Here is a 144179-nt window from a genome sequence, read left to right on the forward strand (position 1 = left end):
AATCTCCTTTCTCACTAATTAGTTTATTATTAATTTAATAGTAGAATTATGTTAGCACTTACGGTGTTCTTCATTATACTACAATACACTAAAATGGTTAGAAAGAAGGTTCTGAATTTTGACATACAATTTGACTTCAATTAGCTTTCAGATGTTACCATAAGCTGTTTATTTTTTCGAAGTTTATGGAACGTAAAGAAACATGCTTTTGTAACAAGAAACATCTAAAATCATTTTGGCACATTTTCTGCACTAATTAGAAATCATTATCGTAGATTCAGCGATAGTCATTTTTTTAAATTTTATTTTCTTTTCTCTAGCGCAAAAAATAAAATTTCTTTTCTCTAGCGCAAATTTATCTAGCGCAAAAAAATAAAGTACATATTCCTAACTTCTTTATTACAAATACTTTTCGATTCTGTTTCATTTCAGTTGTTGCTGTTGCCTTGGAAAAGAGAATGCATATTTTCTGGTAAAGACAAGAATAATTTTTCTCCAGAAATTTTAGAAATTTAATGACTTTTCATTTTTTTTCAAAGGCTGATAAACGTTGAATTTAAGAGGTTTCAGGACAGACCTTTGCGCCTAGAAGTTAGGTGAAAGACTTGGCACTATTTCTCGGACAAAAGATGTTAGTTTATTATCTCATATTCTCCTCATGCCAACACTGTAGCACAATTCGTCTTTTACCTGAACATAATTGAAGATAAAAATAAAGATAATTTATTTTACGGTACGCGCGCTGTATTATGTAACATGAGAACGCGCGCCCAAACAATTAAATGACGTACAAGTGAAACATATTATTACAATTCAGTAACATAATGCATTCTATATTAGTTGCAACATTTATTATATGGAATATCTTTAAAATATTGTTAATTTTAAAATTAATAACAAATAAATCAAAAGTACTTACTTTTTTTCAGATGATTAGGAATCACTGATTTCCATGAGAATTTTTTTTATATTTGAATGCAATTATAAGCCAAATTACTCAGAATTATTACATGGATAATGAGCTATATAATTACTTTTCAAATCAATTAGGCTCAAGAAGAATTAGATATTTTGCAGTTTATACATGAAACTTCTATTTTACAGTACTCTTGACATATATTTTTTTACATTTCACACATATACACATATAGTTTTTGATTTTCTGCCTTTTTTGCTTAAGCACATGTAGCATCTCTGTAACTTAATTTCGTTTCCTTTGTTTGCAGTTCCTCAAGAGAATCTTTGTTGTATTCCTTCTGTTTCTGTTGTGATTTCAAATGAGGATCTAAAGTGCAAAGGCCAAATCCTTAGAGAAGTGCCTCCTATACCTGAACGCCTCTGGTGGAGTTTTAGTAGATAAAAGCAAGATCCTTGATTTTATGCCGGCAATACTTAGTAGCAAAATATAGTACCATAAGCCATAGGTTTGATATTCTGGCCACAGAATAAGTGCTACCCATTTCGTCGACTATATCAACTGCTCCTTTCTTCCTGTTATAAAACGTAACTACTTTGGATTTTTTCGTTCTCATTGGTCATCATTGTGCATAATTGATAAAAGGTTAACATATATGTTCATTTTAACCATATAAGAAACAGCATTATATCCTTTTGAAAACCTAAGAGGGTTGAATGCTGTTCTCTATTCGCATTCGACGCAAATTCGGGTGGGATAATCTTCCTATCTTTACGTATTGTTCCAACGATAAAAAAAATATTTTTCTTTAAGAAATTGGCCAATTCATAAATGGTATACCAACTGTCTGTGGTAACGCTTCTTCAGAATTGTATAATGGAGGTAGGATGCGCTTTGCTTGTTTCACAAGAACTGTTGACTTTCCTGTATGGCCCATCTGGCTGCTGACCTGAGTAAATTTCCATGTTGAAAGTATAGAAGGTTCTAGAATGAACCACAACAAATGTCTTTATACCATATCTTGCAGGTTTCTTAGGCATGTACTGTCAAAAAGAAAAAAGGAGCATCGTCTTCGAAAGGTTCTAGCTTTTCGTCCAAAGTCACATATTACCCTACATGATATAATTTCTAACAATTCTTGACAAAATTTTCAAACAAATCTCTTATTGGAGTTAATTTATCAGTCTTTCTTCTGCCATCCTGTGTTCCGACATCATCGAATCGTAAGGGACGAAGAATGAAAGGAAAAAGCTTATAGTTCATTGTTTCACTAAAAATATTCAATCCTGTGCCATCAGTCGCCCATAAGGAGGGGACATATACATGGGAGGATTTGTGCAATCCAGCTATGTATAACAGTCCTATAAAAGCAGGAAACTCTTTTTTCTCTATAGGCTTTGCGTCTCTTTCTCTTTCAAAGGTTCCCGAAATATTTTTTACATAAATATTAGAGCATTTCACAATCATTCAATCGTGTCATCAAATATAACATTCCATGCATCGATGGGTGAAGTCACATCTTTAGATATATGTGTATTGGCAGGCAATTTTTTAAGATATTATGGGACGCCATGTGGTTTTGAACTCGAAAGGGTTCTTTCTGCCATTTTGTTGTTTTATCTTTTCCTATAAAATAATCAATTTGATCACAAGGAATGTCTTCTTAAAAGTCGCACTGTTCTTCTGTTTCAGACTTATGATCACTAAATATATCTTCCTTATCTGAATCTTCTAATTCTTCTTCTATATAATCTTCATCCAACGAAACCTCCTCTAATAATTTGTGAAGTCGTTACACTTCTTGATCATACGTCAAATGAGGAAAAGACCGAACAGAGCGACTTGCACACGCCATGTCTCACACTGAAAATGGCAACACGAAAGCGTGCGTGGGGTGTCGGCACACCCTAAACTATTATTTAAACAACAATAAATGCTCAGAATTTACCTTTCCTCTCGAGACGTATAGAATATGATATTGGGGGCAATTTTGAAATTATTGTACTTTTTTCTTTTTCTTATTTTTAACATTTAACATCCAATAAATGATTTTTTGTTTACCTTTCTTGATGATTTTACAAAACGCTTGGAATTCTTTGCCATTTTGTTTTTTCATACAGAACTTCATTTTGCAACTATTTACAATAAAAACGTTTACATTAGAACGTTCATTATTTTTCTTTTGTTGCCACTGCATTTTTATCAAAATAAAAGTAAATACGTAAATAATGTTTACATTAAATTCAGTTAAAATTTTGTTACTTAATTAAATTTTAATAAATTCAGATAAATTTTGATTTAAAAATTGTTAATATTATTTAATAACTAATCAAATATATGTTTAACTCTTAGAAATCCAAAACCTTCGCTAACCTGTATCCTTAAAATACAGAACCGCCCGAAATACTTTTCCAGTTTTACAGCAGTTTCCTCTCCTCCTGGTCCAGAAAATAGGTGCAAAAATTTCGAACTACATCTTTTCTACTTTCTAACAAGCATTTCATTAGACCTTAGATTCCTTTGACATCATTCTTTATAAACTCATTCTGCAAGTCAGACCAACAAGCCTAAATCACTACTGAGATTTTGTTTACTTCCGTTATGTTTATACGAAGGAATAAATTAATTAAAAATAAATATACTCCTTAAAACCACAGTGTACCCAAAAAGAATGAACAATGAAATGTCACGCGCAACCTAAAGAAAAGAAACGACCCATAAACGTCTTAGGACAAGCTGTCTGCAGTAAACTGATATTTGGGGAAACTGCACCTGCTACTGCATACCTTAGGGGGAGGCAAGAAAACAAGATTGCAATCTCGACCGTTTTGAGGTGTTTCTGGTCGTCTGTATGAGCGGCCGTGTGGGGCGGTTTGGTCGTGAAAGAGTTAATCACGTATATGAAATTAATACTTACACGTTTCCTCTTTTTAGAATACTTTATTGAAACTCATTTGACCTTCAAAATGTTTGGCTTCGTCTTTCTAAATAGTGACGGCCATTTTCTTATAAGGATATTGTTTATTTTCCAGATAATACTGGCATAAGGTTTTCAGCTATTATCTGAGACTCTTGTAATCTTATGAAATAAAGTGTCTCCGTATTGAAACCAAACTGTACCCAACAAACCTTTAAATGCAGACAAATTAGAAAACAAAGCGAGTATTCTAAGCTCCGTCCATTTTTAAAGAATTTTCACGAAAAAAGGGCGACTTAGAATATTAAATATGATAACTAAATATGCATGTTTTTGGATGTAAATCGGAAGTCAGTCAAAAGGAAGAGAAATGAATACTTAACTTCTGAACCAACTCAAAAATTTACGTACTTTTCCACCAGTGCTAAATTAAAATCAAAAAATAAAACTTCTAAGTAAAAATAACTAATTTTCAACGCAACATACGCTTTGCAAAGTTATAAATTAAACTATTAAGGATTTTATAATAATAGACAATACAGCTAAATCATTTACAAGCACTTTATTACTCTGTAAAATAATCAGAAGTTATTGTATATGCATCTACAATATAAGTTAGAGGAAGCTTTACATATCTAGACACGCAGACATTTTCGCAATTTCAGGGAAGAACCTCTGATAAATTAATTACGTCTTCGAAGAATTGGACATCTTCACTTAACCTAACGATGAATAAAACACATTTTAACTTATCGACGCCCGGTAATCCTTAAATAATTGTTGAAATTTCAGAAACATTTTTAACTATATAGATTACATTATAGACCATATAACAGACTTTAAATAACCCTAAAAGCTATAGAACTTACATTAGCAATACGTTTCAGAAATCTGAGGCAGCCATATTCAAATCAAGTGGCAGTTTATTCTTTCTGATTTTAATTTTTTGTACTTTTTAAGCCAACGGATAATCAGGAAAGCGGATAACATAAATTCAACCGTTAGTAACATAAATACAATCATGAAAATGTAGATGTCATAATGAAACTTTCAATTTAACTTTCATGTATTCAAATGAGATAAGAAAATAATTCTCAAATTTTACAAAATTAAGGTATTGCTTTGTTTCGTATAACTTTCGTCACTGTTGCAGCCCACCAGCGGCGGAGCGGTAAAGTCGCTGAACACTGGTAGTTCGGTCCGAGGTTCGAATCCCGCGAACGGGCTGGCTGCATGGGCGTTTTCGTGGTTTTCCCCACGTGTAACGTGTATACGAGTCAGTTTTCTTTAGAAAGTCCTCCACGAAGGCATCCCTCCCCTTAGGCAGATAGCCCTCGTGTGCTTTGCCATAATTAAATACACCACACCACGTCACTGTTGCAAAGGTTTACTCACAATCATGGTATTATTGGAAATCTGCTTTTTACAGTTTCAAAATATTTAAGAATTTCATTGGGCACACAGTCGCCAACATTAAATTTTCATATCAGAATATTACTTCCTAAAACAAGCAACTTTTAAAACTACTACTACGGCCATATTTCTCCTGCGAGTTCGAAGTTTTAACATATTTCACAAAATTTTCTGTACCAAAAGAGCTTAGCGAGGAAATTGCCAACAGTTTTAACAAGTCTCTCTCCCTCGTGCTGTGATCGAACTAACGTTTTACCCATAATTACTTTTCTGAGATTATATTTGAACGCTTAGAGGAACCTGTGCTGACTAGTTCCAATATTTCTGCCCTGCATACTTTTATCGGAATGCACATTTTAATCAGTTCTCCTCAGGACTCCAACTATTATGCAATAGTTATTTCAGTGAATTTATCTTTACATGTCTGGAAGTCTAAATCATTTAATGTCTGTATTTTATATAAACATTTTGAGTTTTGGCATTTCGTTTCGTGAGATATATTTGAAGTAATAAGTTATTTCGTGTGTTTTGTACTTTCTGCGCTTCTGCCACTTCTGTACTAGAATTTTTGAATGAATGCAGTTTTATATAAAAAGCAAAAATCTAATTTTAGACTGTAAGAGTGTACTGTCCGCGTTTAGCTCTATTGCTATGAGCTGTTGGGTGTCTTTGACTGAAATTATGTTAATATTGGAGGAATAGCGAAGCAATGTTGTTAGACTTCAAATTTAATCTTCGAATTTGAAATACTTTGAATCATTGTCGGCTGTCCAACCCGCAAAAAAAGCTGAATTTAACTTCCTAAACTGCTTCAGTTCTGCAACTTCGAGCTGAATTTCATATAAATCATGAATTTAGTCCCAGTTTTGAATTATTATAATTTATTCCAATTATTTGTACGAATTTAATAAATTCTTGATAGCTAAACTCAAGGATTTAAAAGTGAGTGATTGCTACTGCTCGAAATAAAGCACTTTTATCTTCAACGTATTGTGTTGTCATTCGGCAAAATGTAATATGTTTATCTTTAAAATTTATTCAATAAATTTGTTATTTAAAAGTAATATATTACCACTGCCCGAAAGGAAATGGTTTTATCTACTACTGTCACTAGGACGCAGAGTCACTAGGATTTTTTGAAGCAGGAGACCTCAAAAAATTATCAATGCCCTCGCCCGGTCTCGAAATTGTACCTGTCGAATACGCGTCGAGTGTGCTAACGTTACACCACGAAGCCAAGCAGAAAGGAGGGAGAATATACCTTATACTACATACCAGTGTGTTCCCATTCAGGAAATTGTAAGATATTTAAATTTTTCATTAAATAAATTAATTATTGATTAATAAGCGGTTAACAACAATTCTAGTTTTTAATAATATTTTATATACTATTTAGTCTTATTGATTTAAATCCAATTTTTTAAACCACGCTATGTCCCATTAAAAATATTAAATATTTTTTGAAATAATACTAGTTAGACACATTAAAATCATTATCTACTGTTTATTAGACCAAAGGGCGTTAGCCCAGAAGAGCTATTAATTTCGTTTTGGCATTTGCATTGAAAACTTTAAATGTCGGTTCAATTTTCAAATTGTTGCCACTAAATATTATCGCCCTGTGTTATATTTAAAAAAATTAAATAATAAAGAATCTTCATAAATGTATGTATGTTTCTCGCATTGTGACAAAACAACGGTATATAGAGCCATCAAATTTTGATTTACGTAATCTTCCACCGAATATGGGCATTTGGACGCCCTAATTTGGAATTCGAAATTTGTTTTATTATCTATTTCATATTTTGTAAAACATTAAATAACTTTTGATTAACAAACTCAACGATTTCAAAGTGAACAATGCAAAAACTGTATGGAAAAAAACTTTTTAATCTCCAGTGCTGGAGACTGTGTATCGGAAATTTTAAAGATATGCTCATTTTAAAATTATTTTCCGATATTTTTTACGTTTGGACGTAATGTAAAATCTGAAAACTTTCAGACTGTTTTTTATGAGAACGATATTAAGCGGCTAGTCATATAAATAAAGACTTTGCTATTAAAACGTAATTTATCAATCTTCGTACAAATGCTTGCTATAATAACTGAACTAATAATGTAAATAGTAAATATCTTCCACAGTGTTAAGTTCGTGTATCGTATCAGTCAAATATAGTTCAAATAAAACAATATTGAAGACAAGTAAGCTATATGAATCCAAACCAATAAAATCGAAAATGTAAGGTATAGTTCAACCAACATTTATGTTGCAAATTTTTTTTAGACAATATATTTGATATTATCAATGAATATATGAATTAAGAATTTTATCAGTATATGTAATAGGAAACCATGTAGCACTCTTTTAGAGAACGTTGCTGCATAATTAAATCTTTTAGCAGGTAAATAGTCTTATATCATGGGTAAGTTTAATTAAGTTACAATAATGCAGGAATATGACTCTGATATATTTAATCTTAAATCTGAAAGTATAAAAATATTTGAGAAAAGTTATGAGCAGATTAAATTTCAAATTACTTTTGCTATGAAGTTGTCTTTATTAAATTGGGAGATTGTATAGCATTTTAACATAAAATTTATATAATTAAATCTTTGATAAGATGGGCAATATTCATTAAATTTTAGAAATTTATAAACATGATTCTCATTCCTAAACTTCGAATACATAATTGAACTTAAAATATTTTCAAAAAGGTTTACTTTTCTTCGCTTCTTAAATTGGATTTAAAGCAAATCAAATCGTATTAAAAAGGATGGAAGTGATTTGTGCTTCATTTCAGCGTCAACATAAGTACAGGTAGAATAACTATGTATTTGCATTGCGCCATTTTTAGGAATCCTCTTTCCACCAAAAGTTCTCAGGACAACGATGGTTTATATTATGTTAGTTTTCACCACGTTTCTCATTCTTTTACTAGTTTGATGACAAATGAAGCAGATGTAGTCCATTATTTCCAGGCATATGGTATTTTAGCAAAACTTCACTTAGTGTATGAGGGACGTTGGGAATGTAATATCAACAGCAATCAATGGAGTATTGTAGTATTATCCTTATTTTTCATAACAAATTTTTTTAAGTTCATACCATTATCAAAACTTCCCCTCATATTTTCTCGCCAGGATGTAAATTTAAAGTTAAGTGAAGTGCATATTTAAACGGGTGAATCTCTAAGTTTATTTCCATTTATTTATTTATTTATTTATTTATTTAATTCTCTGAGTTGGTTTTGCTAGCCAGCGCACGTTATGTTGTTGTTTCACTGTTACGCTAGTAAGCAAGCCTCTTGGCCATATCGGAATTATTATGAAGCCTGTTAGGTTTTTGTGAGTCCACCTGTTAGGCATAATTCAAGTGCTATCTAGCATTACTCATTATAGGTTTGACTTGAATTATTTTCTATGTTTTAGTTTCACCGCAAGTTTGACGGTGCGTAAACGGACGAACATAACTGTTAAAACTATTTTCAATTAATAAAGAGTTATTTTCACCCTTCTTCTACGTTGGTAGTTTCTTGACGCCTGTTCGAAAATTCCCCAGGTCATTGTAGGATTTAATCTAGTTCATGTGGAATAAGAAAAACGACCATAAAGTGTTAGAATAAGAACTTGAGGGAGGCAGTTTATTCGAGAATGTGCATTTCTCTTCTTTAGTAATATTTGTTAATAAGAGGGAGTGACTCTACTCAGAATAAAAGCCTGATATAATTTTGAATGTGATTGTCAAATGTAACCTGCCAGAAATCATACGTTTTGCAGATCTGCAGACGCCGAAAATATATTTCGTCGCCAAACGAAACCAATAGATTACTGTAAATATATCGGCGGATGCCAGATAATACATAGGTATAAATTTTATTCTTATTCACTAAAAACTGCTTAGTCGCTTCAGATTATTGAACTTAAGATAGATGAAGAAAAAGAACTCTATCAGAGCCTGTGTATAAATTTCTCCAAATTCGTTTTTCAAATTAGAGCAGTTAAACATATTCAAGAAAGAGATGATAAATTCTAAATATTAAAGCAATCCCGTATTTTGTAACTTCTGTAACTGCTATACATCTAAAAACACGAAAGACGTATATAAAGGCAGCCAATATGAGAAAGCTGCTTTTTAATCATATCGATTATGTAGCTTCTGATTCATGTTTACATGGCGATCAGGACAGCAATTTGCATTATAATTTAGAATTACCAATGAGCAAATAGCATATTAGGATCGCTTGGCGCAAGGTCAGTCATATGCCGTATAATAATTTAAATATCCGTCACCTCCTATCACGTCTCCATGGATAAAATTTAATAAGACAATCTTACCGATCATGCCCATAGCATTAACAAAGTCGTGCGTGTAATTTCGGTTGTAAATGGGGTGTCCTATTAATTTCCATCATTCCATGTTCGTTTCGTGTTAGAAAGGGGGATTTAGCAAAAAAGTACAGAAGTTCAACTAGAGTTTTATTATTCGAATACGAATATCTAACCGTGATTTCATGGGTGATAGTAAAACAAATTTTAAATTAATTAAAAGTAAGTTTAGATTGGCATTAATTCTGGGAAAAAAAACTATCGATTTCTATAACGGTCAGACATGTCTTTCTTCTTTAAAAGCAAGACATTTTGCAAAGAGACACGACAACCATTTTATATTGAAATCAATGGCTGCAGTAAATAGAAAGGAGAATGTAGCTCCATGCGTTGAGAAATGCACTAATGAGACGTAAAAAGGCTGAGATACTAGTGTTTTGACTGGGAAAGAAACTTACATTTTTCACATTCATTATTGATTTTTTTTAATTAAATGGAGATACGTTTGTGTTTGTTTCCTCTTTTGCTGCACTAAATCATCTTCCTAAATATGAAGTGACAAGCATGATTATTACACCTCCCAAATTTGTCAATTTTTATTGAATTAGAGAAAAATCTTGAAACCAATTTATCCAAAATTCGTATACAAAATCTATCTGACCTGTTTATACAAAAAGGTATCTTTACACTTATTGAGGTTGTTTATTTCGCCTAAATTTACATCTCATTTCTAAATATTTGACTTTCAGTTACTGTAAGAAAGGTATAGCAATGTTGATATTTGGCAAAACCTCAAAATTATAGTAATATTAGTTATGAAATCGAAATTTTATTCTTCAAAATAATTTCAATGCTGAGAGTAAAACTAATTTAAAAAAATTATATATAATATAAAAGCACGACTTTTCTTTAATGCATTCTCGAAGAAATTATGAGCCTGTTGTCAAGAACCAGCATTTTGTTTTGGACACTATGAGCGTTTTAGTATATTTTATTTTCAGAAAAATGTTTTCAAATGTTACAAAAAGTTTCTCCAGTTCTTCTTTGACAAAGCTTTTATAACTGACTAACTCCCTAATCTAAATGATTGAACTCCGTTACCAATTGCAGTTTAAGATCCACACAGATTAACTCCCAAAAAGATAAACAGGTGAATTCAATAAGTATTTATTTATTGTATTTAAAAGTATTTATTTATTGGTTTTTATGTTGTGTAAATATTTACAAAATTAAATTCACCAAACCAAAACTCCACTACAGCATGCACAGATTAAATACAAAAGGCAAATGTAGCATAGATTCATACAGATTAGTGTTGTTGCTGTGGGTAGGATCACTTGTCTGACCTAATCAAAAAATTACATGAATTTAATCTTGGCAATTAGTACACTGCGTCTGTCGTTGGAAAGAACCTAGGACACCATATAGATCACAATACGATTTTGCCCAGTTCCACCTCAAACAACACTTTTGAGGAACAAAACCCCAAGACTCTCCACCACTTTTCCCATACCACCAAACCATACGAGAAGACTTTCTGCTCATCATATATTTAGAGTGCTCCCATGCCGAAAAGACACTATACATTTACAACACCCGTGCCTTCTTCGGTATTCCAAGCCGAGGCTTTCGGTGGGAGAGTCAGAATCACTAACCACTATCTCGTTGGGTGACTTGCCGAATAATTTTAACCCTAACAGAAATTTCTCCGAAGACTTACTCTGTTTTAGATTTAATACTAATGTTATGTGAAACATTCTTAGTCCTTCGCTGTAAATTCTACTGTCATGCTCTGGGCGCTCTGGCCACAAGTAAGTATTACATTTCCGGTGTTTGATCTCGACGTGTAGGTGGCTAATAAACCTAGCTAAAATGTCGAAGATCTGAGAAGGGGAAGACTTCAACTTCAGAGAAAGTTGATTTTTTAAGTTACATGCTTCGGAATACCTAATGGGTTTTCAGTGCCAACCGAATGTGGTGGACAATACCTCATTATCATCTAGATTTGGTCGACTGTGACCTCAGAGGATATAAATAAGGATATAAAGCACTCACCCAGGCGAGTGTAATTGTTTAGTATGCTATATCGGTAAGTGGTAGATCTGTGATCCTGCGAGGACTCTGTGTAATTTCTGCATCTTCTGTTTCGAAAAATGTATTAGACTCAATTTTAGCAATATATTGGAGGTGTTGTATATTTTTCGTATTTGCTGCTTCGCAAAAGTTAACAGACCTTGCACAATCATCAATACATTGAATACACTGTTAAAGGTTTTCGTACTTCCTGCTCCAAAACACTTAATAGGCTCTACACATTCACTAAATTGTAGTCATTAGGATTTTTTGAAGCAGGAATCATGCGAAATAAGCAATGCTGTCGCTGGGAATCGAACCTCGGACCTCTCGAATACGCGCCGAGCGTGCTGACCATTGCACCACGAAGGCATGGTATGGAGCCGGGAGAAAATACCTATATACTCCGCCTTTTAGAAGGCGACCTGGGATTAAAGGACCCAATCGCTAAATCCTGGTGATGAAGTATCATCGTTCACCATCTTTTTAAATTTGGGCACCACTCTAGGGTCACTAGGGTATTTTGAAGCCGGAGGCATGAAAAATGAGAAATGTCCTCGCCGGGACTAGAACCTCGGACCTCTTGAATATGTGCCGAGTGTGCTGACCATTACACTACGAAGGCATACTAAGAAGGCGGGAGAAATACCTTATAAAATAACTAAGGGCCATATTGCCTTTTGCCATATCTTGCTTTCAGGAATTTAACAGATTTTACACATTCACCGACAAAACTGGGAAAGCAGAATCCTCAGGAAACTCGCGCCAGAAAATGCAATGCTAAGTGATATTAGGTAACTTTATTTATCTCTGCCTCGGTATTATCCCTTTAAATATTAGTTAAAATTACATACTTCTGGATACCATTGAGATTGAAAAAAAAGAGCAGAAAAATCGAACACAAACTGATTTATAAAACGCTATTTAAATAAAATTAAGAAAACAAGGGCCTTAAAATAAAATTGCAGATATGCTGCTGTTATGATAACCACATTTATAATGTATTCTTTGAGGGAATTAATATGCGTTAAATACCGAAACACTCAGCAATTTATAATATAACGTGTCTGATAATTTGAGAAGTGAATTTTTCAAAATAAGTTGCTCAATATATAAGCTCACTTGTTTCCGGTTTTGCAAGTCATGTATTCCAGAATATTTATTAATGTTTCAAATGCACTGTGCAGGATCATTAGCAACTAGGGAATTATTTGTATGAATAGGCTTCAAAGTAAATGATAGGAAGTCGTATGACTTTTAAATTATTTACTACACTATGTGATCAAGTAATATCAGTTCTCCCTGTCTTGAAACAGGGACTCATACCAGTTAACTGCAAATATTCTGACCCGTAAGACTGAGCGGTTCAGATGTAAATAAGGTTTTTCCAAGATCTCAACTTGTCAGCAGATTTCATTTATAGTAACTGCAATCTCCAGGAATGGTTCTCCTTCAGCTCAATATCGCTAGGTAAATTTGTTTTCTTTCAATATTTCTTAAATTTATAGCGCAGTAACACTTAACAAACTGCTACTTCTTTCACAAAAGGAGAGAAGTGACTCAGTATTCTGAATTCATATTCTGTGTTTTATATTTAATACAAACAAAAATTTTCTTGAGTGTCAACTTCAAAACTTATTTTTTGTTTATAACGTGTCCTATAATTGACAGTATTTCCCAGGTATGGTACTGGAAGATGGGAGAATGTATGAAATGGTAGTGAAGGCTGTTTAAAAGGTTTTGGAATTTTTAGTCACCTTTTATTGAGCTAAGTATTTAGTTCAATTAAAGATTTTTTTATTTATTATTCCTTACTAGGTATCACTTTTTGTTTACTTGGTTTTCTGTAGCTGCAGCATAATTCAGTTCAGCTTAGCTGACTATGAAAGGGGATATCGGGTTTTTACCAGGGTTTTAAAAATATTGTCCCACATTCATCGCTAATTAGATTTATTTTAACTTAATAATCAAATTTTTACATTTTAATGTTATAATATATAATTTAAATGTATAAATTTTGAAACATATTTACAGGAAGGAAGAATAATAACTAAAATTAAAATAAAAAGCTGTTGCATTAAAAATAAAGAATTCCGCAGTTCATGAAATCCATAACGTTTCGTCAAACATTTTTAAAAATCGATCATACAAAACATCTGCATTCACTGGGAATAGATAATATCCACTGATCATTTAGCCTTCTCATCACCGAGAATGTCGCACGGGATGGAACACGCGATCGGCTGTATTACACGTGTGAACAATAGTTACTTATCTTTTCCAAGAGAAACTGTCTCGTAATTTCGTAACATAGGGGTAAAACACGAAACATAACCACGCATCTATCCCGTTTACCTGGGCTCTAATCTGAAATAAAGTACGAGTATTCCGTTGGTTTTAAACTGGAAAAAGAAGTTATGTTCCAGATTTTGAATGGAGGTATTCCCAAAAGACGAATTCATAGGTATCCCATTTCTGGATTTCTGCCATCAAACGTCTTTAGAAAACGCTTTTAACTTCGCTAAGCACAAACTGTTCATTATGTACTAGGAAAAAGGAACATATTTAATATGTCATTTATGTATCTTCGTTCTTATCTGGCTATATCAAAATTATTTTTGTTACAATACACTCCTGACAGGAGGGTAGAAACTACTAACGTCTGGTAGATACCAGGGATCTCCGCTCACCGTCACCTGTCACCGTCAAGCTTCGAGAGATTATTTTTGGTCCGACAGTATTTCAAGTGCCCTCATGCCACAGAGCCATTATAAACTTACAAAAAGCTTTGCCTTCTCCAAAATTTGGACCAGGCCGAATGATACAGCAGTCAACGTCAGTAACTATACATCGGTCCAGACGGCCCACTTAAATTGTTTAAAATCATTACCAAGCAATCCACTGATCAAAATACCCAGTCATAAACATAAATCGAGATAGCATTGAAATAAATATTTTTTCAAGTTTTACAAACGTTAAATTAAATGTAAAAACTATCTTATATTTCCTTTCATTCAGTCCCATATATTTGCTGAGAACAACACTTCGTTTGTTACATTTGGAATTTTTGAGCTTTGCTAGACCACAGAACTTCATTTTCTACAGTTTGCAGATTATTATCATTTTTACTTTGCCATCGTCTTTCTCATCATTCATTCTGTCTTATGACGTATAATGATATTCAGATTTACTTCATTAGGAGTATTCAATACCTCCATTTTCTTGCAGCTTTTCACTAATATTACGTCGTCAGTTACACCCCATGCACCCAAAATCCAAGAACAAATTAATTATCAAGACGAAACCAATCACTACTTGAAACAGTACTATTTTAAATTAAGGAAAACTTGCTTTGTGAATGTTTGAGGAAATTATGCGAATACTTAAAATTATTCAGAATAAATACACGGCAAATACGGTAATTTTGTGTTAAACATTTTTGATCGAGAGACAGTAAAATGTACCTTCGCTATTTCTAAACAAAATTTAATATATAAACAAGAGAGGAAAGTTATTAGCACACTAATTGCATTATACAGGTGTTTAGGATATATGAAAGAGTTGTCACAAATTTCCAAGAATTAAAAATGAAAATCATATTAAGCTTTTTTTTTCCTGATTTGCGAAAGAAATTAATTAAGCGTCATGTTGTTAAACTGCTGTCCCATAATAAAACAGAACTAATATTTTATCTTTTGTGCCTTTTTATTCAGACTACTGCCAAACAGGGTTTCAGAAAAATAATTTTTTAAAGCTTTCAAATTCTCTTCACGCTTCAACGCGTTATGTCCACTCTTTTTTTCGAAACAAAATTCTCCATTAGACAGAAAAAACTTAAATTCACTTGTTTAATTAGTACAACTACACATTAAATACTTAACAAGCATTACAGCTCTTCCTTCAGAAAAAATAAAATAAAGCCGTTTTTGAGCCGAGATGTGATTTAAAAACGCTTCTTGAACATTTAGTACAGTACTTTGTTTAAAAAATGTTATGAACTTCAATCAACAAAGGCATATATGAAAATTGCATCTAAGTTTCTTAAACATTATTAAATTAAAATTCTCAGTTAGCTGATTTATGGAAGAGACATTTTTTTGCAATGGCAGGCACTAGCCATTTATAGACGTTGCTCACAACTAAGGCTGGAAGGGATAGCCTCTTTATAATGGAGGCACCTAATAGGTAGACCACTTTTTCCTCCTCGGAAGGAACAATTTACATCCATGCCATTTCCGGGATTCGAGGCCAGGGGTCAGTATGGCAGTCAGAGTTACTAACCACTTTCCCATCTGGGCGCCATGAAAAATATGGATGCTCTATTTTGTGTTACAAGAAACTTAAGATTAATTTTAAGAATAGGCTTATATGAATATGATAATTTGTTATTGCTTACTGTGGGAATGACTTCTAGATTTGTACATGGAATTCTGTTTGTAGCATTTATTACGTTTCTTTGGTACTTTAAATATGCTAATACGCTAAACAATGAGTTAGAGGAATTGAGGAACATTAGTAAATTTGCAGGTATGTACTTTTTAGTGTTAAATCGGTCTTTCTTCTTCACCTCGAGAGATCAAAAAAGAGTAAAAGAAACATGCATCTGCTAGCGCTAAACGAAACCCTATTGGCTTAAATATTAATTGGGAAATATTTTCTGATTTATGTTTTCAATTTTAATCCTTATTTATCTTTATTTAATAAATAAGGATTAGAAATGTAAGCATAAATCAGAACGAAAAGATTTTTGCTATTGTAAAAACAAATATTTCCCTTCAGGTTAATTACCTCCAGAATAATGATCATTTCTTAGAAAATCTTTCCGATATTATCAGAGATCCCAATTCTATTTTTACTTTTTCAAGAACAGCTTTTCAAGAAATTTAATTAGAATATTAATTTACATTCACTTCTTTGTCAACAGATGGCACTGGAGACATTGACTTCTGTTACCTAACCAGAGCATTTTCGAATTTCTTTTTACGTTTCCAACGTAGAAACGTCGTCATTTTACTCACAAATCAGAAAGAAAATAAAGAAAATTACATTTAATCGACGGAATCCTTATCTAGCAAATGTAACCGTAAACAACTTCCTGTGGCTTATTAGTTATTTTAACATTTTTATCTTCACCGTGTTATGTTTGCTATAAATACGTTAACATTTCGTTGTACTTTAGACAGTTCAAAATAACTGAATATAGTTCCGTGTAACATTTACTACAAAATCAAATTTTTTTGCAAAATGTTTTGTGAATAAAATGTTTGAATCGCCTATTTTTTCAACTGGGACTAGCCCAGATATTTTAAAGTAGGAGTAATTAAGATATAAACATTATTCAGTTTTAATTTCTAAACTTCAGCAATGTTATTCAATTATTGCTAAGCCTACCAGACGGTATAGTTGTTAGGTTAGGCTACTGCGGTACCATAGGGCCCGGTTTTGAATCCCGGAGAAGGCATGAATGTTCGTAAATATATAGTGTTTTGCGGTATGCTGGCACTCTAAATATATGGCGAACCGTAAATGCACTCGAGAAGTTGGTGGTTAAAGAAGAAGGGAGGGAGACCCTAGGATCCGTCCCCCCTGAAGTTTGCTCCATCAAAATTGGAGGAAATAAATCCAACAACAGGCTCAAGGCTAACAACAGGCGCAATCTTGTTCTCTTTGCCACGATGAATTTCGTGGGCTTGTTCTGATGTTACTGTCGGATAATTGAGATAAGTCACAACACAAGAACGGCAATTATTGCTGAAATAATGTTGCTTGCATTATGACTTTACTTTGTCCATTATAACGTATTTTCGCATTTATAAAATTATAAACAACCGGCATACTTCCAAGAACGCATAGGTAAAATGTGAAAGAATAATTCAGTATATGAGTATTTTAAATATTACACATTAATCTTATTCCAGAAATAATACATTACTTTGATTTCCCGTCAAATCAACCTTTGTACCTTTTAAGCCAGCTAGATATAGAAGCTAAAATGTGATATTTCTGAAAGTGGAAAAACTGATTTCTTCCTGAAAAATCCTCAAAACAAGGGAAATACTTTTAACTGTGTAATGAAGATCGACAGTAATTTTATCCAACGTCTAACTTTAATCGATAAAAGTGAAAAGCTAAATTACTGCAAAAAAGCCATTTTGTGTAGTTTTAAGTACTCCAAATATAAATTAAAGATTACCCATTCTTTCTAAAATGTAAGAATTTAATTAAGTAATTTTGTTGAAATTATGACAAAATGTCAAAAACTTTGCTTTAGATCTGCTTAATAATTTTTTATCACATGAAGGTTATTATGTGAAGGCTTGCGTTTCTAATACTAGTTACTTTAATCCTATAAAACGAGAAAGGAATTATTACATTCCTTCGCTTAATGGTGTTATAGTGTAAGCAGTTATAAAATCCATACAGCAGTCTGAAGACACATAGTTTGAATTTCGAAAGGGGTACAGTTGATTTTTAAAATTTATTATTCAAAATAATATTATGGTCTCTCTAGTGACGCTTCACCTGAGGTCGAGTGGTTAAGATCGCTGAATAGTTGTAAGTTTGATCTAGGTTAGAACCCAGGTGAACTGCCTGGAGCATGGTTGGTTTTCCTGATTCCCATGTGAAACATAAATACTAGATAGTTTCCTTTGGAAAGCACTTTGAAGACACGCCCTGCTTTAGTCAGATAACCAATCTGAACTTTGCCATATTCCACTAACCTAACCCTATAATATGTTCTCCGCCCCCCCAAAAAAAACATGAATTTTACGATAATTCCTTACCACCATGCCTTGGATGACTGGATCGTTCCTCTCTCCAGTCGCCTGGTAAAAAGGGCGAAGGTAGGAAATTATTGCATTCTCCCAGGCGTAATAATTTTCATGCGTCTTGATCCTAAATGTCGGATGGTCTCAGTTCTGGCCCTCAAGCTTAATATTCAGTGGATGGTCACTTGTCAGCAAATGAATTTGTTCGACTGAGTCTCATATCTTTTAACACTTGCCCTTCAAGTAAAAATGCGGTGTATGATAAAGCGTCATTATTTGGGATTTGGTCAACTGTTTCCTGTGCTTTCACCAATTTGTGCTTTAAATGATGAAGAAAATTATCTTTTATTTCCTATGCTTGATTTTGTGGGGTAATTGATAATCCCTTAGCTTGTCATAGGAAGATTTATAGTTCAAATCGTTGTGAATATATGATTGATATTTTATGTTTCCTGTTTGAGGAAATGTAATGGTTTCCAGGAATACCAAGTGACGGACTACAAGCTGAATGACAATAGACTTTCATACTATTTTAAACTAATTTTTATTCAAACACTTAAACTAAAACCAATATCACTCATTTTGGTAATTTATTAAACTATCATTTAATTATTCTTTTTATAAGAATATCATAAATGAATCTTATTAAAGTATTATATGATTTCAATTTTGTGAGTTGAATGGAACGAATCGTATAAGGTTATTTACTTTATCTGGGTAACTGGATTATGCTTGTCTATTAACAAAATGCGCATATTGTTTTTTCTTTATTAACTTACATATTGGCGAAAACAATTAAACGAATAACTACAGAAAAGTGTTTTATGCTAAATTTTATTAAATGAAATATATTTGGATGGTAGCTCAAAGCCCAAGTTATCACACAATCCAACGGGATTCCCGTTTTGCCACACAGCAATTTGCGAACATTTTCACTCTTTCTTTCGACACGAGCGGACAGGAGTTCGAGGGGGTCTTTAAAATTCTAATTTCAAGGATCTGGATGCACTTTACGTTCTGGCATACCGTTTAAATACCGTTGTATGTATGATATTTGACGAATACGGAAAAACGGCATGCGACTGGGAGATAACGCATAGGTCTATAAAGAGCCGAAATTTACCAGAAGCACGACCTTTATTTAGCAATAATTGCTAAAAGAAATAAGAAACTGACCTCAGCTCAAAATACAAAGAAATTCCCTACAGGTACAGGAATTCGGGTATTCGGATATACCGTAACTAGATACGTCACAGTAGTTACGTTACGGATGTACCTTAGCATAAGTACCGCAACGTAGGAAGCATTAAAGATAGTTAAATGCAAACAAACCCATGGCTATGTCCCACTCAGTAGGTGTGTGCAATGTCCCGGTTGGAGTGTTTTAAAAGTTTTTGTGAACTGGGCAACCTATAGCTAACTCGAGTTCCCTTTACTGCTGAGTTTCGTTTACTTTTTCCAGAGTGATTCGAGATATGTTACAATCTTCAGAGAGTAAAACACACTCAATAAGCTTGAAAGTATCCATGAACGGCACTGGTAATATCTTTAGGAGTGCAAATAATCGTACCTCCCTCTGATGGATGCTCGTCCCCATCCCTCTGCGTTTGTCACCGTTTATCTCGAGGAAATCTAGCGGATAGAATGGCTCACGTATTCTCCGGATATAAATTAGATCGAACATTTGTAGGAAACGTTACATCTCGACTAGCGTTACTGAATCTCTTACGTAGGTGTCTACAGGATCTTCAAGATACTATTTATGGTTAATTCATATTGTTACTGTACCAAATCCAGAGCGATTAATGAACTACACAGATAATTGCTGTTAATCTTGCATTTGGGTCAGAAGTGATCATACACGTTAATAAAATTTCTGTACCTTTTTCCGTACCTTTCGTTGTACTATATTTTCTGTGTTTTTATTTCAATTTATTTTGCAGAAATAGAATTCTGAACTTTGCAAGCATATCAAGCATTACAAAATAAACATCATGTGCAAGTTCGATGCTCGCTGCTGCAGCATCACTGAGGTACATGAGTTTTTAGTCATTTCTTTAATTTTTCTTCCACTACATTTGTCAAGAAAACAACATAGCTTGCATTCAAGTAAAATTTAATATTTTATCTTCAATCACACCAAAACATCGACGGCAGATAACAGACTAACATCTCAAAAACTACCTTATAAGGTATTTCTCTCGCCTTCCTAGCATGCCTTCGTGGTGTGGTGGCCTGCACGCTGGGCGCATATTCCAGAGGTCCGTGGTTCGATTCTCGGCGAAAGCGTTTGCTCATTTTTCATCTTGCTGGCTTCCAAAAATAAATCCTAATGTCTCTACAAGATTACCATTGAAAATTTACTTTTTAAAAGTTTCAGATACTAAACCTTTAAAGCTATAAAACTAAATGTGGTGTTGCTGGCCGTGATCGTATAAAGTGACGATACTAAGAATATCACGTACAAATTAATTTTGCGTAAATACTTAAACTAAAATTTGGTGTTTAGTACATTGCATAATCATTACTAAATAGATTAACAAGACTTACCCACTGATGCATGCATGAGCCGATTATTTTCTTTTTCCAATCACATATTTATTTCAATATACATACCTTCTGGATTAAATAAGACACATTTATCACACACATATACATACTAAAATATCATAACTTAGATACTAGCAATGCGATAACTCAAATGGAATGTCCGTGGAGTGCCGACGCCTGACTATTCGCGCAATCCTCTTCCATCGAATAATTTTGCGGTTGAAGCTTGATGAATTCTATCTTCATATTATCGCGCTGTCTGGTTACACACTTATAAGCTCTTCTTTTTTCGTTTTACATTCATATGATCTTTACACACATCGCACGTGGTGACACATTGCTGATCAAGCACATCTTGAAGTCGAACAGTTACTTATATTCTGCTTGCGCGTTTATTTTATTCACAAATTCCACACACTTGCGCGTATATTATATTATTCACAAATCAAACATCTACTTTAAGTATTGGATTTCTTCATTCTGCTTCTTTCTCGGCAAAATTAGACAGGAACAAATGGCGACTGCTGAGTGTGTGTGTGGACCCACACACCCGCTAAGCTCGACGTCAGGCAGCAAGAGGGGAAAGACGAAAAAGAGAGAGAGACAAACCAGTCCTTCCAGTATTTATACCTTTCGACGCACGTGCTCGCGCGTGATAACGATACAAGAATCGATGTAGCCACAATGTTCTCACATTCCCTCCGGCCGAAGAAAAAAAAATTGTCCCATCACTGGACAAATGAAATCCCTCTCTGCTGGACACACTTGAACTTTCGTCTGCATTTCACACTAATCTTTACATCATTTGCAAAGGCACTGCAGTTTATCATTTCGTTGGCACTCCATACATTCCTCATTCTATGAACACAGTTGAGCTTTGTATGCACTATCATACATATTTCACGTTAATATTTCACATTGTTTGAAAAAAAAACACAGCATTTTAAACATTTTGTGATATTTTTTACATTAGTATTATTCTTTTACATACTCATGCATGTCTACTCTTTCCTAAAATATCACCACAGATGCGATTCCAGGCAATGAAAATTTGGCACTTAAGACACATAATTTACAATTCACATATGATTAAATATCCAATCAATCACTTAAACTAAGAACATTTGCATTATCAATTTTGATGGAACTCCTCTTAACCATTGTTTACCTTATTTCATTCTTTACATTTTAGAATCACATTCACTATTTCATTACATAGCTACTTTTATCATTTAATCATATTCATTTTACATATACATTTCATATACCAATATGTCATGACATTGTTACAAGCTACATTTGTATTAGATCCACTACTAAATTACATACCTTCAATTTGATTCAGCAGTAAGACAAAGAGATTAGCACCACATTTTTTTTTTTTTTTTTTTTTTTTTTTTGCTACCTAGTAATCAATGAGACCCTGCATAGTACAATTCAATTCTTCTGGTATATGGACCAGCCAACTCTGCCAAAATCGTGCAATTAGCGCTTTATTACACTAAATTGACCCATACCACACATGATCATCATTCATTATCTAGCTTGTACACATACTACATTCTTATCATAATCACAACTTCTTTACACTTTTTTTTTTTTTTTTGATTTGCTGATCGACAATTTACAATTGTGTTACACTCCTAATCCTCATTTTGTGTTGAATCTACTCTTGAAGGCTTTTGTAAAAACAATTTACTTACGTGAACTTTAGTGGTTTTATTCTCTAATTGTATTATATAATTATCATTTCGTAGCTTTTTAATGATCTCATATGGCCCCTTGTATTTTGGATGTAGCACCCTTCGATCAGTAAATTCCTGCATAAAAACTTTATCCCCTGATTTCAATTCTGGAATTTTTCTCCCTTTCAAATATTTTTTTGCACAATTAAAGTATTCATCCTCATTTAATTTTACTTGTTGCTTATCTCTACTCAATTGTTCCTTTATCCTTTTGGAATATTCCTGAAAATCTTCTGCTAATTTAAGAGGATCATTGCTATCTATGGGAGTATTTAATGTTCTACCAAAAAATAGTTCTGCTGGTGAAAATTGAGTTACAGAATGTTTAGCATTATTATAATACAGTTTAAACATCAGTACTTTTTGTGGCCATTCAAATATTTTGTTTGATATTGCTGCAATTGATTCTTTCATTACCCTGTGAACTCTTTCAATCAACCCATTGGACTGTGGATAATAAATTGAACTTTTTCTGTGTTCTATTTTAAGCGATTTTAAAAATTGAGTAAATTCTGTGGAACAAAAATAGGAACCGTTGTCTGATAACAAAATTTTTGGAATGCCAAATCTGGCAAAATAAACATTTAAAGATTTTATGATGGATTGAGAAGTGCAGTTGTTTAACGGAACTGTTTCCAAATATCTGGAATAATGATCAATGATAGTGTGTACATAAAATTTATTATCTATGGATCTTGGCAGTTTACCAACTATGTCTATAGCTATCATCTCTCCAGGAGCAAGATCTTTCTTAGGAATTAGACGTGGCAGAGTGTTGTGAGGTCTAGACTTATTTTGTAAGCAATCTGAACAATTTTCTACAAAACTTTTCGTATCGCTGTACATACCTTTCCAATAATACTTTGCCTTTACAAACTCATATGTCTTTTGAATACCAAAGTGAGGCGCATGAACTGTCTGTAATACATCTTTAATTAATGCCTTAGGAATTAGAATTTTATTCTGGATACTTCTGTCTTTCTTTCTCATATTTACAGGTTTTAATTTTATCATTACTACATCTGTATGACTATCAATAAAATATTGTTCTACACTTTCTTTGTGGTTATCCTGTAATTTTTTTATGATTGATTTTATGTCTGGATCACTTTGCTGTTTACTAATTATGTTTTGAATAGACAAATTATCATTGGTCTTAAATATATTTACATTGTTTACCACTACATCCTCTGAAACTCTTGACAAGTAGTCTGCTGGGTTTTTTAAACCAGGAATATGCTCCATCGTGTATTGAAATTCCTGTAAATATAACAACCAACGTGCTACAATATCTGGCTGTTTGTCAAGACTAATATGGAAAGTCAGAGGTTTAGCATCCGTTAATATTATAAATTTTTTCCCATATAGATGTTCGTGAAATTGCTTTACTGATCTGAAGATTGCATAAAGTTCTCTCCTAATTGAAGAATATCTAGCCTCAGCAGGTGTTAAAATTTTTGAGTAAAATTGTACTGGGAAAAACTTTTCATCAGTTTTTTGCATTAATATGCCACAAATGGCTGATCTAGAAGCATCGGTTACTAAATATAAAGGTTTATCATTTTCTATGTTTTTTATTGTGGGTTTTTCTAAAATTAATTCTTGTATTTTATCTAATGCATTTTGGCATCTCTCGTTCCACACGAATGGTATATTCTTTCTTGTTAAATTTACTATTGGCTTGACAATTTCTGCATAATTAAAAATTAAGTGTCGAAAATAATTTACCATGCCTATGAATGTTTGAACCTCTTTCACATTTCTTGGCCTAGGAAATTTGGCTGCTTTCTGAATATTCTCCTCTGAAGGAGCAAAACCATTCTTATTAACCGAAAAACCTTAATACGTAATCTCTTGTTTACATAACTGCAATTTGGCTGGGTCTAATGTTAAATTAAATTTTTTTAACTTGTCAAACACCTTTTGTAAAATAATTACTAGTTCATTTATACTGTTAGCTGCAACAATTATGTCATCTAGAAAATATTGTAAATTTGGACCCTGCAATTCACCTAAACATTTTGATATTAGAGTATGGAAATAAGCAGATGAATTTTTTGCACCAAAAGGTAACCGAGTTGGTTGAAAATTGCCAAGTTCCGTGCAAAAGGCTAATTTTTCTTTATCTTTCTGATCTAACTTTATTTGAAAAAATGCTGACTTAAGATCTAGCACACAATAATAACTTTTACCTGCTATATTATGCGAAATATCTGAAATCTTAGGTAGACATATTTGATATGATTCAGTTATGCAATTTAACAATCTATAATCTACTGCCATTCTAAATTTTAATTTGCTAGGATCAGTATTAGGTGATGCTTTCTTTTTGACAAAAATTACTGGAAAACTGTAACTCGATGTCGATGGCTCTATAATACCTGCTTCTAACAATTTGGCTATCTCCTCTTGGGCATATTTTTTAGCAATGCGAGGAATAGTGTATGGTCTAGTTTGAATTGGAAAGTTATGTAATAAATTAAATTGTGGCACGACAGCATCAGTCTCACCCAGAGTGGTGTAAGATTTTGAAAACACAGCTGAATTTTTCATGAGCATTTCAATCATCTTATTTTTTTGTTCTGCTTCTAAATGACTTAAATCAAAATCATCTGGGCTTAATTCCTCCTTTCTTAATTGTTTAATTTCTTTTAAAGTTATATGGTTAATCTGCAAATTTTGTTGCTCTCTAGGTTTTTCAAATTGTTTTTCTTCGACTTTATATACCTTACCAATCTTTTCACCCTTTCTTAGAATAATTGCGGCATTGGAATTGTTTTCAATTATGGTGAATATATATTGCCTGTCACTTATCTCATGAATTGAATCAGTCACACCTATCTTGCCCACTTTTCGCCTGTCTGGTGAGAACATTATTTGCTTTTCTTTCTGCATATTAATTGGAATGCTTAACTTTACTATCTCTGCTGTATTTGGCGCAATTCTGGTATTCAATACTACTCTTACAATACCCGACTCCTCTGGTCTACTATTCTTGTCTACCTTTTTTGCATTAATATTAGTACAGATTTTTCTTTTGTCCAAAAGATCAAAATATGTGTTATCAATGATTAACTGACTTTTATCTGCATCTATAAGTATCTTATTTTTTTGAATGAAATCATACCCTAAAATCATTTGATAATTTGTGTTCCAATTATGTTGTGTAACAAAAAATTGGTTCGCAAGCCATTTATTTCCTAAACGAAATTTTAAGTTTACAGCAGATACATATGGGATAGTAGCATTATTTAGCGTATGTATTCTTACAGATCTGCTTAAGTAATGAATCTTTGTGTAATTTTTTATTACTTGCAAGGTGTCTGGCTGTATTAAGCTTAAATTTGCACCTGTATCAAGTAATGCTTCTACCACAAAGTCGCCAAATTTGATTTCTATTACTGGTAATTCTGTGATACTATTAGTCTGGCAAGAAGCTACCAATTTTTGTTCATTACTTTCTTTAATTTTGTGTCTGAATCTTTCATGTGTATTTGGCCTATTTGATTTCCTTACTTTTTTTATTTTGTCTTGTTTCCCCCAAATTTTTTTATGGGCACTTGAGTAATACTTTGTGTATCTGGGAGATCTGCAAGTACCCTTCATTAGTTTAAATTATTTGTACGAATATTGTATCTCCTGTATTGTGGCCTATTTCTATTACTGTTCTGTAGTCTGTTACCTTGCGTGAAAGCATACCGACTATTATATCTATTCCTTCTATTGATAAAGTTACCCCTATAAAAATTTCTTCTCTGGTTGTTTCTAGCCTGTCTATAATATTGAAAATTATTGTTTGAAGGAAAATAAGGACACTCTGTAGTCCAATGATTCTGTTGGCAAATATGACAAGACTCTCTATTACTACTACTTTGTGTAGCATTATTTTCTAGGCTAGTTACATTGTTTACATTACCATTAGGTAAAATTTCACTGAATTTTTTTGACAAATCCTCAATGGCTCTATTATTTTGCATTTGTTGCATAATTAATGTATTTAATTCAGGTGAAAAATCATGTGTCTGTGAGCTATTACCAGAATCCTCCAATGCTTTTTCTATGTTCTTTGCCTGTTTAACAGCAGTAGCAAAATCAATAGGTCCTAGTTTTTTAACCTCCAGTCTTAAATCTGGTCTGAGAGCTTCTAAGAATTTTGAAAGCGTTGCTTTTTGAGTGAGGTTATGTACCTCTTCACTCGAACTAGGATAGCACCCAAAATATTTTGTGGCATAAGTATTCACTTTTTCCGCTAAGTCCTCGACTGACTGATCTGGGGTCTGTCTAATTGAGTTAAAGTTATTTTGAATTGTGTCAAATGACTGAGATTTTGCAAATTTTTTACTTAGTAATGCTTTTAAATCATCAAATGACATATCTTTACACGATTCATTATCAATTACAAATTTTAATGCTTTACCCCACAATTGAATTTTTAACGCCAAACTTTTTCTGTTCTCATTCCAGTTCTCTAAATTTGCCATTTGGCATAAGTTATCTATAAAAAAAACGTTATATTTTCGTCATGCTCCCCTGAAAAAGTAGGCAGAGCAGTAGCCAGACTCATATTCATTACATTATTTTTCTTAGCCATTCTGAATCAATTTACTATACTTTAGTACCACTCTAAATTACTATTATTATTACTTCTAATGTATAGTACATTCATAAATACACTATTGTAACTTATCGAAATTTTTCACATGGATACAAGTTATTACATACTCCTTACCACACAATATGATATACATTCAGGAATAATTTCTTAAATACTGACCAATTTTGAATTGATATTACCATTTTCACATATCTATTTTTTATCATTAAATTATTTCACATTAGCAGGAAACAGTCATATGGAATTCTATATATATATATATTTTTTTTTACATATGCAATTTTCAACTTTTTCTTAATGATTCATATCAGATAAACACAAAATTCAAAATTTTATCCAATCATTACTAATATTCACCTATTTGATATCAGACATCATCACAAAATTCAAAATATTTAAGCAATTATCAAACTGGAATCACATGTGTAGTTATATTTTTAGGCATAAGCATAAAATGGTTCTCTACGTGAAATGAAACAGTTAAAACTTAATTTCCCCCCCCCCTTTTTTTTTTTTTTTTTGTCACGGCACCATAATGTGCCTTTATTATTACTCGTATAATCCTGGTCACGGCACCATTAATGTGGTGTTGCTGGCCGTGATCGTATAAAGTGTCGATACTAAGAATATCACGTACAAATTAATTTTGTGTAAATACTTAAACTAAAATTTGGTGTTTAGTACATTGCATAATCATTACTAAATAGATTAACAAGACTTACCCACTGATGCATGCATGACCGATTATTTTCTTTTTCCAATCACATATTTATTTCAATACACATACTTTCTGGATTAAATAAGACACATTTATCACACACATATACATACTAAAATATCATAACTTAGATACTAGCAATGCGATAACTCAAATGGAATGTCCGTGGAGTGCCGACGCGTGACTATTCGCGCAATCCTGTTCCATCGAATAATTTTGCGGTTGAAACTTGATGAATTATATCTTCATATTATCGCGCTGTCTGGTTACACACTTATAAGCTCTTCTTTTTACCTTTTACATTCATATGATCTTTACACACATCGCACGTGGTGACACATTGCTGATCAAGCACATCTTGAAGTCGAACAGTTACTTATATTCTGCTTGCGCGTTTATTTTATTCACAAATTCCACACACTTGCGCGTATATTATATTATTCACAAATCAAACATCTACTTTAAGTACTGGATTTCTTCATTCTGCTTCTTTCTCGGCAAAATTAGACAGGAACAAATGGCGACTGCTGAGTGTGTGTGTGGGCCCACACACCCGCTAAGCTCGACGTCAGGCAGCAAGAGGGGAAAGACGAAAAAGAGAGAGAGACAAACCAGTCCTTCCAGTATTTATACCTTTCGACGCACGTGCTCGCGCGTGATAACGATACAAGAATCGATGTAGCCACAATGTTCTCACACTAAGACTTATTTATCTTCTTTTCTTAAAAAAAGTGTTATATACTGCAGGCAGTTCATAAACATTAATATTTGATACTGAAAAAAAAAGTAAAGCTTGGCTCGGAAAGAATTTTAGTCTTGAATTTTTCTGCGTTTGAAATTCCCTGCGTATGTTTCTGCATTTATTTTGAAATTTCTGTTTCGAGTTAAAAAAAAAAGCCAAATGCTACTGTTTCAATAAAATTACAAAACCCAGATACACAACTGCCCAGTGAAAAGTTTTAAGCTTGTTTTTTTCCATTTTTCTCAGTATTAGATATGGCAAATGTGCTCTGAGTTTTGTGAATACCGTTCATTGACGTGTCTGACCCTGCAGGACAGGACAGGACTAAGTGTGGGAAGCACCAACACATCGCCATTGGCAGAACTAGTGTCGCTCCTTCACACTAACCATCCCATCTTAAGAAGAACACCTCCACAGGGCATACTTACGCCACGCATCGGTGTTAATTGAAACGTTATCCTTAGGGCATAGAGAACTTGTGGGCCGGGAGATACAGTTGCTGATGACAATGACATTACAATACAATACAATGCATTACAGCTGATGGTGAAATATAACTATAAATATCAGTATATGTACACAAATAAACACAAATAAACAAATAGAATTGAATGGAAAAACATTAAACATAATTAACTTGGTTAAGTTATTGTGATATTAATGTGATGTTTTTGGGACAGTGTAGCAGTTCATAGATGGTTCACAATTCATTGACAATTCATGAAAAGTTCATGGATTGAGTCCGAGTTCATACATACAGTAGGTTTCACTAGTTTCAATTATACCGTTTTTGATGTGCATAACTGCGGTCGTATCGTCTAGGTGCTAAATCAGTATTGACCTTGATACACTAAGATAATCTACTGCTATGACTATGAAGGCACCCCCACTGGAATACTGGCGTTTGTGCCAGAGAAAAGGCATTTATAACAATTATGGTGCACACAGTTCCAAACCGTGACGATGGAGTGCGTCAATTATGTTTTTGATACTATTGAGAATTTTCCGGTGCTTTATCAAGAAGCGTTTGAAGTCTGTTCCTGGTGCTGTGGGATGGCGGATATGATGGTCTGCTGTTATTAGGCACTGGAATAAATAATGGTCTGGATCACCCGGATTGTCACAAACGCATATTTCATTCTCTGAAAGGTTTCGTTCAGAGAAGTACTTTCGGTACGGTCCATGACCAGAGATATATTGAGAGAGATAATAATTATAAATGATGCGCTCAGTATCGACACATGGGAGAAGGAAATGCGTCCTTCTGCCTTGCGGTCCTTGGTCCCATTGTCTCTGCCACTCTTCTTTGGCCATCACGTTTAGCGTAAACTTCAGTGTGGATGGCAGTGCCTGACTGTTCGAGGGCTGCCTGCTTTTCCCGGAAGTTCGCTCATTCATTCCCGGCGCAATTGCTATGACCTTTCGTCCATGTAAGAAGTTCTTTTGGCTGGAATTGATAATTGTTTGTATTTGTCGGGCTATTGGTGAATTTTTGAAGGGATTTTTTAATAGCATAGATAGACGATTGGCTGTCACTGAGGATATGGAATATGTCCGTTGGTAGTTGGTGGAGCTCTTGCATTCTGTATTGAGGATTGCTTTCAGTTCAGCTTGGTACACGCTGTTTAGATCTCTAAGGAGCCCTTGCCAATCTGTGTGTGAGCTAAGGTTGTATTGAATGGTTGCAGCGCTGCCAACCTTTTGTTCGATCTTTGAGCCATCAGTGAAAGCCGTGTATTTCGTTGTGGGCGGTAGTTTGTTGAAAATGCAGTGAAAGTTTTGAAGATCAAAGCTGGGTGATGAAAGTACCTTTTAGACTGATCTTCGTAGTCTATTGGGTGGAATGTGGTATCATTAAAGTTAGTTTTTTTTTTTTTTTTTTTTTCTTGAGTTGGAGGACTATTGAGGAGATTGCGTTCATTTGTGCTTGGATTGGGAGCGGGAGCACACCTGCCAGTGTCTGTAGGGCGTTTTTAGGTAGTTGAGAATGCTCTGTTGATATTTATTAGGAAAGGTCTTTGTATGGCATTTAGAGCCCCCACTTTTCTGGTGATCATGGGTATGGTCCAAATAGCGGCTCCATATGTGATGATCTTGTAATTCACCACTGTTGTAAGTAGTATTTTCATAATTCGGCGGCTCAAGCCCCATGAGTAACCACGCATTGTCTTCAGAGTTTGTGCTATTTTCAAATTGGTAAGTTTTTTACTGTGTAAAAGTTGAATCCAGTTGAACTTGTTATCAATGGTGAGGCCGAGGTAGTTAATCGTTTTCACGCATCGGATCCTGTGGTTGTCTATTTTAAATGTGGAATTTCAAGTATAATTCGTCCCGATTTGTGGACAATCAGTGCCTGCGATTTTTGGTGTGAGATCTGTAGTTTTATTCTTTTGCATAGAGCGTTAAAAATGTGAAGGGTGCTATTGCAGTTTTCCTGGAGTTGTTCTCTGGTGCGGCCGTTGATGATGAAAGCTACAACGTCTGAAAATGCTACGATTTTTGTGTGGGCAGGCCAGTAATGGTCAATAATGGTTAAAGGTGAAATTCCAGAGGTCCGCGCTCATACACGATCCCTGTGGACATCCTCTTGCTTGTTGCTTTGTGATGACCGAGTTGTTGAGTACTATGCTTTTTCTATTATGCAGGTAGTCAGTTGTTAGATAGAGGTTTCTTGTCTGAACCTGCAGCTTGAAATATGGCTGTCAAGATTTGGTCGCAGGAACTGAAAGCACATTGTACTGTTAATGGGACTTTTAGGCTCGACTGGGGCGGCACGAGATTTATTCGACAAAACACAGGGTAAAATAATACAGGCGTCATGATATTTTTAGCTCTGCCACTACTGCAAATATATTTTTTGTAAGCCAGAAATCATGAAGAACCAAATGTGTGCTCCCCGAGAATTTAACATGGATCTTTCAATAGATAGCTGGATATCATAACCAATTATATTCAAAGGACAACGGGATAGTAACTTAGAGAAGATGATTCATAAAGGTTAATTAGCGAATCTTAAATTCCTGTTTGTTGTCGTTGAAAGATCCGCAAACGATTTTTCTCAAAAAAAGAGAGGAAAATTAAGGACAGAAACTGCGGCAAAGATGACGGAAAAAAGGAAAGGCATACATTGTCATCTATTAACTGTAAAGTTTAAGGTAAACATTTTTTATAAAATAAAGATAAGAGTTAAAATCTTTGATAGAAATAGGAAAAACTAAAGTCAAATCTATGCATCCTTACTTTCGTAAATGAAAGGTGCCATATTCATTTTAATTAATACTTTTCTGCTTATGTTTAAAAATATGTCCTATAATCTTGTTATTCGATTCATTGAACCAAATTATGTAAATGAGAGGAACTTTAAATTGAAGCAAGAATTTTAGTTTAAGAAAGATAACTTTGTCATGTAAAGAAAACCTCTTATTTGTCCAACTTAAGCGATATTTCTTCTAGTTGGTATATTTCCCTTTTTCCTTGAATATTAAACCGTAGTTCGTGAAAATAACCGAACCAACAAAGCCTAGGATACAAATTAAAACTTGTGAATAGTAAATAACGAATTACGTATTTTCTGTTATTCCCGTTAGAAGCGGAAGTCTGTTAGTGTTTGTTTAATTCTGCATTTTAAGCTAAAGTGAACAATAAATTTATAGTTATTTTTATTTTTGTTGTGTTAATTCTTTATATTTAAAGATAAAGTCAACAATAAGTTTACAGTTTTTTTATTTCTAATTAGTTAATTTAGTTCTGTACTTAAAGTTAAATTCAAAAACAAATTGTAGTTAGTTTTATTTATGTTACTCCCGTAAGAAATGGGAATGTGTTCGTTAAAGTCTATATTTCAATATTTAGTTAGGTCTGCACTTCAAATTAAAGATAATAATTGTTTGTTTGTTTTCAAATTAAAGAAAATATTTTTTTATTAGTTCAAACTAAAATAAACTATAAATTTAAGGTTATGTTTCTATTTCTGTCGTGTTACTTAGTTTAGGTCTGCATTTCAAACTATAGTCAACAATTAATTTGTAGCTATTTGTATTCCGTTACGTTCATTTTAGTTTTCTTGTATTTTTAGTTAAAGCCTGAAGGAAAATTCGTGAGTCAAGCTAGAAAGTTAGTCTATCATTTAGATTAACCTTCTAAAGCTAACTAAAAATTTTCAAGAATAGTCAAAATAAACATTGATTAAGTTATCAATTTGCGGTTTCGCTTACATATTAGCAGGTAGAAAATAGTTTCCTTTTCATTGATGCTTATATTAAATTAATTCTACAAACTACTTTCAATTTCTATTTATTCATCAGGCTTAATATTTTAATATTTAACAATTAGGGCAAACATTTAATTTTCGTTTTCTAGATTACTTTTATCTGAAAAGATACACGTTTAATTTCTATTTTAATTAACTATAACTAACATGATTCTTTTCGACATAACAAAAGTATTTAAATTCACTGCTGAACCGTTTTAATGCTATTTCCTATCGCACGTTGTTTAATCTGTCACCAAACATTGATATTTCGTGCAAATAATGTCAAATCTATGCATTCTTACTTTCGAAAATGAAAGGTGCCTTATTTAATAGACCTTTAAATTTTATTTATGTAGTAACTAGATTATTTGTGAGATTTTTCAAACGGCATTATATGAAATTATTTGCAAGTAATGAAATGATTTTCTGTGTTTATTAACAGTTATACAACAAAACATTAGTTACCGTCAGAGGAAAGCGATTTTCGCAGAGAAAATATTCTTTCTAATGTATATATGTGGCGCGCTATAATCATCTTTAGTTTTTGCGCCATAATCTCTCACTCACTCCCTTTCTAATGTATATTTGGCTTTCTCGTATTTTATTTTCAGTTCTCCGATGATTTACGATTTTTAGTTATATACTTCTCAACGACATCAATTAAATAATTACTTAGAAACATTTATATTATGCAGAGTATTTGTTGATTTTGCACTAATATTATTTCATACAAATGAAATCCTGAATGACTTAAATATTTTTGAAATAAATAAGGCTTGTAAAATATTTTAGTAATTTTTACGGCATTATTTTAATTTATACTAAAAGGATACTGAAAATGAAATATTATAGTACAAAACTTAAAATCAGGATTAAAATACTTTTAAATTTTTCTAAATGTTTGAATAAAATTATTCATGGTTCTATATTACTAGTTATATTCTTAGGGTTTTTGTACTTTCATCAACTCCCATTAGGATGTAAAATAGTTAAAATATAAATAAAAGCAAAATTCCGGAATACGGAGAGAGAGCTTTTAGCACTACAGGCTGACCGTCACTCTACTACACTCACTGCTGGGTGTATTTCACTTTATAGACTTCGACTAGCCCCTTTGCTTAGCTAACACGTAGAACCAAGCAAAGTTTTATCAAGTTAATGTGTATTTCACTTTTAATTTGACTTTCAATATGAGTATTATTTGTGAGAAAGTACATTATTTTTTCATGTGTGCCGTTCGTGTTCGAATGTTTATGTATACATTCGTTTGTGTTCAAACATCTATTATCCATTCGTATTCGAACTTCTTTTATTCGTTCAATCTGTCATGAATATATGTTACACGCATATGGATTAACCTAAGCTAGTGACTTGGTTTCTACTATATATTTCTTATAATTTTGTGTATCTTTCAGGTTAACGGATTAATAAATATATTTATTTTAAGCCGTAAATTTGAGTTTTGATTCTCTTAGTCAGATAGCAGACAGAACGGTTATTCATTTGACTGTATTTGCGATTTTAATAGATTTGACACTTTAAAATAGAATAAAACCATATGTTGCTATTGATTTCGATAGAGATCATGCACAGATTTCTCTTATCCAAGAGCAAAATCCCTTAGAAAGACAGAAAAGGCAGCAACTATATTTATGAGAAATCAGTATGCGGAGTAAAGAGAAAACGGAAACATTGACAATTACTCCATTCAGTGATGGAAATAAAACATAATTAATGTGAAAATGATAAAAATATTGATTAGAAGAGAAACATTAGCTCTTCATGTTTCGTTACTTTTAATTCGGCAGATGAGCACTGTTTATTTTCTCTTTGCTCCGCATATTCATTTCCCTTCAAATATGATAGTTTCTTCGACCATTTCTGTAAAAATATCTGCTCCTCAACAAGAGTGAATTACGTTTAATAGCACTCGAAACTTATAGAGTTATTAAACTTCTTGAAAAACTTTCGTCACTCAAAGTTGTTTTTGATCTAAATTTAAGAGCTCGTATTTTAATTGACCTGCATAACAAAGTGTTTTTAATTTTGAGAGAGAGGATAGTGACTATGTTTTATGCCAATTTTTTTAAATTATTATAGGATATAAAATAAAGAAGAATCATTAAAAATCATTGACTACAACTTCCACTTCAGACAGATTAAACCATTACAAATGCTGTATTCCCTGGCATATTTCCCCCTTTTTTTACTACTTTTTGTGTCCGAAAACTAAGAGGAGAAAACTATACGAATAATTGAATATCTGAAGAACGCGGTTAGAGTAAGAATATAATAAATGATAAGTAGTGGTGGATAAAACTATAGGTGTCTATCACAATAATAGTTCTTCGAATGAAACCTACATTCAATTAAGAATACGTACTAATATTACGTTACAGTACCCATTAAGATATATTTGTTGCTACTTTCCTGTAACTTGAATCTAGCGTGTTCTTATAGTTATCTCTGCTACTCCTCACGCAGCAAGTCATAGATAAATAATTAGAGAAGGCGAATGTGCAGCTGACGCAACGAAATTTTACGTTAAATGTCCACCCCTCTTTTCTAAACTATGATTGGTTGGTTCTCGTATTATTCCTTGATAACTTTGATGATTTAGAAGGGAAAGGTTTGGCGTGATCTTCGCAGGTAATTTCCAAGGTTTTCGTATTGTTATTAAGATAAAACAATCCTTACGTGGACGAATCAATTTTAAAATTTTAATTTTTAATGCTGAGAAACAGAGAAGCTGGTAAGAGCGACTTGGCTGCTCTTACCAGCATTTTTCATTTGAAGTTGAAATCCCTGAATTGAGTGTGAGAATGAGAAAAACTAATCATTTCCTTAAGCATTAATTTAGCTTCGTCACAGCTCGCCAGAACACAGGCATTAATATGTATCACACATCATAGGAGAAATTTCTTTCTAAGAAGTTTAAATAAATCTTAAAGTTTTTTTTTTTTTTTTTTGGTAAAGAAAGAATGCGTGCGGGATGCAAAGCCAATGGAGAATTTGATAACCTATATCTAAAATTGTAAAACGTGTGACATCGATCAACATAATACTTGTCGGAAATGCATCTTGTACATACAGTGGCGTCATTAAAATTCTTCCCCGATGTGTGAACCCCTAGCTACCTGTTCTCTCAACCAATCGAAATGAAATTTCAGAGATTGTTGTCTGCAGGTATGCGTTCGAGATCGTGATTCTTTAAAAAATGGGTCTCTTACGGTTACCGTTAAAAAATGGCTGTTGCTATTCAGAAATTTCGAAATTTTTTCACTGTAACCTTAACCGTGAGAATTCTATTGTTTAAAATCATCATAATCTGGAGCGCATACCTTCAAAAATAAATACCTGAAGTTTCATTTCGATTGGTTGAGCGGATAGGCCACTATGTGTTCATATATTGACAAAGTGTTTTTTGATCACACTGTACATCAGTTAATACTTGAATCGTCTTTGTCCCAATTTACCCTATATATCAGTTAATGCATAAAAGTAAAATAGTAAAGTTTAAACTGAGGCTTACCTGTATCGAATTCCTATGAACAGAAAGGACAGAAAACAATTTGCTTACCTGAAAACAGAGACAATAATTGTTGAAATGTTGAATGAACTATAAATTTTCATAAAATCTATGCTAAAATTGTCAAGCTAAATTATACTTTTCGAAGCATGATAATATAATTAACGTACTTTCAATTCAAACATAATATGACATAAATAGCGACAGCAAGTTTTTTGATTCGGGAGAAAAAAGAGAGATTGAATGAATACAACTAATTTAATAAATGTTAATTTATTAAAATTGTAGCAAAATTAATAATTTTATTTTTATATTATATCATTATTTAGCTTCACTTTTAGTTTCCTAAATTAATATAAGAATTTTATTAGATAATCATAATATCAAAATACTGAAAGCAGATTAAAGTTATCGGTCATAACAAAAATACACAGCACTGTACAGACTTCATACCAACAAATTTCAACATAAAAAAACGCTGTAAATTTAACATATTTTAATATTTCAGCATAAAAAAATTTAACGTACAGAACGTAAGGTTATTTGACTACGACAAAGCACACTAGGGCTATTTGCTAGGAAAAGGGATGCTTTCGAGAAGGACTTTCTAAGGGAAACTTGCACGTGTCAACATATTTAAGACACTCCGTATAATGGTATATTATTGAATTAATTGAGATAAACATTTATGGCTTACGTTTTACTTACACGAAATTAATTTTTATTCTTAACTAGTAAACATGTCGTACATATTCGTTTAAACTAATCTAAACTTCTTTATATTCTGTGGCCCACCAGCGTCTGAGCGGTAAAATCGCTGAACACTGGTAGTTCAGTCCGATGTTCAAATCCCGCGAACGGGTTGGCTGCAAGGGAGTTTTCGTGGATTTCCCCGTGTGTAACGTGCATACTAAACAGTTTCTCTTAAAATGTCCTCCGCGAAAGCATCCCTGCTCTTAGGCAGATAGCCTTCCAGGCTTTGCTATAATTAAAAACAAACAAACAAAACTTTACATTCTACAGTTTCAGTCTTTTAGTATTCTTTAACATACTAAACTTATAAAAACGCACAAATAAATTAAACACAAGTTTATTTTAAATTTTTATTGAGAGGAAAAGAAAGAATACAGATAATTCAATGGTCGGATGTCTAGATTCCATATAAATGGAAATTGTAACTTAGTTATTGTGCAAATCGCAATAATTATTGTGCAATCCTACGTTAATGTAAGGATTAAAAAAGCTTTTCATGTGTATCCTTTAAGGTTTGCAAAATTATAGGCTTAGTTAAAAATATACATTTCAAGTTTCAGTCTCTATATTTTAAGTTAGCAATTTATATTCAACTTAACACGAATACTCTCCAGCATGAAGTAAATGTTCAGTCAAATGATGACCAAACGCGTGGGATATTTTATGCAACCTTTTTAACAGACAGTGAAATTATTCAGTTAACTTATTTAATGTGACCGGGTACAATAACTTTGCGAGACAATGAAATGCAATTTAAGTAATTCAAGCAACATTCAACAGTCAGGTCTAGGTATTTAACTGAGATTTGCCTACCAAAAGATTCATTTCAGAATATTTAAATTTTAGATTCAAAGAAAATGAAAAATCTACTTTTCACTCTCCGGCGTTCAAAGCCCTTCACTTACTGTTTGGATTTGTTAACCATTTGTACTGTAAGAGTTTTGTATGAACACATAGTGATAATTACCTACTTCTTCTTTATTTAGTCATTTGAAGACCAAGGCTTTCTCTCACCTGTTTGCTTAAAATACTAAAGCGCCTCAAATTCCATTCCAGATTCACAACGATTTCTTCCTCCTCTTTCATTAAAAAATAAAGAGGTGCGAAGCTTTCAAATGAAATCCTTTCTGTGTCTTAACAAAGAAGCTTGCGTCAGGCACTGAATTTATACTTATTTACCTTTAACCTAAAGCTAAAGAACCACAAAGAATCCGTTTACGGCAAGATTGTCTGCCATAAAGATGAACTGATACATTGCATTTGAGAAAACTGCACTTTAACTACTGTGTACTTTAGAGGGAGAGTAAAATCACAGCATACGATCTAGGCCGTTCGTGAAGCCGTTGGTCACTTGAATGATCTAGGTTATTTTATCTTAGGCGTTTTGGTTGTGAAAAATTTAAAGCCTGAGAGCAAAGAGCCATGAACCCCAGTCGACCAAATGAAAGTAACGATGTATTATCATTTGCTACATTGTAGTTCCGGTACCATGATAAAGTTCAGTGTGATTTTAGGTGCAGAAAATGCGATTAATCAACTTCCCATATTGTTTATATACCAACTTACAGACCGATAAAATTCATGGAAATCTTTGTATTCTTTGTTTATATAACAATAATATTCACGGAAAATCTGATTAGTAGTCAGAGAGAGATTCTGTTCCGTAGTCTGTGAATGAAATCGAATTTTCTTAACATTTTAATGAAATTTTCTACGTATTGGATAATGTACATTTTTATTTTATTTATTGATTTTCAGACATATTTTATGAAATGTATAGTTATTTGACCTGAAAATCCCCATTACAACAAAAGAAATGCATACCGTGTTTACTTGTGTATTCCCCTTCTCGTTTGCTATAACCCCTTAAATGGTAGTTTAAAGAAATGAGTTTCGTTCTGCAGTGGTAAGCAATCACAGTAAAAAAACCGGCCTGGAAAAATTTGGTGGACCACTTCAAATATAGTTAGTTTCTCCACCTGATACTACGTTCTCTCCCCTCTGCGAAGTAGGTAGCCTGATTGTGTGAAACCACAATACTGCGGCGTCGACACAAAAAGAACTTCTAAACCATTGCAAGCATTGGAAGAAGAGAGGGGCAGTTTTGTTCTTCGATGGAACTTCCTGAAGTTGGAAATTCCAGTGCTTACTTCTTTTGTAGCACTGATTGCTAACGGTTACTTTGATGGGTTTGTTTGACTTCTTTAATTAAGGCAAACAACATAAAGGATATCTGCCTGAGAAGAGAGAGGCCTTCCTGGAAGACATTCTAAGAGTATACATGTTATACATAGGGAAAACCACGAAAATGCCAATGCAACCAGCCCTCTCGTCTGGAATCGAGCACAGGTAGGAACTACCAATATTCAACAACTTTATCGCTCGGCAGCAGGTGAACTTGCTTTGATGGGGGAATAAAAATATGCTTTGAGATTGAAAACTGAAAGAATTTACTTCTAGCGTTCAGGTTTCTCATATGTATATTAAGTGTATTCCGGCGAATCACTGCGTGATGGTTTTTCCCATCCCGAAGTAACTCGAACGAATCAGATAGAGGGTCAATTTCACAGCTTGAAAGTCGAGAGGAAACCTTTATGCCGTTATTCTATCTCTGAAGAGATGATTTAAATGATATACATGGTACTTAAAAAGCACATATAAAGACGCGTTATTATCTTTATATATTTCAAAGGACTTACCTATTTTGCTTAGACGACATACTTTCCTATTTGTGCATAAATTGCACATTTTTACTATAGATCATAAGTTTCTAAATTATATATTGAAAATCCTGAAGGGAAAATACCACGAATAAGTACGATATTTTTTCTTCTACTGTGAAATTATTCGACATTTTTATTTACTGGAAAAGTCTTCCGTGTTCAGTGGAAAGCAAAGCAACCTTATATTCAAATTGCTGACACCAGGCGCCATACTGAGAGAAAATTACATATAATTGGTATCCTTGATGGCTAACTATGCCGTTCAATATGTTCCCCAGAATTCTTCTTTACTTCTGTGTATTTAATAACATACCATCTCTCATGAACACTAATAATATAAACTCTGCTATAATATGATATTTCCCTTCCTATAATCACTATTTCTCAGATTTCTTACGACATTCTTAGAATTTTCCGGAACTGCTTGGAAGACTTTTCTAAGAATGTTTACGCAATTTCGTCTCCTTTCGTTTACTATATTGTGATAACTATTTGTTCTGACAGGTTACTATTGGATCTAGAAGAAGAGATAGTTTTGTTGCTTTCCGTCAAATAAATTACACAGAATTATATGACGGTAGAGGAGGAACAAATGTTACAGCTACGATCTCACCTTTTTCTTCCGTTATTTTTCTCCTATTTGAGCTTTTGTGGCTCACCGTCTTTCTTTCTCTACCATTCTGGGTAGTAAATAAAGCACGGTGCAGCAATTTTCTCTGACGTAAACAGTCGTTGGAATTTTTATTTACTTCGAAAATATTGACGAAAGAACCCGATAAAATTTTCGTTTATTACACTCATTTAGAATCGCGGAAGGGTTTCTTCGAAAAGATATTTAGAGGTCGTTTTCGAGAAAGTAATGGGTTCCTGAAAGAAATCGATTCAAGTTTCATATCGATGTGCAATGCTAGCAAATAAAGCTTCAAATTTCCTTTCAAATGTGCGTGATGAATGGGAAAGAAATTGAAGCGATATGCTTAGTGGTGATTCTTAACGTTTAAGTTACCTTTAAACTCTTATAAATATCGATCTCTAAAAACAGAAAAATTACATTACATTCTACAATTTTAATATTTCTTTCTTAATTTTCTTAATTTCTTAATTTCTTTCGGATATTTTTGTAAAAATATTGGTAAAACATATTTCAACTGTTAATTGATTAAAAATACCAAACTTTTACTGCACATTCATTCCAAAATTATTCAAATTAACACATTATTTAAAATATATAGCAAAACGTCATGTAACGTCATTTTATACAAGTATTTATATAACAATTTTAATTTCTTGAGGAACTGGTTTTGTTTTCAGTTAGCAGTGAATTCATCTCCCTTACAATCTAATGTGACCAACAAGGGAACTCTCGCCAATTCTATGTCAAAACAAGGTTTGGCGGAATATCAAAACGCTTTAATAGACTGTAAGTAAAATCTAATTTATTTCTAAACATAAGGCTTAATGTTTGTTATAGATGATCATTTTTTATTATTATATCATCTCATACAATAGACAATGATAAATATACATGCTGATGTACACATCATTTCTCATGATTTGATCTGAAAATATCTCATCGATCGTAGTAAATCCTTTGGTCATACAGTGATTCGGATTCAAAAACCGGTGATTTAACAGTCAGAAAAGTTATACGTTAAGCGTTTGAGGAAGCAGCATAGCTTTATAATTTCTGACAGAGTGTAAATTGCTGCCACACATTTTCTTTTACATTTGCTATATTATTACATTTACGATTTTATTTATTTAAAAATAATTCACAAAAATAACATTTAGTGACAGCATCCTTTTATTTGAAAAGTGATTCGGCACAAAAGTGAAATGAACATATTTCACGTTTCCTTTGTCACACAAAGTATTTAGATTAATGCGTTTAATTACTTCGTAACGAACGCTTTTCTTCAGGACGAGCTTATTCATGTTGCATTTAGCATAATTCCAAGAATACATTTAGTGCTCATAAATGTATATACGACATATATTTTATACGAAAGTCTGTTCAGAACTTCAAGTAAAGTGTCACTTTGTTTTATCAATTTTAGCCGAAATCTAATGCTTTGGTCTCTCTGATGTAAAAGTCTTAAGTACAAGAATTCAAAAGTTTTGGATTATGCTTTTATATAGTTTTCGACTGAAAACTGTTATGAGCTTTAAGTAAAGTACCACTTTCGATTGTCCATTAGAGATTATTAACGGCTTCCTGTACAGAACACTTTCCAGTTGTCCAGTTTTACTCAAAGTCTAATTAACTCTTAGTGTGATTATAGAAAGCTTACGTACAAAAATTTTATAAAGAGTTATCGAGCATAAAAAAATCGTCTCATACAGATATAGGCACAAGGACACACATACAAATATCATTCTTCAAATGGTAAGAGACGTGTTGTGGGGGTGGGCTTACATACAAAAATTTTATAAAGAGTTATCGAGCATAAAAAAATCGTCTCATACAGATATACAGGCACAAGGACACACATACAAATATCATTCTTCAAATGGTAAGAGACGTGTTGTGGGGGTGGGCTTACATACAGAAAATGCATTACCTAATTTTTTGGTCGAAATAGTACTTCCCTTATCTATGGATAGAGACTGATGTGAGGTAAAAAGGTATCAAAATCACGGAAGAATATTGTCGCCAATTGACAATACATAAGATCGCTGTGATAAAAGTGTGTTGCTGATCAGCATAAGGAAATAACTCGTTTAAAATATTATGTTCACCTGCATCCATTAACATTTTGCAACAGATGCTATTTTATGCCACTTAAGAGTAATCAATATATATTATAAAAGTGTATAATGCACGTGCTGCTAAAACTCAGAAACGAGTCCCGTTACGATCAAGGGAGTTATATGGTGTGGTAGCACTTTATGGGAAGATTCATCGTGGATTCGAACGTCAATTTCTTATTAGTGAGTGAATAAAACCATACAGTGAAGTTAAGTAGTGAAAGTGATACAGTGACTGAATATAAATCGAAATTAAAGTGTGTAAAGTGTACTTAGTGTGTTTCTTAATAAAAATTGATTTCATTTATATTTTATAGAATGCCCAAATGTAAAACAGGAGGATATTTTGCGAGTTCTGAAGCAAAACTTCGAAAACAAAAAGAACAGCAAAAAGAAACGAAACAGTCGAAGAGCGTGAAACACGTTTACGTTTCCAACTAAGGAGAATGAGAAACAGTGAAACCGAAGAACAACGCAATGAATGAATTGAAGAGTCAAGAATTGCGACACAATCTTATAAATAAAAGACTGCAAATGAAAGCCACCCACGAAAATATCCCCCTACGAAAAGAGCAGCCGAAGACAACAGTATAACAGTATAACCTAACAAGTAATGCATTCCACTTCGAACCCGAGGAAAGAATATGCCAAACACAAGTACACCGTAATCAGAAAAATGGTATAATTCCAATTTTGCAACTCAAAACAAATTCTGTAGAGAAACGCCAGAAATCTGTCGTATGAATGGAAAAAGCGATTGCCACCACTGGAAGCACCTCCGCAGGAATTTCTACATTGCATTATCTGGGAAACTTCAGAATCAAAACACTTTCTTCAAAATATAAAAGCGTACAACGCCTGCTTCCAAATGACTTCTTTCGGTGTCACTTCGATCAACACTATCAGAGATAAAATTGATTATGCTTTTTCCATCCAATCATAAATCTATCACGAAATAGGATCATTACTACCACTACCTAACGAAGACTATAAAGATTTTCGGTTTTCCCATACACGAACACGAATCAACTCTGCAACGCCTAGCAGTACATTTGGAGACTTTACAGAGAGTTTACTTCACAAAACACATCGCCAGAAAAATTTCAAGTCAACACAACATTAACAGCCTTTTTTCAACTGTGCCAAACGGATCCATTGGCGAAAACATTACTATATGTCGACGTCGTAGCTAATACGTTCAACACAACAAGAAAAATGTTTCAGCGATAAAAAGAAGGAATTCCAGTAGAGAATCATCGAGTAATCATGATAACTAACGCACTAGGCCAAGGTATACAACGTAGATCCTAACAACGCCAAATGTTTCTATCTCCGGATGTTGCCACACAAAATACAAGGACCAACAAGTTTCACAGATCTCAATACTGTTGACGGTTACACACGCTAGACGTACAGAGAAGCATGCCAACGCTTAGGACAACTGGAAACGACAACCACTGGGAATTAACACTACCAGAAGTCTCACTTACAGACTGAGTTGAACAAATCTGAGACATATTCGCCATAATTCTAAGAACATGTAACCCATCAAATCCAAAACAGCTATGAGACTCCTTCAAAGAGAGTAAGAGTGATGACATACTGTACTAAATCCGACAAGGTCATCCAGAACTGGCCATCGAAAGCAGCGACTACATCTTCGATGAAACCCTCATTCGCATAGAAGATAAACGTTTAGTAATAAAAAACATACCTTAGTACAACATGGGATGCCAGCACCACGACAAGATGCTTTCAGTGTGCTAAACGTCTAAATTACAAACGAAAACAGCTGCAACATCGACGAACTATTTCAATGTATTGCTGACAACAAACCACTCCTCAGTGACAATCCAAACACAATTGACAGCGTTATCACGGACCGAATCAACATCAACATTGGCGGAATTATTTACTTGGACGCACCAGGCGGACCGAGAAAATGTTTCTAATTCTTCTAAAGTTTGCTGGCAGAAATACGTGCTAAATAACATATCGTAGGTGCACTGGCATCAACCGGCATTGCCGCCACACTCTTATGGAAGGAAGACAAACTGCCCATTCTGCCCTACACCTACCGTTGAATATAGCCGAAGACCATTTCCCGTATGTAAACTTTCAAGAACATCTGGACGAGTTGAACTTCTAAACGACGAGCTAAATCTATTTTCTGAGACGAATGCGCAACGACACATAAAAAGTCACTCGAAGCCATGGATATAACATTACAAGACACGCAAGGAAACTCTGAAGTGATAGGAAGAGCTCTATTCGTATTCTCAAGAGATTATTGCCAAACACTTCCAGTTATACCCAAGTCAACACCAGCAGATGAAATCAATGCATGCTAAAAAATATCACATCTCTAGCCACACATACAAATACTGCTACTAACAAAAAACATTAGAATTGAACTATCGAAAGACGAAACAAGAGCACATTTTCCTCAAAACCTTTTAGAAATAGACGAAGGCACATATCCTACTGACCAGAGATTAGCGTCATTGAATTCAACAGTGATTTCTGCAACATAGCCACTACTGAAAAAGAACTCATCGACCAAATTTATCCATTGTTCACAAAAATACCAATTCGGAGTGGCTGTTTCAAAGGGCAATTTCGGCAACATTTCTACACGATGGTAAACGTTCAAGAAAGTGTAAACTTCCCTGCAGAATGTTTAAACTCTTTCCAAATACCAGGAATGCCATTACATTGCTTTCGACTGAAATTATATCTCCGATGATACTATTCAGAAACCTCAACTCGCGAAAACTATGTAACGTAATATGGACGGTCATCAGAAAGCTATCGAATAACATCATCGCAACCGAACTTATAACTGTAAAGGACAAAGGTTACACAGTATTTATCCCCAGAATACATCTCATATCTACTGAACTGCCATTCCAATTATTGCAATTTCCAGTCAAATTAGCCTATAGTTTTACAAGTAACAAAACGCTGTAGAGACATTAGATTATTTCGATGAGAGCATAAAAGACATGTTAAGCATGAAAGATGAGCAATGCCCTCGCCAGGACTCGAACCTACTGTTCGCCTGACTCGTTCCTCCTCCTCGTCAGGCCTCTCGAATATTCGCCGAGTGTGCTTAAATTACACTACGGAGGCATGCTTAAGAAGGCGGTAGAAATACCTTATATACTTCCCTTTTAAAAAGTGACTGGTGATTAGGGGAGCCAATCGAAAATCCTAGTGGTGGAGAATCATCATCCACCGCCTTCTTTAGTTCGGGCATCACTGTATAGACATTAGGTTATTTTGATGCAGAAGACATGAAAAATGAGCAATGTCCTGGCCTAGACTCTAACGTCGGACCTCTAGAATAAGTACCGAGTGTGCTTCCAATTACACTATGAAGGCTTGCTAAGAAGGAAGAAGAAATAATGTATAGCGCAAGGACAAATTTTAAAACATTGCGACGTCAACCTCAAAGACTTCTGTTTTTCTCACTGTCAGGTATATGTAGCTTCCTGTCCAGTAGGAAATTCGAAAAATTTGTGCATATATATCCGGATAACAAAATGAAGAATGTTGTTCATTAGCAAGTATTGTAAATAGTTACAATAGATTTTCAGCAAAAAAGGTTTACCTCTTATACTTTAAAATTTATCCTTTTATTCCAACTACCACACAATCTCATATCAACTCCCTGAGCGAAGCCGAGTAGCCCAGCTAGTAAATAAATAAAGGCAACATTTCTAACTTTGTTTCTTTCTTTCATTCTGTATCAGCATATGAATTCAAAATTAAATATTTTGAAGTAATTTAATGCTTGTATATCTATATACATTTCTTTTTCAACACAAAAGATAACATATTTTTGAAGTTTTGATATTTTCGCTTTTATATCATTTTATCTTCAAATGCGGAGCAATAGACTGAGCTTCTAAAATCAAAATTACTTATGAATTCAATTTATGTATTATTCAACAGTAAAATATATTTCTAAAATCGGCAACAGTACATACATGTTATATAAGATAAAACAAAGTCATTAAAAAAGAAGGCCGAGATTTTTCAGATTAAAAAAAAACTTACGGAAATGGCTCATGTATTGAAACTGAGTTGCAAAGTGTACATTTTACTTCCTCTTACTAGATGTCTATTTGTGAGAGCAGCCTTAAAGGAGAAGTTTCTCCAATTCATAATGGACAGAGTCATTGTCGGGGCCTTCATAGAGCGTAGATCTTAGAACTTCTTCTGGGTAAATATTAAGAACATTATTTACTACGAAAATTTACCGATATCAATTACCTAAAATGTTGAATAATAGCTGCAAGTGCAACCGTTACTTCGGAGGTGCTTCAAAAGATAGTAAATGAAATTGAATATTGTCTTGATGTCTGCCGAATACATAAAAACGTATTGAAACGGATAACAGGCGAAAACATTGTGAAGAAACAATGCAAAGATAAAACATTGTTTTACAAAACACTGTGGAAGAAAGCAAACAGAAAATATTTCAGTTTTAAAATGTTGTTACGAAATGTCCAGGCGCGGTGGTATAGCTCCCCACAAAGCAGGTTTAGGGTTGCCAGAAAATTGCAAGGGAAGACAGGGTTGCCATATTTGGCGATAGACCATGGACGAATGGAGAACCTTCTGGAACGAATTCTTACTGGTTTAGATCAGAATTTTCTCGAATGCACGCCAAAAGCTATATAAACCCTGCTGGTACGCGGAGATCGAGTTGATAGTCAGTCTGTATACATAACTGACTAGTCCGGTCAGTGAGTGAGGGACCAGTCGGGTCAGTAAGCGAGTGTCTCGGTCTAGTGCCGAGTGGTCGTCGAGTGCATCGAGAGAGTCTTAGTGTATAGCGAGCAGTGCATCGTCGAACTTTATCTTAGATTGTGCTGAGCTCCGAAAACGACCGAACCGAGTCAGGAGCTGTACTCTATTGTATCGTCAAATGCATTGTGAGTTGTAGCGTGGAGAGTCTCGAGAGTAGAGTTCCAAGAGCGACCGTGCAAAATCGGGAGCTGTACTGTGGTGCTTTGCCGTGAAGTTGTCTTCACCGTTGTAGCCTGATAGTCTGAAGAATGTGTCGCTGATTGTTTCAGCGTGTTTATAGTAGTAGTTCGGCGCCTGTAAACTTGATTTTGGAGCTGTCCGCTGTCTTGAATAATACTGGCCCGCTCCAATCCATGAACCCGTATGTACGTAAAGAGAAAAATGTAACAATATCGTGATAAAAGTATCGTCACAGAACATTTCACAGTAGAAAACATTATCGTAGAAAATATTATGATAAAAATATCATTGTGGAAAATATCGTCGTAAAAATAAAACATCTAAAAATCATCGCACACTTGTGTTTACATACTTTAAGAACCTGTTCGCATAAAGATTTGTCATCAAAAAAGATGTGAGCAGTATTTTTTCCTTTGTATTTTATATTTTAGTATTGAATAATAAATTTTTAACTAAAAAGCAAGAAGGAAAAACTTAAACCAGTAAAATTCTAAAAATTAGTAGGATACGAACAAGTATATAAAACTTATTATACACTCCTAGACAAAAAAACGATGCACCCAAAAGAAATAAAGCAAATTGTACACAAAATGATATACATATATAGGTTTCGACGGAAAATGCAAAATTTTACATTTTGGCTACCAATGAATGAACGGTTGTCGCTACAGCGCATCTGATCTGCGCAACTTACAGGATATTTAAGAGGAGAAATTACGATTCCAGGTCATAAATTCTTCACGAATTTCATTCCGTATACTCTGGTAGACAGTAACTATGCCTCGCATATAGGTGCGCGAACGATATGCGCAGATGTCAGAATTTGAGAGAGGTCGTGTAAATGGACTCAAAGAAGCCGGTTGGTCTTATCGGCAAATAGCTCTACATTTGAGCAGGAGCGATGTCACTATTAGACGATGTTGGCAGGAATGGGTGAACCATGGCCGAACACAGCGTCAAGAAGGAGACCTAGAGAAACTACCTAGGCCTAGAGAAACGACAGAACGTGAAGACCGAGTAATCGTCAATGCGGCACTCACAGCCCCAGATGCATCATTATCATCGATTGTACGTGCATCTAGTGCTTCAGTGACCGCAAGGACCACTCATAGACGACTCAAAGAAAGGAGGCTGAGGTCAGGGCGCTCCTTGCGCCGACTACTTAAAGTATATAAAACTTCATCAGTATACGAACAAGTATATAAAATTTCTAAAGTCTGAAAACGCATGTTTGCGATGATTTGTTAGGTGCTTTAATGTTTATTCCGATAATTTCTATGACGATATTTTATAAACTGCAGAGTTTTTGAGCCGCTTTGTATTCTATGATTGTGTTTTAAGACTACAATGTTTTATCCGCGCATTCATTTCTCCCATTATGTTTTGTACGACAATATATTTTCCTAGCGTTATTTTTCTCCGCTATGTTTTCAACGGATACCCTGAAATGCATATAAAACTTTATACGTTTCTGAATAAAGTAATAAAATATTTACGTGTATATGTGTTTGTGTTTATTTATTGCATAATACAATCGTATGTTACAGTAATTCTTTTCCGATGTCACTGTATTTATGTTTCCTTTAATGTTTAAAAGTCAGATCTCTTTACAGATATTAGACTGTAACCTGATTGCTCCGGATTTCCAAGTTATTGCTATTATTATTGATGTTGTCATTGTCACACTGTAAAGAAATTAGGTACTTTTTCGAAGCAGTAAAGATGAAAACTCTGCAAAGCCTTCGCCGGAAATCGAACCACGGACATCTGGAGTACGCGCCCAGAGTGCAGACCACCACACCACGAAGGCATGCCAGGAAGGAGGGAGAAATAACTTATTTTTCCCCCTTTTAAAGGGCGCCTGGTCATTTGCAATATTTAACAAAGACTGCGAAGTACGCTTTGCTTTATTACTCATTATAATCTTAAACTGACTAAGATTAAGCAACCGTGTATTCTGGTGCTATAATTTATTTGCGCATTTAACGCATGAACTACTATACCCACTCTTTTGCGAACAGATTTTAGCATATTTCAATCAGTTTAATTAGGTTCACATAAACTTATCTGTTTTGCATTTTAACCCTTATCAATTACTGTTCATATGATGACTCTAATTTAATCACATCTAGGTGGTAGTCCTTTAAACTCATTAAACGAGGTATTAATTATTTCATAGTTGCATTTTCTGAACTAGTGATCTTGCATTTATAATGGTATTATAGTGGCCACTAATTATGATATGAAATATTTAATTTTATCAGATGACTTTTATTAAATTCTGCCACTATTTGGCTTTAGAAAGTACAGATTGATTAATTCTTTGCTCAAGATATGGCTATTCAACATCAGAGATAATGCTCGTGCCTTGAATATTTGATCAAGGATCGTCTTGCAGCCTCTAACAGGAAGAAACACACAGAATGTTTTACCTGACTATGAAAAGTAAAATTTAAAATTGGGAAAAGTAAAATTAGGCCCTACACTTGTGCATATTACGAAAAAATTTCAAATTTAAACATGTTTGCAAAGAGGGAAAAATCAACAGTCATTTCGTGTGAAAATCAATAGACGGAGTAAAATAAAAACGAAAGTAGTTCCATTTGTCGAGGAAGATAGTAATGGAATGTAAAAAACTAGATGTTATAATTTAGAAAGCGTTGGGAATAACTGGATTGGAGTTAATATCAAATAAAGGAGATAAATGCTTGTGAATATGAAAAGCTTTAATGAAATTCAGTTCACCAACTGAAGCATTATAGATAACTTTCACAGAACCAAAGTTATGTCTTAGTTTTGTCAACAGTGATATGCCATAGTATTTGTTTATTTCCTCTATCCAAGCAAAGGATGATTGCTCAATGATGCGAAATTTTAATGCCCGTTTAATTTGGCAATTGCAGGTCAGACCACACAAAGAAGATACGCTAGAATTGTCTTTTAGAATCAGAGATGGGGTATTTAAAATCGAACAACGGAAATTTTTTTCTGCTAGAAGAAACACGTGACTTGAAATTTGTGGACTTTCGGAGAATCTGAGCAATTTTGTAAATAACTGAATGATGGAAAAGAATTTCAATATGTTTATTATGGTTACTTTTAATAGAGGAATATCTTTCATCATGAGAAGTGGTACCTATATGATTGCATTTGAAATCTATAGAATCATTTTTAGGATCTGCACTTTGTACGAGGTTATTTTCTGATTAATTTTTAATCTCTTGCAATTTATTTCTTTTATGCAGGATAGTTCGGAAAAGATGGCAATTAAGTAGATTTCTTTAAGGTATCCGTCTATATTCGGCACCCAAATGTTGGAAAATAGTGAAAATAAGTCTATAATTGGGGTTATTTAGCGGAATAATACTTAAAATGATAAATACATGTGATAGATATATTATCAAAGTATAACGTTTTGGTGTTTTTCCTTTCATTTTGGGTTAAAAATGTGTTAAATTTCAGTATTTTTAGATATGTTCCCTCAAAAGTATTTATCAACATTTTACTTTTATATTTGTCAGGTATTCAATGACGTATAAAGAATTAAATGCATTAAAATCTAAGTGATAAAGTAAAATGTCTGTTAAATATACCTGTTGACTGCACTAGCTATTTTTCGAGAAATTTCTCTCTTTTCATTTACAAAACTGTCTTAAAAATTTTAGGTATGTACACTGCACAAAAAAAAAAAAAAAAAAAAAAAAAAAAAAAAAAAAAAAAATGGGACAGTCCTATATCTCCCGATCTACTGGGCCGATTGACAAAATTCAAATTGCGTTCTTCATGTCTCGAAAGCGCGACTTAGGATATATATTAGATTTATATATAGCACTATTCTAACATAGGTATTTTGACACAAAATCGGACTTTTTCTGAAATAACATACCAATTTTTTTACATATTTCGATTCTACAACTCAAATTACGCCTAAATATGAAATTTTGTAAAATTTGGAGCGAAATTTACGGCAACCTAGTTTCCTTTCCCGTGAGAGGAAAAAAAGTCACCATCGTTCCTTTTTTCCAAATAAATATTTTTTATATTATATTTTTAATTATAACTTATTATTTTAAGTAATTTTTTCTTTTTTCGAATTTCATTTTAATTGTTTAAGTTGCACTTTTTTTTTGGAATAACTGTTTTAAAAATTTATATTTGTAAGGATCTTAAGTTTTACTAACGTTTATTTTATTTTAAATCTTTACTATCACTTCTTATTTTCTACTTCCGGCCAGAATTATAAGCTTGAAGGATTTTATGCAAAGTTGTCTGGCGAACGCCAAGTATTTAAGTGTGGCCTTTTTGGCAAGCAGGAGAGAGGAAGCAGTGAGTTCGAAGCAGAGCCGCTTACCTTAGAAGTTACGCAGTTGCTATTTGCCTTCCAGGCCAGAGGTTTTAATCCTCTTGGTAAATTAAACGTATTGTAGTGTTCACAGTCTCTGTGCTACATACGCTTCCTGTTATTATAAGGCCAATCTTATTCTAAAGTTAAATTAGAGTTTAGTTTTATTTTTATACCTTTTACGTTAGACCCCGAGTGGAGGGTCATTGTATTCCGAAGTACGGAAGTCATTGTATATAAAGAAAAATAAAGGGTCTTGTATACCCTTCGTCTGTATCCTGTCTACTTACTACAATTAGTGAACATAGCTTTAGTAAGCTCTCTGTTCCTAGTCAGGTCATTGTATGTTTCCGAAGAAGGTTAGAAGAAACATTGAACCTGATAGTGGCGCCCGACGAAGAATAACCATGGCCGAATTAAGAAGAACCTGTGCTGCCTGCAGAAACGGCTCAGAATCCAGAAATGCCAGCACCAGCGCTTTGAGGGGCCAAGCGCTTAACTGGTTCAAATGTATCGGCAGAAGTCTCTTGGGTCAAGCAGGAAGTCCCACCTATACTTACGAAAATTTCAAGACTGCCCTACTAAAAGCCTTCCCTGTTGTAAGGGATCGTGCGAAATTAGAAACAGAACTTTTCAGTATATATCAACAAAGAATGGAAAACCTCTCGAGCTTTATTTTAAGAAAAATTCACGTTTTCAAGCTCTTGTATGGAAACCGTCCGGATCCTGAAATAATTCAAGTGATTTTGCCGAGGTTACTACCCCAAGTGCAAGACTTTATTGAATTACGAAATCCGACTACACTGGAAAAGTTATTTGAGCTAGCAATGCAGTTTGAAAGTAGAAGAACGGCGGACGTCGAAAGAAGACGCCAATATCAACAGCGAAACCAATTTGGTACGCCAAGACTACAGCAAACTCAAGCACATGGCTACGGAGAAAAAGCGAATCAGTGGGCAAGGAAACCCGAGCATTCAAAAACAGCCGGCGAACGTCGACAGTTCAATAGCAACTCAGGAAAAAAGTCTCAAGGCCAGTGGAGAAAGAAGGAAAGCACCGAAAGGAAAAATAATTTAAACTAAAACGGATTTCTGCTGACGGGAGGGTGCGGAAATCTGAAGGCCACGAAAACCCCTCTTCCTACAAGTTAAATACAGTAATGGTGAAAAATTTAACTCTTCCGAAGATTGAAGTCTTGGTAAATAATATCCCGGCCACCGCACTCCTGGATACCGGCGCGCAGTGTTCCTGTGTGGCAGAAGTCTTTTTTAGAAAGTATTTTCGCAAATACCGCATATATAATGCGGATAATACAACAGTATTAGCGGCGCAAGGAGAACAATGTAAGTGCGTAGGTAAAGTACCTTTGTACATCCGTATCAAGGACGAACAAGTAAAGGTGATGTTTTTTATAGTAAAGAATTTGCAAGCAAATTTAATCCTAGGAATAGTATTTCTTTCAGACGCACAAGCTACACTGGATTTTAATGCAGCGTCCCTTAAGCTGACGATGAAACCAGTGCGTGTAGAAAAGGTTGAACCGCCAAGGTTAAATCTTGACCACCTGCCTAATGACGAGCAAGATAGAATCCGACAAGTGGTAAGTGAATTTGCTTCCTTATTTAGTGATATTCCAGGATTTACTCAGGTTACTAACCATAGTATTGACACGGGAGATGCATTGCCGGTTCGTCAAAAACCATACCGGTATGATAAGAATAAGGAAAAAATTATAGAATGGCATATTACCGATATGCTACGTAAAAAGATCGTAACGCCTATCTCAAGTAGTTATGCTAGTCCGGTGGTTTTATGTAAGAAAAATAATGATTATCCTTTGGAGCATCCAAAAAGGTGGAGATTCGCTATTGATTACCGTAAATTAAATTCCATAACGAAATATCCGGTATATCCGTTACCGATCATAGAAGAAATTTTAAGGAACATAAAATCAACCAAATTTATGACGACTTTAGACTTAACGAATGGTTATTTTCAAATAGGGGTCAGGCCTGAGGACGTGCCTAAGACTGCTTTTATAACCAAGTCTGGCACTTATGCATTTTTGCGTATGCCGTTTGGCCTTTCAGGCGCCCCAGCAACATTTCAGCGATGCATGGACATTGTGTTAAGACCTGTTCTTGGAAAGTCCACATTTATCTATTTAGACGATATCATTATTACTAGTGATAATCTCGACCAACATATACAGGATTTAAGACAGGTGTTTTCTTTATTAAATGAGGCCGGTCTAAAAGTTAATGTCGAAAAGTGCAAATTTGCAGCCCCTGAATTAAAATATTTAGGTTACAAAATATCGCAAGAAGGGATCGAGACAGATGAATCAAAAATAATCGCTGTACAAAAGTATCCGACTCCAAACACGGCAAAGAAGCTCTCTTCTTTTCTAGGACTTTGTTCATATTATAGGTCCTTTATAAAAGATTTTGCGGCTATCGCTGAGCCATTGTTAAAATTAAAAAGGAAAAAGGCAAGATTCTCGTGGACGGCTGAAGCCAATAGTGCTTTCGAAAAATTAAAACAAGCATTAACGCAAGCCCCTGTGTTGAAATTTCCTGAAAAGGATGAAAATTTAGAAATTTCAGCGGATGCTTCGGATTATGCGGTAGGAGCGGTACTTTCGCAAAATCAGCAGCCCGTGGAATTTTTTAGCCGAACTTTAAATCAAACACAAAGAAACTATTCCGCGACCGAGAGAGAGGCACTTGCAGTTCTGTTAGCAGTGCAAAAGTTCCGAGTCTATTTTGGAAAGGCGCCGATAACAGTGTACTCTGATCATGCGGCGGTAACTAGATTGTACTCAGGGAAAAATTTATCCCCCAGGTTAATAAGATGGGCACTCAAGCTGCAAGAATATAATCTGGTAATCAAGCATACCCCTGGAAAGGAAAATATCGTAGCAGATGCCCTATCAAGGATTAAAATAGACGAACAAGGCAATACCGTAAAGATGGCAATGCTTACAGCATGTACAATAAATTCCCGAGAAACTGTAATAACTGAACTGGGTAAGGATCCTGAGTTTGGAAGCATTTATGAGTATTTGAAGGATCCTGAAAATTTTAGCCACCACGATATTGTGGCGATAAGAAATAGGGCGGCCCATTACGAACTAATAGATGGTCTATTATTCTATACAAAAACTACGAATTCAAACAACGAATTTCGACCTGTTATCCCAGCTAGTCTTAGATTAAATATCCTGCAGGAGCTCCATGACAGCCCTTTAGCTTCTCATGCTGGTATTCGAAAAACTATCCAACGCGTACGCGAGGCAGTCTACTTTCCTGAACTGCAAAAGTTAACAAGGGCGTATGTCCTGTCCTGCCCAACATGTCAAGCCGTTAATTATATTAATTTCCGCCCGGCCGGGTTTCTAAATACTATTAAATCCGAATTTCCAAATGAAATAATCGGCATCGATTTATTGTGCCCTTTCACAAAAAGTCAGTTAAACAAAAGTCGCTATCTCCTTGTTATGGTTGATCATTTTAGTAAATGGACCGAAATTGTTCCCTTAAAACGAGCCTCCGCGAAATTAGTTACTGATTCTATTTTAAATAAATATATTTTAAAATACGGGGCGCCCCTAAAAGTTATATCGGATAATGGTCCTCAATTTGTAAGTAATATATTTGAAGACATGTGCCAAAAACTGGGCATAGGTCATTTAAAAATGGTCCCGTATCGGCCGCAATCAAATATAGCGGAACGGGTCAACAGAAATATAGTGAAAATTATCCGTAGTTATGTTAAAAATTTTCATAAAAGCTGGGATAACTATGTCAATGAATTTGCTTTCGCCCTTAGGACCGCAAAACATGATACAACGGGCAAAACTCCTGCTGAGTTATTTCTAGGCAGAAAGGTTATAACACCGTTAGATAAACTATTTTATGTGCAACAAAGAGCCCCAGAATTTAAAATGGGTGATATAGAAAAACTAATAAAAGAAGCAAAAAAGAATACGGAAGTAGCACAAAGAAAACAGAAGTTATACTATGATCTGAAACGACGGGGAGTAACTTATAAAGTAGGGGATGAAGTTTTAAAAATCAAGCATTCACTTTCTTCAGCACCAGAAGATAAAACTGCCAAATTTTTTCCACGCTTTGAAGGACCATATGTTATAGAAAAAATAACTCACGCTGTTGTAGTGTTAAAGGCAAGAAATGGTGAAACCTGTTCCTCAAATATTGATCGAATTAAACCCTACTTCGATCGTAATAAAATGAAAATCTTTTCAGATCTTTTGCAGGATCCGGTACGGCAGACACCGCAGGTACAAGTTCCAGAGGTGGGAAAACGACAAGTACAAGGGCAAGCCAATGAGAGACAGAAGCAAGTGAAAAGAAAATTGCCCGGCGGAAAAACTGAAGGTAAAAAGAAAAAGAAGCCGTTCCACCGTCCAGAAAACAGAGTGCACGAACACCCCCAGAATGAAGAAGGGAGAAGGACGACGTATGTGGAAACGACCGGGAGAAAGGACGGAAACTATAACCCGGCTGTGAAACGGAAGATTGACTCATCCGACAGAACTCTCCGCAGCAAAAGTCGCCGAACTGCGGAAGGGCCATCAGCGGCGGAGGAAAAAGTACAAGAAAAATTTGAACGGCCAACAACGAGGTCCAAGCAGGATCACGACAGAAGTTTCCCGGTTCCACCAAGACCAGCTGCCTTCAAACGGCCAAGACCACAAGCAGAGCACAAAAGGAAGGTGTTCAAGGGTGGCCGTACTGGTGAAAAACGGAAGCTTCCAGAGGAAAGCACTGAAGGGCGAGCCCGTACAAGAAGGAGGATCAACCAAGCTACTATCAGCTATACCTTTAAAGACTGGACCCAGAAAAGGATGTCTGAATATTACAAAGATAAGTAAAATTTTATGTTACTTTACAAACTTAAGTTAATCTTTCATTCTTACTGCAAGTGGCAGATTTCAAGAAGTTTTACCTCATGCGAGGTCTACCTTTATCGCCAAAAGGGCGAGAAATGAGTTGTGACCGATTTTCTTATTATGTTTTTCAATTACTCGCGCGTAAAACTAAAGTTGATGTATAATAGCGTTGTGTAAAGACTTAAATATTGTAAAAAGTTATTGTATAAATTTTATTTAAAACATTCTAGCAAGAAAGAAGTTTTAGTCTGAAAGACTTTTTGAAATGTAGTATTATTTCAATGTAGAAAGAATTGGCACTTGCTTTGAAAAGAATAGAAGTTAACAATGTACTACTAATGTATGTTTTCAAATGTGTAAAATTAACGGCATGTTGATATGTTCTTATATACATGTGAACTGTTATTTTAAATGTTAAGAAATACCGTGATATGGTAAAAGTGAAAGTAATGTTAAAAATTTGTTATTCGTGTGACTGTAAAGATTAAATCATGGCAAATATGTGGTAAAGGTTGAATGATGTAGTTAGGCTCTCTGACGCTACACTTTAGAGTTAGCCACTTTCAGAATAGTACCTCAGGGTTTAGAGTTGAAAGTAGGGTGTGTTAAGAGGTCTCGTATGTTGAATTTTAACACGTTAGTGTTTTGATTGTAGGAGGAAGTGTGGCACACGTAGACAGAAACACATACGTGTTTGGTGTTCTTTTACAACACATGTCAGAGAGCACGGGGAGAGATAATTAAAATAGTCATGAATGAAATAAGAATGTTAAGAGAAGTATATTCTATATGTTAATTGCAATGTCATTCTGTAACATTTCATTAAACTAGTTTTCCTTCCAGATCTCTGGAAGGAACCAGAATTGAATAAAGCTCCTGTTTAGATGCAGTACAGATGAAAAAAAAAAAAAAAGATTGTTGTATATCCCGGGAGCTGCTATTGTAACAAATATCTTTCTTTTAAATTTTCTAGTTTCTAGCTAAGTTATGATTGTAAAAGGTTGGCCTCGCGTTAGTTTTTAGAGCTAAAAGTTTTCAACAAGGTCGTTTTAGACCTCAGTTTCAAACAAATTAACTCTGGCGGGAAGTATGTAAGGATCTTAAGTTTTACTAACGTTTATTTTATTTTAAATCTTTACTATCACTTCTTATTTTCTACTTCCGGCCAGAATTATAAGCGTGAAGGAGTTTATGCAAAGTTGTCTGGCGAACGCCAAGTATTTAAGTGTGGCCTTTTTGCCAAGCAGGAGAGAGGAAGCAGTGAGTTCGAAGCAGGCCGCTTACCTTAGAAGTTACGCAGTTGCTATTTGCCTTCCAGGCCAGAGGTTTTAATCCTCTTGATAAATTAAACGTATTGTAGTGTTCACAGTCTCTGTGCTACATACGCTTCCTGTTATTATAAGGCCAATCTTATTCTAAAGTTAAATTAGAGTTTAGTTTTATTTTTATACCTTTTACGTTAGACCCCGAGTGGAGGGTCATTGTATTCCGAAGTACGGAAGTCATTGTATATAAAGAATAATAAAGGGTCTTGTATACCCTTCGTCTGTATCCTGTCTACTTACTACAATTAGTGAACATAGCTTTAGTAAGCTCTCTGTTCCTAGTCAGGTCATTGTATGTTTCCGAAGAAGGTTAGAAGAAACATTGAACCTGATATATTTACTTATTCGAACTGCGTAAATAAAGGTGCAGCGTTTATTTTTTTTCAAATAGTTTTCTTTATATATATTTTTGTCATAGTTATTATTTTAGGTAATTTTTAAATTTTTATACTTTTATTTTAATTGTTTGTGTTGCATAGTCTCTTCAGATAATTGTTTTAAAATTTTCTATTTATTCCTTCGAACTGAGTATTTTAAATATATTTATTAATATCAATTTTAAAGAATTTGATTTTATTTATTTGAACTGCGTTTCTTTCGGAAGAATACTTTGTAACCCAGACTACGATGAGTTTGAAAACTGCATACTATATTAAAAGAGAAAATACAGCAAAGCACAGTTTTACACGCCTTTCAATGTTCCGTTCAGAAAAGATATATATAAATAAGAGAGATGTATAACCGACATTTTAACTTAGGATGACTTGCATACACTGCTTTAAACAGTTTTATCATTGTGCCCATTGCTTTACACAATTTTATCCTACATTTGGTTTCTTAAAATGTTATTCATATTTTAGTCAAATATTTTATTTTTGAAATCGCAAGAATCAAATATCATAACATTGAAAAGTTTTAAATTAAAAAAAAAAAATACAAATACTAAATTTTACGAAAAAATTTATTTTTCTCTTTTTCTTTAAGCATTCTGAATGCATATTAAAAAGTATCCAACTTTTCGAAACATTTTGGTATTTCTGACAATCATTTTAAATAAAGTTATCGCCTTCCATTTCATAAAGACCCACAAAAGGCCGAGCGGTAAAGACGCTGATCACTGGTAGTTCGGTCCGAGGTTTGAATCCCGCGAACAGGCTGGTTGCATGGGTGTTTTCGTGGTTTTCCCGATGTGTAACGTGTATACGAGCCAGTTTCCCTTAGAAAGTCCTCCACGAAGGCATCCCTCCCTTTAGGCAGATAGCCCTCGTGTGCTTTGCCATAATTAAATAATCCAATCCAATCCAATCCAATCCTTAATTAAATATAATTGATTTGTAACTTCTACTAGAACTGACGTTAAGAATTGAAGTTCAAATAAATAATATCGTGTGAAATCTTGTTTAATATAAAATTAAAAATATTTGCACAGAAAAATATTTGCATTCAGACAAAAAGTTTTTTTGAAATATTTGCAATTACTTTATAAGAAGGATTTATTAATAACCGTAATAATTACTTATTATATTACTGATGATTAGGAATCAGTTCTTGACAATTACATTCTAAATTAGAATTTTGAGAATTATTAGAATTTTAAATTAGAATAATGAAAATACGCTACGCACAAAAATACATTTTAGGATAAAAAATGAGTTGATTTTTTATGTTTTAAAACTTCTTGAATTCATTTAATAAACATCGTATCCTCGTTGTTAATTGAATTCAGAATGTTGGGTGTCGTTTATATAATTATTCTTACTTGTCCACGGAATCTGCTGACTTACCCAGCGATTAAGTAGCTGCAGATCATTTCTACATAACCATTGAATTTCCATTAATTCAGTCTCTAGAGGGTTGTATATTTATATCATAATTTGACTTTTATAAAAATGATTATTCTAAATCTTATGTTTCTATAAAAATATACTGTGCTTTAAAAATATGGATGATAGTACCAGCCGCTCTTTCAGCCACTTCAAGAGCATCAGTTTATTTAGAAACAAATTGTGCAGTTAATGTCATAAAATTCAAATAAACATCAAACGAAAATTCTCAGTTTTAGACAATTCGATTTAAACGAAGTAAAGTAGCAGACGATAAAACGCAGAAGGTAAAAATTTACTCTTACAAAAATTTACTGTTATTAAAAAAAAAAAAAAAAAAAAAAAAATCTGAAATGTTTCAGATTTTAAATTACGTCCAAAGGGGCGTTTTTTAACATTTTGTGTGTTACCTTTCTTTATTAAATATCATGCTCTTCGCACTTAAACCATAAGATCCAGTGCAACAGCAATATCGCAAAATAGTTTTAAAACGAGCATATCTTTAGAATTTCCGATACAGAGACTCACGCGCTGGAGATAAAAATGTTTTTTTCTGCACAACGTTGCCATTGCTCGCTTTGAAATCCTTGAGTTTGTTAATCAAAAATTCGTCAAAGTTTTAAAAAATAGGAAATCGATCATAAAACAAATTTCAAATTTCAAATTTGGTCTTCCACATGCTCATATTCGTTGGAGGATTACGTTATTCAAAATTCGATGACTCTATGTACCGTTGTTTTATCACAATACGAGAAATATACATACATTTATGCAGATTTTTCATTATTTAATTTCTTCAAATATAATGCAGGACTCTAACATTTTGTGGCAACATTTTGAAAAGTGAACCTACATTTATGAGTCCGACGCAAAATGCCAAAACGAAACTAATAGTCCTTCGGGATTCCAATCCCTTTGGACTAAAAAAAAAAAAAAAAAAAAAAAAAAAAAAAGATAGAGAGAAATTTAAAAAATATTAAAAAAATTATTTAAAAAAATAGCTTTTCATATAGTATTAATAAATATTTATTACGCATCATTAAGGGGAAAATGTCATATAATTAATTCTCCGTAAAATTTTACTTGAAATTTAAGGTTAAAAATAGCTGTGGCAATGCAGTGTAACAAAAATCCATAGACCACATTTGGCGTTATTATCGCTAAAAAAAAAAAGATGCCAAATTTCAAAACGCGAAAATATGTTAATTTGTGTATATCTTAGAACATTTTGAATAAAAAAGTCTAATTTTTTGCAGATATGCTTAAAAATATACCTACTTTAAGATGATGGTAAAATTTTTTAGGTTATAATTCAAAATTTTTTTCGAAAAATTTATAAAAATTATTTAAAAATAGAAATTTAAAAAATAAAACACAAAAAATTGGTAAATTTTATTTGGAATGAACCTAAATTTAGAAATGTGAGAGAAAAAATCAAAAACGTTTAATAAAAAAAGAGATATAAATAAATATTTGCCAAATTCAATTAACATTGAGGAGCTAAAATTTTGAGAGCTAATATTTCAAAAACTACTCGTACGAGTTTTACAAAACTTGGTATTCTGGCATAATTTGAGTCGTAGAATCGAAATATGTGAAAATATTGGTATGTTATTTCAGAAAAAGTCCGATTTTGTGTCAAAATACCTATGTTAGAATAGTGCTATATATAAATCTAATATATATCCTAAGTCGCGCTTTCGAGACATGAAGAACGCAATTTGAATTTCGTGAATCGCCCCAGTAGAACGGGAGATATAGGACTGTCCCATTTTTTTTTTTTTTTTTTTACCAGGGTACATAAATCTAAATTTTATTCCGTTTAGTTCACAATATTTCGTTGAATATTTGTGGAAAGATTCTTAAAATTACTCTAGTAATATTTTAAATTAAAAGTTTTTTTCGAAATAAATTGAAAAAAAATAATTTTTTTTTCAAAAATAGATTTAATAAAATGTAAACGAAACAGAAGGAAAAGATTATGTTGCCAAATATGATAATTAAATTGCAAAGCTGATCTTGTTCCCGAGCGCTTAATAACGAATAGAAAAGTTCAAAATCCCATTTTGAATATCAACAAAAGTATTCAAGTAAAAAATTCTCATTTTAAAGTTGTTTAGAATGGTGTGTGTATCTATAGACATTAGCTTCCGGTTTCTTAAACAGAAACTTCCTTTTTTCATGGCGTTGGAAAAGAATAGCGATAATTCTGTTTGTAATAATCGGAACGACAAAATACAAGTAGATTTGGGAAACTTAATGTGTAAGCTTTAGAATAAAGCACAAAATTTTGAAACATTTTATCAAAATTGATGATTAATACGTAATCAGATTCTTTAAACATTCATTCCAGAAAAAAAACAGTAAACGGAATTTCTCATAATAAATGAAGATTTTATGAAAATAGTTTTAAGTTGAAAGTATGCTATAAGTATATAATAGATCTTATGCAAAAACCAACAGACCAGTATCACAGTGGCAACCTACAAGAAACAGAGGGGCAAAATATGTCAAAACTAAAACTTAAGTATGAAATTTACAACTTCTGCTGCATCTTCGTAAGGGGTTTGGTGAAACGAGAGAAGCAAATAAAAGAAACAGCCTATTTCTGAACCCAAAAAGACACAAATTAAAGTTTAAAATTTAAAAATAATTTTAGAAAAACAAAAAAAAGTTATATGCGTTTTTATCAATCCAACCCCTACAAGCCGAAGTAAACAGTACAAAAAATTGAGAAATTATAGATTTGAAAACATACGTTAATACAAAAGAATTGCAAAAAATTATAAAAATTTATAAACATATTTTGAGTATATCGAGTCCAAAAACAAATCTTGCAAAAATAATAATCCAATCCTTGAAAACAAAACCATACGCAAATTTTTAATTCAATATTTTAAAAACATTATATGCAAATTTTGAAAACATACAGGCCGGTTAAAAAATTAGCAAAAACACAAACAAGCAATATAGGTCCAAAAATAAATTATAGTGGTCCTAGTACAAAAACATCTAAAACAGAAATAATCTAGCATATGAAAAAATTAATGAAGTAAATGAAAATTTCATCAAGAAATATAAAATAAAAATAAGAATAAAATATACATAAATAATATATTTATCATACAAGGCTAAAAAGTAGAAAAATAATTTGAAAAATTAGTAGCTCCTGCACTTGAGCTACACAGGATTGAATTTTCAGAAAAATTATAACAAATTGTTTTAAATATTTAAAGTTATCCCATCCTAATAGGCTATATTGAAGGACGCTTGAAAGGAGGTTAGGACCCTTGAAAAGATCTTCTTGAAACATTAAAAAGAGGCTGCTTAATAGTTTCAATTTATTTAATAATTTAACTTTTCTCTACCACTTAACTTGAGGCAACCTAAAAACATGTATAAACAATTAAACCTAACTAGCCTATAAATAATAACCTAAACAAATTTATCTATGATGCACTAATATTTTTAGTAATTTTTATTTAAAATTTCTTATAATATATGTGTTTATATATATATATATATATATATATATATATGTATATATATAATGTATATAGGTAATAGATAAATGTACATATATATATGTGTGTGTGTGAGTATGTATACAGGAGTTTACGAGCCCTATAGTATATCACTAGTAATATCAATATTTTTGCAAATTTCTGAAAATAATTAAATTTTGTAAATGATGATTGAAAGCTTAGAATGCTTATAAATTATTTTTACGATTCCTATAAAACACGGACTATTAAATTCAAAACTATTATGTTGTCGAATGTTCTCTTTCTGAACGATAACGTGTAATGCTTTTTAATTTTCAGGAGTATCACTTTTCCAATAAAGCTTGTAGATGTTTTATATAATGTATGATATGCAGTATACATTATTTCACAAAATAATATATGCCTACCGTTTAACAAATCTCGTTACCCGGCTTTCATTTTCGTCATAGTTGATCGAAGACGTATAGCTAGAAAAATGACTCATAGATTCATGTTTATGTATATTTAAAATTTTAAAAAAATATTTAAAATACTAAATCTAGCTTTGCGCACGTTTTTCCGGACTCCATACTTATTTTCAAAAACGTTATGGGCTTGTCATATTTATATATGTAACATATATATATAAACAATAGTTAAAAGTAAGGAGGCTGCTAACCTTCAGTACAGTAACGTTTTTGTAGTAAAACTTACATATATATATCACAAAAAGTTTGAACCCCCGTATAGCAACAATTTGCCAAAATATTTGATATGGAGAATCACATTTAGAGGCCGTACCAAATTTGAAGAGGAAAATTTTTGCATTTGTACGTAATTAGGAGTAAAATATCGTCCCAAAAAACGTTTTCAACTAAAAAATTATGTGAAGAGCATTTGGATATAGATTATCAAATAAATATTAGCCAGAATGATTTTTAATCAGAATTATTGTTCACAGAAAGTCCAAGATTATCAGAAGTCTTAATCACAGAATCTTACCGGATTCGTCTGCCAGAAATCACTAGCAGGTATTAGTTACAGGCCTTAAATACTATTTACATCAATTATAAATGAAAACTATTTGTAATTAAATATTTTTGCGACTGCCAGATTATTATCTTAAGTAATAAATCTTCATTAGAATAGAATAACATATATTTATATTGAAAGCTTCTAAATTACTTATGTGAAACTTCTTTCAGCATAAAAATGTAGTAAAACTGTAAATTAAGGACACATCTAAACAGTAAAAAATGCTATTGATTGACAGTTAAAGGGGAAAAATAACCTCTGATCATTCTGATGCCCTTAGTAATCGCCTGCTCAATTTAAATTGAATATGATGTCAAAAATCGCAAATTTTGAAATTCAATATTTAATCAATATTTGTCGTATGCGAGTCAAAGGTTTTGTGTTTGTTTTTTATAACGACTACAAAATGCTCCTAAACACATGTATAGGGACCAGAGGAGCATGCAAAATGTTTTCGTAATTTACATAAAATTAATAGTTTTTAAATGAAAAAATATAAATTATTATTATAATTTTAATTTTAATCTGGGTTTAATTTTAAATTTTAAGTTCTTAGGCTTGCAGCTTCCGTGAACTGTAATTTTTCTTATTTTTACCATTCGCTTCAAAATCTACTTAATTGTAACTAGAGTATAAGATGCGGTGATGTAATTAGAATAATTGTTTCCTGTTAAACAATTATCAAGAGCCCTATTTTATGCGAATCATGCAGTATAAATACGATTCTTCCAAAATAAGGGATTAAATTAACCGTATAAGCTGTTGAAAGCTGTTGTCAAAGCTTCGGTGTTGAGACTCAATAGATTAAATTAAGCTCTTAATTGTAAGAATTTATTAAGGGTTAAGTAATACTCCATTCCATTCAGACCAGGGATTACAAACGCAAGACGAAATTTGAGCTAGATGTTAAACTACTTATAACAAATAGTAGATATTGCCAGGAGCAGAGCCTTTCTTATCCGGGAGCAAACGGGTCATGTGCCTCAGGTCACCAAGTCCTTCTGCAGTAATACTTAACATGCGTAACATTTTAAATACATTTTGTTTTCCTTTCTGGATTGGTGATAAGAAAAAGAGACAAACCTCTTATTACAGACCGGTGTCATTTAGTGGAGACTCGATTTTTTGTATGTAGAGACATGAGGTTATTTCGAAGCAAGACACATGAAAAATGTGCAATGCCCTCGCCGGGATTCGCACCTCGGACCTCTCGAATATGCGCCGAGTGTGCTGACCATTACACCACAAAGACATGCTAAGAAGGCGGGAGAAATACCTTGTATACTTTCACTTTTAAAGGGCGACTGGGGATAAGGAGACCCAATCGCCAAATTCTGGTAGATACGAGAATAATTATCCAAACGAGGTGGATAATTATCATTCACCACCTCGTTTTGTAGTTCAGGCGCCACTGTAGAGAACTTAGGTTATTTCGAAGCAGAAGAGATGAAAAATGAGCAATGACCTCGCCGGACTTTGAACCATGGACCTCTCGAATACGAGGAAAGCGTTCTGACCACTACATCACGAAGGCATGGTAAGAAGGCGGGAGTATACTATGTAAATTACGACTAACTTGCACAGATGGTCTGTGCAATTGCGTCACTACCACTTGAAGCTCATAATACCATGTCAATATGGGAATATTTTAATCATAGTAGACGTTACTTGATTCCTTCCTTCTTCGATGCCCCGAATGCCAATGGTGAACCCTGGGCTTCTCAAGAAGCTTATTCCAGGCCAATATCTTCTCCCTGCTACCGTTTTCCAGTTTTTGGTTTTTAAGGGCAGTAGGTTGTTTTCTAAGCGGCCTAATCACTTACTTGATTATTTAATTGCATTATTTTGGTGTTACCTGTGTCACTTACCTAGAGATTTTATATTTGTGATAAAATCAGTAAGAATTCATCAGCCAGTTCTCTTTATTTCCCCACCAGCAACCAAGTATTAAACTCGTCGAATACTGGTATTTCGATCTTAGTTCGAATGCTGGTTAGCATAAATGAAATACATTTTATATAATATATAGAGGAATTATTGTGTTTTTCTTTAAATATTTTTAGGTCAAATGTTGAGCTAAATATTAGGTTATTTCATGAAATAATTTACGCAATTCAAACAGATTGCATTGCGAAGAGTTGGGGGAAGGAAGCATTTTAAAGATGATTTCTTCAAGAACTCCTCCATTTCTGCAAACCAGTCCCCTGTCCAAGAGACATGATTTTTTTTTGCTATACCTTACTCTTTTCTTTGTAATTGCACGTTACCATTTCATGTTTCGGTCGTTCCTTAATTTTCTTCTTGAGCTGTTTATACATTTATGTAACTTGAAATTGTTTGGTTAAATTAGATTACTTGAATAGAGCAAAATATACGAGCGTTATCTGCCTAAGAGGAGGAATGTCTTCGTTGAGGACTCCTTAAGGGAAAGTTAAATGTATAGGGAAAAACACGAAAACTAAACATTCAGCCATCCGGTTAGGCTGGGCTCAGGGCCGGGCGAATGGGCTGGCTGCATGGATGGTTTTCGGTAGTTATCTTAAATAACTGTTATGGTTAGCGGCGCTTGATCCCATATAGTTGTGCCCGAATTCTAATCTGGATTCTAGCCGGTGCAATTCTTTTGCACCCTGCGACGCACCCTTGAAACGTTCTATTACCATTTTCAAAAAAAATGTGTATATTATGTACCGAAGCAGTGTGATTATGACGGTTTATTGAATGAGATACTGAATATATAGTACTTTAACGAACCTCCTAATATTTGCTTTAAAAATTATGCATTATTCATTCTTAGAGCTGTACGATTATTTGTCCTTTCTTCAAATCAGAACATCATGTATTTTTTGATGAACCACTAGTTTAAGAGACTATTACTAATAACATTAAAAATTTTCATTGTCTTTTTTACCGGAAAATATCTAGGAATTCGATATTACATTCCAGATATAGAATTCCCAGGAATTTCATTGCTGTTACTGACAATAGCATGTTAAGCTGTTAGTTTGTAGAGACATTAGGTTAACTGGAAGCATGAAAGATGGAAATATGCAACGATTCCACCGGGAATCAAACCACGAACCTCTGGAATACGCGCCCAGCGTTCAGATCACCACATTACGAAGGCATTCCAAGAATTCGGGAGAAATACCTTATATACTTCCCCTTTTAAAGGGCTACCGGAGTTTTAAGGGACCCATTCGCCAAATTCTGGGTGTGGAGATTCATCATCCTACACCCTGTTACTTCGGGCGGCACTGTAGAGACATTAAGTTAATTGGGAAAGCCGGAGAGATGAAAAATGTGCAAACGCCTTAGCCGGGTATCGAACTGCAGACCTCTGAAATACGCTTCCAGTATGCATGCCACACCACGAAGGCATGCCAAGAAAGCGGGGAAAAAAACCTTATACGTTACAGAATTGAAGTACTCTGTGAATTTAGAACGATCGGTCAGAACTTTCCAGCAATGTTCTGTCAGAACATGCAAAGAATATTTTATGAGAACATTCCTGCACCGTTACATGGAAATATAAAAAATACGACCTTTTGATATTATATTATTGTCTGTTTTAGAAGTATCGAATGCAAACATGATTTTGAATGTTTATTTCATACGTTCCAGACATCAGTCAAGCTCTTCCATTGAATGTTCTTTAATTTTATTCTGTTGCTTTAAAATAGGCATATCAAGGCTTTTACTATCATGCGCAATCGTAAGTCATATCATCATCCCTACATCGCGTTTATTTCTTCCACGTCATTTAAATGAAGTGTCATTTGACTGAAGTTCAAGTCATCCTTCAATTCGCGTGCTTTTCATAAGAAGAGAAAAGAAGTGTTGGTGGGGAAAATTAAGAGAGTCGTCTTTTTTCCCACAGCTGTTGCTTCCATGGTTATTGATTCATTTTAAAGTGGCAGACTAGACCTAAATTTAGGCTCAAACTTGGAACCTTTTCTCATCTTCGCTGATATCTTTATGGATATTAAAATTTCAAAATGAACGATATTGAAAAACATTATTTTATTTAAAGAAACACTAAAATTCTTTACGAAAGTCGTCTAACGAACATGAATCTAACATACATGAACATAAAGAGGAATAGATGTTAACAAACTTTGCGAAATCCAGACACTGCTTACGATGCATATGACGTAAATAGGGCGGATTTGCTTTACATAACTTATTGGACAATGTCCCTCCAGGTTATAATGCTAATGGTCTGTGGAATGCCATTTGAGTACAGCGAGGTATTGTCAGCGGGAACATTAATTCAATATCCGATTCGCGAAGTGCATTTGAAGCGGTGATTACAATACATAGAGCAGTATTACTATCGCATATTAAGTTACTATTATCGATGTTTCTTGCAGATAGTTAAGTTTCGCAATTTTATAGTACAATCGATTAACCTTAATATCGGGAATCACAACTACGGTTAATCAAAAATCCCAGATAATCTGACAGCAGTTGAAAAAAGTCACATGCGATAGGAATAATCCATATTTTCAGAAAATATTATTAACAATTTATTTTTAATTACTTTAATTTGGAGAATAAGTTCGATTTTTATAAAAACTAAATTAGTATTCAGAATAAAACTGTTTAAGTTGCTCTTGCATTTCGGTAAGAGTTATTGGTAAAGAAAGACTCGTTTAATAATAAACTAAATTAAACGTTTTTTAGACAAGGCTCTGCTAATCCACAAGCCGAACATCTCTGTTCTCGATTATTTGGGAACGGACAGCACTTTAAAGTATAATTACAATTAATAAGAAAACATACGCATTAAATGCAAATAAAAGAAACCTTCAGTGGCAGATTAGGAAGTCAATGTGACAGGTGAACTTACTGATCCAAAACAGATTTTCAAATTGCTGAAAGAGGCTTGATTCAGCTATTCTCATTTCTTGCTCCACAGTGATCGAGCGGTATTTGGTACTTAATACAGCAGCAGCTTAAAATCCATCTTCGAATGGATAGGATTTCGAAAAGTGAATGAGGATACTTAGAGCTTTAGAACTTCAAGCTGGATACTCAATTTTGATTGGAATCCAAAGCTCCATTAAATCTGAGGAAACAAATTTCAGAATATTATGTCAAAAGAGTTCAATTAAGCTTTCTTCGTCTCGAGAAGTAAAGTACTGGTGTACTTAAGAATGAAGAGAACATTAGATTCGATATAAATTTCTCTACATTATCTTCCTCACAGTATTTTGCGAACCAGTCAGTGAGCTGTGAGGGGTATTTCATGAAGAGAAATTCCTGTAGAGTAATGACTTAATTAGAAGCTGTGTATTGGTACAATGTAGAAAAAAGTCTTAAGCACCACAGTCGTTTAATTTTCTTATCCACCGCTGCAGCTTTTTCCTAAGCTCAGAAATCGTTTCTTCAAATTTCAAAATGCACCTGCATTGCTCTGTGGAGACAGATTCAAGATCTACTTTCAGCAAAATGTATGGTTAGGCAAAAATAAACAAAGTGAATTTTTTATGCAGTTCAAACGCATGAGACAGGACGCTGCAACGCGAAAGCCATCGTGAACTGCAATAAGGTTGCGTGTTCAACTTCTGCGTCTCAGCATAACATTTTTTAAATTCTTGCTTTCAGAGGTACAGTTTTTATGTAGTTAATGACATCTATGACGCATTCGAATGCTAAATTTAGCTGAGAACTGAGCGAGTTCGACGCAAGTACTTCTCTGTAGTACCCACACAGCAAAAGGTGTTTTTTTTCCAAATTATTGTTCGCAGTCCTTCATATCGACCGAAAATTGATCGAGTACTACTACATACTTATTAACTAGTTCCAACCTAAATCATTTTCCGTTATAAAACTTGTCAAGCATTTCGAACAAGTCGAGACTTTTCATTTCTGATAATACTTTACAAAAATGGATCTTCAACAATAATATTACCATCTTAATATCCAAGAAGAGCACACAACGCCTAAGATTTGCATCTTTGTTGCTGTCAGTAGCCTAATCTAATTGCAGACCGAATTAATTTCATATTATTTTCTCTATCAACTAAATATTGAGATTTTGAGCTATATATCAGTTCTTCGAGTAATAGGTTGTTGGATAGAGATATCATAGAACTGAATTTTCCCGCAAATTTTACCACATAATATTTAGCATCTCGAAGGCAGAACCGTAGAAAAAGCACTTCTGCGATACTGTACTTCCCCCCCCCCCATTTCGCGCTCTTCGCAGACTCTTGCTGTGCTTTATTGAGAACTAACTATATGGAACTATTTGCAACCTTTTTAGTAAGAAGCTGCAGGATTAACAAAAGCAAAGCAGGGTATCTAGAAACCATTCATCCTAAGTTGGTGGGAAAAACTCGCGTTTTTTTAGTAAGAAGTTGCAGGATTTACAGAAGCAAAGAGGCGGGTTTAGTGGACACACCGCGATGATTTGAAAATCCTGCAACTTCTTATTAAAACTTTCTTATTAAAACAAAACGAGAGATTTGTCGACCAAATTAGGATGAATAGTGGCAAGATATAGCTTTAGCTTCCTTGGGAGCATAGTTTTGAGTGCAAAGATATTGTAAGCAGACATCACGTCTGTCATCTTTGTCTTTCATCGTTGTTTACTTCTAATGAAGTACAAAAAAAATCAATGTCATTCTCCTTGTAGTTACCAAATTTTCGCTTTTCTCTCCTCCCGCCAATTGTCGATGCCATATCGCTTAAATTATCGTTACTATCGGTTTGCTCGTTTAATAAAAGTATTTTTATTTTGCGAAATATTAGTAAGGACTCATCGATTTATTGTAATTTTTCGTCGATATCTCGAATTTTTGATACACGTGTAAGACTGTAGGACATTCACGCACGTACGAGTTCGATACTAACGGCCGCAAGCGGAAAAATAAAATGTCAACAGATGCCAATGCTGAGAAGACTAATATAGCAATCTAGTAGAAGTAACAAGTGCGAAAATTATACGAAAATAATTGAACACAAATCTGACGCAATAACATAGAATTTTTTTCAAATTGGAAGAACTAAGCGATATAATAAAATGGCGCTTTAAGAAATGAAATTGAGAACAAGAATTACTTTAGATTAAAAGGAGAAGTAAAAATGTTAAAAATATAATATAAATGGCATTAGATGGCATTACTGAGAACACCTTACGGAACTATTATTTCAAGGAATAGATAAAAATTAATGAACGTATAATTAATGAAAAGTTAATGAAACGTATTAATGAACGTATAATAATGAAAATTTAGCCGAGAGTTCAACGAGTCTTGTCTCTCCGTGATGCAAGGCTTGGGGCGTAGGAACCCCTGCAGTAAATAACAGATGTTATTCTCAAAGGTTTCTATAATGATTTTTTTTAAGAAAACAGTCATTCTATGCCAAGATAATTCATACATGTATAAGGCATTCACGCATCCACAAATGCGTGCTCTTGTGGTACAAATGTTTAATATATTTAATATATTCATGCAGACACTGGAATATCTCCGGCTCGATTTCCTGAAAGCATATACACTATTTTTTCATTCATGCTCCTGGAACTGAATCATCTCTACAAGTGTGCCGGAATTAAAATGTGATCGACTAAATCCAGATCGTTAGCACATGGATTTAGTCTACTAAATATCGTGCCTTCTCCATTCGCCTTTAAATGGAGAGAGAATTTAAGGAATCATTTCATCTCTCCTTGAGTGTCCATCTGGTATAAATAGTGACTGCGAACAGCTAGCAAACTTCAAGATTCAGGGTTTTAGTCCTGGCAAGAACACAACTAATTTTTTTATATTTCCAACTTCGGAAAGCTTAAAAGTCTGCCTCATAAATGTATCTGGCAAGTAATTTCTGAACTACTTTTTCTGCGCATATAAAACTGCTTATAAACTTTTCTGTGATGGCACAGTAACGTTTTTCGTAATTCCAAATGCATAGAAACTTTAATAAATATGTGTTACAATACTTTTGCGAAATGTCTCCACCTGTGACGAACTGAGTATTCCGAAGCTTAAGGTCAATAATTTATATCCTTTCACTCACTGGCAACTGATTCTAGATTTTCGCAGTTTCCGGAGTCATCTACTAATGGTTAGGATGTAAACGAGCTACATTTACATTTTAGGTCCTTCCTAGGACAATGATACCATTCATGTTTCCAACTCATTACAGCAAATGCCTTGCATATAAAGCTCAGCATATAGACAAACAGATTCTGTTAAGTGTAAACGTGTTCAGGTTTCTGTAACGTTTCCTAGTCATTCAAGAAAATATTGCTCTTTGTAAAAGAAAGCAAACGGCGACTTCTGTGTTAATAATAATATTCACCCTTCTTCAACAAACCTTGCTCTCCTACCTCTCATTCTAGATGTTCGAATTCGTTGTATAAGGAGATCTAATTTCATGCTAATTCGGTACTCTAAAAATATGCCAAATACAGGAATTAATCTGCACACGAAACATTTACAGTGTTTGTGAACTTTATAATGTACGGTAAATATCTGTAATGTAACTAACGGAACACTATTGCTTATAAAACCTGGAGAGGAATTTAAAAGAATGTCCATAAAAACACATGTTACCCGAATCATTTTGCAGACAAGAATAGGAAACTAGAACAAGATTATTATTTCAAAATGCCTAACTTATATTTAAAATGCAAGTAGATTCGAAGAATTACAGAAGTAAATATTCTTACCCCCCCCGAAAAAAACTAAATTTTAACAAGAGCATAAATAATCGGATAAAAATTAGGGGTCGTGAACATATGAAGTTACAACATTTTTGGAGACATATATAAAAAATAATATTTTGTTTTGTCACTCTGACCCAAATGCAAGGTTTTTAGAGATTTTCTAAGACGTTTGTTATTTTGTACAGGAAGTACTGCAGTAACAAAGATCACAGTAAACAGCGCCTTAAAGGCCCATGAACAGTACTGTTGTGAGAGAGAAGTCAGCAAAGAAGGAAGATTAATTTTCTTCTCAAGGCTTACGTTAGTACTTACCTGCAGAAATGTGTGAAAGAAGCCCCCCAAAAATAATTGAGCTTTTGCTTTTGAGCAGACAAGGAGCTAGTGACGCCACACAAGAGCAAACCTTATAGCATAATAATCTGAGGGGGAGCTGCAATGATTTATGTCAGCGTTCTAGTGCGTCCTACATATGAACGGTCTATCGGGTTCTTGATATAACATCCGAAAAATATGCAGGATTCCTTCACACTCAGGATAATTAATCAATAGTACAGCGCGATGGGGACGAGCAATTAATTGGAAGGACGTTATTACCGATTGCATCTCTAAGCAGTTTAGCATAAGGATCGAAAAATATATTTCGGCATGTTTCCACATTCATAACTGCATTGGTAACAATATGAAAGTCAGTATAGTAATTCAAAACGATACCTACCCAATGATTCCACCAGATTTGTATCAATTCTTTTATAGACGTTTTCAAGCTTGCTTCAATTGATTTGGTCCGCATTCATTAAAACCCATTGTTGCGAGTGTTTTGCGTTTTCATATTGTGATGCATCTGAAATCTCTACAAGCAAAAAGGAGACGCATCAGCAACGAGAACACCGCTGCAGAGTGTGTGATTCCAGTCATGATGATATCGTCGCTTCGACAATCAACCACATTTCGCAGCCGGATTTAATGGGACACAAATCATGGGTTTCCTTACCTATAGCTCTCATTTTTGCAGTCTGTTCCTCACAGTATTTCTGGACATTCCCGTAGCTGCGACAAATTCCCTCGTAATGTAGATTGACGCCTGTGTCAGTAAGTGACCTGCCTTCCATTCTTCCGATTATTTCTCCCATGTCCTTCGACGTCTTTTCAATGACATGGTTTAGCTTTTGCAAGCGAAACGTTTTTTCAAATCATCATACAGTCCTTGAAATCAGAAATCGAATCTACTTGCATTTTTTCCATACATTACGAAAGAACGGATGCATAGCTGCCATCTATTTATCTTGAACATATTTTTAACAGAATGATCATAAAGCAAATTCTATAGCTACTGTTTTAATCTTGTCCGGCTAGTTTTTAATTCCACAAATTGCTAGCTAATTGCCATTTCGAATTTAAAGCACAGCAGAAATTAAAGTCGTAACAATATTCGCTATCATGAACACGTTAATCTTACTAACATATAGCTAGTCTCATCGTGTGTACTTTATTATTCTTCATTGCAGAATAAATGTCATTATCTGAAGAGAATAGGAGTTTTCTTAGAAATGTTAGAAGCTGCATTAAGGCCTACCTTAAATATTAATTCTTAGCAATCAAAAATCAAATGAAACTTTGGACAAATAGATTTAACACATTTTGATTTAAGCTAGTGTGTGCTTTTATTATGTAATAAGAGAATAAAAGATTAAAAACAAATGAAAATAATAAACATGAATGTTTGAAATATTGCATAAAAATACACAAAGTTATATTTATTAGTGAATTTATGATAAATAAATACATTTCTCAAATCGCAACATTCAGAAGGGAGCATGATAACGCAGTTCTTGTTTTTGCTCTTCTTATTATTTTTGCAATTATCTGTTACTTTTCCTCGATTAAGAGCATTTCCAGAAAAATGAAAAGAAAGGTTACACCGCTTAATCAGGTTTGACGTCCATGACATACCCTTAATCTCATTACGCTCACATCATCCCAGAAAAAAAAAATAGTTCAAAGCCGTTGGAATACTTTTTTAGCGATAAGGATAAGTGACTGGAGGGCAAAAAGCTTATTACAAAAAACCGTTTTTTTCCTGTGTTTTTTCTTATACAATAATTCCATATCTATTATATGTAATACATCCGTATTATTTTACCAAATGGAGATTAAAAAAAGTGGTGGAATAATTTTCACACTTCACTTAATGAAGAAAAACAGTGACAAGAAATTTTAAGAACTATCATTAAAATACTCTGATTTAAAAAAATGTTAAAATAATGGATTTTTAGGGAAAATATTAGACAAATTTTAATGTTAGTAAGCGCAGGCGTCAAAAATAAAAGTATTCTTTGTAATTTCTTTGATAGCCGCCATAGTTATTCGACAAAATATTTCTAAAAAATCTTTTTTAATTTTTTAAGAAAGTTCTCATTTATAATAACGTTGTAATGTTCTTGTTTTCTGATTCTTTTTTTTTTTTTAGTCAGATCTTTATGAAAAGTATAATCCGCATATTCTGTTTCTCCATAATTCTATTTAAACATTGTATGGGAAGGAATAAAGCTCCAAAATAATATTTAAACAAACGAAAAAGGGCCTTTAGACAGACGTTCTTGAACAAAATTCTGCCGATTCCATGGACAAAAGATTTATTCTCCTCTTAGTAAACCGTAAAAAATGTTTCAAACGATGGGAAGGACAACAAGCATTTTACATAGAAATCAATGGGCGAAACAAAGCAGAAACGAACGTAGCATCTGATCAGAAAAATATTTGATAAACTGAATTTTCATAAAATCTTCCATATTCATAAAAATATATGTACTTTAATTAATGACTCAAATTCCAATCCATATCTTTTTAAGGTCTTTAATATTCCAATACCTTAGCTTTTACATGTTTCATTATTATATTTTTATAGACAGATGACACTTAGCTCCACCGGCTTATTTCCATATAATATGTTTGTTGCTCTCCTCACCTGCAAAGTATCTTTCTTGTTAAGAAGAAGGACCTGTATCTTATGAACCTCAGAATCGATAAATTTTATTTAAAATATAAATAAATCTAATGTTACATTTTTGTCCAATTTTAAACTACTTTAATGTGTTTTGCAAATTCAAAAGTAAATATTTTCAGTTTTCCATATTTAAATTGCATTGAATTTTACATTAACATTTGTATTGAAAATACACGGACAGCAACCATATTTTGTGTATATTTTTAATAACATTCTATCAATTTTGAAAGCGTTAGGTCCCTCTTCGTCAGGAGCAAACAAATTCTGTAAAACGAGATGGCTCAGGTCAATATTGGAGTAATGGGCTGAACAAAGCTAAAGCGAATATTTTGTTATGTGTTGAAGAAAATAACAGCGACGTATCTGAAACTAATATGTTAGAATTCTAAAAGTGTTCTGAAAATGTGAACGTGAATTAATGTTATTAATTATAAACGATAACTTTTTGTGAATGTGAAACCTTCAAGGCAACTCAATTCATCAATAGAAAAAGCTTTAATTAGCAGAATTTTTAATTTAAACATAATTTTAAATTTTACATTGGCGTATTTCTCTTCCAGGGCGAGGATTTTAAGTATAACTAACGAGAAAAACTCATTACTGTTGGTCTCATATTTATTCGGTTAACTTAAGTTTCAGCACGGTTATCAAAAATATAAATAAGGAATTAGTAGAATAGACTTTTTTGAGGCCTTTTCAGCTTCATCAAATTTCATCGGTTTTATTTTTGTTACAACAAATAAGCTCCAAATCTGAACATTTCAAATCATTTAATTATCATTAAATAATTATTTAAGTTTAAATTAATCATTTGTAGCTTTTCAGACATTAGTATGTTTTCACTGTCTCATTCCTTAGGTAAAATATCTAATAAGTATAATGCATAAAGAAAAAACTTTTTAAAATTTGTAAGATATTTTTGAATGTCATCGTGGTACATCTCGAAGCACGCTCTACGCATATTCGAGAAGTTCAGAGTTCGAATCCCAGCGAAGGCACTGCAAATTTTTCACGTTCCTGCATCGACACAACCTAATGACTCTCTAAATTACACGATGTTATTTGAATTCTGTGAAATGTAAAAAATAATTCTTTAGCTTTCGTATTATTGCTGATTATATGTAACTGAAACATAATCGTATATCTGTAAAAAATGGTCAATTTAAAATCAAAAGTATCAAAGAGAAATTTAAAACAAATAAAATGTGATCAATTTTACTTATTTCGTTAATAATATAATTTTTACTGCTCCTTGAAATTCTATTGATATCATATTTCCGTTCGTACATAGAAGACATTTCTCACTATTAAAAGATTACTTATTAAAAGACATAATTTAGTATATTTCACAATATAAATAATGCTTGATTTTAAAAAGAGTTTCAATACGGTTAATGTTACCTAATTATTATATTTAATGTTCTTACATGTATAAATATTCACAAAAATACTCTGTAAAAATTACCGCCTCCTCCCATATTGCTTCTCGTGGTGTAAGTGGTAGCAAGTCCAGCAAGCTGCTCGCAAATCTGTGGCTCGAATTTTGGCAAGGGCACAGCTGATGTTTCCCATTTTTCGCTTCGAACAACCTTTTACACTCTAAGGTGGCTACCGAAGTATGTTGATAGCTAGATGCTACCTGTATTTGGTCGTCTGGGTTTTGTGCCATTTCTTAGTCTCTCTTTAAGAGGAAAAATGTAAGGAAATATCATATTCCCGCTTGTGTGTTCTTGCACTGTCAGTGGTAAACAACTAGCTATAGAAAGATACGTTGTTCGAATCCCGGAGAGGGCTTAGATAATTTTTCATATCCCCTGCTCCAAATAATTTAACACACTCTGAAACTCTAAATGAAATTAAAATTTTTTGCATGAAGAATTTCTGAGAACCAATAAACCTTATACTATTGTAAAATTAATTTCAAAAGGCAACATATATAAAATTTATTGGAAGGCATATAAAAATATCTAAAAACAAATTTTGATGAAGGTAAAGAAAACTAAATACTTCAAGTAATTTCTTACGTTGAGTTTTATAAATAATATACTTCCTGAGGGGAAGAAATTAAGCTTTATCTCTGAAACCTTCTTCAGATTTCAATCCTCTAACATGGCAATGGAACGATGAGTGCTATAGTTTTCCTGATTCTATATTCAAAGTTTCATGAAAGATGGCTCTTCAAAATGGTTCTAACATTTTAATTTAGTATTTCAGTGCAACAAATATCATCTACTTAGCCATCACTTTGAAGTAACTTTAAAGGGAAAACATTTAATGCAACATACGTGGTCTACTTAGTCATCACTTTGAAGTGAAAATTGCTTTGAATTGCATACCCTTCTATTTGCAAGCTGAAAGCAGAAGTTTTGTGAAAGTAATTTCTCATTTATAGGAACGCTATTAAGTAAATTGCTGTTATTACTACTGTAATCAAACGAATAAGCTGATTTTCAAGCATTAAACTATTTTTATTATGTCAAGATCTAATACATATTCTTAAATTAACGAACATTGTAAAGATAATTATTTTCTAAGTAATAACGTATTGCATTCGGTTGAAATTTGATCTATACCGGTTCCGTTTCTAGCAAAATGGCATAAACAGGCGAAATTAGAAACTAATTATAAGTAGAAACTGTATACTTCTTTTTTATGAAAGTTTTCATGATATCTATAAGAAACTAATACTGCCAAGGTTGGAAATAGAAGAACAATATAAATAATTTTTATTTGAATTACAAGAAATAATTTTTATTTGAGTTTTGTACATTTAGCAGCCACCAATGAATCTGAAAGACCTCTAGTGCAACAAACCAGCTTTTTTGAATGTTCTGCTAATATTTACTTTCTTTTCATAACACAACCTGCAGAATGTGAATTTATTGTTTGTTCTGACATAATAACCGACGAGTATGGATCTCTAACTTTAACTCATGACAGCTTTTATAATTGTTACAATTCTTTGAAAAAGAGCAAAGTTTTGGGAGAATTTCAAAGACTGCAGCGCTGCTTCCAAACTGGGGCAGCGAATGAAATTATTGGCAATGAATCGCCAAGTAATAATGAGTATTAAATAACAACTTATTTTTAACATGATTCGGTGGATGCTGAGAAGTTTCAAAAGTACAGCGACAGTATTAAAAGCGAACCGGCCACTTCGCGCCATCGGCAGAGCAGTTGATTCACTATGGTATTAGTAGCTAAATTAGCCATTTAAGTCCTGTTTGAGAAATTTATCTACTTTATAATGGCTCGAGCGCATCCCTAGGAGCGCATTGTCAAACAATAGAAACTCAAAAGATCAACTCAGTGGGAAAACAATTTAGGATACCATAGGGGACTACAGTTGTTAAGTTCTTCAGAAAAACTTTGACTCTTATGTAACACAAAGACTCCTATGTAGCATAAAGTGTTTAGAAGTGGAACAAAAATGCTGTAAATCAGTTGACTGCAAATCTTAGGAAGAACCATGTGTACGAGTTCAAAGTGACATTGTATCTGATAGTAAATGGAAGAAATTGTAGACAGATGAAGAAATATAACGTACCTCAAATAAAATTATATGCAAGCTAAACAGAAAAACATATCTATCATGAAAACTGGCTTTTCACATAGTGTTTACAAGTCTAGTAAGAAACTAAGAAGCAGAGTTGACGTCGTTAAGTTATTATTGAGTACTGTTGTTAATATTAAGTGACTGAACACTTAGTTAGCTACACTTTGATCTTTCTGTATAGGTAAATTCTAGATGTCTTAAAGAACATCCCGAAATGAGCATCGAATATTAACAGTCTTAATTAGCCTATTATTCCCAGCAAGTTTTAACTGTGCATATCTTTAAAAAATACAGTACATTTTAGTTTAGTTTAACTATATTTTCGCTATTACTGTTAGTAATGTAAATTCTTATTAATGTAAACAATTATGAATTTATAGTAACAGTTAATGATAGGACGCCAGTATCTGCAGATTTCTGTTTATCACTCACAATTTAGCTGAACACTTGCATCTTCATACATTTGCAGGACAGCTAAATAGATTCATACATCTATTTAGCTGTCCCATCATCGAGAATGTTGTTTAAGCGCACCACAAAAAGAGACTGATTTTACACTATCGAATAGGGAAAAATACCTCCGAAGGAGAGATCCGAAGATTTCTACTCGTCTTCCCCCTACCATCGCAATTCCCATCAAGCATTTCGGCTTACCATTGTCAAAGACTTTATGCTGAACACGCAGTACACATTTTCAAACTGTGAAGGCAAACCCTAGCCTTTTTTACTCCGAATTCCATTTCGCCGGCGGCAAAGGACGTCGGTTAAAAAGGCTATAAATAGATCGGTTTTTATGTTCCCTTTCTCTCTTCCCTTTAGGCATATCTTTTAATGTTACACCCGCATGCATTAATGAAGGTTGCAAGGCGTGACTGGTGGCTCTTGCCAGTTATGCCGATGATACGGCAGTTTTTTTCCAATCAAGACACCAGTTCATCATGTGGCTAAACTCCAGAAAACAATTCTTGCCATTGAAAATTGGTGCATTAAGTTGAAAATAAGTATACAACCTAAAAGGTTTAAAATTCTGCTTATGAGGAATGACTGTAACGGAGACATCCTCAAGAAAGAGGTCAAACTCTTTAGAGTTCAAATTCCAAGAGTTGATTATGCTAGTTACCTGGGGGCTTACTCTCAACAAGAACTTTACATGGTCTGATGATGTGACTAAAGAGTGTTTACCACACTCTTCAGTCACACCATCAGGCCTACAGAATAACTTTCAAGCTTTTCCCACTATTGAAAAATGAATAGCTCTCTCTTAATTTAAAGAGACGACTTTATATCTCCGTCATTCGACCGATTCTGACGTATATCTCCCACAGCCTGGGCGAACGACACAAAGAAAGAGTTTAGAAAACTTCAAATTTTGCAAACCAGGTCTTTTAAATTATCACATGTGCTCCATATTTCATTCGCAACAGACGCTTGCACTCGAATTTGGTCAGTGAGGAATTTTATTACTCGGATAAATGAAACGTTCTTTAACAAAACACTTAATAACAGCCTTGCTAACATCGCAAGAATTCTGACTTATGAGATCCTTGAAAAGGATAAGCCTATTCGCCATTTAAATACGTATGATCAAGCCGATCAATGAGAGTACAGGTCGTCTGCTCTAGCACAATTTTGCTGAAGTTAGTTCCATTTCCTCGTTTTAAGGAACCAAGGGCGGTTCTTTTATGGTTCTATCACATAAAATATTTTGACGATAACATCTTTCTATTACATCCATAAATTACTCTTCAATCAATATTCTATTACATCCATAAATTACTCTTCAGAAGATATATCATTTGCATAATTTCATTCCTTCACTTGTCTCGAACTAAAATATTCAAAGCCCAATGCGGTACTCCATGTTCCAATTTTTGAAAACATTCTATTTCTCAAGTGGGAAGAACCCATTCACCAATAATCATCATAATGCTTAAAACCAAGCAGTGCACTTATCGTTGCCAGAATTAAAGCAGACACTTCCAAATTCTATGCAGTCTGTCGAATTTTATTAATCTTTGCTGAAAGTTGCTAATTAAATAACGCAGCGGTGATGACTTTTGACAAAGAGCAGAAGACACGTTCTGGAGAGTACCTCCTGTTGCTATATACCTTGTGATAATTATCGGGGCTAATTGAGTTTAAATTGAATTGCCAGTGATTTGATAGATGCGGTTGCACTATATTTTATCGGAAATACATTTCCTCTAAAAATGTGAAAATATTGTTTCTTAAGTATTAAAATATTTCGCTATATTCAAGCGACTATTCGAGGTTTTTATTGCATGTCTGTAGTAAAAAGAAGGGGAAATAGTTTTATGAACTTTTTTATTAGATGCTTGTGGCATCAGATATTCAGTTACGTTTTCTTGTTTTATAACATAAGCTTTCTTTTTTTTAACTCTATTTGCATATCGATCGTGTGTTTTTATGTCTTCAAGTCCAATGCCTAAATTCTAGTAAAATATAAATCTATTTTATTGCCGATATGCCACGTTAGATGGAACGTCGTAAAAGATATTAATTTATATTCAGAAAGAAAAAGGTGTCATATCGCAAGTATGCACGTTATCCCAAAAGGTTTCTGATGTAGAAATATGACTGGGAATGAATTTTGAGTAGGGTAGAGCACTTAGAATATACTTTAGAACTGAAGAATCACGAATGACTATTTTCTTTTGAAAAGAAACGGAATGATTATATGACGTTAATGTAAGACATCATGAACTTAATAAGATGTGAGTTTTATCATCAGAAAAATTAAATGCTCTTTACTAGACACTATGAAATAAACAATAGCATTTTTCTTTATCAATGAGTCTATATATGATTTATGCCATTAATAATGCATAAAAAGAAAATGAAAATAAAATTCAAGTTGACCGCAAAATTAATTAACAATTTCAAATTAATACTACAAAATAAAACAAAATAATTAAAAATTGGATAATTTACGTGATGATCAAATAATTCATGTGTCTCTCTTATATTTAATTTTTCGTAATAACATTACATGTTTTAATCTGTAATAAATTAATTAAATTAGAGATTTTAAAGATAAAATTACAGATTCATGGATTTAATTTTTTACGACTTGAAAATATTATTATAAAATTAATTAATTTAATAATTAAAATGCAAAAGTAGTTAAATTTGCGATATTTTTTAGGATCAAATAATATCGTGTAGCATTAAAGGCTTCATGCTCTTAATGTTTTTTTCTGTTGAATAGCTTACCCACATATTTGATTGTAACAATATCTTTTGAGGCTTTCTTAAATTTAAAAAGAAAAATATATTAAACGTTTGCGAAACATTTCATAATATTTTCAGTGTCTCAATTAAGTTACGTGCACCTCGTTTTATAAAACTGCAAATTTGAACAATAAAAAAGAATGCTAAATTGCGCTTGTAAAATAAAAGAAATCCGTGAATATTTGCAATCCTTCAAAATTTCATGCAATTATTTATAGCATTATAATAAAGCATTTATCATTTCTTTCTCAAAGACGAAATTCTGCGAAGCCAATCGTCCATTCGGCGAGTTGCAATTATTCTTGAAGAACTACCTTGCTTATCCAAAATTTCCTCCTCAAAGAAGAATATTCTGCTCACGTAAGCGAAAGCTAAAAAGCCAGGAAAAAAATGATCTGAAAAAGGCGAACCGTACCCGTGCTCCAAGAAGCATGAAACTTTAAAAGAGAGTAATCAAACATGCAAATCAGTTCTGGCACAGAAAAGTGATGGACGAAGCTCTCGAGATAATTAAACGCTTCCCGTGGGGCCATTTTGTGCGGGCTCCGACCACAAAGCGGGATAATTAACTCGATTATTAGCTACGTTATTAGTGGCAACGGTAGGAGTGGTAGCCACTCGTCATCTCTTCAGCAAAACTCCAAACATCGATCTTTGCTCTCTCGTAAGCTCTTTCCTAGTTTGAAGGATGTGGAAAGGTAATGTTTTTTCCCCTCCAAGTTACTAAAATTCATGAATATTGAGATTTAGTTTTCACTAAACATAAATCTAAATTAAGAGTTCTGTGTAGTATTACACTAATTCCCTATTTTAATTAATTTTATTTCGTGTATTAAATGTAAAGTTTCGTTTTTTTTATATTTCAGCGAAGAGTTTTAATATTATATTTGTTTAACAATTTACATTTTTATGTTCTTTTTATTTAGTGAAATTCTTAAAGCCGAATTTGCACACGACATAATAATATACAGTTAATTCTGGGGTTAATTTAAATATATTTAAGTTATATCTCCTAATGATTATGAAATTTGATAAATTTCTTATTGATTTTGCTATTTCATCATTTTAACCTATGTTCTTTGGTTCTAATTTAATTTAAAAATGAGAGAAAATGCACATGCATTTTACTTAATGTAGAGGTTCAATAAAGCTCTTAGGATTTAGAGGGCTGCAAAATAAACAGATTCCTCTTTTTCATGAGCGAAAATATTTTTGCAAAAGTCAAAGAAGTGACAACAATTTTATACAGAAATCTATGAACGTAGCAAAGCAAAAACGGGAGTTGCGCCATCTATCAAAAAACAATAGTACTGAAATTCAAGAGGTTAAGTTATTAGAATTTCCGAACATTAAAAAAACTGAATTGTAATAAATTTCATTACCTGAAAAAGACTAATTTTCGTAGAAGCGAAGTCAAAATTGTGGTTAATTGCCCAGCTATGATTATCTAGCAAAGGTTTGTTTACTTTCTATTTCTGAACAAATAATTCGTGTGATAGTCCTTTAGTTTAGCAGATAAATGCCAAACAATTTATGAGACAGAACTCTGTCCTGGCCTAAGAAGTAAACTGTCAGAATATTAAAAATTTCTCCTTAATTAATGCTTACTTCTCTCTTTGTTGTATACTACTTTTCTTTAATTTCTTCCCTTAGATGATTGGAAAGACTAATGAAGAGAAGTAAATATTTATTAAAACGAGAAAGATTTGAAATGATACTCAGACGGTTAAAAAAGAATAAGTGGATATTTATTCTTCAAATATAGAAATATTAATGAGCCATATACTCATATGATTAGAGAGAACAGTAGGCGACATTTTAATTACTAAACTAGGCGCCATTTTAATTAACTAATTATATTATAATTTGAAATATTAGTGGATTTGATTCATGCAGAACACCAATAATACGTATCGCCTACGGCAGTGGTCTCAAACTCGCGGCCCATGGGCTATATGTGGCCACCGAAGCAAGTTCATGCGCCTCCCTTGAATACATTTCAGTTTTGGATTTGTTGTAAATACGGTGCTTATACAGAGGGTGTTAACACATTTCTAGAGCGGTTTCCGGGTCGGTTAATTAATGCTTAAAATATACAGAATACATTTAAATATTCGATCTGATAGCTTTCTTTTGGACTAAAATGTTGCATCGTGATTTCTGTGATAGAAAGGCTTTTCGTAAAATTTTCGGGGTATTGATTTACATTCATCTTCCACTACTTTTCAGAATCCATCAATCGTAGTGGGTTCATGCATAGAAAGAGCTCTTTTCAAGAAACCAAACGCACAATAGTCCATAGTTGAAACGTCGTTGGAGACTTCGCTGGAATGCGTTCAAATGTATATATGAAATACCTTCATGAGTCTTCACTGTTTCAAAAACTGTAATGTCACTGTTCGAAGTATGACTTGCTGCTTTGTCTTGATGAAGTTTATCTCTTTGAAAGTCATTAGGATAAATAAATGAAATTTCTTATATAAATATCGGACGTAAAACCTACTCTTGGTAATACATTGATTTTAACATGTTTTTCCCACTCTTCTTATTTTTAATTTCCCGTTGTAAAAGAATCTTGCGAAAATTATGAAGCCCTTAGTAAAACTTTCTTTGCAATGATGGAACCCGGTTTTTACATTTTTTTCCTTCGTTTTCAATAATAAATAGACCTTTTTCTGTCCTTGCCATTTAAGTAAATCCATACTTCGTCAAGGGTCACAATGTATTTCCACTTATTACCTAAATAATTTTCATACAGGATTCATACATAATGAATTTTTCTGCAGATCCACATGTCTCGGAGAGATGGTGAACATAGCGTTTTTTTTTTTTTTATTTTTAAGTTGTAAATATTGGTTTATTACTTTATTTATTGTTGCTTTGGAAGCAAGCAACATAAAACCTCGCTAACATTCCAGCCATGGATCTTAGACTTGCGACAGAGATGTGCTGACTATTTATACTACGAAAGAAAGCATTATAAAATGCAATAATTTCTTAGTGTTCCTAATTTAATGGACAACTAAGTGAGGCCTGAGACCCAGTCGAGCTAATCCATAGCTGGAAAGTTTGCATCTATAGCATTTTTGTGTCCAAATAGGAAGTATTAAAAATCAGCTGCCACTTTCCAAGATTGGAACTACAGATTTTTTACTTGCTAGCTGTTCTGATAACCACGAGAGCACCCACAGAAGGAATGTAACAATTCTAGATACGTTAAGAAAAAAAATGAAATATTCTGCAACGTGAGATAACTGCATGTCTGAGAACTGAAAATTAGGATGGTAACTGAAAAAACAGAGATCTCTTATTTATCAAATGGATATACTGACTATTTACATCATACAGCTCTCATTGGGGGAAGGCAATAATTTCTTATATTTCTTCCACTTAAACTGGAACTGGGAAAGACACAGAGACTCACATGACAAAATACAATGATTTGTACTCCACTACATTTTTAATTCCAGTACCACTTTAGATCAGTTAAATATTCCGATCTACGTTGGGGGGGGAATGTGCCCTCGTTGAGATTCGAGCCACGAATGACAAAGGTGTCAGCTGGAAGCCCTAATCACTGACACCATAACATCACCCACGGAATAATGCAATATTTCTTCACTAGGAGTCGAATTACGACATATCCCAGAGAACCTGCGCACAGTAGCAAACGCAAGATCGCTACATGTAAAGTGGCTTGGTAAATTACAATACTTTAATACCTTGTTATTGTCCAACCTGGTATGTGTCTTGTTTGGACTCGAAAAACGTTGTTTGAAAGTTCGATGAGTGATAACTGCGTCAGCTTACCTGTCACAATATGATAATATGATTGCCCATGAGTGCCAGTACGCCTGTTACTACTATTCAGTAAATAACCCTCGCTATAGCTCTGAATTTTCAAGGAATTTTGTATTCTTTCACTCAGATATTTTGTAAATTAATTGAGAGTGTTTTTTAAGAAAGTTAATGAGAAGAATCAGCGAAAGAAGAACGTTTTAGGGTCACGCCGGAGGTAAAAAAGTGACTGTTGAATGGTATGATTTTCTCGTAAAGACTTTCGGCTTAACAGTATAGTGGTACATCGGTATATTTCTTTCTCTAAAATATGTCCAAATTGGTATACATCTTGTTTGGTACACGATATTTGTGAGGAAATCGTTTCGAGTTCGATGAAACAAGACTGTGCCCACTACACTTGTTTACCTCTTTCGTGATAATGCTACAATTGCTCATGAGCGTCCGTAAGCCTATTGCTACTGTTCAGTAAACAACCCGAGAAATAACTCTGGATTTTCAAGTAAATTTGTGTTTTATCGTGCAGATGTTTTATGTAACGTTGCTTGTTCATTATATTATTCATTTTCGTTCAAGCAACGAAGAAAATTGTTAGGATTATCAGGGAGGTGAATCAATAAAGTGTTCAAAAGTATGAAGATGGCAAATTTATCCCTACTTGGTTATTGCTTACCGTATCCTAGAAGGAAGGCGTCGACAACTATGAAAAACAAAGACGCTGTTAAATTGCCTAACGCTGCAAACGAGATGAAATCAATTAACAAACAAAGATCAGAGATATTACAGGAATGTAGCCAAATGCTTTTGATCTGGATAGCAGAAAACTTTTACATACGGTATCATATGCAGTGCTTCATTCATGTATAGTACAAATTTCACCCACTACATTTGTATTTCAGTATTAAGCAGTGCTATAACAGTAATTATACTATTCTTTATAAGAACGGATTAATTATTTATCCCTTTATTTCTTATTGGAAAAGTCCGTATGGTACATGGATTTATAGAGTTTGGTACATGAATATTCGTGGATCTAGAACGCATTAATGACGTATACCAAGGTATTAATGTACCGCACATAAAAACTATATAGGATATCTAACAATAAATCAGACTACAGAAACATAATGTTAAATAGAGAAAACATGGGAATAAAATACCTGCTCAGTTATGCACTTTAAAAACAGGAAATCTCTCTTCTCAAAGTACCGAGTATATAAATCTCGGAGGGGGAAAATCCAATATATCTTTGCCGCGTTTCCAAAATCTCCCGATGATACATGCATGCACCATAGAGGCTATTTATTCAAAACACTTTTCCTCCAAAACGCGATTTAGTTTTCTGTACATCGCCTCCTTTAAAACTTTTATTGCTGTTTCTACTCTCTACAGCCTCCGGGATCAATTCTGCATTACAAAAATGAGATTTTTCACAGCATCTTGGCATCTTCGAATTTGATAATGTGATCTCCTATCGAAACACTCTCGGCTGCAGAACATTTCCCAGACTTTGGATGGAGTATTAAGCTTTTATGCCATTTAAACTCAATTATTTTCTCCGCACACAGTACAATCTTTCTCTCTACACCGGTTTGAAACCCATTCTCGTTCTTTCTAAAGTATATTTACGAATAAAATTTTCTTAAATACAAATAAATTGTATTCGGTTTTCTCGTTCCGTGAAGCATGTAGTCGGAGGATAATAATTACAATAAAACCAAATATGGGATTCTGTATTATACATTGTAGTGGCCGCCATTTTTTCTTTTCCGAAGAAGACATAATTAGCTTATTGCGCATTCAAACAGAACAAAATGGGACAACAAAGTTTCACTTCTTATTGTACAGGTCAGAACCCAAATCACTAAGGGCACAATTCCGTCCAAGTAGCCCCATGCCACATACTCAATATATACTTGCGTAAACATCCCTGTTTCCACCGTGATTCAGACCTGGGCCTTTCTCTACAGTGGCTAGTATGGTTAATCACTATATCTATCACAGTTACAGGGAATCGGATATTTGCAAAGTAGACTTAAGCGGCACACTAAAATTTTACCATTAGTCATATTGGTACCCTCCGCGGTAACAGTGCATCTCGGACTCAATTGCAATGAAAGACAACCCGGAGGAACAGATTTGAGGTTCTCCCACCTCTCGTTTTCAACAAACCACTCGACAGGACTTTTGGCTTGCCAGTATTTTAGGTAGTATCCATGTCACTCAGAAACTATGCACTTACAAACATCCATATCTTCTTCTGGATTACAGGATCTCTTAGATGATAATCGGGACATGCTTAGAGAAGAAGAAGAAACATGCTTAGAGAAGAAAGCCACGCACAAGAAAATGCAGTATTCCTTACGTTCCTTCTCAAAGGATGGGAAAAGGCGCAATACTCAGTCCAACAAAACCAAATGAAGACGAGTTATTGATTACCATTCTTTTGTTTCTTCTGCCAGTTTGAGACTATAAATTGTATTTGAAGTTGGTTGAAGTGTAATCAAAACATCTCCTCGCTAGGACTCGAATAACAGATCGTCCAAATAATAGTCAGACTTCCTAATCACATTCTAACAGAACATACAGAAGAATAAGATCATTCTTTATAAATTTAAGGGGACTCATACACCTTAAAACGCATAAGATGTTCGAATAGGTGACTGTTGCAAGAATTGGGATAACTTATTTATTTTAAAAGCAATTACTACCAACCTTTTACAACTGTGTACATAATATAGCTGCTTTCTGAAATAGTAATCAGAAAGTTTGTGTTGCCCCAAATAATTTTATAATTTAATCCGCTTTGTGACAACATTTTTCGTCATGTTTCCAACATGCGTGCACGGTTTAAAACATTATGTTTCATAATTTAATTCCATATTTAATATATAGCTTTTATAACATTTGGAAACTACTGTGAACCTAAAATTCTAAAAATTTCGTGTTAATTTTTTATTTTACTTTGAGTTGAGTTTATAAAATGTATTTTATTAAAAAACATTTGTAATGTTTTCGTCCATAAAATTTTTCAGTATTAAAATATTCATCAGATTGTTGGTTCAGTTAGAAAATAGTGCCCATATAAAGAATTCCATCAAATTTCAAAACGGAGGTTTTTGGATGTGAGACATAACGTGCGCACTACGTTGTTAGTTTCCTGCCAGTTGTAATAGTTGTATTATTCGGCTTTGAGTTCTGTAGCAATCGATACTTTAATTCACTCCGGTAGAGTAGTGAACTCTACCAGCATCTAGCATATTACTCATTTGTGTAGCCCTTGGCTACTTTCCATTATCTTACTTAAACCTGATTTCTCCATTTATTTGCATCACCGCGAGTTGTGTTTATTTGTAGCACAAAGGAGTTCACTTATGTTCTAATTAAATAGAAAGGATATTTTAATCTTCACTAGGTTTTGCCCCTGTTCTCAGCGGCAAAACCTAAATCGGAATAAACCGGAATGTGAAAAAAACTGAAGCTGCAAAATAGCAATTCGCTTCAGGTCTGTTAGGTTTATAGGACTATACTAGCATTATCAGAACAAGTGTAACCCTATAATGCTTATATATTCATACCGGTTAAAAGCATTGCATTCTCTAAAAACAGGAGGCTGTTACTATTTTATGCGACATCGAAACTATCACTTATTTTCCAAAGGTTGCAGCAAACTCTTGATACTTTGTCACTAGACATACGAGTGATTCTCCATCTGTGGGTACCTCCATAAGCACTAATAATCCGAATTTGGTTTTACTGGATTATACGAAGACTTATTAAGGGTGTTTGACTTATGCCTCTTTTGGAAAACTTTCGTAGAGATCTAAAAGAAAACTTTACAAGCGGTACGCTTTGGGATAACTACGAAAAAGGCAAAGAAAGCAGTACTTTTGTTATTCGTGGTTTAAAAATTGTGTCACGATCCTGTGAACGAACTAACCTCAAACGAATTCCTAGACTTACCGACGTGTGAAATGGATATAAACTAGTTTCCATGAAACTTCCATAAAGACATATTTCCATGAATCCATGTCTTCCATCAATGCGTGTTTCCATTAGTAAGGTGGCTTTAATCAATTAACCAGTTTACAAACATCGTCTGAATTTAGTCGACGAAATATACGTTAAAAGTCAGTATCTATGCTGTTTTATACCTGCGATGTAAACTAAGTATCTCAAAGATATTCTCCGGATACTTTTACCAATAAAATTATCACGAATTTGAATTGTAAAAAAGGTTTCAAATTTTTTGGGTTCTTTTTCTGAAAAAAAAAAGGGAAAGAAAAAGGAAGAGTTTTCCCCCCTTCCTTTTTCTTTTCATTTCTGACATGATTTTCTCTAAGTTTGTCAAAACTCTTAACAAATAAAAATACTTACACAGGGCCTGAACATTGGAAAATATCAAAATGTTTAATTTAATTAGTCTTTGTTTTGAAGCTATGGATGGCAAAGGTTTTAATCTAGGTTCAAAGCAATTTAAGCTAGAATTCCAACTTTTAACACTTTTCTTTTGGAAAGCGGGTAAACTGTTATTTCCAGTAACCAGATTCCACTAATAAAATCCGTAGAATATTATAAGCGTTCTTTAGTATGATCTAATAAAAATATTTACATTTTGGGAATTGTTTTGATATTAGCTTTAATATACTACTATGAGATGGATGAGCTTTAAGGCAGCATGAGTTTCCTACTTCAGTTATTATTTATTTCTACTTTAGTTACTGTTTTCTCCATTAGCAGCGACATCAGCTTCTTGGTTAATATAATTCAGAAACTTGAAAAGAAAAAAATAACTATGGCCTGGACATGTAACTGCAGCTGGCTGTATTCTAAAAACAATAATTACATACTTACTTAGTTAACAGAAACATTCAATAACATATTTTATCTGAAATGTTTTCGTTCTTTTTTTTATCCAATCTAAACTATTGTAACTTCGACATCAGTTGAGATTACGAAATATATTACAAACTTAAAAAATATTATGTTCAAAAATGTGAATATATATACTTAATTAAATGGAAATAAATTGACATTTTCCTTTTAAACCAATTTAGATGCGCTCAACTGATCAATTTTTGCGTTTACAAGTACTGCGTCAAAAATTAGAGTAATCAAAAAACAGTTTGAGAGAGAGCATTGCGCAATCAAAAACTTTAAGTTGTCTCAGCGCACTGGACGAGTTAACATCAACAATAAGCAGTTAAAAACGTTTAGTTCTATCAGTCAGCTGGACGAGATTATACTTATATTAATACATAAAAAATTATTCGAATCGGATGACTGGAGATGTACAGGTACTTTGGTTGTTCATTTTAATTTAAAGTATTATTCTACTTCTTAAAGAATTGAAAACTTAATGGTTTTTCAGAAAGTACTGGTAATTATTTTTCCTTATTAAAAAATTCAGAATCGCCACGTAAATTTCTTCGCCTTCCCTCCTTTTGTTTTTACTAGCTGCTTGCCAGCGGCATAAAATATTTATTGTGAAAAGAAAAATAAACAATGACTGATTTAAAATGAGTTCAGCTTGTGTAATTTCTCAGCTCCAGTTTATCATTAATAAAATAGATATGAGGTGCGTTTATTGCTTTTAAGTCACTGAGTGGGTAATCATCATAGACAAATATTTAGGGACTCCATGAACTATAACTGCATGAACTTTTTATTAAAGTTGTTTCATTTTATTTTAATTTAAATGCTTTATTCCTTTTCATGCATAATATATATATATGTTTTAGAATTTATACAAGTATATTATGCATTGAAATAGGAAAAATGCAAAAACTCATATCATCTTTCTCTATTATTAAATAATGAATAAGCTGCTGTGTGTATGCAATACTGCCGCACTAGGGAAAACACGAAATAACCTAGAGACACCCAATCTAGAATACACGCGTTTATTTATTTTATATTTTTTACGAATTTAATGAATTTTTTTAATAAATTTAGAGATTTAAAACCGCGCAGTAGCAATACTGCTCGAAATAAAACATTTTTATCTCCAGGGTACCAGAATGATGACATTAAGCAAAATGTAATGCTTTTCGATTTTAATCAACAAACTAAGATATTTAAAAGCAATGTGTTGGCACCACCTAAGACAAAGCACATTTATATTCCACGAACCATGTGTGGCCATTCAGTAACGCATAAAATATTTAACTTCGGAATTTAAATTGTCTATTACTGATTAATAAACATTGAAGCCGGGTAAAGGAGGAAAGAGATGTACATACCTGTATGCTACACAAAATTTCAACGATCTACGGCTAATAATTTTTGAATTATGCGAGATGCCTATATACGTACACACATCACGAAAACATTCATCATATATGATTTTTTTAATCCGTTTTGGAAAAAGGATTCTTTTATTCTGCCCGTATCTACATACGTCACGCAAAAATGTAGTCAAAATGGATTCAGGAAAAACCAAAATGGATATTTCCTTTGAAATACGATACCCGAAATTTTCGGGATCCTATTACGTGCTTTACTTCGTACAGTGAAGGAAAAATCTTATTTGGCCAGCACATGACCTTCCACTAGTGTTATGTTTTACATAGCAACGAGATTTAAATAAAGTATTACTTCCGGTCGAATTGTTTGGAACCAAAATCTCATTGATTATTCCAATAACTAGAAAGTCTGTTATACGAAATTCCGGATTACATTTCATTAGGTATAATTGGCCTAATGTAAAAACTGGTTTCTTTAAATTTAATCATTATAATCAAACTTTTTCACCTTTATTTCTTTTTATTAAAAATTATTCCCTTTAGGCAGCTGAATAAAGTTTAATTAAGTGCTCTATAATTAAAGAAATTTAAGTGTTTTAAAATAAATGCTCTGAAACGAATAATATGATTTAAGTTTTTTTTGTGTATTAGTGCTGTAATATCAACAAATCTAAACACATTCTGATCTGCACGGGGCTGAAAATCTGTTCAGAGCTTCAAGTAAATCATCACTATAACTTTCCATTTTGTTTATCAATTTCAGCTAAAATCCAATATGTTTTCAAGTATTTTTATATACTACATTGTCATATTTCTATATGTTATAGTTAAATCTTAAATGCTAAAATTGAAAAGTTTTCGATTATATTTTAATACAGGTATTCGTTAAAAATGGTTGTGGAGTTCAAATGAGGTTCCACTTCCGGTTATAAATTTTACCCAAAATCTAAACAACTCCTTATGTGAATTCAGAAAGGTTAAATACGGGAAACAGAAATAATAAACGAGTTATCGTCAACGGAAAAATTGTCACATATCCACGGACAGGCAAATAAAGAAACAGAAAGACAGACAACATTGTAAAAATAGTGAGCACTTGTTACTGGGATCCTAATTCGTGTTTATTCACTAAAAACATGCCATCTAATTTTTGAACCAAAAATATTAACGTCCTTAGCTATGGATAAAAGTTGTTGGGAGGTTAAGGAAACTTGTCATACCAATATTTCTAGCGGTACATAATAATTACTCTCAGAGATATAATCTTAATAATTCTCACACCTTAAATTATTATTGTATGATGAATAAATAATTATCGCACCTCCGACGCGTACTCATGCGAAGTGTGTGGTTGGTTCTTCCAACTTACAAACAGAAGATCCACAGTTTCAATCCCAGCGAGTGCATAGTTGATTTTTCACTTTTTTTGCTTCTTGAAATATCTCTATACGTGGCGACGGAACTAAAATTTAGTGGACACTAACCTTCCGTCACACGTTTTTTGCTAGATTTCTCTCGTCCGGGCCCTCCATTCCAATCATTTTTAAGGTGGAGAAGAAAACAAAAAATTAATTCATTTCCTCTTGTATGGTTTCGTGGTATAAAATGTTAATGCAGGTACCAAACGGAAGGTCCATTGTTCTACATTCAGTCTAATATCTTTACAAGATGAAACGAAATTTCGTTTATCATCCATGTTCTGTTCAATATTATAGAAGTAAAAACTTAACAAGCATAAATAATTAAAATTTCAGATTAAATATTTATTATAACCATGGGCGTGACAACACGACACCTATTGCCGGGTGCTTTTCCTAGAGCATAGGCTCCCAACGGGGACATTAAAGCCCCCATTGGGTACTGGAGTCTTCCAGGTGGACATTATCGGGTCCAGAGGCAAATGGGGAGGCGTTAAGACAGTTAAGAGGCTTAACCGTGACGTACCGACCTATTTAAAAAATAGTATAATAAAATACTTTAAAAATACCTATATTTTTCATGAATAAACATTTTATCTGGCTGTCTAAAAATTTTATCCTACTGTAATCACTTAAATAACCTGTAAGGATTGTGTTAATTTTATTAACAGTTAAATTTTAAGTTCCTTTCCTGTCAAATTCTTAACTTCAACTTACTACTTCCGGCCAGAACGTAGTTTTGGAATTTGCTGAATATTTAATGAGAAGGAGCGGTATTTAAACCACGAAGTTACTTACCGAGACAGAGAGAGAAACAGAGTTTCTGAACTACGCGCGTCTGCCTTTTTGGCCGCTCTCTCTCTCAAAGCTGTTACACGCTCGGCCGTACTCAGCCCTTCGTAGTAAAATAGGTTAAGGGGCCAACTCTCATTGTACCTTGATAGCTTTGGCTATACTTAGTTAGTTAAATCTTAGTTTTAGTTTAATTCTTAGGCTTTTAAGTTCAAGTCCAAAGTGCGGGCTTTACTTGTACACTCCCAGGCGGAGTTTTGTTAAATCTTATCGAAATAATAAAGGGTTAGTTACCCTTCTCTCTTGTTGTTTCTTGTCATCGAACTCTAGCGATTATTCGCTTATCAGTTCTTAGGTTCCTCACTTCCAACATTAACTTAGAACTCCAACCTTACAAACCATTAAAAATTAAATTAGCATTAGGTGTACCTATCCTTAATACAGTTTAGTATTGTCAGTGACGAGTCTTTGCGAGCTAGTAAGAAAGAGCGATTCACACATTTTAAAAAAATGTAGTAGTTTGTAATGTCTCAAAATGTATATTTCAGAATCGTTTTTTTGAATCTCTGACTTAGTACTGGACTTCCTTGAAAATAGAGATGATGAACTGCGTAAAAACCTGCTTACTTCCAAAAATTATATTTCTTATTTGACAGACCTTTTAAAATATCTAATGAAGTCAATTTGCAATTGAGAGTAATGAGTTGAACTTAATTAAAACGAAAAACGTCATAGCTTCTTTTGAGGGAAAACTTTGAAATGTTGGTATATATAAATACCCCCACTTTCGCACATTATCAGTAGTATCTACAAAACAGGAAGATTTACTTTTGCCAGCACTTAAACGTTTTTCATACTGATTTTGTAGAGCGGTTCTGGAATATTTGAAATACGAATATACTGACTCTGTTGTTTTAGAGCCTTTCGCAATGCAGATATAATAAAATCATCAAATTTAGAAGAAGAACTCGTAGAAATCACAGCTAACGAAGAACTAAAAGTAGAATTTAGAAAGGGACCAATAGTCCTGTCCAAACCTCATTATTAGCTGTCTATATAAATTTCAATTGCTTTTTTCCGCAGAATTTGACTGAGCGTAGGTTCACGGCAGAAGTTAATTTACTGCCGTAAGGAAAGGGATCGTACATTACTGAACATGTCAGCTTGTGACTGATTGTTAACGAAATTGCAGCCCGACATTAACAAATTGTTAAACCTCCACCTGCCTCAAACAATCATCTTTTTTTATTTCTTACTGAATTTGTATTTGTTTTAAACGTTTTAATGAATAGTTTTTTTTGTTAAGTTTTAATGAAAAGATTTTTTATGTTTTTTGATTAATTTCTACTCTATGATTCTTAATGGATTGATAGACGGATGAAATAGGTTTAGATAATATGCAACAATATTTTAGTATTTTGTAAAATTAAATAACTTGTACGAAAGAGAGTTGTTGAAATTCTTTGTTCTTCTAAAGCGGGTTGTGGTCAAGAAAAGTTTGGGATCCTCTGTTATGGACCGTTGAATCCTCCACGGAAGGCAGCAGACGGCCATCATTCTTAAGAAAAGAAGACGTCTTCCTGAGCGACCGTGTACTGGTACCTCAGATGTGGAATAATCAAGTAATGACGGAACTATAGCAGAAGCTGTCTAAATTATTGATGTTTGAAATGACGGTTGATGTGAAATACATTTTAAATTGTTTCTTTAATTACTGAAATTGCCGTTATTTTCCTTTTATGTTTGTGTAAAATGAAAATTATAATCAAATAATCATCTGACAATACATCGCAGTCACGGTTTTAGTTTGAAGGAGATTTATTTAGAGTTGACAACGAATAAATCAAATCCTAAACATGCAAAATATCGGCCGTTATTCAGACTATATGTACATTTGTATTTTTCTCTGTTTTTATCCATTAAAATCATTGACTAGGCAGAAAATATTGACTTACTGCATCAGTTAAATGAACCTCGAATCCACATACATATAGCAGTACTTCTGCATATGCTGCTGTGGAAAAATAAAACAACTGATAGAAAAACAAATGTACCAAAAATGCAAGTAAAACAGATGCACAAAATAAACAAATCCTTTGGGATGAAACATATTTGGTACGAAATGGAAAAGACCTAAAACCTTTATATTCTTTTGGAAACGAAAAACATTTCGCAAATGACAGGGAAAAAATACTGAAACAAGTTTCATTTATCAAAAATATTCCGCATTTTTATTCACGTAGCTCCTAAAATTGTCATGACAGTAAACTTTACCACGCAAGATTTTCAGAAAGAAGGAAGACGATGTATGTTGCTATGTCGATAGTAGTACAGTTCTCGTAAACAAATTCACTCTACTCTGAAAAAGAAAAATCGGTTTTTGTTCATTCTTTATTTTAATGTCGAACATCTGCTTCTTGATGAAAAATGTACACTCGTGAATTGCAAATGTCTGATGAATATTTTTCTGTTGTTCTTTATATTTTTTGTGTTTTGCTTTTAAACTTGAAACCAGAAATTAAATTTATATGCAAAAGAAAAGAAGCAGTTGAAAAGACGCATGCCAGTCATTTTTTAGGTTATTAAAAACTACAAAAATTATTTGATGTATCTCTTGACTTCGGCATGGTTTTGCATTCTGCCCTAAAAGTTCAGCAGTCGTAAAACATCATTCTCTTGAGGTTACGAATGTAAAATATTTCCTTATTTTATCTTTTGCCTTCTTAGCGGAATGTTTCATTAGCACCAGACGTGTTATTACGTATTTTCAACGTTTTATTTATATTTTTGTCCGTATTACTTTTGTATTTATATATATGTGTATATATATTCACTTAAGTGTATGAGCAGTGTATTATCGTTGGTGTTATTTAATGTTTACAATTTGATTCTGCCACATTTAAAAGAGGAATCTAGGGACCAATGTCTCACAACGTTAGAAATCTATAAATTTTGCATTCAAAATACACGCCAGTTTAAGAAAGATTTTTTTTTCGGAAGAGATAATTTTTGATTTTAGTTTCAGAGTTCTGCCCCTTCGAATTACACTTTTTCAATCAAAAGCTTTATTTTACAAAATTTTCGCGTTGTTTCACAGTTAACCTCTTTAGCCATTTTGCTGCTTAGTTGACCTTTTTATTTCCAGTATACATATTTGCTTTCTAGGTACATCTCCAGTTTTCATTTTTCCATTTCCATTTCTGTTAATTTATTAATTTGTGATTTAATTCATGTTTTATGTGCTCGTCCTTTGTATATTTAGTTAATACTTTATACAGAGCCTGTGTGAGATCAACTTCGAAATCGAAAAAATGTTATCAGTCTCCGGTTACTTTTCTGCTGAAGTTTAATTTTTCTAACCGTGTTTTTCTCTAGTACTTAAAGGTACTTTTTTTAGTACACCGATTGAGAAAAACTTCATGAGTGAAATTATTGCATATCAGTTGCAAACTCGAGTACAAAACAAATAGCTTTTCTTACACTGCAAATTAAAAAATAATAATAATAAACTTATGCTTTTAAGAATTTCGAAGTTTCATGGCATGTTATCTACCTCTGCTTATAGTATTATATGAAAAATGGCCTGTTGCGTAGTCCTTCCCGTCGACTATTCTGATAGCAGAAATAAAGGAAAGACTGAATTGTGACGATCCTGACTATTAATAAATTATAAATGTTTCAGTTTTGAATTTTGCGTCTGTGATCTTCACTGATTTTAACCTAAAGCCATGTAACCCAAGAGGAGATGGGCTGAATTCAGACACCCCTTAGCGTCTTTTTTAAATAAATTTGTAATATAAAATTAGTGTCATTCGTAATACATGCGCCATATAAACCACAGGATGTCCAGAAAAGATGTGATGAAAAGGAATGCCACCTATGTTCGAAATCAAAATGTTCTTTTCATTGTTGTTTACAAATGTGAAAAAAAAACAAGAAATTTTATTGCACCGCTATGTGAACCCTACTTTCAAATTGTGGTAAGTCTATTCGTTATTCTGTTTCATTCCACCTGTTCCAAAATATCACTGGCTCTATCGCTTTTGGAATTCGGGTATGCAAATCTGCTACACCAGGCAAAGACTCTATTTTTATTTTGCGAACTCGCATAAAGAGTAATCTTAAGGAACCAAGGCCATCGATCGCCATAGAACGAAATCTAAGGAGTTCAAATACGCTTTATGCTAGTCCTTTCGGTAAACAGAACTCTCACAGTTTTCACAGTTTTTTTTTTTTTTTTTTTTTTTTTTTCAGTTACGTAAACCGCAATAAAATAAATATTAATTTAGTTTCGGATATAGCTGTCAGTCAATTACATCACCTCTGTCTCGAAAATTTAGTATTTGCTCTTATAATAATACACAAAAAAAAGACTTTTTGTTGTATATTATTATATACACAACAAAAAATTCTTTTAATGTATATATTTGTTCTGTAAGTACGAATAAATAAATTATTTAATAATAGCAATAAATTAATCTCTGTAAGTAAAAGGGTACACATTAAGAGGAGATTACGAACCACTGAAGTTTAAAAGGGCATACTCTACATAATACGTATCCAATTAAAAATGATTTTCTTGTAAAAAAAAAACATTTCTAAAACCGAATTTGCTAGTACATATTTGGAAGGTATCTAATGTTTTATTATATTTTCGAGAAATATTTCTACACAATAATTGTATGAAGTCTTAGTACTAATGTTTTAGCAAATTCCAGCAAACATTCCAAATGATAATTGACAAATATAGCATTGTTATGGAATAACATAACAACATTATTATGGAACAATGAACTCTTTCATAACAACATTGTTATAGAACAGCTTAATTATTTTTCTCATTTTAGCTGCACTACAGTGCGACGCCATCCAGTCTGGTAAAGAACTTTTATGTAAAAATGTTACAATCCTCAGTTAATCCTATTATTCACCAGACTTGGCACCTGCAGACTAGGTGCGAAGACTAGACGTTCTCTTTCTGTAAATTTAAATTCAACGTGAAATGCCATTATTTTAACGAGATTGAACATATTCGTAACACCAAAATCAGATGACTAAACGGCATTCTTAGCGATGAATTCTACGAAGCAATCAAGCAGCTGTGAAAGCGTTCCAGGCTTAATAACTTATATGTAGATTTACCGTAATATATTTTCTCAGACCTCTACAGTTTTGAGAAAATACTCACAACAGTGAATGAAACCTACTAGGATAAGTATATAGGACTAAACAATCTAAATAGAGAAGTTGTTAACTTAAAACAACTATAAGTTAAAGGAAATTATTAATAACTAGACTGAATGTACTTTATTATTAAGAAGTTACTAATATTTGTCACTAGTGTGAACTTTCATATAAATTCTTCGCTATTTTTAATGTCATCGGAAAATGTATTGCAATTTAGTTCTTAATTAATTTTTCAACTCTGTAAACCTGTTACTGCTGATTCAGTTGTTCTACATCTTTATACAGACTCTATGGCATTCATTATTGAGAATACTCTTTCGACTGCTGTCGATGTTTCTGGCATGCCGAAAATGCATTTTATTCTTTGAACAAGATTGGACAGTGAAACTGTTTTTCTTTCAAATGATTTAAAAAGTGCATAAACTTTCCTTCACAACTTTTATTTTTCCAAATTTCACAATTAGCTGACCCAAAATCCTTTTGGAGTCACTACTTCATCAAAATCTTTATCAAGGATTATTGTATTATTTACGAGAGTTCCGTTACTTGTTTCTTATCGGAAGCTTCTGTTTCACAATTGTTGCTAGTACGCATGCTAACTTTCCACGATTGTTGCTAGTGGTGTTGTTCACGGTTTCTTCACATGCTAATTTACTATTGTTTATTGAAATAGAAGATTTTGCTCCACTAAAGCTGTTTTCTCACAGCTCAATGTAAGAAAAACATCTGTTACAATTTTAGAGAGAAACATCTGGGCAACTTTAAAAGTATTTACCTCCAGATGGCAAAATGCTAACATTTACAACAACAAGTATAACAGGGGTATTAGTTTAATTGTCAGATCACTATTCTGCCAGAGGCTGAACTACATTTACCTCTTGTCTATTCGGCTGTTTTAAAAAGTTACCAAATAACTAAGAGATAATAACAAACTGGTTGAGAGGCAGGAACCACATAATCAAACCGTCACAGTCTCGGTCAAAGCGATACCTACTAATAAGCCTATTTTTAAGGGTTGTAAATTTAAAGCTAAAGTTAAGAATGATGTTTTGCTATAAATAGTCCTAAAACTATGCTAGAGTTTTAGGACTATTTATAGTTTTGCTATAATATAGTCCTAAAACGTTGAAAACTCTGCTTTACTTTAGATATAAGACATATAAAAGCAAGCTATACAATAAGTAATTATTTGAGCATCGGTTCCATTTCTTAAAGTAGAATAGGAGTGCTGCTTGCTTTCATAATTCCTCCAATATAAGCAATATAAATATGAGATGCTTTTTCTTAGAGAAATTTTCCAAATACAAATATCACTTACAGCCAAATAATTCTCGTAGATATAATACTTTTTATTAAATCTTTCTTTTTATATTATTTCCAAAAATCGAAAGTGTTCTGAAGTTTACTGCAAAAAGTTATCTATCTGCTTTCATAATGAAACTATTGTCACAAATATAAATTCAAAACTAAATTTTAGCTAGAAGCACTCCTAAAAATCTAAAATGTCCTTTCTTACATATAAAGCATGTAAAGGCATACGTGGTAGTTTGTAGAAGAAAAACCTTTAGTAATGTAAACAAAACTTTCTGTGAAAGTTTCGCCTAGAGAAAAAAAAATAATTTTACCAAAAGCTTTGAATTTTATTAACAAGGGGAGAAAATATTGAACACTTTTTCATTAACAAGAGTTTTATACTCGGTAATAAAAAGGAGCATGTTTAAATAACCAAGGAAGCAACTGACAACTTTAAAAAGAGACTAATATTTAAAAAAAATGATACCCATTTTTTATAATCAACATTTAAAACTACAATTTTTTTACCTAAGCTATAACAGAAAAGCACGTTAATGTTGCTTTGTGAAAGCGAAACTGAGGAAAAAAATCAAGAACTATATTCCTAGAGTTCTAGAAAAATATCCTTTTCGAAATAAACATACGCAAATAAGTTTGATACAGAAAGAGAAATTTTATTTTAAATTTAGGCGAAGTTAAGTTATGAAAAAGACAACAGTATTTGCCCATGCGTTGCTTTTTTATTATTATTAAAATTAAGGCTATAGTATTAAGGTAATAAATAATTTGTTGGACTCATCAGTTCTAGTTCAAGTTAATGCTGTGAGGTCTATGTAATATGTATTAGATGATATCCTGTAGCTTTTAGCAACTATCTTTCATGTCTAGTAACCATTTGGTTTATTTCGATTTCCTCAGGCTGAACAACTATATGTCTAACGGGAGTTTTAAGCAAGAACGTACAGAAAATCTTAGATATCATTCTTTGCATTTCAAATAAAAATCAAGTCAAGTGAATGTTTATATTAAAGACAATCTCAGACATTCTATGTAATTGAACTAAATGATTTCATTATATCTACCGTTTCAAATTGAAGAAATGTTCACTCTTTCAGTAATGAAGTACCCGAAGCAAAGTTTCCTGGTGATTTGTTTTGAGATTTAAAGCAATGATCCTGTAAGAATATTTTGGTAATAGGCAAAACCAAAAGTCAATACTAACGTAATAGAAGAAATTTAATCAAGACAGAGTGCTCTTTCTTTCTATTACATTGTTTTTCTTTCGCAAAAGGACGGCTATAGTTGCAAATGGTTAATGTAAAGTATAATAAGAACATTACAACCGACTCAACTAGATTTTGAAGTGCTTCTTTGATTTTAGAGTCACGAAACTTTGTACTTTAATCAGAAAACAATCAGCTGTGGGTGTCATAGTATTTCATCACGAAAAATACGAGTTCAAATGCTACAGATCGCGTTTTTCCAATTTTGTTTTTACTCGAGAAAAGGATCTTTTTGCGATGATTAATTATACTACCGCTGCTTAATTTATTTGAAAAGGTAGTAATAATTGTAAGCATTAAAATTGTTTCTTTAAAAAGGTGCTAAACAATTGTGTTTAATGCCTTTTGAAAATAATTTTGTCAGAAATTATCGTATTCTTCTGTCCGTGTTCTCCTGGTGTTAGAGGTTGCCAGCAAGAAACTACCAGAAAGAAAAGGAAAGCTCCATGGTTCGAATCTCGGATACAGCACAGTTGATTTTGCGTATTTCTTGTTCCGAAATATTTAACGATCTCTAGAGATACAGGTTGAAGCAAGACCGGTATCTGTGTATTTCCGTAACTACGTTAGGTTAACATTGTTAGCAAGTGCTTCCGCCCCAGTTTTCAAAGCAAAAAACGCAGGGACGGTTCGGGGATCTCCCACTCTTCTTCAATTACCTCTAACCTTTCAAGAGAATCTTCAGTTGGCCGTATATTTTGAGCGCACTCATAGGCTTACAAGCATCAAGACCTCTTCCGGATTTGAACTCAGGCCGGTTGTCAGCGTCATTAACCTCTATACCGATTTGGCAGCTAATGGTCTCTGCAGTGGGCGAACTCTTTTTTATTTAAAGGGTGACTCTAAAGAGATATGAAACCAGAAGAACGAAACCTCGTTGATGACAATTTGTAGTGTGTGACACATTTAATTTAGGCTAATGACCTATACAATGGTACCTAAAGTGAAAATGTGACGGACACTAACTTGTCATCATGAGCCTTTGGTTGACTGAGTGTCATGCCCTTTAGAGTCACCTATTAAATGAGAAAGAATTTCCCCAAGCGTGATTTCGTGGTGCAAATGATTAGGATGTTCGGCAAATTAAGTGGAAGATCTGCGGCTAGAATCCCGATCAGAGCAAAGTTTTTTCCCATGTTTCCCCGTCCGAAATCTCTACTACAATTTCCTTTCATAGATCCATTTAAGAAATCTTTATGTCACTTCTAAGGAAATTCAAATTAACTTGTGTCTGAGATATAAATTCTCTTCCAGGAATGACTACCTTTGCTTGGGGGAATGTATGCTTTGCTTCGCAGGAAAACCACGAAAGCTATCATTCAGTCAACTTGTGCGCTGAGATTTGAGCCCAGTCGAACTTCCACTTCCAGCGTTCAGCGACTTTACTCTGATAGACTTTGGGAAAAAGATAGGGTTGGCTTGGTTTTATTTAGTTATGGTAAAGCGCATGGAGGCTATTTGCCTAAAAGAAGGGGTACCTCTATGGAACACTTTTTAAGGAAAATTGGTTCGTATCCACATTGCACATGGAGAAAAAACGCAAAAACGCTCATACAGCCATTCCTTTCGTCGGGATTCGAAACCCAGACCGAACTACTACTGTTCAGAGACTTTATAGCTCAGTCTCTGACAGAATGTTCCTTCTGATGGGGAAATTACTGTTATAAACCATCAACGAAGAAAATAAACTTGTCTATATACTAAACCATATGCGTTAACCATAAGGAATAACCATAAGGAAGAACGTAAAATTTAGCGTCTGTTTACATGAAACGTGCTACTTTTAGGTAAGCCTAATTGTATGGGAAAATATGGAAACACACTTCTGCATCATCCCAGTTTGTAATGGTTCCCTGTTGGAAAGCTACCCTTCTCTTTACATAAGCCACTTTTAAAAAAATGTAACCTTCATTAAAGGCGTCCAGCTCTTACATGGGCCAACGTCCTAACGAGGGTCAGTATCTAAAAAAATAAATAGGAACTTCCAAATAAGTAGACGCAATTTTACTGTTGAAAACCGTGGAAATGAGTGTATGTTTGCTACTTAGATTAGAAAACAAAATGAGAATTCCCGTTGAATAGCACTGCCCAACGCATCTTATTATTTCTTTCTTCATAAATGTGCCACATCGTTTTGCCGGGACATCCTTATATTTCTGCCTTTTCGAACTGTGATCGACCCTTTATAAAAACTCTGGCCCTTCCAATGATGGTATAAAATTATTATATTATCTGTCTCCTGAAATATACCTGTAATGTGATTCCATTTATAGAAAGCAATATCATGCCAATTCTGAAATTCTTTAGTTTTTATTCTTTACTTTAATCCTGCTAAGAATTATTCCCAAAGCATCAAAACTATGTAATGTAATTCTATACATACGCATATTTAAGCCAACGGAGGATTAACTAAAAGGAGTTAATAAAACTTTAATGAGTTAATTTAAATTTTGCAAAGCTAAATATCAATGAGAATCTTAATCTTAATGCATTATATTTATATATTAGCTTTATTTTTCGTCAATCCTTTAAAGCTGATATGTAATGAGAGAGCAGTTAAAATTATTTTTGAGCATTTCTAGTGTTTATGAATCGGTTGCGTAAACAAACACAATGATTTTCGGCTATAATATCATCACATCTAAAATGTCGAGTTTGAGTGAATACCATGTTAAGGACTTGATTATTTATATCACGAGGAGTCTTTCGGTTGTTGAGCTTTCAAAGGACAGGGATGCCTTCTTAGAGAGTTTTCTAAGAAAAAATAGTTCTAATTCAGGTTACACATGTAAAACATCAATATAACTTCCAAACCAGCAAATCAATTCGCTTGGATTTGAACTATCAGTATTCAGCCTTTTTTTTTTCAGCATTGCCGTAAGAGAGCTAGTTGGCATAGCATTTGGCTGGAGGGATTGCATGTTTGTAAATATACAGTCACAGAGGCACTTAATCACTATCGAAACGAAAGCTCTCTTGAGAAGCGGAAGATAGGGAAAGTCCTAAATTTCATTTCCCTAGGGTATGCCCCATTAAAATTCAAACTACGTTTCTCTTTCTCGAAGGTGCAGCTTGTATATCGCCCACTAGTCACTCTGGGCAACGTTTTCTCAGTGATAAAAATCTGTAAATGACCGACGGTTTCGGCCATCTCTGACAAATGTTCAATTTGCAAAGCTAAAGGTTGATTTTAAAAAAAAACTGAAAATTATTAACGGTTTCTAACACTTCTCTGGTGCAAAACTCGTCTTAAGTTTAGCTACTTTTGCATCAGTAATGATGAAGAATGCTGTCGCTGCCAGAAAGCAGGTATAATTGAGGGAATTCAGAACCTACTTGACAACGTGCATCATCTTTAGACAAGACTTTAAGTAACCAAATCATTTCAGACAGGGGATTTGATAAGTGTTAAAAAATTTAAAGTACTATTAAAATTGTTTTATGTACAAATACAATATTTAATTTACATTAAAAAATCAGGCTTGTATTTTATATTGCCTCACATTTGTTACAAAATGAAATATAAATGAAAGATACAAAACAGTAGAAAAGATTAGTACTGCAATAATTGTCAACTGATAGCTTTGAAGGTTGCATATCTCTCACATCATCGTCGTTGCGTAATTGAAATACTATTTATTAGTACAAAATGCCATTGAAATACCCTTTTACTGCCATTATGTACGCAATCCATATGCCCTTACACATGATACATAGGTGCGGGAAGAGAAACACTAAATTACAAATGTGCTTTTAATAATATACGGGATGGTCATAAAAATACTTTCCCGATATCTGAAACTCTAGGGGCCTCTCCGTTCAACCAATCGAAATGAAATTTCGGATATTTTTATTTGTGCTCGAATTTGAGATGATTTAAAACATAAAAGCTCTCAGTGTTTAGGTTACGGAGAAAACATTTCAAAATTTTCGAATGGCAACACCCACTTTTTTCATGAGCAAACTGATCAGTTCTTTGAACAACCATAAATATCGTTGAAACGATACACGACGAAAACATATGCACATGACAAAATTTAACGTAAAACATTTGCAAAAAGATAATTCTAGAGGATTAATGAAAATACTAGATAGAAGAGTTTAAAAACCAAACCTTTTGCAGTAATTACAAGTTCTTAAAGTGCCCACCTTCGCAGACGATAACGAATGTCATGCAGGAGACTGTTAGCAACAATGACGAACGTAACATCGCAGGAGGTAAATGTATAATTTCACATTTTATGGCATTTTTCAGTTCTGTCTACTCTCGTAGTTCTAAAGTGTACAACTTCATTTCAGATATTCAACTCCATTCAAGATTTCAGATAACCCCAGAACTAGAAATCCATCGGAGCGAGGTCGAAGGATCGGGGTGGCCACGAAACTGCAAAGTTAAGAAGATGACTCCATCTCCAAAGTGCTGTTGTAGAACTTGCCAGACAATTATGCAAACTGTGTCAGTGCAGCTCTTATCTATGTTGCCATTGGTCTTTCATAATTATCCTTTTCGCAAATGCTTTACACCAGCAATTTGCGTCATACGTGTATCATTCTAACTCCATTTAGGCCCACCAGCGGCCGAGCGGTAAAGTCGCTGAACACTGGTAGTTCGGTCCGAGGTTCGAATCCCGCGAACGGGCTGGCTGCATGGGTGTTTTCGTGGTTTTCCCCATGTGTAACGTGTATACGAGCCAGTTTCCCTTAGAAAGTCCTCCACGAAAGGCATCCCTCCTCTTAGGCAGATAGCCCTAGTGTGCTTTGCCATAATTAAATACACCACCACAACACCTAACTCCATTTATTGTTTTTCAATTTTGATGATTTGAAAAAAATGGATATTGCCATTCGAAAATTTGGTAAATGTGTTCAATAAAACCGTAACCATGAAAGCTCCATTGCTTTAAATCATCACAATCTCTAGCGCATACTTTTAAATAACAATATCTAAAATTCCTTTTCGATTGGTTCGATAGGCAGCTAGGGGTACATATATCGCGTAAGTATTTTTATGGCCATCTTGTTTATAATCTTTTCGATCGATTAGATGCAAACTGAAAAGCTAAGAATTTAAAATTTCAGTGCAAGTCTGGATGGCATTATAAGAGCGGAATAGTAAGTAAAAGTGTGTTATAATCCTTCCTTGATCGGATATGTGTAATTACTTTATTTCACGCGAGTGTGTTCTGTCAGTTTTACATACTGGCATGAAAAACCACATTTTTCTGAATTTTACCAGTGAGGATACGCTGGCTTGCATAGACGCTCCGAAAATATGTAATAGAAAATCATCCTATCAACGAAAATAGTATATTCCAGTGAGACTCAACAGTGAGAGAAATTTAAAATTTGCAAGATTTTGGCTTAGAAACATTCTCATCTCACAGACCTGTCTTAGTCAGCCTCGCATCCTTATTATATTTTCAGCTATAATTAAAGAGACTGCTGTGAAATTTCCGTTGCTCAATATGAAAAACGATGACAAACTCTTTTTTTAAAAAACTCTTGTTATAAAACGTGTTAAGGAACAAATCCTTGAAAAAATGTTGCATCTTTCAATGATCCAAATTGCGGGGCAAATTGCACAGTCGCTTTACTAGAAAATACAGCATAACGCATATTGCATCCATGAATTTGAGTTTGTTATCCTACCAGAATGCCCTTGCCCATCTGTGGCATACTCACTACGTCTGCGGAGAGCTAGGGTTCAGGTAACTAGTAGGTCATCGACTGCTGGTTGATTTATGCTTTTACGGATTGCGACGGTGTAAATTTTAGTTCAAACAAGCTCTGTCACGGACACCCAATCGGGAGATCCAGAATAGACAGTGGACAAGATAGTTGGCGGATGAAACTTGATACCAACAGGAAGGTGCAATGGCAACTACAATATGATTGTACTTCGAAGAATTTTTTCAAGTAGCCTGATAGCGCACTTTGGTGATATCACTTTGCCATTCTGCTTCCCATTTGGCAGCTTCAGACTGTTTCATCTGAGTTTACCTAACGCATTTCGTTTGCGGACAATTCAAAACAACCATCAGTCTTGTTATATATGTTATTCCACAGTTATTCATGCGTTATAGAACCCTTCCTATATCACATTGAACAGTGCAATAAAAGAAAAGCAAGCCATTTAGAGGACGTTATTTTCTAGTTTCGCTGATGTCTGATCTGACCGCATTGCACACTGCAACATATTCCTTTATATATATTCTTATTTTACAGCAATATAAAGTTACTGCAAGTATTTACTGTTTTTTTATTTGTTATGTAAACTTCTTTCATACAGTATTTGCTATCCTGCACAAACAGCCATTAAAACGAAGAAGAACAGAAAGGCAGATTGTATGAATGGGGAGTATTTAAGGTTAGTCCTGCTATAAGAAAACAAAAATTTAAATAAAGCTTGAAAAATATGAAATAAAACAAAACATGTGCAGTGAGCACAATAATTATACATTATTTCATTTCTGTATACTTAAAAATGCAATTCTGTGAAAAGAAGTTGTACAGAGATTTTTATAGTATCACTGGTTTGGGTTTCATTATTTACTATCTTAATTCAGTTTATCTTTCCTTTAATTTTCTAAATCATTCTTAATCTGCGATGTGCAAACTTAGTTATCGTTTAAGAAGTCACAGTAGGTGTCAAGGGATATCACGTAGAAGCCAAATACACCAAGGATGTAACTTTCAATATCTGCGACAGTATCGTAATTGGTTTTGTACATAATGGAAACTGAAGTTGATATCGTGTTTGAAGGGTTCGGTGAAGTTAATTCGATTCGGTGAAAGATCTGCATTGAAATTATTATGTAATCTCTTTGAATAAAATCAGAATACTTTGGAGTTGGTTCATTGAGTTATTGTATGCACACGTTATTTTACGTAAAATTAGAATTCTAACCTCTCGAAATGGCAAATTAAGTTAAAACTGTAATTTAGTTTCGTTATTACTATAGACCAGCTTTAAATTTCGGGCATATATATTGAGTATATATTCTAGTTGATATTATTGCTTTATTAATAGTTAGCTAACTAATGAGTGGAATATTAATCACCATTGATTAAAAATATAGATGTAGTCTTAAGTGAATAAATATAGATGAGTTAAGTGAATTTCTAATCGGTAAACTTGAAGACGTCACACCTTGCTTAAACTGTTGAGGTATTAGGTTTCCAAAGTGATATATGTGAAAAATCCGATTACTCTTTCTCCATGATTCGAAAACCGCGTGGCCTTATGCTACTATGTACACCACGGCAGTGCGCGATGGAGAATAAGTTCTTACATTCTCCCCAGCTTGAAAAGCTTCTGACTAGAGACAGTCTTCCAGTCGACTAAATATAGATGACGACGAGATATCGCCACTATACACTTATAAACATTAGGCTTTTGTAAATGAGACACGTAAAAAATCCAAAATACCGTCTCCAGGATACGAACGACGGATCTTCCAGTTTCTAGCTGGACTCGCACCATTCACCCTGAGACCTTACGCGTTTGTAAGGATTAATTTGATGACTTTCTATACCGGAACACATATATTTACTTTTCAGTATAAATTAGCAATATCATATATAAAAAGTTACACGAATTTTCTCCTTATGCATCTAGAATTGGTCATCATATTACCAAATTCGACATTTAATTCCTGCAACTCGGAATTAACATCCGCGGAGCCCTTACAGACTGTATTAATTTCCCGAATGTTATGAATTAGTTATGCAGTCCTATATGAAGATCTATCCTTAATTGATGTCTCTCGGCTTAATTAATATCCTGGATACAACTCAGCTTAGCTAAGGCAGTTGTTGCCACCACAGGTACTTAACGCGTTAAGCTTAACAAATGACTTCAAGAGAGAAACTGATTTTAACAGACTAATTCAGACTAAGAAAATCACAATTCAAAATTAAAGTGCCTCGAAAATAGCTAAACTGAACAATATGAAATCAATAATTTACTACGTACGAAAGCTATATTATTAACACTAAATGATTTAAATTACACTGGCACTGTCTGTCTCAGTAACGAACTTATTTGAGTCCCATTTTGTCGACACCATTAGGTTTTTGTTACATTTTTATACATTTTTTTTTTTTAGAGAGATACGAAATCCAGTTGACTAAATGCAGAAGGTGAGGAACTATCGTTTATTACATTTTAGCTCAGAGCCCATTCTTCAGATCATGTTATGTACTTTCGGAGTCAAAAAACGCAAAAAATTACATCACCGAGATTCGAGCCACGGAACTTCTAATTACAACACCGGCGTACCAAGCATTTTCACCACGAAAGCACTCATAGGAGAATACAGTAAATATATATTACTATACTGCCAGAATTTGGCGGTACTTCGTCACCTAGTTTATTCTCCTATTTTATGAAACCGAGATAACATCCGATCTAAGACGAAGATGAACAGAATTCATAACCATCCTAGCGGAGACCATGATTAAAGGTTATGAGAAATAGAGTGACCAAAGTGAAAATATCAGTGCGATCCGTGCAACATGTGCGATCCATTATGAAGTTTCTGGTGCCTCTCTCACTCTACTTGCCTACCTACCTCTAGTACATTAACGTCACACTTAAAACCTTAGCTACAAATTGGAAGTTACAAAACTACATTACAGTACATTTCCAACCATATTTTATTTTACATTAAAAATACGTTGAATTAAACTCTCCTAACGTAATTGCTTTGAAATACAATTAATACTTTGTTGTTGTCTTGTCCATATTACATGAAACAACGGTTGCCAGAGCCTAGTCCAAAGACAGGTTGGATATCTCTTTTCCACCCCAATTTTGAGTGAGAGCATCCCGCGGTCTCCCACCCCTCTACCCTTCCACCAGTCCACACAGGAGGACTTTCTGCTAGCCTCATATTTAGAGTGCCGCCATGCCGAACCGAAATTATGCATGTACAAACATATGTGTCTTCTGTGGGATTCGAACCCGGGTCTTTAGGTATTGTAGTAGGCTCCCCTAACTACTATACCGTCTGGGTGACACATTAAATAAGGAAGTACTTTATATTTCTGAATTACATATTATTTTTATGCTTAAAATAAAATATATTACGTACGTATATTACGAAAGTAATTTAGAGCTAGGAGTGTTACACATATGTTTACACTTAGCGTAACGATATCCAACTCAGTGAGAGCTTAAGACTATTATATATATATTCTGCTACACAATATTGCGAATTGCGGACAAGGAACATTGCACAAGTTCAGCATATAGTGCGTTGTTGAAAGTAAAACAGCTCTCTTTTTAAATGAATGATAAAGAAGAAAATCAAAAGGCGAACAAAAATCGCAGTAATGTTTAATCACAGTAACCTTCAGTAACCAATGCAACTTTGCCAACGTGCTTTCAGTCTGAAAATGATAAAGTCCGTCTATGCTCTATAAACTGCTATGTGGCTGGTAAACAAGTTCTAGAACAAAGTGGAAAGTAATGGAAACTAATAATCTCTTGGGAACATATCAGGAGAATATAAAAGACGAGACATTATTTTGTATTCTAAACTGCGTTTTTGCTTCATAGTCGAAACTGCAATACGTGGGCAAACGTTATCCTGAAGCAGTAAGACCCCATGCCTTATCACAAATGCTGGTTGCTTAAGTCCCATTTTATTATTCATTTGGGGCACATCTGTAAAATATCCACTTTAAGCAATCATTTCGCCTTTTGAAAGCAAAGAACAGTGAATAACACCAGCAGAAGATCACAATACACTAAAAAAACTTATTTGGCTATAAAGGATGACTTTAAATTCTTTTTCAGAGCATCCTTTCACTCCACACCACCATGCCAAATGTATACAATTGTCGTAGAGTGTCTGTTTCTTACATACATTTGCAATTTTGTTGCAAGAAACCTTCTTTGTTTATTCTTCAGAGAGACGATCAGAGTAAATGCCCTCCTTTGGTTTCCTCACTTAATATCGGAGAAAGACAGTGTCTGTCTTCATTGCTTTTTCCATTATTGCTAAGGCCCACCAGCGCCGAGCGGTAAAGTCGCTGATCACTGGTAGTTCGGTCCGAGGTTCGAATCCCGCGAACGGACTGGCTGCAATGGTGTTTTCGTGGTTTTCTCCATGTGTAACATGTATACGAGCCAGTTTCCCTTAGAAAGTCCTCCACGAAGGCATCCCTTCCCTTAGGCAGACAGCCCTCGAGGCTTTGCCGTAATTACATAACCTAACCTAATCTAACCCATTATTGCTAAATGCTGTGAAAAAACTGAAAAGTGCTCATTTCTGTCTGTAGGTGATCTGTCGTAAAATTTATTGTGTATTTTATTTGTTAAGATCCTTTAGTTCCTTTGAATGAATTATGAAAGTACCATGATCAGAAGGTTCGTTTTGTAACCTCATCATCTGAACGAAATTGTAAACAAACTGACAGCAAACGAATATCTCGTTAGCTGTTTCTCCAACAAATGCTGTACTAATGTATCTTATTGCAGCCTTGCAGATTTTCCGAATATGAAGTTGCAAAGCTATGACAATATTATTAAATGGATGGGTTCCATGATCGATTCGATTTCAATAGTCTTCAATGAACGAAATAAGCAATGCAGTTGCATCACCCATATGTGACTTTGTTATCTCTACATATAATAAAAGAAAGAGTCTGTGTGTGTGTGTGTCTTTCGTTCGCGCAGCGCGTAAGCTAATAGACCCACGGGTACGAAATTTGGTACATAGGTGCATCTAGATAAGAGCCAGTGTACCTCGAAACGATTTTTTCGAAATTCAAATTGGAATTTTTTTATTTTATGTTTTGTGACGAAATCGCGTCATTTTGAGACATAATGGGCTATAGCAAAGCGAGATTTTACTCTACACACTCCATTTTCACATCGTCATGAAACGTAGGCACTTAGCTATTTTACGAACTTGAAATAAATTTCGTGTTTCAATAAATCGATTAAATACGAATTTATTTAACAAAGGGAGCTTAACACCTTTTCAACGGGATCTTTTTCTAAAAACGTTTATTTTTAAAAAGGTTCAGCTTACGTTTCTTTGATTTTTGGACACGTTAAACTTTTATCCTTGTGACTGCTTTTACAAAAAGAATTTTGAAAAAATGATAATATTTTGTATTTTTAAAAAATGTTTTAAATGAAGCTTCCGAGTACACTTCTCACATCTCACATCTTTAAAAATTTTATTTTGGCAACAATTTTCCTTTCTTATTGTTGTTGATAGATTTTTAATGAAGTGTCATCTTTTTGAATAGTTTCATTCTTTTAGAAATATGGGTTTGGCAACAATTTTTCATCGTATTTCTTATGTCACTGTTTTTAAGAAATTGGCATATTTCATTGTCATTTTTACTTCCTTGTACGAAGTAAAAAAGAAGTATCGTAATCGCGAAAAGTTTCAGGCAGCATATTTCAACGAAAATATCCATTTTGACCGCTATCGAATGCAATTTAACGATGTTTTTGCCTGATATCTGTACGTAAGGACAGAATAAAATACTCTTTTCCTTCAAAAAGATTATAAAACTGCTTTAAAATTAATTCTGAAGAGAATTTTTCGTGGCGTCTGTACGAACGTATGTACGTATCTCGCATAACTCAAAAACGAGTAGCCTCAGAACGTTGAAATTTTGTATATAGGACTGCTATAACATGTAGATGTGCACCTCGTATTTTGGTTGCAATCGGCCGCACCAAACGTATATAAATATATTTATATATATATCCACACTGTTACGCAATTCAATGATCTCAGTATCTTTACTCTTATATGTTTGTAAATTGTACATTTTTTGCTTTAAAAATGATTGAATTATGTTGTTTTTATCTTCCGGTTAAGGATTTTACGCCTTTAGTAAATCTGTGTGCAATATTTTTGGAATTATCAGCAATTTTAAAGTTGTTTAATTGCCGTTAAGCCTGTTTTTAATGGCGGCCATTGATGTTTACATTTGAAACAGGAGACTAGTGGATTTGTTGCCAATCAAGAGAAACTTAGCTTCGCAACAACAAAGATAACGCATTCATTTATTATTGTCAATTAAATCATGCTTAATTCTTTCTGGAATTTTTCCGAGGAAATAAGTGTTTGAGATTTACTTCGTAAATTTTAACATAGATATTTTGAGTTTTTATATATTTTTGCCTTCTCGCGAAGTGAGAACTGAATTAATTAAATGAGAAATACTCAATCGTCTGTGAAAAACTGTTTCTTTTTTGTTTTGTTAGCTTAATTTCTTTTATACATCATTCTAGCTTTGTTATAGTATTTGAATAGAACATGTGGCAACGATTAGATAAGTCTATTCTTTAAATGATATAAATTTGTGCAGTATGAGTTATAATATGAAAGAAATATATACGTTAACTGTTATATATTTATTGGATTATATAACAGTTAACTTAGTTTCCGTTATATAATTATTATATAAGTTAACTGTTATATAATTATTAATACTGTTAAGTGAATCTAGCGCCAGAGTGTCGCTATGGTAAACAAATACTAGAGTAAATTTTAAAGAATGCATTTATTCTATAGTGGTTTATGCGCTGTCGGCGAAGTAGATTTAATTCGATCCAATAAGTTTAAATGAAATGCAAGAAAAAATGCGCATAATTTAATATTCCATTACAAGGAAGTCATGTGTTGTACACATCAGATTTTTTATATATATATAATACATTTTTATTGATTTTTTTTTTATAAATTTGTTCTGCAGAGTAACATTGTACGCAAAATGTTTTGTTTTTTTGAGTTTCTTTCATGTTGTTTTTTGCTTATTTCATTACCTGTAAGATATTGAAATAAGCAACGGAAAGTTGGTTAATTGTTTTTATTAGGATAATTAATATTTGTATTAAGGGATATAGCTTATTTCATTGTAATTTTTTTCTCTTGAAAATATAAGATAAAATATCCTTAATTATACTTTGCTTTTCATATTTTTTTTGTATTCTTTTATGTTATTTATTGCTCATTTTATTGTTTTTAAGATATTGAAAAGTTTTGAGTGATTGTTTTAGGAAACAAAGTTTTTAACCTCCTTTATAACATTTGAGTTCTTAAGATTTTGCAAAGGGAAGTTGGTTAATTTATTTATTAAGATAATTAATATTTGTATTCAGGGATATTGCTTATTTCATTGTAATTTTGTTATACATAATAACTTTTTTTATGAAGTTGTTCTGCAGAGTAAAATTCTACGCAGTTTTTAAATTTAACATTTGGTATTCCCTTCAGCCACTTTACCGGTACATTTAAAAGCCAGACGAAGGCTGGCAGCGAAGCTGCTAGCATCACATAAAGTATTTCCATAAATTTCAGAATTTCAAAAGTAGGCAAATACGAAATCTTATTTTGGCGTAGATTTTGATCCGAAGACGATCAAATGCAGATTCCTCTTCTTCAGGGTCATAATAAATTCTACCCTTCATTGCACACGATGAATTTTTTTTTTCGGCCCTAGAAATCAATCGCATTTTATTAAAATCTATGCCAAACGGATGTTACCTTTTAATTTTACAATTTCATGCTTCTTTTCTAGTTTCGTAGTCTACATTTGCTTTCTGCCGCAACCAGCAGGAAATTTGCAGCAACCAGCAGAGTCGTTCAACGGCCATTTTATTTGCAACAGCGCATTTTATTAACCTGTTATTACTAGTTTACAATGTAAGTCAAGCTAGGAAGGATGCTCACGTTATTTACTCAATTTGATTAAACCATTAGCATGCTAATATTCCATTATTACAAGCTGCATTACTATTATATCTAAATTTGTCCTTCTTCTGTACTGTCTGAAAAACTGAAATAAACTTAATTCAGAAGAACTTGCAATTTTTAAGATCGAGCAACTGAATATCAATAAATTAGCAAACATTTAACGTTAAACACTTAATTTTCTGCATAGCACATATATATTTTTATGTACAGAAAAACAAAATTTAGCTGTGATATTGAAAAATAGTAGATAAAAAATCCCATATTCTTCGAAAATTATTCAAGATATCTGAATGAAAATACCGACTACTTTTTGAGCTTCTAGTGCGGCGTAACGAAGACTCATACTAGATTCACTCTGCGCAGTGCAACTTAAATATTTACTTGGAATTCACATAGTTTCTCCTGCACTACACGACTTAAAATAATTGAGATATATGCTTAAAAAATTGTTTCCCTATTTTTTACAGATTTTCACCTTGGATTATTGAAAAAGTTCCATTGTGAGAGCTAATTGTTACACTAATGTCTCTCACATTAATTCAAAATTAATTCTGCTTTCTCACGCAGTGTGTCAAGTTAAACAAATTGGCAAAAAGGTAAATAACTAACTTTAATTTAATGCATAGGATAAAGAGAATCCGATATATTTTTCTTTTGGCCGCATAATAAAATTATCGATTTCGCTTAAAAGTAATGTTATCCGATTTTTTACTGCCACAGTTGATTTCCTTGTACATTTTTTTTTCTTCTCATTGGAAGAGCAAGGAAATTTAATTAGCCACTGGTATTTTTTATGAAAAAGTAATCGCTTTGTTTTGCTTTACAAGCCGTATGCTGGCGATTCCTCATTGAAGCGATCACATGTTTTTGTAGATCCCTCGTTTATTTAATCCTCAAAGAAAAAAATAGAGTAAATAAAATTGCCGAAAGAAAAGAAAAGTTATCTTTCGCTAATGTGATTCGAAATGTGTCAGTAAACATTCGTTAAATGAGGTGTTAAAATGTTCATGTTGCATTCCACGCCTGCATACATAAAGTTCTTACTCTGCCTTTGCTTTCAAAATAACTGGTCATAGACATTTATACTTCCAGCTACAAAAATATTCTAAACGATTCATATATTTACGTTATGGTAAATTAAAAAAAGTTCTTAATTTTGAAAACTAAATTTTTCCTTGGTCTTCTCGTTCCCGTAATTATATAAATTAAATATTTAAAAAAGTAAAACATCAGAGTTTGCCTCTCGTGCTACAAAAATTAACCGAGATATTTAATGTTAAGATTTTGGATTCATTTTACATTTTTCTATTGATTAAAAAAATTTTTGTTTGGCGCTTTTTTTTTTGACGTGTTAATTAAAATTCGAGGTTATTAATGTTATTCAACGATTTTCCTTTGTTATTTAAAAATGTATAAATTTCTTTAATTTATAAACATAAATATAAATTGTCAATATTCTTTAAATTTTTAATTTTGTTACATTTGATAAGCTAAAAATAATTTTACGCATTTTAGCTATAAGCTTTTAAATGGTAAATACGTCAGTAATATTACATACAGTTTTACAACTTAGGCTCATTGTCATGCAAAAGCATTGAACTAGAGACATTTTTCATTCTTAATTTAATGCAAATAGTTTTTAAACTGACAAGGTACCAATAGTGAAGCCTGCCACTATTTTAAAGATCACGAATTCTATAAGATTCTCTGTGAATAAGGTCTCTTTTTGGAAAATTTTCATGGTGATTAAAATTTTTATAATAGCTTATATCGCAGAGTTTGCTTTGTGCTGACATATTATGTTACGTTGTAATATAGAAAGCTAGTGTGTACTTTTCTATGTCGATATTCGAAAACTTCTGTACTGATATAAATTTTAATCAAAATAGACATTAAAAAATATTTAAACTTTTTATAGCTGAAATAAGGAAAGAAATATGGATTTATAGAATATTTTCCTTCAAAAAGGTGTCATAAGTTACTTACATACTTAACAGTCATTTCTGAATTATGTTCAAAATAATTGGAATTTGTTAGATTTTTCAATGAAGTAATCCTCTGGGTTGCGAAAGAGTAATCGTGTTTTACCTCAGAATGTTATCGTTTATTTACTTTAAAAGCAAAGCAGATTTTTTTTAAACTCCCTCAGAAATATTGATTCAGGAAAAAAATAATGTACACGGTTCAAAGGATAATTCTTAAGCAACAGAGGGTTTCTATACTCAATCTACGTAAAATAAAATGGGCCGTATATTTGAATAAAAGCAATTTTAATATCTATTAACTTCAAATTTCGTGATTTATCAAATCTAACTCTATAATGAAGTTGAATAAAGAAACTTGTCAGTTAAAAACTTCACAGCGCCATCAAATTATAAAGAACTGATAACCAAAATGCTCCCTAACTCGATGTAATTAACAGTAATTTCTTACCGGATAAAAATCTGTTAAAGAATGCATTGGTTTTTCACAAGCATTCTTTCGTATTTATTGAGGTATATGTGATGGATACAGTGTTTGAATTGAGAACAACATCGGATGACGATTATCGGAGATGTAAAACAACAAGAATCAAAGAATCAGCTGTGATATTCATAAATTTGCAGAACTAACTTTAACTTTGAAGGTTTAAATATTGAACCTTCTTTCTCAGTTGCGGTGATGAAAATGAGAAAAGGTTAAGCTTCTACTCAGGCGACAGCAGTGAAAACAATAGAGCAGAAAATTCCAGAAAGTTTCATTCGGAGAAAATAAAAATATGAAAATTTAAGCTACTGACGCAATCTATTCTTGAAAATACTATATGAAAGACAATCAATTCATCAATTGTATAATCGTTATTTCGTAGTTATTTTTAAGTTTATAGACGGCAACAGTAGCTCTGTTTTTTCTCCCTCTTCTCCCATTGAATTTTCTCTTCGGTCTACTGTTGTCGCTAATATCGCTTGCAGAGGCTTTGCCTTCACTATAATGACTGCAGTAGCTGAAGAAGAATATTCTATGTCCAAATAGTTGAAACTAGTACTGCAAATGTGTGAAATTCTTCAGATTCGTGTTTCTTATCATCTCCATTAAATCTATTGTTGTTCTAAATTTGCCATAGGGACTGAGAAGTTTATAAATTTTTCATCATATCCTTGCTTAAGCTTCGAATAGCAACGATATATTCCAAATCAAAATGCCTAGAGTGACACTTCAATATCTAAAGGTCTACGTGTACCATATCTACGGATAGCTCTCATGTGATAAATCAAGGCACTTGCAATACTGGATATGCAAATCATCTTGAAGGTTTTGTTTATTATAATGATCCGGTCAATAAAATGTTAAAAGAGTGTAATATTTTACGTCAAGTCATCAAGTACAATTGGGATTTTAGAATGGCGTATCCAAAATAATTTTGTGACTGGACACTTTTTACTATCTCTCTTTGCTGCTAAAATCTCTATCCGCTAAGAAACGTTACAATCGTTCTTATTCAAAACTTATTGCTTTAGAAATTGACTAAATATGTGCAATTTTGGATCATTCATTTCAAGATACGAGACGTACATGTGGACTTTACTTCGAATCCTAAAATAAGTATTGTGTAAACTCATTGCATTCTAATAACTTATAAGGTATTTCTCTCGCTTCCTAGCGTGCCTTCGTGGCGTAGTGGTTCTGCACGCTGGGCCGGTATTCCAGAGGTCCGTGGTTCGATTCTCGGCGAAGGCGTTGCTCATATTACATCTCTCCAGCTTCCAAAAAATCCTAAAGTCTCTACAGTGGCGCCCGAACTAAAAAAGGGTGTTGTATGATGATTCTACTTACCCAGGATTTGGCGATCGGGTCCCCTAAAAATCCCAGTCGCTCTTTTAAAGGGAGGAGTATATAAGGTATTTCTCGCGCCTTCCTAGCGTGCTTTCGTGGTGTAGTGGTTCTGCACGCTGGTAGCGAAATTCCAGAAGTCCGCGGTTCGATTTCCGGCGAAGGCTTGAATTTAGTAAATTAAGGCAAAATACACAAGATTAATTGTTTAAGGATAGAAGTATTTTTTTCATCGAAAACTTTATGAAGGAAATTCGCTTGTATTTACTTTACACATGAAAAAATTCAAAGATAATGACCATGCAGCTAATCCGTGATGCGATTCCTTATTTGTCTTTCAGAAAATTAACTTCCCGTTCAGTTACTCAATCTCTTCATAACAAAGCTGAGCATTCCTTTTTGTGCAAATATCACAGACATTTTATACGAGTGATACAAACAATTTCCTTCGATTGTTAATTACTCGTATCACTGGGTATGCCCGAAAATCTTTATTTTTCCTTTGTTTTAAAAATTATATATACCTTTTAAATTCAATCATATTATTCTTTACCTATACATATTTATTCTTTTCTGAAACATATTTTATTTTGCCCCCCCCCTAATAAAAACAGAATCAATGGCAAAGAAAACTTTACTTCTCCTATCCCATTTCTTGGCATGCTGCATGCCATTTTCCCCTTATATTAGTTCTTACGTAACGTCTGCAGGAATTTTATAATGGTTTTTGGGTATTGAGTTTTTTTTTTTTTTTTTTTTTTTTTGTAAAATTTAGTATTTTTTCGTTGTCATGACAATATCTAAGGAATCCCCCAAAACGCGCATCCTCTTGCTTGACCGATAAGAATGTTTAAGTTACCATCAAATTAAATTTTTTCTTCAGAAATTTTCGACTGCATCGGGAAATTTTATTTTGGTTTTATGACAAATTTGTCTTGGCTTATACGTTCTTATACATTTCTTTAAGATTTCATCTATTCTTTTACTTGATATATTGGGTGATAGGGAAGTTCTACAATTCTTTTATGATAAATATAAACGAAGCAAAACAAAAACATAAACAAATTTCATTGAATCACACAAGCGCCACTTAGCTTCTATGACGTTTAGCCATCTCGCCGTCAGCTACAAAATTACTTTTTTAAAAATGTTAGTAGATTTATTTGCAAAGGAGTTATCAAGATGCTGTTGGACTATGTCAAAGACGTGAAACCCAAGTTGTTCAGAGAGTTTTGGAGTGACCTGAAGACATGCATATCTAAGGGAATAAGACAGGTAAATATGATGACGCAAAACACTTCAGCTCGTACGCATTAAGTGTTTGTCTGACATTCATCGTAGGGCCGACCATTGTCCTGACGGAACACCTCGGAGAAAACTCCTCAATGATAGATCAGTTCCGGGAGCTTTTGCTTCCATTTCTGCTTTTAAAACTGCCGTTTAGTAATACGATTTTTCAGATTACTGTCTCTTTAGTGACAATTCATAGTAGACAATTCCTTTGTAGTTCTACAATGCACAAAGCATCGTTTTTGAGATGCAGGCCCCCTTTCGATGTTGCTAAGATTTTGACTAAACCTTATGATATTTTTCTTGTAATAATATTATATAATTTCCAATTCTCATCTCCATGATTGAGCCTGTTAAGAAAAGAAGCTTCTTTATGTTTATTCAGCAAGAATCGCGTGCCGAAACACGAGCAAATACATTCTGCTCTGTTAAAGTATGAGTAGTAGCTTAAATACCCATTTTCAATTTGTCATGCATTCTGTGTTTTAGATATTTAGTCTGTTGAATAGTTACTGAATCACCTTCGAACAGTAGTGTCATCAGAAACAGTGCTCTTTTCACAGATAGCACATATTTTATAAGCAGTCTCATTAGCATTTTTTTATAAATAAATTAGCATAATTTCGGCTCTCCATTCTTACCGCTGCGTTGAAACAACACTTTTGCCACAACATATGCTAGAATTATGCAACGTAGTCAGAAACAAACCGCATTTACATATCCGCTTCGACCAGCCTCACTTTTTATCAATAATAACAAAAAAGAATTAGAAGAAAGCCACAGAAAATTCTGGTTGATCCAATATATACCAGTATTATATGTATTTAGGCAGCTTTTTAGTATGCGTGATTGGTATTTTCTTTTGTGTTCAAAATGCAACTAAGACCTCACTTTTGTCCCGAATATAAAATAAAGTTGTAGAGTCATTACGTTGTTCGATTCAGGAACGGGAAAAATGTGCATTTCCCTGGCTGGGATTCGAACTCTGGACCTCCCACATACGCGCTGAGCTTGCTTCCAGTTACACCACGAAAGCATGAGGAAAGAAGGAAGATAATATCTTTTATACTTCCCATTTTAAAGGGCGACTGGGTATGAAGGGAACTAGTCGCCAAATCCTGGTGGTGAATACCACCTTTTAGTCCAGGCGTCACTTGTAGAGTTATTTAGAAATTTTTGAAGTCATGAAACTGAGGAAATTCTCAGTGTCCTAACCGAGATTCGAATTCTGGATCTCCCGAACACGTGTCGAGTGTACATCTGTTTACACCACAAAGGCATGCGGAAACTAGGGAGAAAATATCTTATAATTTTTTTGTCTTAAACTGCCCTCCTGAAAACCATATTTTCTTATATGCACAGCCTAACACTTAAGAAATGTATTACATCGCAAAGAATACGCAGCAATGTGAAAACGTTCTCCAAACGATACAATATTCGTCAGATAGAAAAATGAAACACACTGCAAACGAGATAAAATTCGGCTCTCAGATATTTATGGAAATTCGGGTAAAATTTATGGAAAATTCTCCAAACGAGACGAACTTCGAGACAGAGAGAAAAATGACAAATTCTCCTAACGAGACAAAATTCAGCACATAATTTCATTACGTGCTGAATTCTAGAAACATTATTCAAATTTCAAGTAATTACACATGCCCAATGACCATACCTATGTAAGGTACTTCTTCCGCCTTCGTAGCATGCTTTCGTGGTGTAATGATCATCACACTCGGCGCGTATTCGAGAAGTTCGAATCTTAACAATACTTAAAAGTTATTTTATTTTGAAATTTAAAACTCCGGGCGAGCGGTAAAGTTTCTAAACAATCGTAGTTCAGTCTTGTGTTCAAATCCTGACAAACGGGCTGCTTGCATGCGCGTCTTCCTCGTGTGAAATACAGATACGACATAGTTTCCCATAAAAAGTTCTCCACGGGGCATTTAGTATCTCTTTGGCGAATACCTTTGTGCGCGTCACCGTAACAAAATAAAAGAAAAAATATTTAGAGCTAGAACTATATGGAATTAGTATTTACTGCATTAAATAATGAATGTTTATATACTATGCAGTTTTTCATCTTTAGTACAGATTATATATTTATTTAAAAACGGCGATGAGTGTTATTTCTCTACAATTATGTTTCACCTCATGACTTTTACGAGATGACAAAAAGTAGTTTTTATAAAACTAAAAGAAACAAATATTGATGTAACTAGTGTTTGTTTTCAACAGAAATGCCTTCTAACCTTTCATTTAACCAGACTTATCGATCAGAGAATCCCCATTTGTCAGGTTCCCACCTTCGGGTTTCATTATGTTCTGCCATCCCGTCTAAAGTGTATGAGAAAGGGTGGAACACATATGAGAGAAAGCGCCACTGTTCCAAGTCAGAATTATCAAATTATTGGCACTCAGGGCTCGAATTGTGAAGATTTGTCTTGGAAAGACTCCCAGGTAAAGGTTCGAGAAAAGACGCACCTGCTGTGGGAAACACATTTACGAACATTCTTTGGCAATCGCAGTAGCGATGAAGAGACTTACTCTTGATCAAAATTTTAAATCAATAACCTGTTGTCTAAAGATGAAACTGTTCTGAAAAATGCTCGGTGTAATGTTAAAAGCCATGATGTACTCATAAATGTACTGATATGGCCACTACATGACTTCCTTGTACGGCTATTAAATTATGCACATTTTTGGTACTTTTCACTTAAACTTATTTCCTCGAATTATTCTAATTTAATGAATTGTTCCCTCAACTGAAATCAAAATTTGTAAATTCTGTAATTAAATTTCTCTGTTATTGTTGCTAGTACGGGAGTCAAGCGTCTTGTAATTTTATTTTTTCGTAATAAATATTAAATATTCCTAATATAAGTATAGGCACCGGGACATCAAAATTTAGATTTCGTTATTCAAAATATATTTTTAATTTTAAATTGCCATCACATAACTATGTTTCACATTTAAAACACTTTTCTACGACCATCGATTGCGAAAATAAAGGCCGGGTAAAGACTTTTAAGTCGGGTAACGGAGTGGGTATACATGCCTACGTATAGATAGATAGATATAGATATATACTTTTGGTACTGTCCCATTGGAATTAGGTCTTATAGCAGTCCCATATACAAAATTTCAACGTTCTGCGGCTAATCGATTTTGAGATATGAGCGATAGCTATGTACGCACAAATATCAGGAAAAGCATCCATTTTACCATTCGTTTTGAAATAAAGAGTCCTTTATTCTGTCTGCTTTCGTGGAGGGCTTTCTAAGAGAAACTTGCTTTCAGTAAGTTGTAGTGTTTATATTTATTTTAACTAACATTTATTTTAAGTTTAAACTATCTTTCCTGTCAAGCCTTACTTTTCCCTGGAACTGCCAATGCCAGAATATGTAAATTTTAGTAGAACGCGCAAGGATTCAAATTATCAGCGGAAGTATTATGATTTAAATAGAAAGGAAACGAGTTCGGGGTGTGATGTTCTTACTTCACGAGCGCGGAGGTAGTTAGCGAGAAATTGAAGAACCCCGCGTGTCGGCCTATGTGCTTGCCGGGAAGTAGTGTTAATCGTTCAAGTGAGCTTCAAGTTTGCTGAATTAGCAGCGGTATTGTAAAACGCGGTGAGTTAGTTATTTTTAGAGAGCCTCGTAGTTAGAGTCTTGTCTTTAGTTTCTTTTCAGGATATTATTTTTATTTGACCGCCGAGTTGGCGCAGTCTGTGAGCGTCAAGAGCACGCAATTGTAATTTATTACGTTGAATAAAAAGGGACTTAAACCCTTCACAAGACTCTGTCTTTTATCCAGTTTTCACAGTCACCTCTTGGTTGCGTGCAAGTTGGAGGCGCGCAACGCTACATTGGCGCCCGAACACTTATCGAACTGAAATGGCCGAAAATTGGATGGAAACCGCTGGACAACACCAAGAAATGACATGCCAGTTGGAAGGATTTGGATACCTGGTCCAGACTTTGAGAGCGTCAATCAAGCCAAACGTCCATTTCGACGGAAAAAATTCGGTGGCGGTATTTCTAGAAGGTCTAGAAAACCACTTTCAGCTCTACCCTGTTCCTGAAAGACAAAAAGTTGCCATCGCCACATCAGCACTAAGAGGACAGGCCGCGCTATGGTGGAAAAATATAGGCAAATTTTTATTAGGGGAATTTGGAAGCCAGACATATACATTTGAAAATTTCAAAAAATCGTTAGTAAAGGCCTTCCCCATAGTGAAAGATCGCGCACGGCTGGAAGCCGAACTATATAGTTTCTATCAACGGGATAAAGCAGAATTGACGGACTTTATTCTACGAAAAATTAAGCTAACGGATATGCTGTATGGGAAGAAACCCAATGCGGAGATTATTGAAATAATCTTACCAAGATTGTTACCCGCTGTTCAAGACTACTTTGAAATTAGAAACCCAAGCACATTGCAGGAACTCTTCGAATTGGCGGTGAAGTTTCAAAATCGCAGAATAGCGGAAAAAGCGAGAGGGGCAACGTATTCTCAAAGTACCCGAAGGAAATCTTCAAATGAGGAAACCAGAAATGGAAATCGCTCTTATGGGGGAAAGAGCTATCAAGCTAACTCATCGAAACTCGAAGGTCAAGGCCCAAAAAGAAAATTTGAAAATAAACATCCGCGTACCCAGAAGGCACAGATTGAAAGGAAAGCTTTAAACGAGTAGAGGGGCCGGTGAAAGGGAGGGTCCAGACCCCGGAAGTTTTAAAAAAACCCTCAAATAGACATTTAAATACGGTCATCGTAAAAAACTCACAGCTACCAATTATACAAGTCCTGGTTGGCGATGTACCAGTAGAAGCCCTCATCGATACAGGAGCAGAAGGAAATTTTATGAGTGAAAATTTCTTCAAAAAGAATTTTTATAGGGTACGATTATTTAAAACCAAAAATACGGAAATTATAGCGGAGCAAGGAAAAACATGTCACTGCATCGGGAAATTATTATTAAACTTACAGGTAAAGGAGGAAAGTCTCAAAGTATTAATTTTTGTGGTGAAAGATCTGCAACATTCTCTTATTTTAGGTATGGAGTTTTTAAGGGCCGCGAGGGCCAAATTAAATTTTCAAGATAGTTCCGTGGTGTTGGAGATGGACCAGAGGGTGGTGGAACCTGTGGTGACACCGCAATTGGATCTTAGCCATCTGAATGACCATGAAAGGAAAGCAATACAGCAAGTGGTGAGTAATTTTTCTCATTTGTTTTCAGAAAAACCAGGAAACTGCCAAATAGTCACGCACAAGATTCAATTAAATGCCGAAAAATCTTGTAGGACTAAACCTTATCGGTATGACAAACAAAAAGACGTAATCATCGAAGAACATATTCAGGAGATGTTAAAGAATAAAATAATAACGCCCATAAATAGTGAGTACGCGAGTCCAGTCGTACTATGTAGGAAAAAGAACGAGTTTCCTCCTTCGGATAAAAGGGCTTGGAGGTTTGCTATTGATTACAGAAAACTAAATAGTATTACCAAATTTCCAGTTTACCCTTTGCCGGTTATAGACGAGATCATTAGACAGATCAAATCGACAAGATATATGTCTACTTTGGACTTAACGTCTGGCTACTACCAAATAGCTACGAGACCCGAAGATATACATAAAACCGCGTTTATAACAAAATCGGGCACTTATGCATTTTTACGCATGCCTTTTGGGTTGTGTGGGGCCCCATCAACATTCCAGAGAGCTATAGACATTGTTCTAAAGCCTGTCCTAGGAAAATCAACTTTAATTTATCTAGATGATATAATTATAACGAGTAGTACGTTGGAACAACACATTAATGATCTAGAACAAGTTTTTAAATTATTAAAAGAGGCCGGTCTTACAATTAACGCCTCAAAATGCAAGTTCGCAACTAAAGAACTTAAATATCTCGGTTATAAAATTTCGCAAAAGGGTATAGAAACGCAAGATTCAAAAATAAAAGCTATTAAGAATTTCCCACCGCCCAACACCGCCAAGAAACTTTCTTCTTTCCTTGGGTTATGTTCTTACTATCGATCTTTCATAAAAGATTTCGCTAATATTGTTGAACCACTCTTAGTAATCAAAAGAAAAAGGGGTAAATTTACGTGGACAGCGGAAGCAAATACAGCATTTGAAAGATTAAAAGAAGCGCTAATTAATGCCCCTGTTTTAAAATTCCCGGAGGGGGACGAAAACCTGGAAATTGCAGCAGATGCGTCAGACTATGCGGTGGGTGCGGTTCTTATGCAAAATAACCATCCTCTGGCATTTTTTAGTAAAACATTGAATCAGACACAAAGGAATTATACAGCTACAGAAACAAAAACATTAGCCGTATTAATGGCTGTACACAAATTTCGAGTTTATTTCGGCAAATCGCCAGTAACAGTCTTTTCGGATCATGCGGCTGTTGGTAGACTTTACTCGGGGAAAAACCTAACGCCCAGGTTAATAAGATGGGCTTTAAAACTCCAAGAATATAACATCACAATAAAATATAAACCGGGTAAGGAAAACAATGTAGCTGACGCACTTTCTCGTATAAAACTGGACGATGAAGGAAATGAACTTAAATGCGCTGTGTTGACTTCAAAAATTTTAGATTCTAGAGATACGATTATTACTGAACTGAAAGCTGATCCTGAATTTGGAAATATCTATGCTTATTTGAAAGACCCCGAAAGCTTCGAGCACACAGATTTCGATGCGATAAGAAATAGAGCAAAAAACTATGAAATAATAGATAATTTATTATTTTATACGAAAACAACAAACGAAAATCTTGAGTATAAACCAGTCATCCCAGCCTCGCTTCGATTAAGCATTTTGAAGGAATTACCCGAAGCAAAAACAGCGGGCCATTTAGGGGTCAGAAAGACTTTAAAAAGGGTACGCGAGGCGGTATATTTCCCGCAATTATACAAAATAGTAACGGCGTATGTCAGGTCCTGCAATCAATGTCAGTTAATAAATGATATTAATTACAGCCCGGCCGGGTACTTAAATAGCATTCGCGCTACATTTCCGAATGAAATTTTAGGCATAGATCTTCTTGGTCCCTTCCCCCAGAGCGAGTTAAATAAAAATCGTTTTCTTTTAGTAATAGTAGATCATTTTTCAAAATGGACAGAAATTGTTCCACTTAAACGCGCGTCAGCCAAAATAGTCGCAGATGCATTCTTACACAGATACATTTTAAAATACGGTGCACCGATAAAAGTCATTAGCGATAACGGAAAACAATTCATTAGTCAAATATTTGAAAACATATGCAATGGACTTGGCATACGCCATATCAAAATGGTTCCGTATAGACCACAGGCAAACATAGCAGAAAGAGTTAATAAAAACATAGTAAAAATAATTCGCAGTTACGTGAGCACACATAACAAGCGCTGGGATGGCTACATAAATGAATTAGCTTATGCTTTAAGAACGGCAAATCATGATATTACGGGAAAAACTCCAGCAGAATTATTCTTAGGCCGAAAATTAATTACGCCTTTAGATAAATTATTCTTTGTGCAACAAAGAGAGCAGGAGTTTAAACAAAAAGATGTGCAAAAGCTGATTGATCAGGCGCTTAAAAGCTCGGATACGGCAAGAAATAGGCAGAAAATATATTATGATAGAAAACGCCGTGAAGCAGATTTTAAAGTTGGGGATAAAGTATTGAAGCGGAAATTTTCTTTATCAAGTGCCCCAGACAATTTTACGGCAAAGCTAGCTCCAAAGTTTGAAGACCCCTATGTAATTCAGGAAATCAAAGGAGTAGTATTATATCTTAAGAACGAGAGAGGGGAAATCTGTAAAGCAAGTCCCGACCAGGTGAAAAAATACTATAATCCAAATGATTTTGAAATTCTTAAAAGTTTCTTGCAGGACTCAAGTCTAAACGAAGTAGAAGGTCCAGAGATAGCAACAACTATTCCACCACCCAAGAAACAGAGAACTGAAGAGAGACCTAGCCCTTCTACAACCCGGACGTCGGTATCAAAAAGAAAAAATAACTTTCAAACTCCAGCGTTTAAGAAAAACAAACAGATGCACCGGGTAAAGAAACCGTGGTAAAGAGAAAAACACCACCTACAAAGGATCGCAGGAGAAATTATACATCAAGGAGAACGCGCACACGGCCACAGAGTCAGGTGCCAGCAAGGCCGCCGTTCCGGAAACTGAAACGGCAACAGGAGGCACAAAAATACGACGAACAGAAGAAATTCAAGAAGGACTCCAGACCGGAGGACGTCAAGACCAGCCGTCCCAGGGAAAAACGGAAATGCCAACCACCAGACGATTACTCCGCCAAGAGGCCAGCATGTAGAGGACGCAAAAGAAAAAGTAATGTGGACGACACTCGAAGGTCAGTAAGGAGAAGATTAACATCCATGAAACCTCTAACTTGGGACCAATATTGCCAAAAACGAATGACGGAGTTTCAAGCATCGAAAACTCAAAGATAAGTTAAAACCTTCTATATTTTTTTTTCTCTTTTGTTCCGAAATGTTATGCATAAGTACGAAGTTCTATGTTTTGACGAAAGTCAATATGTCTCGGTTGAGACTTAGTTTTGTTTTACTTTATTTAGCTAAGGCAAAAGTATTATTTTCTTTAAGTGTAAAAGCTAAAAACAAGCATGTTTTCTGTTGGTTGAAAGACTAATTCTGTTATGTTAAAGCCAAAATTTGGCCGGAGATAAAAATAACTTCGTATTCTTGTATTATTAAGAATTTTAGTTTCAGTGCCGCCAGCTTGGCGAAGAATGAGTAAAGTAAAAATTTATTTTCTCTTATTCATATTATGGTAAATTGTAAAAATCATATGTATTAAAATTTTGTAAATGTACGTAAATTCTTGAATGTTATGTAAAAGTAGAATTTAGTCTAGAAGCATAAAATTGTAGATGCTAAAAGTGAATGCTTAAAAGCAATGAAGTCAAAATTTAAGTATTAAATTGTAGATAAAGTCATGCTTTAGAGCGAAAGCCTGCATGTTTAAAGATGAATGAGGGGGAAGTTAGAATGAATGTGTTTTGTAGGGTTCTCCACCTACATTTGAATTTTTAAGAATATTAAAATAGCTCATTGAGTTGTAGAATGTCGAGTAAGGTGTGTCTATTTGGTCGTTGAATTCTAACAAATCATGGTGGTTAGGGGAAGTGTTGTAAGACTAAAACACGAATATTCCCGTTTGACACCACACACGGTGGAGAGCCAGAGTAAAGTTAAATTAATGCTTGAAAAATGCCCTTAAGGGCTATTATATGATGTATGCAGGAAAAGTATCACAATATTACATCGTTTATTTGTGACGCCTGAAGAAACAAAACGGAACTACTACAGTGTACCGGTTGGAAGTTTTGTGACATCAGTTCCAACCTGACAGGCAAATGTCCCACATAAAAGTCTTGTATAACCTACCGTTGATGCCAATGCGAGCGGTGTTGTATCATTGGATTATGGATGGATTAACACATTTTAAAGCTTCTCTTTCAGTTCAGAAGTTGCGAAAAGCTAATTGAATATGTGCACTGAACTTCTCAATTGTTTTTCAAGGCTTCTCCTAAGCAAATGATTTCAAATCTAGCACTCTACAGATACAGAGAAATGCGGCGATTATAAATCATGAATATCGCGTCATTGAGTCAAATGAAGTGACGTCACAAGATTTTGAAGTAATTTATGTCCTCATCGAAGAGTTGTGCCGAAACGATTCCAACGGATTTTGTTTCGTCTAAGCTCCCGAATATGCTACTTGATTTCGTCGCATTTTTTCTAGGATACCCTGTGTATTTTAGCACTAATATATTTTGTGTATTTCTCGCGATAAAATTTAAGATCTTTCAAACTTTGATCATGATATCTACCCTTTTATATAATTTCTAATAGTAATTTCTTGTATGCAGATAGCCATCTTCCTCGTGGTGTTACTTTCTTTTAAACTGTCATTAGTGCAAGAGTTAGTAATTCACTAATTATTATTACATCAATAAAAACCTACCCGAGATTTCTAACACTGGTAAACGTTAAAACATATTAAGGAAGTTCTATTTAAGAAACATACATTGTTTAAATCATAATTAAACATAATAATATTTTGACACATAAAAATGCATGCGTTCGAATATTTTGAAATACGTAATTAATAAATGTTCTTTTTCAATCAGGAGGCGGATAAATGTGAGATATTGTTGCATGCGAATCCTCTACTTCTTCATTCTTTGCAACGCTAATTATCAAAACATGAGAATGCTTTAAGCATATAGATGTAACTTTTGCTAATTTGTAATTAAACTGAAATTTGGTTATGAGAAAATGTGGTTTCCTCTTAAACAGGGTATGAGACACTCATTTTTAAAGCTAAGCGCAAACTTTCTTATAAGTACTGGAAACAAAACAAAGAAAAAACTATAAACAGCCCTATCTCTAGAATTAAAATTGAACTTTCGAAAGAAAGGTACTAGCTGATAGAAATTAAACTGTTAGCAATTAAGATTAGACGTGTTATAAAAAGTTATTCAGCAATATTTAATGGATAAAATTAACAGTTTATTAGAAAGCACCTTTTTTGTCGACATATAACTAAGCAATAGAAAATTCTGAGGCATAATCCAAACAATCCTTTTTAAAATTTTGCGCATGAATAGTATCGTGATAAAACTAAAAGTTCCAGAAAGAAGATAATTCTCGGATATAATGACTGAAATATCTGTTTTTCTTTCTTAAATAAAAATAATTGTCTTCCTCATTTTGTTTTATTAAATATCTAAACTAGTTATTATAAAAAAGAAAATATATATTCAATGCTTTTAATGAACCCAGTATGTCATGCTCTCCAGCTAGCAATTAATAATAATAATGGAGATTAAGAACTAACTACGTATACATATTTTATATTGCTTAGTTCCTTAATCTGTTAAATTAACTGATTAAATTTGAATGGTAAACTTACGCTTTGCCCAGTGGCAACATATTGCCACTTGGAAGATATAAATATTTTATTTCGGACAGTAGTAACATAATTCCTTTAAATCGCTTGATTAAATCTGAAACGTATGTATATTAAATATGCTGTACGAAATTGCGACTCATTGGTTCCTTCTAAATCAGTAAATTCGTTCATAAAAAATTCATTAAATAATCAAAAAATATGAAACAATATATACAGAATTTTAATTATTTCAAAATAGACAAGATAACATTAAAATGAGACGAATTTAAAGAATTTTGTACAAATACCGACGAGAAAAACAGCATAGAAACTTGCATATACCAGGGTTTGGATAAAATATGTATTTTGAACTTCAAAAGCATTTTGTTCTGTCTAATAAATACAAGTAAATGTGTCTTTACTTCATAGTCTTAAATTTATATCACATTTATTAATAAACAAATGAATAAATTCAACATAAAAGCTATTACAACACCATTGTCATCTTGTCGATATCTCGCCAAATTACCGAGATACCCATTTACTCAATGTTAAATACACTTGCCCTTGCATTCTTACTTTGCATTGTCTTAAAGGTATTACTCCCGCCTTCATAACATGCCTTCGTGGTGTAGCGGTGAGCACGCTCGACGCGTATTCGAGTAGTAGTTCGAGTCCCAACGAGGGCATTGCTCTTTTTTCATCTCTCAGCATCAAAAAGAAGAAATATGCCCGAATCGGGAGTCAGCAGTTTACGTCACTAACTACTATCTCTTTTGGCGGAAAAGACGTTATAGACTTACAAAGACCTACGCCTTCTCCAGGATTTGAGTTCGAGCTCAAGGCCGTGGTAGTCGGCTTCCATACACCATGCCAATAAAAGAGTATATACTACAGAACCTAGGGAGAAATTTTCAGATGTTATATTTGAGTTGATTATGGATAGTAATATAATATAATGTGTGATACATAATATCCTATATTCACTGATATATATTGGTAATTCCGCTAAGTGTCTACAAACTTCGGAAGAGTTAGGCTGTATAAAAAGTATAGAATCAATCTGTAGTATGTGCCGTTACTGGAGATAAAAATTCCGTAATTTTAAAGTTTTCAATAAAAGCACGTACACTCTGTAACAGTTTAAAGCCTTCAAAGAATTTAAATACTTCTAATGAAAGTTCTTTAAGAGTTTAAATGGTTAACAATAGTGTTACTGTATCACGTTAATAAGATTCTTTCAGATTAAATGTATACATGAGTTTCTTAAATATTATCTGTTACGTGAACTATCATTTGAGTAATTAAGTGGTTATAGTTTAGCATATGTATTTATAACTTTTGTCGGAAACATGAAACTATGATTATAACTTTGTGAAAAACTGCCTGTGAACCTGTCTAACTACTTTAATTCATTTTTAATTTGCTTCCATGAAACGCCGAAGTACCTCAAAAGCATTGAAATGTTGTAATAATTGGAATACAACTTTCTGCAGAAATTATAAAGGATTTAATGACTATTAACTTGCTCTGACGCAATTAATTGTGGAATGTGTAAGAACTTCATTTTCCTAATCCTTCAAAGAGATTAATTAATTTCCCTCAATTAACCAATTTTCATTAGTAATGAAGATTATAAATTCTTATAACGTGAAATTTCTAAATTATACAGTTTTCTATAAGATTTAAATATCATATTTATTAACCAATTTTTCTATAATTATGTGTGCCTTTTGGTCTCGGCAAATGTGACTATAATTGCGGTCTCAAGGCATGTCTCCATGTTAAGCACCTCCACACCAAATTTAAAGTAATTATCACTATCTTCTAAATGACGCAACGTGTAATTTGCTTTCTGCATAATAAATAACAAGAAAATGCCAATGCATTTGCAATCAAATTTTTTAATAGTATTATTAACTAAAGTTTGTGTCACTGCGCCAGTAATCTAAGACATTTCCAATTAAGAAAGACTATTTTGCTTTGTGTGCGTGGCCATCATGGATTCTATGGAAATGAACGAGCTGATTTCTTAACTGCAGACGCTTTAATATTACCCATAAATAACACTATTAACATTCCAAAGAATTATTGGAAATCCTTTCTTTATAAGCATCTTTTAGCTAAGTGGAATGAGGAATATATTATTTCATCTTGTAGTGCTGAGGGCACCAAAATGTTCTTGCCTTCTGTTTACCATAGACTTCATTTTAAATCTTTCCTCCTTATAAATTTTTAAGTATCTCAGTCTTTATCTGGTCAAGGTAAATGTGGAAGTTACTTGTTTCGTTTCAATTTAAGATCAAATAATTTATATGAATGTTCAAAAAAAGCACCTCAAAATAGTGTAACATTTAATTTTTGCCTACCCTACCTTTGATGGCCCTAGATTATGCTTGCAAAACGATTTGAAAACGTTTGGAATGACTTACCTGCTTTAGTTAAGTTACTTTCGTAAGCCCTGTGTTGTTCTTTTGCGGTGCACGGGAAGAATCTACATGTTCAAAAGAAATGAGAAAGACTTTCAGATATCAATGAATTATAAGAAATGTGTCCTATAAACTGAAAACTTACAGGTCCCGATTAAGATAAATAATCCTACCTTTCTCATTATACATATTGTTGCATGCGTACGAGTTTGTATTGGATTGGACGCGTACAGAACCGATGCTAGCTTGATAAAATAAATTTTACCAAAAGAAAACCTTTGCAGTTCTGGAACTTTCCACAAAAGTACTTTCAGAGCAGTTTTCGGAATCACAGAGCACAATCAGTAATCTTCTAAGGGCGTTAAACACAACGCAGTGCGAAGTCCGTCTAAAGCGTGAAACTTACATGAAGATATCTCCACATCCCGAAGTCGACCCTGAACTGATAAACTAACAACTGATGCTTTCTCCCTGCTTATATAGTTTTACTCCGATTGCAGAGAAATTTCTACAGCTTTCCATTCCTCGAAATTACTGAAATTCATATAAAGTTACATATAGGGCCGGATACGGTTACAGTTACACATAGGGTTTAATTACATTATCAAATATAATTAATCATACAAGGACTGAACCAAAATGTTGCCAAATATGGTGATTTTTGGCGATTTCTCACAACATTTTGCTACAAAATTAGTCATCATGCGATATCTCGCCAATTTAGCGAGATAACCATTTATTTCAATATTAAAAGGATTTGCCTCTGTAATGTTACTTTCTGGCAGAACTTCCACTCTTCAGATTTTAATGCTACATTATACAAAAGATACTTTAATTTTAAGCATAACTTCACTAAAACTATTTACATATAATACAAAAATTCATAACAATATTCAAATTGTGCTTCTTAAGGGGAGTCATCACCTTTACAGATTAAAAAATCGATTTTTTTTTTCATATTTAGAAACTGCAAACATTTCTGAGTCTGTTAAAACAAACGGCGTTACGATATTCGAATTAGAACCTTAAAAATTATGAAATAAAGGAAAAGATTCTGAGGTAAATATTGCCAGATCGGGCATTTAAGTCATCACCTGACGTTTGTTTACAATTGCACGCTCATCTGCTTACGAATTTTCACTCGTAGACTGCTTTAATTTTTACTGTTAATATAATGTATTTTGGTAAAATTGAATGTGTCAGACACATTCAGAAAAGAATGGCCACTAAATTACTAAAGTAAAAAATGAAGGGGAAGAAACTTAGCGACGGTAAACTCTTAGTGGAAAAGGTCGCCTTACAGATGATATTATAAATCAATGACAATTTATTATACTATGGATTTTTCGGCTGCCCTGCTCCGAGTAAACTTAATCTCACTGCAAACACACAATTTGAAATTCTGTTAGAAAATATTGCAGTTCTGTAAAAGATATGCAAACAGCAGTATGGGCAATATTTTATTACAAATGTTTAGCCGGCGTGGAACTTACTCACACTTTTTGCCCATAACAGGGAAAGGTTCGTGGTGTACATATCAAAGAGCGAGTGCGAGTGGAAATCTGAAATCATACAAGCATAAAAATTCAATTCAACCATATGTAATGGATGCTATCAAAGATATATTTAAAGATATTAGCATGCCATTATTACAAAAAATGTGTTTAGGAGGACATATAACAGAATCCAAATGAATCGTTGTATGCTTTGATTCGGAAATTGTTTCCTAACAATTCCGGGTGTAATTATAGTATTATTCAGACAGCAGTGAATGAGGCAGTTATTATATATACAACGATGGTCAAGCTGGGCGATTACATACCATGCATGAATTTTGATACCGAATTGGTGACAAATGCAGTCAAGTCTGTAGTAGACATTGATCAACGTCGTATTCAGGCAGCCGAAAAAAGGCAGAGATGTCTAAGAATAGATACTGGCAGAGCAAAAAAAGAACAAAACTTGTTGCAGTAGCAGCTATTGAAGAACAGGAGAGCCTGGTGTATGCAGCTGGACAGCTTTAAACTGTTTTAGTGTTATTTGAGAGAAAATATATTGAAAATTTTAACTTTAAAACCATTTTTCGCAAAATGGTGATTTTCATACTTGAGAGCACTCTTTAAAAAAAATCTCTTATAACTATTGATTTAAAAATTTCAGTGTACGTACATGATGATATTGGTGAAAAAATGCACCTACGGTTTTCTTCTAAAACTTATGCTTGAAGTATTTATATTACTTAAAAAATTTTAATGCTTTTTCTGTTTTCTAAGATCTTATTCTAATGGTGTTAATATTCTTTAATATTTTAAAATTTAAAGAGGTGAAGAATCATACCTAATGATGTTCTATCACAAAATTGTAAAAATTATTACTGTAACTAAATTTCTATTACTGTCAGTTTGAGCACAGTGCTTCAGTACAAATTTCTAAATTTTCGAAAAATACAGTTAGATTTTTCTTTATAAAACAAATTCTTATACACTATTAGGAACATAAATCAAGAAACATAATCATCTATGTATAGAAATAACACAATGAAAATTTCATATATCTATGACTTATTAAAACTCGAAAATCAGCCAAAATTCTCACTCCTTGTGTTGCGCAAGTGATGAGTGAAAGACAAGCGGGAGAAGTTCTCTTTTCATATGTTACAGTCGAGAAATTTCTACATAAAACAAGAACACTAAACCTATCATATATCCCAAAAATTCATAATTTGTCCTCATGATTTTACGTTTATAGAATATATTTTTAATTACTTGTTTACAAGTTTACATTCTACAGTTTGCTGTTCCGTCAAGTTCACAATTAATTAATAACAGAGAATTTTTACAATATTTTATATTTTTCATTTATTTACAACTTGATGCACGACATACAGGAAAGGTTAATTGCTGTATATATTTTTACACTGGGATTTCATTTCTCAAATTTGCAACAGTTCTTGGAAATTCTTGTTTGGAAAAATTCATGGATAAATAAGTATTCCAAACATCTTATTCATCAGTCATAATAGCCACATTTTCTATTGTTAATCACCGCCCCGAACGAGATACTTGCTGATAGAAGCATGGCTGAAAATTTTGATTCACAGTGTAAATGAGAAGCAAAGCACCCATTTTCCCATTCCGCAGAAAAACAGAAAGAGACCACTGAATAGTCGGTCTTTTTTATGTAACTAGACTAATCACTTTCCTCACCATTTAGCAGTGCATAAAGAATCAGTTTCTTGGGCTCAGACTGTTTCAGTTTGCATCGATATATAATAAAGTTTGTGTTAGTGCATCCAATTTGAATTTCTCGCCCATAAGGTCAAATAGGACTCTTCTTTTGCAGGGGATTTTAGTTCTCATTTCTGTACCCTTTTTACCTAACAGCAATGTTTACCCATCTACGCTGCCGCTAATGTCGAAGAGGGTTTTCTGGCAAACTACTTTCATATTCCCCTCCTCAATGCTGACAACATAATCATTATCTTCTAAGTCTTACTCGGAATTCAACCATGGATATGAGAACGTTTTCTTTTGAATATTACAGTATCCAGGTAATCTAGCTAGGTGCTGTTAGATCTTACATGTATTATTATTTTGTTTGATTTCAGCGAGTCCCTTGATATGTTCGAATACAGCTCTTGACACTATTGAAGCAAACTTCAGTACCATCGCCTATCACGTGTACTCGATTTGTGTACCTTGCCACTTTCAGTAAGAAAATGGACCTTTTTACTAGGTATGATATATCTAATATTGATTTGAAAAGCATGATTCAGAATTCAAATTGCTTCCATACAAAGCTCAGTCTTCTAATTTTTAGCCTACTCAAGACCTGTGAGACAAAGAGGAAAGATCACTTCAACGCTCAGAAATGTCAAAATCCAATATGAATAAATATAAGAAAAATCAGTAATAAAGCAGCGTGATTTGAGGTCTATCATTGATCTTAGTCTTTAGAATTAATTTTTTTTTTGTGATATTCTCTTTTATAGAGCGATTTTGTGGTTTATTATTTGCCTTATCCTTTAGAACTGGATATTAGGTATTCTCTTTTAGATCATTTTTAATCTGCTGGGTTTATTTGTGCTGCCATTTCATCCGTGTGAGCAAATATTTCTCAGAAACGATATCCCCACTCTTTTGGGTCGAATATGGTAGAATAATTGCTGTGATAATGATCGCTGTCCATCAAATAAAAGAAGCTGTAAATGTAACGAAACAACTGCAAAACGGTTGACACAGCATAAACGCTCTGATCCAGTTAGATTCCTACACGTAAAAGGACATCGTGTTTTGGTTGCACGTAAAATTATATTGTCATTATTAAACATCTAAAATATATAACTTTAAGAAACTCTGATTTTTATAAATTAACTTTTACATTTTAACACATTGGTCGCCTTGGCAGTCACAGGTGACCAACATCTGGTCAATTCAGAAGCGCATGGGGTCATATGTAACCGGAAGAGTAAACTGATTTTTGACGTATCATTCGGCATTGTGTGTCCCACTCTGTATGTATTCCACTGCATAAAGTAACCGGCGTGGCCGGCAAGGTCACCCGTTCCGCGCGTACAGTAAGATTACACTGAAGAGATAAAACATTATGATCACCTATTCAATAACGCGTTGCGGGACCTTTGGCCTGTAAAACAGATGCAACTCGCCACAAGTTCTCGGTAGAGCACTGAAGACAGATTGTACCAAATGCCTAAGCAGCGGTCACGCGAAGTCCAGGTACTCCGACATGGTGGCGTTTGAGCGCTGAACTGCAGTTGCATGACATCCCAAATGTGCTCTATCAGGTTAAGAGCTGGTGAGTGGGGTGGCTCTGACACTACCTGTAATTCACCTTTATTCTCCTAAAACCACTCCAACACAATTCTAGCCTTGTGACATGTAGTGTTGTCCTGAGGAAGATTCCATTTCCATTTGGGAAGACAGACGAAATGTAAAGGTGCGACTGATATGCACTTGTGTTCAGATAGTTCGCAACTTTCATAGTCTATTCTACTACAACTAGGCCACCAAAGCGGCCCATGAGAACACCCCGCAAAACATGATACTGCCACCACCAGCCTGTATATGCCCGGCTATACAGGGAGAAACACCTATTCGTCTGGAAGACGGAGTGCGACGGGATGAATCAGAAATCGTCATTAATCCGACAAGGTAACTGTCTACCATTTATCCAATGTTCAGTCTTAATGCTCTCAGGCCAACTGTAGAAAATGACGCTTGTTCAAAGGAGGCACACGAGTGAGACGTCTGCTACGCAGTCCCATATGCAACAATGTCTGTTAAATTGTGTGTTCAGAAAACTTGCATTTGAACCTACATTGTATTGGGATGTTAGCTGAGCCACGGCCTAGTACCGATTTTGCTGTACCAAGCGGGACAGTCTCCGATGTCTTTTTTCTTTGATAAGGAGTAGACACCAGCTGGTTTCGCTGTCATTTATGCACTTTACATAAATACTAACAGCTGCAGATCGTGAACAAACCACCAGTGGCGCACTTCCAGAGATACTAGTTTCGAGTCCTGGGGCCATTACAGTGTTTTCTCTATCAAATTCCCTTCGATCAGCATCATTTCCCACCACACACTAAAGTAAGTGTAGGAAACATTTACCTTCTCCAAAGCAAATAAATACTATTCCCACTTAATCACGTGCTATCCAGGCCATCCATACAAATTCATTGAAAAATGCGGGGATGGTCATAATGTTTTGCCTCCTCAGCGTATTTCGATAGCGCCATGACGGGCGCTGGTGACCTGACATCAGAAAAATGTTTGTTAAAAATGCACTAAAATAATAAAATACTAATTACGTTTTTGTAACCTCACAAAATAATACTGAAAACCAATAGTGAGCTTTCAAACAATTTATATAAAATTTTATGGGACCAATGCATTAAAGGCACTGCAGGAGACAAAAATGGTTTGGTTCTAAACTGACCCTTAAGATCGTTTAGTGCCAGTCTATAGCATAATTTTCTTTGTCGGCACGATTATCCGAACTTTTTGCTCATCCGAAACGAGGAAATTGGATAATTGCCTCCCTGCTTTCTACACGTACATATTTCCTTATATATATATATAATGATTTAAAGATCTAGATAGTCTATGTTATTTTGTGAATTATTAGTTTTACAATAATGTAGTATAATAATACAATGTAGGTTGTAATAACATTGTTTATATACAATGTAGGTTGTAATAACATTGTTTATATACAATGTAGGTTGTAATAACATTGTTTATATACAATGTAGGTTCAAATGCAAGTTTTCTGAGCACACACTTTAACAGATATTGTTGTATATGGGACTGCGCAGCAGACGTCTCACTCGTGTGCTTCTGTTGAACAAGCGTCCTTTTCTACAGTTGGCCTGAGAGCATTAAGACTGAACATTGGATAAGTGGTAGACAGTTACCTTTTCGGATTAATGACGATTTCTGATTCATCACGTCGATGGTCGTGTAAGGGGACTCCGTCTTCCAGACGAATAGGTGTTTCTCCCTGTATAGCCGGGCATATACAGGCTGGTGGTGGCAGTATCATGTTTTGCGGGGTGTTCTCATGGGCCGCTTTGGTGCCCTAGTTGTAGTAGAATAGACTATGAAAGTTGCGAACTATCTGAACACAAGTGCGTATCAGTTGCACCTTTACATTTCGTCTGTATTCCCAAATGGAAATGGAATCTTCCTCAGGACAACACTACATGTCACAAGGCTAGAATTGTGTTGGAGTGGAGAATAAAGGTTGCAGCAATTGCAGCAATTGCGCAAGTAGTAGTAACTTGTTTTTGCACTATATGAATTTAAGATCATACAACATTATATATGTATATATATATATATATATATATATCTTATGTATATAAGTATTTATATACAGTTTTAATAAACCTAAAGGTAGATGCAGCGCTATACCAATTAGCCATATTGTCGAGAGATGCTGACTGTTCTCTCGCCATTCGACCAGCCTCTGGTATTATCAAAATAGTTTACTTAAAGCTTTGGTACTTAAAACTAAATACTATTAAAAATAAAAGTAATTTTTATCCAAACACACTTCTAAAATATTACCTGATCAAGATATTGTTACGAAATGTACAGACGCGGTAAGATGGCTTCCTAGCAAAGCAGTTTTAGGGTTGCCATAAAATAGAAAGGAAGGCAGGGTTGCCACATTTGACAAGAAATTGTCCATTTGGCGACATTTGGCAACAAAATTGGCGATATACCATGGATGGATGGAGAACCTCCTGGAATGAATTCTTACCGGTTTAGCCCAGAATGTTCTCGAACACAAGCCGAAAGCTATATAAACCCTGCTGGTCCGCAGTCAGTATGTGTGTGCCTCGTCCAGATTGCGAGTTAGTTAGTATCGAGTTGGTGTCTCGTCTAGCGAGTCAATCCCTGCGGAGTCGATCGAGTTGACAGCCGGGCAGCGAGTGCCGAGTGGGTCGTCGAGTGCGTCGAAGGAGTCTCGTAGTGTATTGCGGTTAGTGCATCGTCGAGAGAACGTGTTGAGCTCCGGGAACGACTGAACCGAAGAGTCGGGAGCTGTGCTCGTGTTCGTCGAGTGCATCGCGAGTTGTAGCGTGGAGAGTCTCAAGAGTACGTGGAGTTCTGAGAACGACCAAGCAGAGTCTGTACTCAGGAAAGCAGAATCGGGTGCTTTACAGTGAAGCTGTCTCCACCGTGATAGCCTGATAACCTGAAGGCTGTGTCGCTGATCGTTCCAGCGTGTTTATAGTAGATCTTCGACGACTGTAAAAAGTGTTATTGGAGCTGTCCTGATTAATATTGGCTAAATAAAGTGTGTTTCGATACTTCATCAAGTAGTATCGTCGTTATTCGCTCCAAATCTACGAACCCCGTACGAACGTGAAGGAAGAAAATAACGCAACAACTGGTGTCAGAAAAGAAAAATGCAACAATATTAAAGAATCTTATCCACGCATGTTTAACAGTCCAAAATATCCATTAGTAGCTGACGATTATATTTTTAAACAGAAATAATATGAATGTTGCTTTCGACGAGCAAAAATATTTTGATTTAGTTAAGAGTTATTTCTTTCATTTGTTGTTTACTAAATAAATCTTATTTAATTTTAACTATTGAAACAGATGCTACATTTAAATCTTTTAAACTCCTTTAAAAGAGCTTCAAGTTTATCAAAACCAGCTTTCAGAAAATAGATGATTAAATACAACATCTGTTAGGTTTCTCACTCAGCGGCAGACTGAAAGATGGAATTAAATGAGAATAATGGAGTTTAAATGAATAAATAGAAGTCTGAAAGAGCATTTAACAACTCTAGTAATTTTGCTCCTTTTTTTTCAGAAACAAAAGCACCATTAACATATATCTGACTGTAATTTATGGTCGGTGTAATTGTGTTTTCCTTTTAGAAATATTTAAATTTAAAATATTTTATTTTATTAATGATTTTATTTCTTAAATACATGTATTTAACTTGTCATCACATGATTTATTATCTAACAGAGTTAATATAATGTTTGTGGCTCAATATTTAGAAATCCTAAATTTTCTCTGTGCACAGCGGGTGAAACTTTATTAGCTATATTATACCATACAATAAAAGACGAAATTAGAGCTTCTTTATGTGTGTGAATAATGTACAAACTCTCATTATTTATTCCAATTCCCTATACTTTTGGAATCGAAAATCGAGTAAAAATAAGAAGGAAGCACCGAAATTTAACCGCAATTTCTAAAACATCGAGAACA

The sequence above is a fragment of the Stegodyphus dumicola genome, chromosome 9, assembly GCF_044657685.1.
Source record: "Stegodyphus dumicola isolate Sdum_Otavi_A_Nest chromosome 9, ASM4465768v1".
NCBI lineage: Eukaryota > Metazoa > Arthropoda > Arachnida > Araneae > Eresidae > Stegodyphus > Stegodyphus dumicola.